This window comes from Lonchura striata, chromosome 3 (genome assembly GCF_046129695.1).
Source record: "Lonchura striata isolate bLonStr1 chromosome 3, bLonStr1.mat, whole genome shotgun sequence".
NCBI classification, from domain to species: domain Eukaryota; kingdom Metazoa; phylum Chordata; class Aves; order Passeriformes; family Estrildidae; genus Lonchura; species Lonchura striata.
Genome location: NC_134605.1, coordinates 37,452,465 through 37,581,672, shown reverse-complemented (window position 1 = coordinate 37,581,672; position 129,208 = coordinate 37,452,465). Strand labels below are relative to the sequence as shown.

Genomic DNA, 129,208 nt, shown 5'->3' with positions numbered 1-129,208 from the left:
GAAAATTGTTTTAAAAGAAACTAAAATAGTTATCTGAGAGAACAAAATCCTCATGGATAGCACAGGGACTACCAAAGAACATCCTACTGAAAGCAGAGCTCTAGTGCACACTGTCTGTTAGGAAAAACTTGAGAAACAATTTAAAAAAGCAGGTGTGATGGAACAGTGAGCTAAAGATTTGGGAAGTAAAAGAGTTTATTAGAATTGAGAAGGCATCATTCAAATGCAGAAGCTGTATCCAAATGAAGAAAATAAAAAGGATCATAAAACCTGGCAGATTAAATGCAAAAATATAATTAAGCGGTCCAGGGGGAAAAAAAAGTTTGAAGAACATTTGGCTGGTGCAATCAAATTTAGTACTAAATCCCTCTTCCATAGGAATCATCAACATCAGAGCAAAAAGCCTGCCGGCAGTCTATGAAGCCCACTGTCAGGCTGAATGGGTATAATAAGCAGGGTATAATGCTGCTGCAGAAAAGTAGAATGAATATCTGCATCACTGTGGCCTTCCCATACCTGAAGGGAGCCTACAAGAAAGATGGTGAGAGACTTTGCAAGAGTGTGCGATGACAGGATGAGGGGGAATGGCTTCAAACTGAAAGATGTTAGATTAAGATTAGATATTAGAAAAATATTCTTTGCTCTGAGGGTGGTGAGGCACTGAAGCAGGTTACTCAGAGAAGCTGTGGATGTCCCATTCCTGGAAGTTTTGAAGGTCAGGTTGGATGGGGCTCTGGACATGCTGCTCTAGTGACATCTGTCCCTGCCCATGGCATGTGGGGTTGGAAGTAGATGATATCTAACATCTAAATCCAAATCATTCTATGATTCTATGTTTCTAGGATCACTGTAGAAGAAACAGCTGATATTTCCTCACTAGAAGCTTTTTTTGCAGGCAGTATTGCAGAGGATCCATCTGAAACATAACTGACTGTGGAGATGCTGTTGTAATGTTAACACAAGCGCTAATGAGTTGTCTGGACTGGATGGTATTGTCACCTCAGGCCCCCAGCCAGGTAAGAATTAGCATTGACTCCATGCTTCTCAGATGGCTGATCAATCACTTTTTTATACTATACTTGTTAAGAAACCCATCTCCCTTACAGACAAGCCACAATATAGGTGGACCCAATTGGTCCCTGAATCCAAACACCATCACCATTGGCTAATTAAGAAACCACCCTTTGGTAAACAAATCTCCATAACACATTCCACATGTTCACAACAGGTGCAGCAAGTGAAGATAAGAATTGTTTCTCATTCTTTTCTCTGGTCTTCTCACAGCCTTCCCCAGGACAATGGCTGGGAAAGTTGTGCATTGCTCTCTGTTGCCAGAGAACTGCTGCCACATTTTATTTATCAAGAGTTCTGAGAAAAATGAAGGAAGTAAGAGCTGAATCACTGACAGTTGATTACAGATGTTGATTTTTAGGCACTGAACACTGAGCATTAGCAGATATGATGCCAGTGAGTGTGGGAACTCAAAATGTCTCTCAGACATTTTTAGAGGTTCCAGGCCTTGGTCAGAAGCATTCTAGACCCTGGCAGACAGCTGAAAAACAACTGTGATTTTGAGTTTGAGCCATGGAATGAATTACCAACTTTGGAGGTGGAACGAGCAGTCACAAAAGGTTAGATAGTATAGTAAAAGTAGTTACAAAGTAGAGGGGAAATTTTTTTAGTATTGTACAGGGGGGTTTTAACACATGTACAGGGGGGTTTTTCACTTTGTACATGGGGGTCAGAAGTTCTAAGATGGAGGAAAGTGGGCTGATCCTGTTCTTCCTCCTTCTTCTTCCTTACCTCCATGTTCTTGGTGATGTTGGCACTCACAGATTGGTTTAGAGTAGAAAAACACTTGGCAACGTAGGTAGTAGGTATTGGGGAATAATTGTAAACATGTTATACGTAATATATCTTATAAAAGATAGCAGCAGCCCTGGGCGCAGAGAGAGACGAAGAAGACAGCAGATAGAGAGGATGTCAGTGTGTGTGTGTGTGCCTCTACCCAGGCCGCTGATCAAATAGCTGCAGTCCAAGAACATAATCTGTTAGATAACTAGCAATAAACTGCCTTGAGACCGAACAGCTAAGCCTGTGGAGTTTTTCTTTGGAAGCACGGGTTGGAGGAGGAATTTCACCACCACATGTGGCCCCAAAACAAGGCTGGGGTTCTCACAAGTGAGGATCTGGAGAGCTACAGACCTGCAAGTTTGTAACTCTAGTGCAAAAATTTGTAAAGGCTAAACTAAAGGACAAATATGCGTCTGAATGCAACTTATATGGAAGAGCTAATGTCAATTCTGTAGTGGAACACTACGCCTTGTAAAATCCATTTGAGTTTTTTGAAGTTAATTAACATATGGGTCAGATGAGACAGTCAAATAAAATACAACTGGATATTCCAATTCTTTGTGTGAAGTCTACAATCAATGGTTTCTAAAGAAACTGAGCAGCCATAGCATAAGTGGGAAGGACATGAAGGGACAACTAAAAGGCCAAAAGATGCAAAACAGAAGGTCTGCACTTATAATAGAACAAATACCCTTCACAGTGAAATAAATGTATGGACTCTGAGGTGACAATTACTGTTCACTAGCAGATGCCCAAGGTTACAGTAGACAGCTCCACAGAAGCATCAGTTCTGCTCAGCAGCAGTTAAAAAAACAACCCAAATGCCAGTAACAAAAAACAGCACAAAACATACTTATGACTCTGTTTATCTACATCTTTAATATTTTTCCAGTTAGGTTTGCCTCATCTCAAAAAAGGGGCACAAAGGACATATTTGAGGTGGCTAAAGCTCAGAGAAAGATGAACTATTATAAACATGGTGTGGTTTATACAGCTCTGAAAATTCACAATGGTGTGGAGTCAGTGGATAGGAAATAACTGTTCACTGTCCATCCACTGCAAGGAGCAGAAAGTGTCAAATAAAGCTTATAAGAGCTAAACTTAAATAAAAAGAGATGTCCTCAGAACAGGGATCTGTATCACTTAGTATATCTTTTTTGATATCTATACAGTTTACTTTGAAGAGCAAGGACTTCATGTTGTTCTGTGTCTGTGTCTTCAGTCCACAGCCCTTGAATTGGACTTCCTGGATATACTGGAACAAATAATTGTAAATATTCAGCCTAAATCATAACTGGGTTGATTACACTCTTAGGAGTCAGTTCATAATAGGGATATTCACTTGAGCAATGCACCAGACCAGTTATAGCTTCCTGTTCCCTCTTTGCACAGATTCAAAGTCATCATAACATATTGGTCTCAGTTTAGAACAGGAATGGCAAAGGTAGAAACAAATAATAAAAAGATGAGTCATAAATCATTGTAAATTCTTATATCACAAGCAATGCATGCACATCAATGATAGACCTGTGAACATGAAAAAAAGGTGCATGAAGTAAGAGTATTTGAACTTTGCTGAAGATAGCTATTTCCAGGGTGCCTGCTTGGAGAGGAGCAACTCTCACCCTGGACTAAGACTACTTTCATTATGTCTTGTTTTTGTGTTATCCTCTGCACTCCAATTTCTTGTATCATCTTGCTATTATGGAAGATGTCATGGGAAGTCTCTTCCTCTACTGATTATGATACAAAACAACTGGAAGAGGGAATCCACTCCAGATAAAATCCCTGTCTAAAGAAAATAATTTTCCCCACTCAGAGCTATCAAAAGAAGTTAAACAAGTGCCCCATGGGATTGCACTTCTGTTGAAGACCAGAACAACTCTCCAAAGAAGAAAGAAATGTCCTCTAACATCCAGTGATGAGGATCCAGAGTCATGCCACTGATGTCATACCAAGATTTACACTGATGTTGTATTCCATGGTGGGAGCCAGTTCTGACTGATGCATCCTCACGATAAACTGAGTGATGCCTGGACTGTCAGGTGGTTTTCACTACATTTAAACAGAAGCAAATGAGACAAAGAGTAACAATTTCATGTGGAAAGGTAGTATGGTACAAAAGCTGAGGCTGGTTTTATCTGCGACAAAAAAGATGTCAAATCTGTTAATGAAAACCTAATTTTTATTCTGGTGTGATGGTGATAACTAGCACAGCTAGGCCTCACATATCTGAGACAGCATAAGAAGATTTCCCAGCAAAAGTACTTTCCTAGTGAGTGAAGAACAGGCCACTGTTTACTGTGTCATATGGTTGTATTATTTACCACATTTTTAAAAATTAAATAAATTTTATATTAACTACATTAAAAATTGTACATAATTCCTCCTTTTTTTCCTTAATAATTCAGATATACAAGCAAGGTCAAAAGCTGTTGTCTGACATGAATGACCATACAATTTTTTACTGCTAAATTTCCTATACAATATTATTGAAAAGGAATGATTTTTCATTGTCTTAATAGAAAAGTGTTTCACACATCTTTCAAATTTCCTCAGTATCTGAGCTCCATATGAGCATAGGATTTTATCAGGATACGTCAGTTCACCATAACCACTTTAGTAAAGAGACACTTGCTATAAGAGTTTCTAGTTTACAAAGTGAAATAAAATAGCAGGTGCTAACACTAGAAAAGAAAATTGTGACAGAAAATTAAGGTTATTAGGGAAGCTGAGAATTATAAAAGGCTCAACAGGGATTGATTTCAGAAATCACAGTTTAGCAGCAGAGCAAATAAACAAGGCAGCCTGTGACTGAAGTCAACAAATTAGAAGATATTTTAGCAAAACTATAAAATGAGAATCTCCAAATGGAGCCTGGTTACCTAATCACTGTATTCTTTCACTTTTGGCTCATAAAATACAGCCAGCCTGGCCACCTTGCAGGGTTGATCCCTTGTCAGGAAACCATCCAGATGTTCTTAGTTTTTGGCACTGGACTGAGGTTTGTCTGGCAGCACCTCACTGTGTGAACTGTGAAGTGTTACTGGGACCTATTCATGAATTTTTCTCCTACGTGAGGATGCAGTGGCTGATACAGAATTGTGAGCCAGATTTTGCACTTATCCCTGTGCAACTCCAGCGCAGCCATGCCTGTCTGCAGAGCTGGGAAAGCAGACACCCCTGCCTTCACATTCTTCGCTGCTGACTGACATTTGCAGGCAAGAAACGTAAAGACCTCAGAAACATTGCTCTTCCCACTGCCCAGCTATTGGCTGCAGGGATAAGCAGTGCAGGGACACCAGGATAGGGCAGGGACACTCTTAGGACAGACTACACAGAAGAGCTGTACAGGGCAAAGGGTCTCCTGAGAGGATGAGGGACATGTCCCACAGACATGAAGCGCAAAGACCCATGTCACAGATGTTCTGTGGCTACAAATGTATTGTCATCAATAATATTTTTTAAAATATTTAAATAAAGCAGTTCATATGAATCCAGTGCATAAGACAGACTCTTCTGAGCAGCATAAATTAAAGTCACAGGCAGCAGGATGACGAAAACATCAGCATTTCACAAAAAACTCCGTGTTACAGCCCCTAGGCTGTAAGCCAGCCCTGCTGAAGCAGACAATAATGTGGATCTTAAGGGCAGCAAGAACTGCTACAACAATCACGTAGCCTGACCCCCTGTGAAACACAAGCCATAGAATTTTATCCAGCAGCTCCTGCAGCAGTAGCACCTACTCTTCCCTGCTGCAACGAGGCTCCTGACAACCCGCTTTCACATGAAGTCTCGGCAGGAGTGCGGAGGAAACGGACCGATATTAGACAAAATCTTGTTTGTTTGCTTTCCCACAGGGAGCAGCCGGGAAAGCAGCTGCTAATCGCTGATGTAGGACCGCATCCCTGGTACCCAGTGGGCATGAGGCAGCCAGGCTGCGGCTGAGCGCGGAAACCAGGGTGGCAGTCACACCACGCTGCAACAGGACTATAGCTCTTTCCTACTTCTCTGACATTCACGTTGCCTTCCTCTCACCCACTGAGTATTATCATCACAGAGGCTGGAGTCTGAATGTGTTTAATGCTTTCTTAGCCACAGATCATTAGCAACCAATTCCGCTTTCCACTGTCTCAATTGTTTTTATACAATACAAGACTCCTTTTTTCCCTCTCCCCTCCCTCTGCTTTCTTCCTCCTTTTTCCAGTTTTCTTTTGGTAAAACAGTCCTGCCTGAAAGCAATATGCTCCTTTCAGAACTTAAAACCCTAATGGCAGGCATTTGGAAAAGAAGCTCTAAAGTCACCATTATTTCTCACTTTGGCTTCACTGCTGACTCGCTGTCTACATGCATAATTCTGAGCTTTTTCCCACAAAATAGCAGTCCTCAGATAGCCACAAATCCATGTTAGCTGCTTGGGTTATTTATTCCTGGAGGAAGCTATCAAAGTGACAACTTTTAGACATTGGGGAGGCCACCATGAAGTGATGAGCACTCAGCTAGGTATGGGGAAGAATACAAATGAAGGAATGACTTAGGTAACTGCATCCACCAGGAACAGCTATTCATGCTTTTGGGGTATTCCCACTCTGCTCATGATGTTCTCTCCTCTTTCTCTACCAAAGCTGTTCTGGTTCACAAACTCTCTTTCCACAGTTTCCACTGCATCTCAGTGTCCACATAAGGCCTGAAACAAGATTGCAATCTGCCACTGCTCACCCTGTTTCTGTGAGGCTACAGTGTCCAGAGCAGGAAAAGTCAGGGGTCCATTACCAGTGCGGTCACCTGCACTCTGTGCAAACTCCAGCCATTTGTTAGCAACTGACTGGCAGCAGTGACAAACTGCTCTGCAGCCTTAGCTGCTGGCTGGAACAGGCAGCACCTCTCAGTAAAACGTTGGAAAACAGTAGGACATTAACACCAAGTGGGAAGCTGCTACTGCCCAGGGTGTGCCAAGCCAACAGGGGCCATCAAGTTTTGCCATCAGGACACATATTTGGAAGTCTTCAAACAGAAATGCATATTGATCTTGGGATTCAACTTGTGGCTGCAAGGGATAGCAGGGGACCCAGAGACTAAGAAACCTGGGGGATTAATCAGACAGTGAATTCCTCCTCCACTGCTGTCCTAGGGAGAATAAAGAGCAAATTACAGGATTCACCTGTGCCTGGAGGAACAGTGCCAAGTACTTCACGAGAGGTAAAGTGCTCAGGTTGTCAGTCCCAGACAAAGACAGAACTCCACCATGACCCATCACTGTCAGTCCAACAAGCATTTTAGGATATGTGCAGCACCTGTTGTTCATGGCAACATCCTTCCACTGGGACTGTGTGTGGAGGGTAAGGCAATGTTGTCTCTCTCACAGCCATTGTGCCAGCCAGTGCTAGTGTAGACTCCTGTGGCTGGTCCATTCTCTGTCACTAGTGTGGAACCACCACATATTTGCTGCTATTAGCTCTGAGTAGGGGCAACCCTTCTAAGACAATAGAGGGAGAAAACCCAAAGGACTAAACATCTGTGCCCATCCTCACATTTTGTGAAGAAAAAGCCTCCTGCAAAGCTATGGGTCCCACTGCAGAGTCCTCAAGCCTACAAGTCAGAGCTGCTGATGCCTTAAGTCCAGCATAGGTCACCAGAAAACAAGTGGTGGACCACTGCAGTGGGGTATTTCTAACTGTTTGACTTGCAGTCCATCCCTGAATTAAACCATGCACAAAAACACCAGCCTGGCACTCAGCAGGGCAGCACCTGGGGAAGGCTCTGTACACTACTTAGTTGCACTGTCAGGGGCATTCCCAAGCCCCAGCCCAGAGCATTTGGCAAATGGATACAATCCATGCCCAAGAAGCCAGGCTCTGCCTTTGCCATAAAGAGTAATCCTAGTGAGTGGGGGCAGTCAAGTTCCTTGCAGCCCTCACACAGCTGCTGGGTGCCAGGGGGAGAAGCAGGGCAGCCCCCTCCAGCTGCCAGAAGGATGGGGAGAGGGGCAGGCAGGAACACGGGGATCTGACAGAGGCACGTGGCCCAAATCCTGCACACCTGTTGGGGTGTGATGCCAGCTGCAGCCCAACAAGGAGCCCCATTGATCCTGCCCGTGTGGTGGGTTTCTCTGCCTCTGCACATGCAGCTGAGGAGATCTCACAGAGGAATTTTCATCTGTGGTTTGCTAAGGGTTTCTCCCCAAAGAATCATGATTTAATTGCTGTTATTATCTTCATAAAGCTGTCCAGAGTGTTTTTCCAGTGGATATTTAAAGCTTATCTAAAAGATATTGATAGCAGTGGAACGCCTGCATTAAAACTGCATTCCTGTTATGCCAGTAGCAGAGTGTGATAAAAATAGTAGGTCTCTTAAATCAAACATCATCTTTCTCTAATTTATTGTATTGTTGTATTTTTGTATTCATGCATAGCACATATAGCATATCATTATGAAAGTAATGCAGTTAGAAACTATATAAACAGATAACTGCAGACTAAGTTACTGTCAGTCTTCTATGAAAAAAAAAAAGACACTTTGGCAAAGAACAAAAATCACACATTATAATTTTTAAAAAGATCCGCTGATGAGGAACCTTGCCATAGAAAGCAAACTCTCCAAAACGTGTCCCTAAAGCAGTGTACAATTTGTTGATGAAAAAAATATTTTAAAATCTCTTGATCAGTAACTGCTTCACAAATAACAGTATGAATAATATGGATGTCTGGTAGGAACAAACAACTGCACAGGATATCATTAGGTATATAGTCTATACATATTTTTTCTATTCTGATTTGCTGTAGAGAGAAAAGATAGAAGCACAGAAGTGATGAAACATGTCTTAAAAAGACGGAGGAAATTTTTATTTAATGCAAATCCCTTGTTTCATCATCTTTCTAGTGACTCATGCATAAAGGCTTAAAAATCCATGGAAGGAGAGGAGAAACCTCAGAAACGGATATGAGCAAATAATTCACTACTAAAGAGTTGTTTTCTCTTCAAATCAACTCAGTTTTTTAATTTAAAGAAATTATTTGTGAATAGGTCATTCTAACTATGAATTTATTTCCATGTTTCTAATCGCCTCAGGGATTGTCTCTGAAAACAAATTTAGATAATTAATTTACAGACTAATAATTCAAAAAGCTTAGCTACTGTGAGTTGCCAATCAATTGGCATTAAAAATCATATGTATTATAATCTCTGCTTTGTAATTCACTCTCTGAATTACAAAGTCAAAAAAAGTATCCACCAGAGTTTTGAATCTCTCAGGTTCACTTTGGATAATGAAAAGGGTTAAGAAAAGTTGAGGAATTAAATGTCACTTCATGTCTTTTTATGTCCTTCCACACAAAGCCCCTTGTCACCCAGCATGTTGTGGCAAACACATTTCTCTCCCTCTCAGAATTTTTCATAGAAGTGCACAGAGAGAAATGAAAGAGAAAACAATTTATATTTCTGCTCCTTGTTTTTCCTATATGGAATACGTTTGGAGAATTGTTTACCTGGAGTGAGTGCTTGATTGGATTCTGGTGAGGATTGTTTGAGCCTGATGGCCAATCCAACCCACCTGTGTCTGGACTCCAGCGAGAGGGTCGCGAGTTGTGTTACAGTTAGAGAAAGTAGTATGTAGTTTTAGTATCTTCTTTCTTATATAGTATATTAATGTATTTTAGCATAGTAATAATAAAGAAATCATTCAGCCTTCTGAATTTAGTCACACATTGCCATTTCTTTCCATTGAGTTCACCTGCATTTACAATAGCCTGTTACCTGCAGTCCAATCCCCATGTAGTGCATCCCTTTATAAATCATCATGGGAGAAGAGGCACATCACATTTATAGACTAGTGGCTTTCACTTCTCTTTTCCCCTCATGTTGTTTTCAAGTCATTTATGTTGGTAAGCACCTGTCTGTCAATGATGCAAACTAGGTCTATTCTGGCATGTTTAATTACCCAAGTTTGTGTGCCAGGAAGTTTGGAAGAACAAATACTGAAATGTTTTGAAGAACATTAGGACACCTCCCTCTGCCTGTCCTACACCATGCAGCACTACAGGCTGATTCACATACCCATCTGTGAATGACATAAACTATCCTGGATGGTCTTCCTCCTCCACCATCTACAATCTCCAGAAATCCTCCTCAGTAATTGGTTTGTCATAGCTTGAATTCCCCTAAGCTGTTAAATAAACTTGGAAAAGAAGTTGTTCAAAGTGAGGCAAAGCTGCACAGACCTCGTCCAAAGATGGACAAGTCTCTGGGCTGCAAGACTGTCAGGAGCAGGCTGAAGCCCCTTTCCCTGATTTTTCTGTGAACAAGCCAAGGAAAATCAGGCTTTCTGCTATGGCTATTACCAAGAAAGATATAGCACTGTAGGAAGTAGCAGCCAAAATTGATGACTATTTTTAAGATTCATTGCACAATATTTGGGCTTCACCATTACACCTCCTAAATGGCTTCCATAATCCAGGCTTTTTGGGGCTTTTCCTCAGGTTTCCCAAGCGAACTGTACCTGCCTTAGTTTGGGTACCTTATTTAATTCTTGGTTTTTGCTGACTACAGTGACTTTTGTCCATGCCTTCCTCTGTAGCAATGCAACGTTGCCTGTAGTTCTGTGCACCCTGCAAAACAACTGGTGAAGGGTAACAAATGCCTGAGATGAAATATTTGAATAGAGTTACTCTAGTAAGAGATGTTGCTGTAATATCTGGTATACAGAATCAAGTATCACGAAAACATTTTTCCCCATGGAGCAGTTTCATTAGCCTGCCAAATCCTATGTAGCCAGGAAAATGCCTATGCTGCAAAACTGAGGCTGATATGAGAGTATCAAATCTGGGCTCATTACAATCTACATCTCACCCCAAAATCATTCTTCACAAAGGGTTCCAATGCTTGGCTCTTCCAATGGAGTATGCTGAGGTGAAACTGGGAAGCAAGATAGGACACAAGATTAATGCTGCAAGAACCCACACATCACCATCCTTCTTGAAAGATGGCATATGTACCCCACAATAACATTGGGAAGTGAGTAGAAAGTTCACTGATCCCAGACAGACCCATGGCATCCCTCCTTGAAGAGGGATTTGGGGCTTAACAACACAATTACAAGAAGAAAAGTTCTCTCTACCAAGAAATAGATTCCTCTTCTAGTACATTGAAACAATTAGGTAATTTCCATCTCCTTCCTTGCAAATTGAATCTCTCAATAGCTCAATTTCTTCAAGTGACATTGTTTTCTCAGGCACAACAAGAGTAATTTCGCTGAGCTTCCGCACTGTTTGAGTACCCAAGCATCTCCAGCACCTGAGTATTCAGTGCTGCAGCTATTTCTTGAGTACTGCTTGGACATGTTTCAAGTTGACATTTTAGATTGCATAACTCCTGGCGCAGCACTGCAAAGATGTCTCCTCCCATTGCATCAGAGAGTGACCTGCTGTGGCAAAGGCTATTACTTCTTTTGAGATTATCGAGTCTGTGGTGCCTCATCGAATTATACAGATTCCAAGGGGAGGAAAAGGAACTGCTGTGTGCTCTGGGCCCTGAACTTTTCAGTGCAACACATCTGGAGAGCCTTCATCTGCATATGCGTCTCTAATGCCACATCTCCTTGGTGAACACTGCGTGCATTGAATTCTGCTAACATAGGGTGACAGACAAGTAACAATAGGAGCGACATTGACTCCGTGCTTGTCTCATGCTAAAATAAAATACTGTGTGATGGACTAGCCACAGCTGCATGCTTACAAAGAGCAGTCTGTGGCTTCTAAGCAAAGCAGCTGAGAAGTTAAAAAAAATAAATCTCAGCTTTCCCCTCCCCACTCATCTCCACACACATTAGATTCTAGGCCAAAATCCGATGACTAAACTAGGCATACAACCAAGAGTGACCTGATTTTGGGGAGTTACTGAGCATTGGTGTTGCCCAGGGACTTCACTGCTTCAAAATTGTGTTTCTTGGGGCACAGAGAGGCTCAGTTCTTCTGAAAAGTGGATACATTCAAGTAGGTAATTAGAGTTTTTAATGGCTCCGTTTAATTTGTTCTCCTGGAAACTGTTTCATTTGAGGGTAAGGGCAAATTAATACTGAATAAAAATCATTTTAAAAAATCAAACACTGAAAGTCTAGTTTCTGTAGCATTAACTACACTGAGTACCACTGAGGAGGTGGGAGCAGCAGGCTGTGCAATGGCAGGACCCCTTTCCCATTACTGTGGCACAGACCAAGATAGTACAGATAGTACCAGTAAGGAGGGCAAAGCATGACTGATCATAGCCAAATCTCAGAAACCTCTTGTGAACAGTACTCTCACTTCTCCAGGCAGCTCGCTGACATTAAAGATGGCAGCTTTTCTAGTCAGGTTTGGTCATCCAGGAGTCCAGGGATGCAAATGAGCAAACCTGGATCCATCTGAGGCAGAGAACCCAAAGGGTGAATTTTCCATCTGTTCCCCCACCTCACTCTGCATACTGCTTGCAGTGAAGGTGGCAGGAAAAGACAAATCCTTGCCTTCAAGGGATTGAAGACAGTTCTTAACTGTTTTAGAAAAGCTTAAAAAATTGTAATTCTTAAGCAACTTTCCAAGGCTGGTTGCTGAAGGTTACACAGGGCTAGGTGTGAAGATGTGTAATCCTGTTTTTCAAATGTCAGCAGGAAAGAAGTCAAATTTTCCTTTTGGCTTTCTCCAACCCCTGAGTAATCTGATGCAGTATAAATCAATACATTCTTGAGACAGCATTCCATGGAAAATGTAAATTGTAGTGTTATCTGATATTTGGGTTGTACAAACTCAAGCAAATTGCAGAAACTATAATCCTGGGCTGTGAATCACTGCTGCAGATCTAATCACTACCAGTATTTTCTGACTATCAGCTCTGCTGTCTACAAAGTGGTGGACGTATGGATTACACAACTTGTACTTTTCATCACTAACATGCCCTGGTGGTAAGAAATTGTAGTATTACCAAACAGTTAACCAGAAGTAATGCCTCGTAGCTGGTTTCAATCTCCTGTGTGCTGATATCCTCACTTCTCCAACCAGAGCAGGTTCAGGTGTTTACAGCCAACACACATTAACTTTTTTAGAGCAGAAACCATTCAGGGAAACAGACTGCTTAGGAGCTGTGATTAGAAGGAAGCTCGCTAGTGCAACAAATGTTCGAGCAGACAACACAAACCAACAGATGCTAAACTATTTGAAGCCTGATACAGAACAAACATTTGAGGAGGGCCCTCCCTCCTTAAATGAAGGCCAGGGCTGTCAGACCCCAGAGAGAAACACATACCAGCTGGCCAGCCATGCAGAATGAAATCCCCCAAAGATTGGTTTCATCATGAACAGCAGCTGACTGATCACAATTGACAAGACAGCTGACAAGAGGGCTTGTTCCTGGGGTTCCTCCCTCCCTCACTCTCAGTCAACATGAGCTACCACTTTTGTCATGGGAGCCTGTGGTATGTGTTTGCCTGGCACAAACTCATGTTCATGTGGAATCAGACTTATTGTTTGCTACAGTCTGCCACAGGGCAAGTAAAAACTCCTGTCTCAAGCTGCCAGAAACCAAGTGAAGTCAAGATCTTCTCATAACGAAGTGCACACTGAGGAAGACTTAGGCTGCTTAGGGAATACAGGTAGGTCTGCCCTGCTTCTGCTGGGATTGAGGGGTGCTTTGGCACATAGCCCTTACCCCACAGTGATAAACACATCTGACATCACACCTCTGTTTTACTGCTCATGTCTCCATCATTGCAGCCAAATTTTAGGCTGTACATTTGTCAGCAGAGAGACTAAGGCCTGAATAGTTATACCTGCACTTTATTATTGGCTTCACAAGCCTTTCTAAGCAGACAACTATAGACATTTTGGTGGTTCAAAGAAGGAAGTCTCACAGCCTGTGTGAAATATGAAACAGGGAAGCTGAAGGTCCTGGAAGGAAAGGAACAGAAAGGAAAGAGTTGGAGAGAACTTTCTTATAAAGTGGGGACTTTGAAGAGAGAAATGAAATGAAAGCGTCTGATGTAAGCTGTTCTACAGAAGGCTGGCAGACTTCTCCAAACCCACCCAAGCTGCTGATCTGAGCAGAGCATCCTGAACATTCCTTGTGAAGCAAATGACAGGATGAAGGAGGATACAGGAGAAGGATGTCTGAAAGACACACACAAGCAAGGGAGGGACTGTCAGCAGGAAAGTCCTATTCTATATATCAGATTTAACAAAATTAGGAGAATCATGCAAAAACCTCCTAGAAAACAGAAATTTCCACATGCATTTTTGGTTTGCCTAAGTGCTGTTTATACCTCCATGTTTGCATACAACCCCATCCACTTTCCTCTTCAGAAGACCCACACTTTTAAATGGTTCTGTAATTATTTTTTTTCATAGTAGCAGACAGTTTTAAAAAGAATATCAGACAAGCCAAGGGAACAAACTCTTCTTGGACAGTTTCCCATCCCTGTTATTTTCATTAAAAAACAGGCTGCACCGAGACTAAGGTTGTTTGCACTATGTGCCTGACTCAGGAAACAAGCAGTTTGTTATTATGGCTGTTTCTGGCAATTTAGGCCATTTCTTCTCTGAAACATAAAGGATTCCTATTTCAGCTTAAGTACTAGTCTACAGATTCAAAATGCATGTGCTAAGTCTTAATCTACAGGGTGTCCCACCTGTCTGACTAGGAAATAAATCCAAACAGAGCACAGCAAAAATTACAATAAGTTGCCTGCATCACTTCAGGCCATATTCATCATGTGATGGCTTATGAGTGCTGCATACTGAAAACACCCAGGAGCTGGGTATTATGTATTCTAAGCCTGACCATTTTCCTTTACCCCACAAGTTCTATTAAAAAAAAAAAAAAAAATCAAGCAGCTGTCAATTAATAGAGTCTCATTCAAGTTGATGCTGAATTAAACAGGGTAAAGATGTGTGCTCTGACTCAAACAGAACAATCTTTCCCCCACAGTTACAGCAGAGAAGCTCTTCTTTGTTTAAATATTCAGTTCTACAAAGGCTTTAAAATCATCACACTCACAAAGGTTAGGAACTTTGTGGGCAGCAGTGTAGGCTGTGTGCACCAGATTTGGGAACATTTATGTAAGTAGCTCCTAAGAAGACTGTACAACAAATTGGGGAGAGCAGGGAGCCAGTTTCAGTGGCTACACACTGTAGCTATAGCTCTTATCTCTCCCTCTACATTTGGGTCTTAATCACTTAAGACATCCACAAGATGCTCTGTTGCATCCATTAATTTTTGAGAAATAAAATAGGAATCAGTATTCTTAAAATCAGCATTTTAAAAGTATGGAATGTTCCCACTGCACTGCTACAGCACTTCTTTGTGCTGTTCCCCATTTATCTTTCATGTATGCACACTTCCCTCTTGCCACCTTATAACCACTTCTACTTGCAGGGCAACATAGAGGCTTTCAGACAACCAAGAAACTGTGAGAAAAAGGATAAGGGGGACTATTTTCCATATTTCAGGCTAAAAATTGACATGATTTATATTAAAAAAAAAAAAAAAAAGACCAGGGAAGTTATTACGCCTGTCCTTTACCATAGGATGCAGGATTTCCAGCTAAAATATGGGAAACCCCCTTTAAAGGAGAAGTCTGCCAACTCTAGGAGCTCAATCATAAAATGGAATATTCTGTGCAGTCACAGAGGTTTCCTAGACTACTTGTTTTCACGAGCTGATAGCTTGAGGGGATGTTCAGACAGTGCTTGATGCTTTTGAACCTGACCTACAACCAACCAATGTCAGTTCAAACCTGACCGCTGGCAGAAAGCATGGAAAAAATGGGAAGAGGAGTGAAGCATGTTGTCATGGTCTGCCTTTGTCAAAGGAGTTTGCAGTTTGATAGACAGCAAACCAAGAGAGCAGAAAGCTCAGATTGCACTGAAGCTAAATAATATGTATGGCAGGGATGGGGGAGAAGTTTGGATCTGTGTTGGAAGTCTGGGAAAGGGGTAATGGGGTGGCAGAGGAGGAGAAATTGCTCCCAGTCCTGACAAGGTTCAAGGCAAGTAAACAAATTTTTCCTTTTCCTCTCTGCCTCCTCTTTGTCCTCAGTAAAATCTGGGCAACCCTTACCCTGAGACCCATCTCCAGCATTCCTTATGGGAGAAAGCAATAGGAAGCCCTTTCCACCTTCCTGGTACCTTCTGAAAAAACACAAAGTGCAAGACTAGAAATGTACTGGGTCAGTGCTTAGCACAGTATCCCAGGCACTGACAAGGGGTTGGGAAGGGAGGTGCCACTGACTGAGATGAATGACAGTTCCCACCCCTCACATCTCCTGTGTCTCTATAGAGAACATTTTCATTCAACAGAGCTTACAGCTCATGGAGATGAAAAGGTAATTTCACACTCCTTCAAAAAAAAAAGCATTCTGCTTAGAGGTCAGGAGTCTAAAATCTACACAGTCAATTGGATTTCCTTGATACTAATAGCACAACATAAATTTACCATACAAATGCATAAACTTGCCATCACCTGAGTGATTTACAAAATGCATTCCTAAAAACTAAAATAAATAGCCTTGCTGGAGGTTGAAAGATTGTTTTGGGGGACTTTTCTTTGGAGTCAAAGTGGGTCCAATCAAAACACATAGGACTTAGTTCCACTACGTCCATCACAGCTAGTGCATGGTGCCTGTCACCTCCTTGGCAGACAATGCAGATCAGGGAGCTCGGCAAAGGCTTCAGATCTACAAGGAAGATCAAATCCCCCAGTGGGATGGAGCAGCCCTATCAGGGTACCCACTGGGATTCTCTGGTTGCTTCCCCATATTGTGTGGGGAATAGGATCTTGTTCTCCTAAGCAGACCTGGCTGATTATCCGTGTCAGGATTTGGGGGTGGTGAGCACGTAGAAGTCATTCTTCACTCAACCCTGTGCAGATGCTAGGACTTGGAAGGGTCCTGATCTTACTTTCTGCTATGCTCAGTGATGGTCTGAGGGTCAGCAAGAGAAATGAAGCTGAAAATCTTAAGAAGTCAGGCAACCTACATTAAATACTCTCTTCCCCATTGGAACAGGAAACAGACTAGCGCAGGTTGCTAGGCTGGCAAGGAGGGAATGTGATAAAGCAAGCCTGGTTGAAATTGGTGCAGGGAATTTCACAGATGGATGACATACAAGCAATGCAAGATCTAATCATATGTGTAGTTAAATAACCTCAGAAGCATGCAGAACTCTCAGGCAGCTGCCTTTGATGCATATATAGCAATAGGTACCAGCTGACAAGGAATTATTGGCTCCTAAAATATCATGGATTAAGAAGACAGAAAAGGAGGTAAACTAGAAGTGCAAGCCAACAGATATGCATGACAGAGGTTGGAAAAGGAAGATTCACATTTTTAATGTGGCGGTTTTTGTTATATGGCTGACACATTACAATTTATGGAGCTAGACCTGCTAGATGGTTCCCCATCTCTCTACACAATAGAGAACAGCTCAGCACTTATCACTGTGTGACCAAGTGCAAAAAGTAGGAAAGAAGCACATTGCAGCCCCACAGCCTCTCCATTCCAGCTATACCAATGCTTCAGCAGCCCCTGTAGCTAAGAGTCACAAATTTCACTTTCAATTGAATATTTCTCTTGCATTAAAAGGCAAAGAAACTGGATGAAGACTGCTACACATCATAAAGTTGTGTATATCCTAGATGACCTTCCTACCTTGTATATTTGGGGTCAACTTGAACTAGCAATCTAAAAGCAAAACTTTCCGTAACCTATTGCCAACTACTTGAATCAGTGATTTCCAAAATGTGGGCCATAGACAGCTGGTTGGTCATGTGTGGCTGGCACTCCTCCATTCTCATTGCTATTTCAGCCCGAGACCTGCTAAAAATATACCAAATCATTTCCTAATATTGCAATTCTCATGTGATCACTAGCTGGTGTTGAAATGAGGATGTAAGAAACCCAAAGATGTGAGAAGTGGAAGAGTAGTGCTCCACACATAAGGAGATGATAAAGGGAAGTATGGACGACTACAGAAGAATGTGAGATGCAAAACCAGGCTCCCACTTAAGAAAGAAAACACATAATGCAAAACAATGGGATGTACTGGAAAAGTGTATTCTTTCAGTTAAGGCTGCCAAGAAGCATGTAGATTGATTTTATGATTTAGTGGGGAGTTTATGTTTTCTTCTGTCTGTGTCTGTAGCCTCTTATTCCAGGACATACAGTGATACTCTGTACCAAGGAATACAGCTCTGCTTATCTGTCAGGGTGACTCCTGGGCCCGAGGAAGTATGGTCAGACACCCAGTGGTACAGAGGTACCTTCAGGATATGCAACCAAACATCTGTGTCATCCAAACAATACACCCTTTGGGCACCCAAGCCTGTGCCAGAGCAAGGTGCACTTTGCTTGTAGTTAAAACTGTTGACCAGCTTGCCAGTGCCACAGAACATGCAGGACATTGTATGACCCAAACATTTCTAACTCCTCCTGGTCTCAGGCTGCATGCCTACCATGCTGCAGGTGGGGTACATCATGGTGCAGCCATCTCAAGAAACAGATTAATCAATATGGATCTGTAGGTTTTTCCCATAATCAAAAAATGGGAAAATGGAAAATCAGACCTGAGTAGTTTGGTTTCATAACAGCATAAAGAATTCCAAGGTGGAGGGCGGGGGGGGAGGGAGGGGGGGCAGGGGCAGAGTATAGGAGTGTGTAAATCTATTAAAATAATTTTAGAAAAAAGGATATAGACCAGTCAAGCCTCAGTTTTTGTTCCCCACTTACATTTGCTCTCCTTGACAAAAATAGATGGCAGGCTATTGCAGGCTTTAATGCCCTACAGATCCTTGATGGCGTATTCCAGAGAGGACAGGATCCTTTGGAAGGCTGCACAGTGATATCACCGACCTCCACATTGAGAAGGATCTGAGAGCCTGTTCCAAGAAGATCTGAGGCTGCAGGACAAATAAAGCTCTCACATGCTTTTCAGCCAGGCAGCTGCGTGTAGTTCAGCAGGAAACTCTTTGTACTATGTGACCAGGTCACAGACACAAACAAAAGGGCACTGAGAGACTGAGTCAACAGCCAGTTCTCATGTCCCTCTGTGTCATATTCATGTCTCTAAAAATCAAGTGCTCTTAAGAGGAATTTGACATCATACATGCATGCTGTGACACTTGCTATAAAAAAATCATTCAAAAAAATCACGCAGTTACAAAAGTAGTACTGCTACTAAAGCAGTAACTGAAGACTGCATTTCCAGTACAGCAGCCAGGATTTTAACTATGCAGCTTTACACTAATCCCCCTGAAATTTCTCTTAAAGAGAATCCAGGAGAATATCTGAGCTAGCCCATTCCTTTTAAGAGAAAGAAACTGAAGAAAAAAGCTGAAGTTGAAGAGTCACCTGAAAGAAGTGAGGAAATCCTACTTCTGGAAGGGACTTCACTTACCATACTGGATTTAGCTACTCAACCATTGTTGAAAAACACAGGTTATTGAATCCTCATAAGTGTCTGAGAACACTGGAAAGCAGGAAAAGTCACTGTAAAATGACAACCATGTGCTGTGCAGAGCAGTGGGAGCAGGGTCTCAGAAACCCTGATGTTCAGCATTACCACTCATCTGACTTCACAGCACAACAATGAAGGGAAGGAAACAGACTGGAAGAACATAGTTTGGAAGAGTCTGTTAAATGCATTGCTGTAAGACTGCAGTTCAGTTTTTCCCAGTTTGTATTTCATTCTTGCAGGAATTAATTTTTTGCCAATGAACGCACCCCCATAAAAATTGTTGTGGATGCTGGTAACAGCACCCTTTAAATAAATGATGGGATTTTTCTTCCTTAGCTAGGAAATGGAAATGATTTTGGGTTCCTGTTCTTCTAATTTCAATGACAGACAAAGTTGTAAGGCAACAGCTTCTCTAGTACAATATACATTTTTTTTCTGTTGCAGTAGGAAGAATAGAGTCCTCTTCCTCCTCCTTGCTGTTGGAGACCTGCACAACTTAGGAAATCTTCCCAAGAAAATAAGGGGAAGAATATAATGGCAAATTTGGCTGGTTGAGTCAGCAACATCCTGTTTGAGCAAACCTACACAGTGCTCCAACACAGAGGTGGGAGGATTTCTTCCTACCACATCCCTCTGGGGAGTAAGCTGTGGAGAGCATCCATATAAAAACACCCTCTTGCAGGTGGAATCATAACTCATCTTTGTGGTCAAAGCATAGGTTTAAAATCTGACAGAAATTCAGTGGAAATTGTGTGGAAAAGGATCTGAGTCTGTCATCTGATTGTCTTCTTGTTGTTGGAATCAGCTTCTATTTTCTAGCCTCCAAAATAGAGAAAACAAGGTGCTACCTAGGGCAAAAGGTAGCTGGGGAAAGAAAGCTGTCCAGGCATTTTGATGAGCCATAGCACCATTGCTTGTGCCTCGTGGGAGAAAAAGAAGAGGACCAGCTGCTCGAGTGACTGCCCTCCATATTTTCCTGTGGTCAGACTCAAACCAGGATGGTTTCCCTCTTCAGGGAAGAAGCCTGCAGTGTATTTCTACTTCTATCGGAAAACTGTTCTCCGAGTTGAGCAGCCTGTAAATTATCTCGTGCCTGTCCTGAATGGGTGGAAAGCTTTTCTGGGCACCCATGCCCTGGTTGTGTATGAAATGGCCTGCTGGATCATGTTATGACAACTGTCAATCCCAAGACAGTTACAGACCGGTCCTTTCATCAACAGAAGGTCTGAAATTCAGGAAGAACTTCAAGCAAACCGCCTAAGGTTACTGGCTGCCTTCATGTCAGCAGCAAGATTGGAATACCAGACTAACTGGCCTCAAGTCAAAGGTTCAGCTCCACCTATCCTATATATAGATTATTGTATCATATGCTCTCCCTTATTGCTATGCAACTGGGTGTCAGAGCAAAAACACAATTAAACACTGGTCTTGGGTCTTATTGAACCAGATGTTGGGAGTGTTTTTCTCCATTGTGCTTGTCTAAAAGGCAGCCACACTCAGTAATCAACATTCAAGCTGATTTTTCTAAATAGGCTTTTGACCCTGACTTCTTAGGACAGGAATTTGCTGCATTTCTCTCTTTTAAAAATCTTGAATAATTTGATTACAGTAGGAGGTGATTAAGCCTTCTTAAGTATTGCATCAAGCTGAGGAAGAGACCCATAAACAAGGCTGTTTTGTAGCTACTTGTAACTCTGCTTAAGAAAAGGCACCAGTTCTTGCCAGTGAAGCCCAGCATCCTGTGCTCCTACTGCCATCATCTAGATGTTGGCAATCTCTAAGTGCTCAAAAGCTTTTCTCAATGCTTGGGATAATAGCACCTCTTTTATACCTGGTCTAATCCTCCCTTACGATTCTTCAAATTGGTAGTCAAGATTCCAGTCACTGAAACATTAGCTTTATACTCATGAAATTGGTCTGCACAACAGCATCTTGAACCACTGATTGTCATTTATTTCTGATGTGCCCTAAGGCAACACCCTGGCAATAGGAAATCCATAGAAATTTACCAATGACTTTGCTCAGGCCAATTTTTTTCACCTTAGGGGCCTTGATCATCCTGATGACAAATAAGAGAAAAATTTGCTCCAGGTTGAAAACTTGGTTTCCAAAGTCTTTTTTGCTTGCCTTATTAATACCAGCAAGTAAAGTAGAGAGATAAAATTCACTCACTGAAGGGTTCTTCTTTCTCATGTTTTATTCTTTTGATCCATACAAGTACCCAAAAGAAATTGGTTTCCAGCTATTGATTTAGCTCAGAAACATAGTAGGGACTGCCACCACAACTACCTGTGAGGAAACATGGCCTGATGGTGCCATATTGCTTTTCTGTTGGTATATTTCCCCCTCGCTAATTTTCAGATATATGCCTGTTTTAACTGTATGTACACAAATGCAGAATTTGTCTGTTTGGGACTTTACATTACTTTCATTACAAAACCGTGTAAAAAAGACAGCAAATCAATTCCATAGTCAGTGCTCACGCTGCAGGAGACAATTCATACTGACATCTGATACCTGCTGGCTGCTGCTTCCAATTATGCCAGATGCCGGAGAGTGGGACTGTCGAAATAACAGTGTCGATGGTGCAATCAAACTAGTTAAGATTCTGGAAGTGTGTTGTGCTTGGTTCAGTGCGTTGTCAAACTTCCACCATAAGCAAAATAGTGACACCTACTCCTTTTTTGTTAACTTCTTAACCAGCAAAGAGATATCCATTAATTCACTGTAAAGTTGCATCCTTGGATACATCCGCCCCAAGGCTAAATATCAAAAGATTGGAAGGAATGTGAATGAAAAGTGAAATAAACATGCTAAGGACTTATAATAATACATCCTTACTAAATCCTACTACAAGGCTACATTACAGCCCTCAAGGCAAGACCATGTGTACTGCCCATCCAGTTTCTTACAGCACGCTAGGGAATTCTGTCATCAGAAAAAATATTGCTGAGCCTGAAATTGGCAGGAATAGGAGACTAACAGGACAGGGTGTCACTGAAGCATTAACTGACCAGCAGAGACAAAGAGGGCTTCTCTTCATTTGAGGCAGAAAGCAAAGAACAAGTTTGGCTGGATACACAGAGCAGAATAACCATGAAGTTTGCTTTTCTCTTATCTTCCTAAAATACTAAAAGAGAAGCAGAACACTGTGGTGCTGGCAAATCAGATCCTTCCTCCTACTGACTGTCATCCCTCAAAAAAGCCAATCAACTGAAACAATTGCACATACACGCAGAAAAGAAAGTCACTGGGCCCACCCCTTCAATTTCCCAGTCTTCCATGAAAAGATCTTTTGGAAGAGATGTATTCAGTTATCTTTCCTTCTCTTTCCCTTTTTTTCCTTCCAGCAGTCTTCAAGCCAAGGCATCCTTCACTGATTAGCCTCAGAGATCAAATTTCTCAGCCTCTCCTGAGCAAGTTGCATCATCAATCACATTGTCCAAAGAAATGAGAACAGGAGCACAGGGGATCAGTTTAGCACAGTCCAAAATGGGACACCACCAACAGCTCCACTTAGCCTTACCTTGTCAATTAGCACAGGCTGTTCCCAGCAGTACTGAATAGAAAATTACAAACTACACACCACAGATAGCTTCCCCAACATTTAATTGTGTTCCCAGCAGAGCACAGAGGATGTCACTGAGGCAGGGAAGTGGGAGTCCCCAGGCTGAGCAAAGAAGTTGTAGCAGCTTTCTGCACGTGACCGCTTAATCTGAGCAATACAATCACTATGCATGTGCAAATATACAAACACCTTCTCACTGGAGGCTTCCAGAAGAAACTGAAATGTCCATTTTGAGATACCTTTATTTTGCAGGGAGGCATCACTTGATGTACCTGATCTCCAAGTCAGTGCACAGTTACCTATTCCATTTGCAGACCAAGAAAGTGACAGTATGTCTGCAGTAAGAGCACCTACAAACAGTTCTGAAATGGCCGTATTTTAAACACTGTATAAAAAAACTCAATTGATTTGGCTGGCTGTAGCCCCAGAAGCATACTGCTCTGAACTGAACAAAATCTGCTGGATTTATAAGTAGATGGCCACATTAATGATGTTAGTATATTTGCAGTAATCGCAAATGGTAAATGATGCTTTGCAATGTTTTCATCAAAGATTTCTAAAATTATTACATCTGTGCTAATCCTCAATGTTTTTCATAGGCCATGAGACCTTTGTTAGAAGAACAAATAACTGTCATATTAAATCTAATCTAAATATATTGTTAGTACTCTAATTTTAAAAGTTACTCTTAAATCTTCAGACAAAAAGACCTATAGCTAAATTAATCTCAAATAAAATGTCTTTGGCAATAATTTTAAAATCCTTAAAATGCACAAATGCCTCACTCTTAATTACATGTCAGAGTATTTTAACACAAAAAATGGAGGAAGTTCAACAAAACTTCAGCCTCTTAACCCAGGTATTTCTACATACTTCTGAGGAAATTCTAACACAGAGGAGAAACCACTGAATCCTCAAATTATATCCAGTTCTGCTCATTGATTTAGAGAGGACAGTGTACCAGAAGTATTTAATTGTGGATATTATCCACTTTATTAATAGCATAAGGTAGAAGCCATATGTTAGTGCAGAATGTAGCATATACATTCTGTGAACAATATGTTGTGGTGGGATAAAGATCAGCACATTTAGTTTAAATACTTTGACTGAAAAAGAAACCTCAAGCATGGTCCAATTACTCCTTAATTACTCTTGTTCCGATAAGTCATTGACTTGCTCCACATTACTATATATTTGAATTTTAGACTTACTGCTGGTAATATAATTAGTACTAAGCTTAGATCTAATATAGACAGAATTAATGCAAATCAAGGAGATATTCAACATTTAGCTATATCTTAATTTTAGAGCATTAATCAGTTGTCTGACTTTTTTCTTTCTAACTTATCTATCACACTGCCTGCAAAATCACAAATTATTTCTTCATAATATTTCAATCCAAGTGTAACTTAGTCAAAAAATAGTTAGGAATGGGGAGAATAGGAGGTGATTTATTTAATGAAAAATGTACATTACAAAGTCCTGCAGGAGACAATCTAAAATATAAGGGTAGACTTATTTTCAATACTAATAATAATAATAATTCAAAAACCAATTTAGACTTGAAAAAAATTTCATTTCTAAAACACACAAATATCTAAGGAAACAAAATATAGATATCTACTGTGTTCAGGAGATCCACATAGAAAACAATTAAAATGAAAAAAAAGTGAAAATTATTTCTAACTATATTCCAGCTGTATGAAAGAGCTGTTTTCCATTCAAAAATTTCCACTATTTTTAGCACACATTAAAAATATGAAAAGATTTACAACAAATTTAAATCTGGTCTTTGTACTACAACTTTCTTGCCTAGCATCTAGTTCATGTTTTATTAAAAAAAAAATTAAAAAACCAAACACACACACAGAGACACAAGCTTTTAGTCCAACAAGATTATCTTATGTCTAAAATTAAATTACAAAGAACAAGTGTAACTACCAATATGTGGATGCGTGGAAAAAAGCACAAGGGCTTCAGTAATAAGATCAACACCTAATTTCAGGCTCCAGTGCCTTACAGCTTCTGGGAGGCAGGACTTTGCTAGCAAGTGTGACCAGAGAAGAAAGATCTAAGACTGGGCAGAAAAATTTTTAAGAACTGTTTGTCTCAGTGTATTTTGTTGTTTATGCTTAACCACTCCCAGAGTTACACTGTATAGAGAGGTGATGATGAGGGAGAGGAAACAAAAGATTTCTTTAAAAAGTTTCTACATGTTTTCAAATCTCCAAAAGAGATGAAACTGCATTCATTTCCTGGGAGAGCATTCATGTCATGCATCCTTTTGCACACTTAGGTATCCCAAGCTCTTACGTACATATTTTCACAACTCTAAAACACCACTGAACCCTGATTAATTCTGATTAATTGTCCAAAGACTTAATCAATATTAAATGAGCTAATTACAACTAGTTGTCCCTGTGAGACTGTCAGAAGGCTGATAAAGATCAGCCAGTTGCAGGTACAAGCCAGCACAGATTCTTACTCTTCCCTAAAGAACAATTTACTTTGACACTAAACCTCAAATTGCCACTGATGGATAACATGCTAAGTGTACTTCCCTTAATCTCTACAAGAATCATAAAATATTTACCTCCACAATATTAGCCAGAGGAGCCTAGAACCACAACAGAGCAGTGCTTCCTTGTGCTGCTTTCACCTGGGGTAGAGTGAATTTTCTTCACAGGGGCTAGTACAGGGCTAGGCTTTGGATTCATGCTAAATCAGGGTTGATAACAAACAGATGTTTTTGTTATCTCTGAGCACAGCTTATGCAGACACAAGGCATTCTATGCTTTTCTGCGACACTGATGAGGAAGTTGGGAGTGCATGGAAGGTTGGGAGGAGACACAGCCAGGGCAGGTGACCCAAACTGACCAAAGGGATATTCCAGGCCATATGGCATCATGCTCAGTATATATAGTGGGGAAAGAAGAAGGAAGGGTAGAGAGACATTTGGAGTGATGCCATTTGTCTTCCCAAGTCACTCTTACATGTGATGGGGCCCTGCTCTCCTGTAAGTGGCTGAACACCTGGCTGCCCACGGGAAGCAGTCAATTAATTCCTTATTTTACTTTGCTTATGTGCATGGTTTTTGCTTCCCATTTTAAACTGTCTTCATCTTGACCCACAAGTTCTGTATCTTTTAGCCTTCTGATTCTCTCCCTCATCCCACTGGTGGGGGACTCAGTGCATGCAGCTTGGCTGCTGGCTGAGGTTAAGCCACAACACTGCCCCTGTTTCTGCCCATGAACCACATGGAGTACATGAAATAGGATAGTAGAGATGTTTGGTCATCTTCAGTCTGTTTCAATCCACAGTGCATCCTTTTGAAAAAAAATAAAAAAAGTATGATAAATGTATATGGAAAAAATAATTTTGAAATGTCATATCCCAGCATTCAGACAGTGGTATGATAGATATATAGATTTTCATGTCTTGCACATTGTATTGCTAGTATAAATCATGACAGCAGTGAATTAAGACATAAATAGGAAAGAGAGAGGGAGAGACTGGAAAAAGAGTCTCATGAGCTAGGGACAGTGAAACAAATTCATGCTGCAAGAAAAAAAAAAAATCAATGAAGAGAGTGAGTGCTTCTTTCACAGAAGCTTTACCCACCCACAGCATGATGCAGCTTGGTCCATTGACTCTTTCCAACTTAAAGCAATTTGTAGAAGCTAAACTGCCAGTTATGTTCTCTGCCTCTAGGAAAAATGAGAAGCATTTGTATGAATGGCTTTCTGAGGTTTCTGATACACATCGAGGACACACACATATATATCACAGTTTGCGTGCGGATGGTTACTAACTGGCATCTTTTCTTTTGCAGAAATGTTCAAGTGCTCCAGAGTTTTTAATGATGTCCTTTGAGTGTACCTCTCCATAGATGGAAAAGGGGAGAAGTAACATGAAAGAAATCCTTCAGCAGTGAAAGCTGGAGGATCAGCTCAGTGGTAGAGCAGGAGTGTTGCCTGGAGAATACCTGCAGAGCCCCTAACATATCACTAGCCCTAGATGTGCACAGAAACATTTGGAAACCTTTCCTTGCATGCATTTCCTTTCCTTACATTTTTTACATGCATTTGTTTTTGTTCAAGCTCTACCAAATGAGGAAGTATCATGTAATGACAAGAGTTTGAAGGTAGTTCCAGCTTTCTCTCACAAAGGTGCTGTGTGGCATTTCTCAGGGTACCATCCAACCTGGGCCTCAGCAATTCCAGGGATGGGGCATCAATAATTTCTCTGGGAAACTTGTTCCAGCATCTCACTGAGTAGAAATGATCAGTATAAAGACCAAGATCAATACAAAGATCAAAAGTTGCTCAGCAGTAATTCTTTAGGTAAGACTCACCCAGTAAGTGGATGAAGGGCTGGGCTGGACTCATCACAATGAGAAAAAGCTCAAATCTATAAAAGAAATTACTCACTGTGATCGTATACAAATTGGAAAAAAAAGCCAGATACCTGGCAAAATACAGAGTATATCTAGTTACTTCTTAAATGCTTGAAGATCTTTAGTTACCAGGTACAACCATGATGCAAAAAATGACTGTGATTCATTTTTTCTAATAGCACAAGAGCAGTGAGGAGTTAAGCAAGTGGTTTGTAGTAGAAGTTTCCAAGTTGCTTTATGTGCTGTACTTATCTGGCCCATAACCAAACTTATATTCAGAGTTCATGGTAGCAAATTTGGTACAAATGTTTAGATGGATCATAAAAAGGAAAAATGGGAACATTTAGCGACATTGTGCTAAACCATAGCAGTTACACTTATTCTTGGAGAGTGAAGAGCTGCTAGTGTCTGACACTGCTGTGTAAAGTGTCAAGCATCAACTATACGGATCCCTCAGATTTTCCCTTGGAAAGGGAAGAAACCAAAGTCTGGAAGGCTCCTTTTTTTTTTCCTGACCAGTCATCCTTCCATGCTTTTCTGGAAATATACATATACCTTTGCTCAAGCCAATGAAGTTTCATTAAGGAGACAAATATCCCTCCTCCAGCCAGTGCAGCCACAGAGCCTTTTCCCTAGTGAGTGCCCTTCCTGCAAACAGAGCAGTTCTTGATGCCCCCTGTGTGTCTCATCCACTGCCAAGTATGAAGCTAGCAGTGAAGAGATTCCATTGAGGAGTGCAAATCAGAGGGAATGATTTTCTTCAGCTTGTTTAAGGATTTGAAGACTTTTCCCCAGAGCCTAGTTATCGAGAAAAATAGCAAGAAACAAGAGATGCCACAAACACTTTGTCAACTTCAAATCTTTCTGGTTTAAAGATGTTAAAGAAAGCTGTTTCCAGCCAGTGCAATGGTTTTACTGATAGACTAAGTAGGAACAATGTGTTACAATTGAAATGCATTGTGTTAGAAAGTAGGATTTTGCACAGAATAAATCTTATATGGGAAGATTTTAACTTCATTAAATGACGCCTAGCAGGTCAGATGTACCAGCACACGATATATTTCCACAGAAGTAGAGATCTGTGTAAGAGTTTGGTTTGTTGATATGGCTGGTTATTCAGAACAACCCTAAACCTCTCAATATGTGCTTAGAAAGCATAGAATAATCTGTCAACAAATATAGCTGAAAAAAACATAGTTACTGTGGTATAGACACAGGGTAAGTATCTCTGCCATGGATCAAGGAATCAAGGTGCAGCTTGTGAATTCTCTTTGAGATCACAGAATTTTTGTACATTGAAACCATTGTGGATATTTGCTATTACTCCTTGCCCTGTTGTTTTTTTGTTCTTTTGGTTTCTTTTGGTTGTTGTTTTTTTTTTTTTTTATTTTATGTTGACTAGTGTCTACATCTCTGTCTCAGAATAGATTGCTCAGTCGGGACTATCAGCACCAGCATTGACCCTGACTAGGAGGAACAAAATTATAAAGAAAGGTTTTCCTCCAAGAGCTTTGAAGAAAAGAATAGGGCAAGGGAAAGCAGGAGCTGAGATAAATCTCGGGAAGCAGAGAGAGATCAGAAGGCATTGGTTTGTACTGCAGAACACTATTTTTTTTGTGTAGGAAAGCTAACAGATTTGGTCATGGAGAATGCTGGCTGTAGATGTTAAGAAAACAAAACTACATGTTTCTAGGTTCTTAGCTTATAAAGCAGTCCTGCAAAAACTCCATGTCACAAAACATTCCTAGAAACCCAGGTAGGATCCAATCCCTCAAGCCCTGATTAAGACAGCTTGAAGGTCTGTGGCTCCAACTTGGGGGATAGACCCAGAACATGCTGATGCATATCTATTAGAAAAAGGGTGAGCAGGCTGTATTAATATGTGCATTATTAATACTGTTCCCTTGCAGCATCTGGTAAGTACTTAAAAGACACTGGAGACTGAACAGTGCAGTTCCCAGAGTGAAGATGTGATCTTTTTCCTCAGTATTTTACTCACAAAATAACCTAGCCCTTCCTGGGTAAACTTCCCTCTTTGTGCTACATGCCAGGAAGCACCTAAGTAAGAAAAATAAAAACTGTAGGAAAATTCTTGTGGCAAAATATTCAAGCCTTCTCTGTACTTTCATGCTTTCACAACATGAATGAGAGGTAGTCATGCACCATACAAAAACTTGTTGCAGTTGCACAGATACTTTCCCCCATGTATTTTTGCCCATCAAACACAGAGTTCATGTCAATATTTCCATTACATGTCAGTTAGGGAAGTACGTAACATACTATTTTCAGTGGGCCAACAAATTCTCACTTCAAGGGAAAGAAAACAAAATCCCAGCAAATATTAGCTAATGAGAATACATATGTATAGCCTTATGCCAGAGAACTTTAAATTTTCTGTTTTCTTGCCATTTTTGGCAAATCATTTGGAAGCAATATTTGTGTTTCCTGATATCACAGTAGAAAGCACTGAAGGAGTGGCTACAATTAAACACTCTGGAAAGGAGCAAAAGCCTGTTCCTGATGTTCTGATGCATCCAGAACAAAAAAAAGAGCTAAAAATGGAAAAAAGGGAGTGTTACCAGTTTATGGACATGCCTTTTCTCACAGGCTTCCCTGGAGTGGGAGCTGACATAATCCAGCTGTCCCAGCTTCAGCACAGTCTAAACCTGGTCAAAAACACACTCTTCATATCCAAAATCCTTCACTTGCTGCTGAGCTGGCTACAAGACTAGTTTCAAGATCCTGTTGATTTTTCAATCACTGCTCAATTTAGGCTTCTGTATAACTAAATGAGGTTTTGGTTCCCTGTTGCCCAGGTTATGTTCTGTGCTTGGTAGATATTGTGCTGCAGCTTGTACAGAAACACCATAGTGCTATAAATCATTAAGTGTCAGGGTCTTTCATACTATATTCAGCAGTTTTGAAAAACATGACTGTAGAGATTCAGGAAACATTAGATTCTGTAAATACTGTCACATCAAGCTTAAAAGCATATTTCAACAATTTTTTTTTTTCTGATCCTTGTAGTAGCAATTATTTTGGATGTTCATCACAATATGCCCATTCTTTTCAAGACAGAGAGCATAGCTTTAGATGCACACAACTCTGTTGCAGTCAAAGCTAGGTTGCATGAAACAAAGAGAAAATTTCCCATACAGACATGGAGTCCAAGGAAATTTCATGTCTGAACTGAAAAGACTTCCCTGCTTTTTCCTGATCTGATTTACACGGTACTCACAAGCAACAGAATTCACAGTGCTTCAAGTGCAGAAGCAAATAGTCACATGGGCAAAAGAACCTTTTATCACTGTTCATTATGAATTCAAATTCATTGCCTGAGACATCACATGAGGTCATAAAAACCCACAGCTATTAACTTATAGACAATAATTACTGAATCCGACCTGAACACAGCATACAAAGCCACAGGACTGCAGATAGTGAAATCAGACCTCTCTGTGAATACAGGAGAGATATATCAAAAAAACAAACCAAGGGTCAGAGCACATGGGAATGATGTAAAAAAAAATCAGTGAGAACCAAGGCAAAAGGCAGACCTCTCCCACTCTCCCCTTTAGCATGCAGATGTCTTTTCCAGACATGGGAGCAGTCTCAGAGAGCTACTCCGAGCTGTGCCCACTCACTCCAGTCGTGGGACTACAGAGGACACGCTTCAGTCTCAGGACACAAGAGGAGCCCAGTGGAGGGATTTCCTTCTTTCTTTGGCTGCATGCCAGCCATTAGGGCTGGCTTAAGCTTTATGCCAAATCCAGGTACCATGGAGCTCAGAGAAGTTTTTCTATTTCTCACAAAGTTTTTTTGGGGAAAAATAGACCCCAAATTTTGTAGCACTTCAAACTTCTGCTAGCATTAAGGCATTTTTTTTTGTCACCAACTATGGAAAATCACAGCATGTCACATTGGCCTTGGTCCATTAATAACATATTGTGTGATCCTATTTACTGGCCCTGGATAAAACAGATATCAGTGATGTAAACATATTTCCCACTGAAAACATGGAAGATTCTTAAATGAAAAATCTAAAAATAAAATTGCCTTGAAAAAAAATTTGCTGAGGGTAACATATAGACACAGAAAACCAAGAAAAAAAGCCATAGCATCCCTGTCATATGTAGGTTTTTCCAACTTAAACTGCGGGGGGCAGGGAGAAAGAAAAAAAGAAAAAGGGAAACAAACTACATCCTATTTCATACCCACTTCTGAGAAATCATTCCTCTCCAATTCAGGCTGACCTTCTGAATCATATCTGGATGTGATTATCCCTTCAAGAACCCAGAAGAAACTATATACCATGTGTGTCACACACAAATGACTAGCCTTTACCTGGTCCATCCCACTCAGCTTTGCTATTGACAAAACATCATTACAAAAAAGGTCAAAATAACAAATCACTAGAATAGTAGAAGATATTTTCTAGTCAAGAGATTCATTTTCTCTGCAACATAAACACTAACATATGCTACAACATATCCACAACAAGAAAGCTAAATGTTAGCTTCTACATAATAAAAAAACAAATTTGCCAAAGGTCTGTGCACACTTACATAAACTAACAACACGTGAGCCAGGGAACCTCACACAAGTACTAGAGCATATGGTAAATTACAGCAGGAAGGCAGGCAGGCAGGCCATTAGACCTTCAGATTAATTGTGATTATTTACATACTTGCCTCCTATTTTTTTCTTTCTCTCCTCTCTCATGCTCAGTAACACTTTCCCAGGACTATCAATCAAAGCAAAACAAAACCAAAGCTCTGTGTTTTCTTGACGTTGGAGATGGGCTCTGATGAAAGTGACCCTGCAGCACCATCTTTGAAAATCCACAAGCTGGAGCCATAGCCCAGACAGGCGCTTCTCCCTCTGCAGAGGTGACACCACGGAGCATTGTGCAGGCCCCAAGATTAAGGATAAGCTTTGGCAGGCTTTGCTGCCTCTTGTCAGATGTCGGTCTGGAGCCTTCGCCCAGTGCAGAAAGCACAGGGACAGGGGAACAGGCAGGGGCCGGAGCACTGTGCCAGCCCCAGCTGTCCCTGCCACTGCTCCCAGCCTCTCCTCTCCCACCAGCAATGTCTCTGGCACTATGGCAGGTGGGCTGAGAAGAGCAAACAAAGAGCAGTGGAGTTGACCAAATGGGGATTTGCTGTTCAAAACACATTGGGAGGATTATCTGCAATGCAGTTCTGGCAGGCCAGCATATTTAATGAAGGAGCGGCCCGGCAGTTTCCAGGTCATCTCAGCTTTCTGCCAGCAAAATGTTTTCTCCATCCCTATTTTTGCTTTCATTGTAATGCCTCCTGAAGTGTGTGTGCAAGACAAGTGACCCTCGCAGGGAGGCTCCTCATTCGGCCATGGCCCTGCCCTCCACAGCAGGGAGAGGCTCACAAGGGCTAATGGGCCCAAAGCTCTGTCCACACCTGAGCTGCCCGGACCTCATGGATACAGCCATTCCCAGCTGCCCTCCTCATGGACAAATGGGCAGTCTGGCTGCCCTGCCAGAGCAGGCCCAGCTGTGTAGGTGTGGGCAGCCCCTTTCCCCGATCCTATGGCTCTCCAAAGCTGGTTCCACAAGGTTGGCATGCCATGGCACCTGTCATCTCACATTAAAACCAGAGGCATTTGAGGGATAGAGTGAAATCCAAGCTGAAACATGAGCAAGGCCACACCGTCCCCCCAGGTGCTCTTGAACAGCATCTCCAATATGCTGGACAGCCTGGGCAGGTGCAAGCAGGGCCTGGCTTTTCCATGTGTTCACACATCTCACCTCTGCAGACCAAATGTCTGGAGAGGACTGGCCTTGTGGCCACCACCAGCAGATTTCAGCTCTGGCTCCTTTTACTCAAGCAGTCCCTTTGAGAAGGTAACAGCTCCATTGTAGCACTGGCCAGCTCACACAACCTCAGCTTTCCAACCCTTTCTTCCTCTTTTCTTTTTTACATATATACAGAGAAATACTGGTCTAGATACATATTTTGAAATCCTGCTGATTTAAATAAGCACAGACATAAAATCAATTCCTCAGCCTATGGTCTAACCACACCTTTGTATGGTTTATAATGGAAAAGCCAGTAGTAAAATTAAAAGTGTTGTTAACTTCCAAATGGTACTTTCTGTTGTTTTATGTTTGGCATAACTGACCAAATGGGACATGTTCACTTTTAATGGTGGTTTTATTTATTTTTCCAACAGTATTTCTTTAGTACTTTTTCCTTTTATATGACATATTAATACATAATTCAGTGGTTTTATGTCTCCCTGTGCAGCCTGCATGATTTCTTGTGCTATTGAACAGTACTATTTATGACCAAATGGCCAAAATGTCTTTTTTTATTAATCTTTTCTGGTCATGGGTTTGCTTGTTTGTTCTTTTGTTTCCTTGACATTTTCTGAGCCCACCAGAGTGCTTAGCTCCCCAGTTTGCCTGTCTGAAACAGGTCACCCCAAAGGGTCAGAATTTGCATGTTTACTAAGAAAAGTCAGCCAGTCCGACAGAGGTTGAAAATACAGCAGAGACATCAATGTCCACAGAGCTGTTATCAGGGAAGGTCCTCTTGCATTACTGTGACACATGAGGGGTTGCACATGAGCCAGATGCCCCCATTAACTCTAAGAGTAGCAGCCAAATTTCCTGTTCCCAAGACAGCCGCCCCCAGGCACCAGCCCATCTCAGTGTTGCTGTGCCACCTTCCCAGGGCACTGAATCCAGAGCAGCACCACGGGCTGCAAGCCCAGCTCAGTGGGGCAGGTGAAACCAAGCACCACCTCCTTTGTAAACATTAGTTTCAAGCATATCCCACTTGGTTATCAGCATCTAGTATGCACTTTAATTACTTTATCCATAGGTTAAGCACTCACTGAATCCACTCATTATATCACCATGCAGCTACTACGTGATGTATATCTTTACATGCCATTTCTGGGTATGGATATTTTCCATCTGTACATTCTCCTCAGGCAATAGCAGAGGACATAGAGACCTTCATTAGCCCTTTGATGGACTACAGACATCCTGCTTGTTAGTCTATTATCTAACTGCTTATCAGTCACATTCTCAAGCTCTCATTATTTTACTTTCACACTGCTGTAATTAGCCTCTGTATTTTTCAGGCACTCATAGTCTTGCTTCAGTCTACATGCAGAGATTATACAAAAAGGAAAATCAAATATTAATGCCATAAATGCAAGCCTATTAAAGGCAACCTATAAAGGACTATTGTTAAGAGAGGCTAAAAAGTTTATTTTGTTTGGGTTTATTTCCTTCAGGTATTGGCTGCCTCTCTTCCAAGTCCTCTGAACATTGCCAGGGAACAAATTCTGCTTGTCTACCCAGAGCAAATAATTTCAGGTAGATGCACACAAAAGGTGAGCAGGATTCAGCTGAGCTCAGGCAAGGAAGATGCTTTCTTCCTTGTTCCATTTCTTGTGGTTATATTTTCTCTTTTTCCATAATTTTAAGGGATGGTCTCGCATACTGTTCTTCAGAATATTCCTTCCAATGTAGAGACAAAAAGGGGAATTATTTGGAAATAGTAGGGAGAAATCTGACTGCTTTTTCTGAGGGATAAGTTTTCCTCCTCATAATCAAGCTTTTATGATAATAAATATGGTGCTAGAGAGTCCATTGTGCTTTGAAAGGCCTGTGATGGTAATGACAAGTGTGAACATACTAGTTGGATTTTAAGTATTGTCAATGCAGAAAGAGTCACTGCCTTGAGATCTGACTCTGTCTACCAGCAAGCCCTTTCAGATTTTTTGTGGAACAGTGGAAAAACTAACAAGCAAAGTATGCTGCTGCTAAGGAACAGACTCATCACCAGCACTGTGAGCTCACTGTAAACAAGAAACCCAGCAAATTAAGAGTAGCCATTACTTCACATGAACTGCTCCTCTAAGGAAACTGGATCTTGTAAGTTCTTAGTGGCCCATTCCTAGTGTCTTCTTTATTCCAGATCTACTGATTTCTTTTGAAATAATTTTTGAGTTTTTCCAGGATCTCATGCGTCCCAAAGGACCAATTCTCAAAAGAGTTCTCCTCTTTCAGTCCAAACCATCTGCACCCTTCAGTGCATCATGCTTTCTGTTCTCCCCACACCAGAGCTCATCCCAATTTACATAATTCTATATGCTGATATTTCAAATATTTCCTAGTGAAATTAAAGCAACCTGCAACTCATTTCATCATCTGTTTCACCTTATTCAGTAATAAGCATCTGCCAGCACAGAGAGCATGGTGTGGAATGCAGATAAAATCCTGAGATCAATTCAGTTTCACCTCTCTGTATTTTAAGAAAATAAATAATATTTATTATTTCATTCATAAAATACATCCTCCCTACCATGCTCACCATTATCTTTCTATTGTTAATACTATTAAAAGGCAGTGACCCACGCCTGGGCATTTCAGCTCCATGTTGCTATTTTTTTTTTTTTTTTTTTTTTTATGAAAACCACTTTTATAGCTATAATTGTGATCTACCACAAAGGTCTCCATTAAAATTATCACTTCCAGGGGTTTAATCAGATTGCCATAATTTGTCCCAGACTGAGCACAGCTAAAAGTACTCCTTTCCCCATACCAATGCTATGCGGAAGCAGAGCACTGGCTCCAGTGTATCAGCCCTTCACTTTCAGAATACAGCTACAGAGCACTGGAAGTAGACCAGAAATCAACCCCTGCAGTGTGATGCTTACTACCTCCCAGTCTCAGGTCACACTTTGGCCTCCCGTAACTTTTCACAATTTGTCTTTTGAGACTTTGAAGGCAAGTTTCTGTGTCTTAGAAATTGAAAAGCCACGTTAAAACTTTAACAAAGGAGATTATAGCTGTTTCCACCAATTACATGAAAGAGAGCATTATTGTTTTTCTAGTAAAGATAGTGGTCCCTTTGCATTTCTCCTCCACAGGGTGCAGGACTGCTCCACTGAGAGACCTTAGCAGCACTCTATTTTACTGCAGGGATCAGTTGGCTCGACTGAGAGAGAAAAGAATCACCCAGGAATAAGAGAGGTGCCTTTTGCTATTACCATGAAAACCCACTCACATTTGGCCAAGTTATAAACCACAGGTGGTCACTAACTGTGTGTTCCTCATTTTCTGGATGCCTGACTTGAAACCCTGGGGGCTGATTTGCAAAGTGCTGAGTGCTGGAAGCTGTAATTGAAGTCTCTGGGAGCTGTGCTTTGAACATATATCGAGCTATAAAAACACTAAGTACTCTAAAACATCAAACTGGGGCCCCAAAATCAGTGGGTCCTTTGACCTTAATCTCCCTATGACTCAGCTCCCCATCTGTAAAATGGGAATACTGTCACCTTCTTGCCTCACAGGGGTGCTGTGAATTTGAATCCACATGTGTCTATTAAGTGCTGAGAATGTTCTGCTGAAAGCACAGCTGAAGCACCCAAGACTGAATCAATAATTTTGTATTCAGCACACTCTTTGGATGATACGAGGTAAATAAGGCCTGGGCCACACTTTGAATGACGTGGCCAGATGCCTCTGAGTATCATGCAGCAGGGAAAAAATAAATAAATGTAAACTCATGTAATTAAAGACTGTCTTGTAATGTATTTACACAGGGGACCAGAGTTGTGGTTATGTGGGCAATTTTAGCTTTGCCATTTCCAGAGCAAGAAAAATAACATTGCTACTGAGGGATGGTGTACAGTGAATTTTGACACTTAACATCGTGCAGGAGGTAGGTGGAGAGTGCAATGACAAATGTATCTCACAAAATGGGTAAGTTAAATATCATTATTCTGGGGCAAAGCAGAGTTAGGACACAGTGGAATGAAGGATGTCTGCAGAGCCTTTCCTCACTGCCACTGCATTAGGTTACCACTCTAAATTACATAATCATATATTTTGCCTTGGGAACTCTTGCCTCAGCACAGACCACATGTCTACAATATTTTGTTTGCGTTCTTCTATGTACTCGCCTAGCTCTTATTTTGCTGCACATTATTCAGTCCCTGCTATGAAGACAGAATTATTAACTTCTGTGTGAGTTCCTTATGGCTCTGGCACTAATTCACAGTTAATTTACTTCCATGGTACATAGAGGCAAGTCACAGGGATATTAAGCTAAAAGGAACCACTAATTTGGGACTCAATTTGATTTTTCAGAGGGGGTAGAAGGCTTTGTCAATCGATGCCATGGCTATTTGCTGGTAGCAGACAAATCCTGAAACTCAAGGACCTGAGGTTCTTTTCCAGGTACTCTGGAGCAGGAGGGAGGCATTTGCTGTGATGGACAGAGATAACTGTATTTACTGACACACCACAAGACCATCTGCTCTAATCTATCCAACCTCTCCCTCACAATTCCCTCTCTGTTCACCAAAGTTCTTCCTTCCTCAATTCCTCAGGCACTTAAATACAAGCAATTAATCCCTGTCTGGCAAGCCTGGTCCACAGCTCCATCCCCTGTGTATTCTTCAAAACCTGCCTGATCCCACACGTGCTGCCCCAGCCCCCTTCCCAGCAGCATTTCAGTTCCTTTGAGCTCTTCTCTCAGCCTTCCTTTGCCTCCAACTTTATTTTTCCTCTCCTTAAGACATCCTCCTGTCACCTGAGAAATGTTTATTGAATTTATACATGCTGCAGATTTTCAAAAACAGAAGAATTTGGATAAATTTGTCAAAGCAGAGAGAAAGATGCAGAAGATATCACTCTAAAAACAGTGTAAGACCCATCTTAAAATACTGTCTTTCAGTCTTGGCTGGTCTTTACAAAGAAAAGTAGTAGTAAAAAAGTATTTGCCAGAATTTAGCATGGAATTTTCTCTTAAGCCTGCTAAAAATATGTTTTTCCTGAGAGTGATGAACTTCATTCTGCAGCAGGCACCCAGCAGAGAAAATTTCAATCAATTTCCCAAAATCAAGGTTTGGGGAATAAAAGTAAACAAATTTCATAAAAAGGAAAAAAAAAGGAATATAAGAAAAAGCCTAAGCTTTCTTATAAAGAGAGCTAAGCAGAGATTACAGCCACACCAGTTATCCATGTGGTAGAATATTATAAGTCTCAACTGTTCTGTAAAAAGCACTTTTTTAAAGACACTTTTTTGGGGGTCATGTCATAGATGTTTTGTGTATCAGAAACATTGCACTGCACCCTATGAACAGATCCAGTTTCATTACTGAGCATTGGTATTTTATTGGTGGTTCTGGATCATCCTGAATATGTTAAAGAGTGAAAGAAATTTTCTCTTCTGTAAGCAGCTGAGAAAAAGTAGAAAATAAGAAATAAAAAAAAAAAAAAAAAAAAAAAAAAAAAAAACACCAGCAAGGAGGGATGAAATAAAGTTTGATTGGTAGGTTTTACACAGCCCTGCAGCAGGATTCAATGGAGGGCAACACCAGTATTTTGCCCCATGGTAAACTGATCACACTTGGAATCTTCCTGAATATATGCCTGTATGTTACACTGTATTTTACAGCATCTCTGTATTTTCTGTTGGCTTAAAAAATAAATTTTAAAAAGGACCTAATTTATTAGCTCAAGAACTTGTCCTCCAGAAATGATTGTGATCCATAATCAGTTCTGACAGAGCACTATAACACTAGCAATGTACTTAAGAATAATTAAAGTAGAGAGGAGGAAAAGAAAGTCCAAAGTGTTTTATTTTTCATATAATGGATAAAAAATAAGTGTGAAACCACACTGGGCTAAACAAGTCCATGTAAAACTTCTTTTTCTGCTCTGGTAGATGAGGAGAAGTCAAGCATCATCTCATCCTTGTTTAAATTTGTCTTTACATTTCACATTTTATGTGGGAAAGATTGCCTTCAGATCTCAAAGGGGTGTCCACTAAACTGTAAATCCCTGAGGCAGCCAGTCCCATGTGGCCTTTGCTCACAGGCACAGACCCAGCCAGTCTCCAGCCTCTGCCACTAACTGGCCACAGGCAAGTCTGCTTAGCACACTAAAGAGGTGGGAAATTACTGGGATCTGGAAGTCTGAGGATCAGTCCTGATATTACAGCCACATAAGAAATACTTCAGTTGACATCAGTTTAAATTCTGAGCAATTACACCCAATCACAAGCTGGTGGCTGGCTAGGTCAGATGTCCATTAAGCCCAGCCCTGGCTTTTCCTTATCCAAGCTCTGTGATCACCTGTCATGGACATTTCCTGGGGGAAGATCTGGGCTCCAAGCAGTGGCCTGGCTGCCAGTACATCACTGCAATGGCTGTTTACAAGGGATAAATGGTTCAGGAGGTCAAAGGGGAAATACAGTTGAAAGATAGTAGGCAGAGGAGGAGCAGCTTGTCATTTCTGCATTGTGCGAAGTGATGGTAGAGAAAGAAATAGTTAACCTCATGACAGATCAACAAGTCAATTTTTCCATCCTTCTGTTACCTTATTTTTTGCCTTTATTAACTTGGCTGCTTACCCCAGTTATTTCTGCTTGCACATTCCTATGGTTCAACTCAAGTGATGCCTTATCAACATTCTAGAACTTATCCAAGTTACAGAAGTCCCACTGCTTTGGGGCTTCTTAGATAAGAGCACAGAAACGAAAGGAGCTTAAAGACAAGCTCAATGCAAAATGAGTGGATGCTTCAAGTAATCATTTCCTTGCCTTGTAGAAAACAGTCACCCCTTTACCCTCCATCTCGAAATTTAACCTTGGAAATGAAGACTTTACAGAAGAAAAAGCACTTAAATAGTGAACTGTTTTGATACTTCACTTCTGCAAAAATGAGTTGTTGTCTTTGTTGTATTTATTTACCACATCTGTTTTCTAAATCACAGAGCAATATTAACATCTAGCTTTTGCCATAAATTATACACATCTAAGTAGTTTTCAAGTTTTACAAGTGAAAATGTTACCATCTCAATAGCTGTTTTTAACATGTATACTATGGCATATATTTGATTTCCCCCACCCCCTAAAAAGAAAGATCAAGCACTTAAAACCATCAGAACAAAGATGAGCTGCTATTAACATTATGTTCAGATTAAGCAGAAGTTTGTGATATTAGATTATTAGATGTCATCCCCCTTACCCCATCCTCCACTCATGCCACACAGAGGTGATATTTGTCTTGCAACAAAAAAAAAAAAAGAAAAGAGGGAAGGAAATGCCACATCTTTGAGACAAATTTTACAACACTCTGAATGATATGTGCGCTTTTTATGTTTATGAAACCACCATCAAGCAAAAAATAGCTGCCTAATATTTTGACACGAAGGTCATTTGAAAGTTTTACTGCCTGCAAGCCCGATCCATTTTGTTGACAAAAGGCTCTCTCAGGGCTCTTTAAGTTGTCCCAGCCTGCTCGACTTTCTCTCTGTCTAGCATTTCTACTTCCCTTCCTCACCCCCCTCCCACCAGACTAATTACTAGCTCATTAAGGCTGTCCTAATGAATTATGTTACAGCATTAAGAAAGGGCTTGGAATAAATGCTCATTTAGGTATGGGAGGAGGGACAGAGAGATTACTACTTGTGTCAACCTTGCCAGCTGAAGCTAACTTGATCTGACCACACTCAACACCCAGACCTCCTGTCTCCCCCCCACAAAATCATAAATATTTCAGCTGAAATGAATTTTAGATTGATATAAACATGCTCTTGGGAGGAATTGGCTTCCTATTGCCACAGAAAGAGAAATGCTCAGGAAGGTTATACTATGTACACATTGAGCTTGTGCTGCCTGCACCTGCAAAAGGCTGAGGAGTAACAGGGGGTGGAATGCTCTCTCCTTGCTCAGTGCTGTCAGGCAGAAAAATTAAAGGCACTTCTGTTATATTTTGGATAACTTATGAAGGAAGCTAGGCAGAAGAGCTTCTGTTTAAGATCACTTCCACACTGCACAGTGAAATGATTCCTTTTTCTTATACAGAACAGTAGCATTGGTTCCACAAAGAATTCCATGACCCAGCCAAAACTGGGATCTGCAGAGGTGAGTGACAGCATCCAGCTCTGACCTGTGAACTAGATTCTTACCATGATGTTTTCTCAGCCAGAACTTTATCAAAGATCCCTGACCATTTTCCACTTTCAGCTAAGACTTTTGAAGTGCTAACATTCAAATGTGCCATTTTTCAAAGGCAAATCTTGCATTTTATTAGCATCTTGCTAATCTTCTGCTGAACAGGTACCTGGGCTTTGGTGCTGGCTCTCCTGAGGGATTTTTATGGTTTGCAACACCCCCTCATGCATGCTCACTTTTCCCCTCCTTGTTTTTTTGATGCAAGTAGCTGTAAGTGACTGCAGAAGAAAATAATGATTCAAATAGGTCAGAATTTCCTCAAAATGCACTGCTAACATTAGTTTTCACTATGTCCATGTGAAACACATTCCAACTATGGTCAAGGTAGCAATGTGCACGCATTAAAATAAGACAGATAAACATGAGAGAGATAAGAATTTACTATCTTGGAATAATCTTTTTGAGAGTTCTAATTACTTTCAGATTTTGGTGAAGAATCATTGAAAGTAGATCAGTTAATACAGTGCCCTCTATTATTGTGCTTCTAGGTTACTTTGTTTTCCAAATGCTTTAACAGAAGGAGTCACAGACATCAGAAAATGGTCATTTTTTAAGAAATCTTTCAGCTTTGCTGTATTGCATTTTTAATGGCTTCATTAGCACCCAGCAAGAGTAAATATACTTGCAAACCTATGAGCTGAGATTTCCACACAGACCTCAAAACCATTTTAGCTGTAAAGACAATAATTTAAACTGTCTCATGGAATAAGAGGCCACACAAATTCAGAGCTTTCATACTTTAGTACATGTCAATAACTGGCTACACTTTAGGAATAATTAAGCTGACTTTAAGCAGCATCTACACCTAAGATCAGATAGTTTCTGGATGGAAGTGAACTGCAACATTTATTTTTAAATACATACACCCCTCCAGGATTTAGGAGATGCCACAAGCTAACATTTATTTTATGTCTATTCATAATCTTCCAGTCATAAAAAATTAATAATAATTGCAGGCAAACTTGTGCATACAGCCCCTTGCATTACATAGACACAAGTATATACATTGTACAAACAAAAAATATTAGACAGGCATTTTTCACACTAAGAGACAACCTAGCAGCCAAGCACTAGATTATTCTTATCACTCTTTTGCAGTAAAGAGAAGGCAAGCACATATATGGGAATTTCTGCCAGAGCAGCAGATGACAGAGCTGTTATAGGACAAATAAAAAAATAAGTATATTTTCCTTTCACCAAAACATCCCAAGTTTCTTGATTTTTTTTTTTTTTTCCCCTTTTAAAATTTTGGACCTGTTTGGATTGCTTCTTTTTCCTTCCTTCTCCCTTAAAAAGACAAAAAGGCGGCTGGTAAGCACAGGGAGGAGGCGGGGGGAGGCAGAAGCGGCCCTTCTCCCCCCGGGAGGGGATGCAGCATCCAGCGGTGTGACAGGAGCCATCCTCCCCCGGCAGCGAGCCTGGCGGGTGAATTGGGCGGCCGCCTATCAGCCGGGGCCATCGGCACGTCCCGCTGCCTATCAGCGCTGTGCCTGGCAGCTGGGGAGATACATTTAGATAAAGCAGCCGGCAATCGTTGATAACAAGTCCCTCAAATGTCAGGCGGCACAAAGGGCAGCATTGATTGCTGCTGTACAGCCCGCCTTTCCTTTTCTTTGGTGCTCTATTTTCCCCCCTCTTTTTAATATAGCAAAGACTCCGGCTGGGATAATCTGCTTGCAGGAAAGGCCATTGTGCTGCTACATGTATTGTATTATTCACTAAATAGAATTTATCAATGTTTCTCCGATTCTCTTTCCTTTCTCCTCCCCTTGTTGCTACCTAGTCGCTTCTTCACAGAGGTGGGCCCGATCTGGCAAAGGACAGACACCGAGTCCTAGATGAGACATATGGGCTCTGTGAAATCTATGGTATAGCTTTCCTCCTCTCTCCCACAGCTTTGGATGGGTGCCCAAAGCAAACACTCATCTCAGCTTTCAATTGTTTCTGACACAGAACTGACATGCTTGACATTTTGGGGCCATTTCATCCCAGAAGTTGTGCCAATCTGAAAATGAAAAGTATTTTTAATATCAGGCATTCAATATGTTCTCTCTTTCAGATACCCATTTGAGCCCTGGGAACCTACAAAACTCAAAGTCAACTCGTGGAGATTTGCTACCACATTTGGCAGAGGCTGCTGCCCCAGCAAGAGACACCCTACCTTCTGCCATGAGAACGAAATAGCACTTCAGAGCAAGAAGCAGCACTGGCATAAAACAGGCAATGTAAAGTAACACAGCAAAGGTGAATTTGACAGTAAGTGCTCCTGTGCTCCAATTGCTGATGCCTCTAGTGGTTCTCTTCAATTTTTCACCCTCAGACTCTTTTTCCAGAAAATGAAAATAATGTATTGCTTGCTCCCACATGTTAGCTTTGGGCTGCAGAAGCCATCAACTTAGTGTTTACAAAGTAGAAGTCACCAGCAGGCTCCCAGAAAGTCAAGTTGTGACACATTTCCAGCCCATTGCTCAGGAATGCCCTTCACCACAGCTCCCATCCTCTTGATGCCTGAGAGAGGTAAAAGGAGGCCCAGCCCTCAGGCATGTCACCACATTCACATAACACACTCCCCCCTTCCTGCTATATTTTAAACTGATGTGAATTTAAAGCCAAATCTTTGGTTCAGTAATGAACAGGCTGTTCCCAGCTATTTAAAAAAAAAAAATTACAATCCCCAGAATTTTATAATCATTTTAATTATTATAATTTTAGACTTCATACTTCACCAATAATAGGGCTCAAACAAAAAGTGTGGAGTCCCTAGAGAGATAAAATGACAATGGGTTTTGTCTCATATGCTTGCTATAATTACAACTATTTGATCTGATGCAGTTTAACACTTTTATATTTTCGGCTTTGGTTTTCAAATGTAAACCTCTCTGAGGATCCTTCTGAGGGCCTGGAGGATTGTATCTCCCTGCACAGAACCATTTCCTATAGTCTCCTGTCTCGTGCAGGGATGATGAGTTGGAAAACTCAAGCCACCTCAGATGTGACCACAGCCAAAAAGAGCATTCCCAGGCAGCAGCTGCTCTTGCAGGGAAAGCAGGATGCTCCCTGGGAAGGTGCTCAGCACTAACAGCTTTACCAGCTGAAAGCCAAGTGTGCAAGATGAATCCTCAGGAGGAGTGATGATAGGGGCAGGACCATGACACAGTGCACCTGGACTTTCCTTGCAACAAGGAACCACATCTTGCTTCCCATTTACCAGGGTAAGGCAACATGATATCTGTCCTCTGTCAAACCAGAGGTCTACCTTGCCAGACTCTGACAAGAGCAGCAGCTGCCTGGGGACAAGCACAGGTATCATGGTATGGTTGGAAGCTCAGAGGCAGGAGCAGACTTGCATTTCTGTGCTCTATTCTCCCCCCTCTATCCAGAAATTACACTTGCAGCTCTGTTTAGAGCTTTTTAGCAGCTCGTAGTGTTTTGTTTTTTTTTTTCCTACTCCGTATTTGTCTTACCCTTTTTAAGCCAGTTTTACAGTGCAAGTTAAGCATTACCCATTATAAAAATAAACACTATTTTGATATAAGGAAAGGAGGTTGGCAGGGGAAAAAAAGTATTTTCCCCACGGAAATGAGGGTTGGCAGTTCCTGAAGCATAGTGATCTCTTATACTTTTTCCTTCAAGTCTGGAAGTGAAGGGGACAGGAGAGAGTTTGTCTTTTCAGACAGAGCTTCTTTGATCAGCGTCATTCACTCTGGAGAATGGAATATTGAATTCCTTTTGCAGTCAGCCTGTACTAAAGCACTTTTGAGTCTGGCTGCTGTTTGTGGACTTTGTGAAACATGAGTATCCCTCCCACCTCTCCTCTGCCTTTCTTCCCTGACACAGGGATTTTCAAAGGGCATCGTACTGCTTGACCTGAGAAATGGGGTGTTCTAAAATGTCCTTGGGCCATTGCACACATACACAAGATCATACTGGGAAATTGGGCAGAAATTGGGCATTACTCTTAAATTGGAGAGCTGCAGTCTCACCCTAAGATCATGGGTAGAACATGCAGAAGGTGGAATTCATAGCCATGTATTGCCCAGATATAAATTCAGGTGCAACCTCCACTACTAAAATACAAAGACCTGAAGGAAAAGGAAAAAAAAAAATCTATTAAGCTCTTAGGATACCATTTTTGGCAAGGGACAGTACTTCCAATTATACTGAATGTCTGTTAATGCTAGTATAACCAAGTCTGCCAGGTTTTCCATTGCAAACCACAAATTTCAGGAGTGTGTAAAACTCTGCTATGCAAATGCATAGCCTGCAGTGAAACTTGGCAGATAAAGCTTTAGCTGGATAAAGGTTTTACAATAATCTTTGTTTAAAACAAAGTTAATTAAATTTGGGTTTAAACAGAGTTTCAACCATTTTTAAGTTACAGAATAATGCCAGGACTTAATTGTACCTTTTATATGAAGATCTTTTAAGTACTGAGGCATCACCAGAGCTGGACCAGCAAGGAACTGGCCTGGGTCTCCCTCAAACAGGCTGCTCATGCCTCTTAGTGCTGCTGTGCAATATCCAGCTGTTTCAGCAGCCACTGCAGACAGAGGGCAGGGAGTGCAGAATCAACACTGTGGGGGTTCTGATGACTAATTCCTCTCCTGCCATCCTGCCCCAAGCTACACTAACCCCTCCATCAGGAGGGGTTGTTGCTTATTCACTGCATGATGAATCCCTGCTCTTCGTAGTTCTATTTTACCCAGGTGGAACAGAGCACTTGATAAATCAAATCCAGTGAATTTAAATGGGTCTGTTAAATTGGACAGTAAATTAAAGACAAACACACAAAAAAAAAAAAAAACAACAAAAAAACCACAAAGAGCTAAAAAAATAGGAACACTGCTGGTGTGAATATTAGTCAGCTTTTTACTACAGAGGGAGATCTGGCTCCAGAGGCTCTCATTTTAAAATTTATCTGTTCCCCAAACTAATCAGTTCATCCATGCTGCAGACTAATTACTTTTGGTATTTTGTATTGCAGCAAGGACAGAGAGGCAACAAAATATATTTGGTCTACTCGAGAGTGGCTACTCTACTACATACAACATAGAAAAATTACTGTATTTTATCAAAGCATGAAATTGCTTTAAGAAATTGAACTAAAAAAAATCATTTAGTGTCAAGGGTGAAAAAATGCTCTAGAGACAGGATGGTTTCTAGCAGTACTTATCACTAAGTATTAGAAGGACAGATCCATCTTCTCCCCATTTTATAACCAAAAAACTAGAAGCGATTTTGGTTTGTCTTAACTCAGGGACTTAACAAGTGCAAATTTCAGTTCAAGCTGACCCTGGCCCCATCTCCTTGTGTACAGCCAGCTCTTGCTTGTTATCTGACAGCAGGAACAAATAGTCTGTTGAACCTTTTGCTCTGTATGAAAGACCACAGCCATGAGAAAACCACATGGATACAGCAGAGTTTAAAATATCCATGTTTGCTTATCAAACAAAGAGAAGATAAACACAACACAGAAATTCTGCTTCTCAGGCAAGATCCCAGTGGCCCTCCTGATAGTACTAAACTACTCCAAAATCTCACTGGGGCTAAAAGCCTTTGCACGCACACCACCCAACAAAAGCCACACAAGCGCCACCCAGCAAATGTTGGAGTCTCTTGATTTTGTGCAACTCCTTTGTAGCATGCTCTATCCACAATTCAACTTTCCCTCACTGACAAAGGCTGAAGCAAGCCACTGGGCACCAGTTCCTTTCATGACACAAGTGGAGCAAATTTAGGTAGGGCAGTGCTTTGAGAGCAGCTATTTTGTGCCACCAGGAAAACTGTCTGATGATGTTCAATAGGTTTGAAAATTGACAGTGCCTCTGCCAGGACCTGGCCTGTGAGAAGCTCAGAGACACTTTACTTAGACTTATGTAATTACAGCAGGGGAAACTCTTTGACAAATTTTCACCTGGATTAAACCAGGCAGAGCCTATTCCTTTGTGTATGGGATGGGGACATCAGTCTGGGAGCACTGATGCTGGCTTGCACAGTTGTGCACTGGTTCCCAACTGGGATCTCCTAGAAGCATAACAAAAATAAACTCTGTCCTAACCCCAGAAACTTGTTGATGAGCATCCAAAGGTGCTTGTGTGATTGAGAGCTTGGGCTCATTGTTCTCTGACACCTTTTGCTGTTATCTCAAAATTCCCATTGCATTTACTATTTGGTGGCATTTTTACCTGTGCCCTCTCTTTAATTGTTTCCAGGTGTTGTACCATAGCATGGAAAAAGGCTTGTTGAAGAGCACAGTCCTGACAATACAATGCAAAAAGGGGTCTAGGTTCCTGAGCTACTGGAAAGAGGGTAGGAAGTTCTGAAAGACACCAGTCCCAAAGGCCCCATTGATAATACGGAGCAACAGCTAGAGGAGCTTACAGCATTTTCTTGAGTCTCTGTGGAATCTTACTCTCAAACTCTACAAATAACACCAGTGACAGGTACTAAAGTACTGCCACAGTCAGTGCTAATCTCAGAGGTCCAGGGGTTGTGGAGTGGCAAAATCTATTTGCCACTCACTCCCACTGTAGGGTGCCCCCATCTGAGATCCCCAACACAAGGCAGTGCCTGGCCACCTCTGCTTCTTGTTGCTCCAGTAAAATCATTCTAAGTATTTTGTCATCTCAGAGGTGAATTTCAGCTTTTGGCCTTGTGTCTAGGACAGTGAGTGGAGCTGTGCATGATTTACTGGAAGCTCTGCAAAAGGGTCTCAGATCACATCACAGACCACCTTACACAAAACAAACCCACAACTCATTCAGCACAACTTCTACAGCCCAAAGACAGGAGCTCCAGAAGTTCCTTCTCTTTGTAAATACTCGAAAGAAATAAGATGTGAGGCCATTTGTAGACTCAAAATATATTAGCATGTTCAAAATGCTAATACAAAAGGACAGGGAGGTAACTGAGAAACTTCTCATTTTGTCTTTAAGCACATGCTGTGTGGTGCTAAAGAGAATGACCATGAGAAAAGAAGTAATGAAGTAATCCAGAGTACAGTTCTGAAAAGTTGTTTAAAAGTATTATTTATGGCCTAAAATTATGTTGGGTCTCAGCAGTAAAAAAAAAAAAATTTAAAAAAAAAGGAAAATTCATATCTCCATGGGTTATTAAGGGTAGCAATTTATTAAGAAGAAATGGGGAATTATTAAAGACTTAACTGGTCAAAGTAGAATGTGGGAAACTTGAAAGGAAGAAAATTCTTTTTCCTCCCCTAGGAACGAGATGAAGTAGCAAAAGGAGGAAGCAAAGCAGTTCACTGGGGAGGCCTGTAACTACAAAGAGCCCAGGATCAGGCTAGGTTTTCTTTTAGAACCACACATTTACATGGGATTTTTACTTGGGTGGAGGGAATGCATGAATTTTTGAACCATTTTCTACTTCTTTACACTGCTCTGGTGCATAAGGTTGCTACAGTGTCTTTGCAATGACAGCTGGCTTAGGTTTTCCCTCACATGGCTGCTTGCAGCACCATTTGAGGAGCTGTCACCCTCTTCATCACTGCAAGGGAACAAATGCCTTTCCAGCCAAGCAGGGATCTGACTTTCTATTTCTGTCTCTCTCCTCTGCAGGACAAGTGCTAGGTATCAGAAACAAGGCACCAAGATCAATTGTATCAAGTCAGAAAAAAAAAAACCAGTAAAAGCCCACCCACAGAACATAAACATTCAGAAATTAAAAATTGCAGGAATGTTTAACAATACTCAGTCAAAGAATGATTCATTTTGACTGGCTTATAATACGTAGGTAAAAATAGTAATGTTTACAGAGAGACAATGCTTTCATAAATATATAATATGTGTAAAAGAAGTTAATTTTTCATCTCTAATCAGGGCTGATTTGGAAAGCAGTCTGAATGCTTCTGTGTCTTACAGCCTCCCCCTGAATCCGATACCTAATCCAAGTCTCAGAAGCAGAGAGGCAGAATGCCAATGATCCAGGTAAAAATGTAAAAAGCAGCAGCAACTCTTGCCTGTGGCATTGTAAAAGTCAAACCACTGTAGCAGATCCTACCACCTAATGAGCAGGAAGAAGGGGAGCTCTCACATCCGAGATGCAGGCTTCCTTAAAAGATTTGGCATCAAGGTTGCAGCTTGAAGGCAAGAATTCACTCTTGTCCCCCCTCAAGCAACTGGATGAAGCCAAGCTTTGAATGTCAGGGCCTGTCATTGCAGGCACAGCACAAATGCCCTGCAGTAATGCCACCACCAAGGCAGCACTCAGCTGTCAGAGCACCAGCAGCACAATTCGTAAGAAAACCAGCATTTGCGACAGTGCTTGAATACGAATCTGAAGACAAAGCAGAAACTGCAATCAATTGAGAACGCTCAAGTCAAGACTGAGAAAAGTAACAGTTTGCAGAGGACTTTTCAGTGCTGTGGCAGTAACTCGCTGTTGGGTGCCACAAAAGCAAAGGGCCCTGCCCAGGCTGCAAAATGCAGCCTGGTGAGGCTAGACTGTAAAACAGCCATTCAATCAGCAGCAACATGGCCAGCACTGCTCTGTGATCCATTGACAGCCTCTCAAACTCAGTCTTCTTAGACACTTCAGGACAAGATTTCTCTCAGTTAATGCTGACTATATAAAGGGTAATAATAAGGTATGCATATATAGGGTATCAAAATTATATAAAGGGTAGGAATAAACAAGTCATCCAAAGTTTTCTCTAACAAAGAGAAAATCACCTTTGGATGATAAACCATCTTGCTCATTTTAAAAGTCCTTCTAAAAAGGGCCAAGTTGTCTTCATGGAATACTCCTCTTCTAGCTATGGTGGGTACCTAGACAACTGGCTTAGGCCTGATGGCTATGTTTTTGATTGCAAAAGCTATTTTAGAAGATTCCAAGCCTAATTATTGAACTTATATTCTGACTGGACCTTCTCATTCAAATACAACTCACATACTGGTTTCTTTTATGCAAACATCCAACAGAAATTAATTTTTAAAAAGGAGAAAAACCACAGAAAACTATAGAAAAAACAATTATAAGAAAAAAGGCAGTCTTACTTCAAGTTCAATAGTGATTCACTCTTCTGCTTTTTAGTTCGTTTTTTTTCCACTGGTAAATTGGAAATTGGGCGTCTATGTTCTATGCAGTTTTCTAGCACTTTTTGTGGAACAAACCAGCTCCACACATCAGACATCTAACATATGTTGTTTACATAACACTTTCAGCTCTGTTGCTACTCTCTCTGAACTCAACAGTTCCCCAAAATTTGGGATCTTGCAAATTGTTCTATTAGGAATAAGCATGTGGCAGTAGAGCTGGGTATCCATTATAGAAACTCTGCTCTCTCACAAGGAACACCAAGATCCATTTACCAGGTTTGAGGGTGTCACACGACAGGAGATTTCATCTCCACTGGCATCAGCATGCAATTTAAAAAGACTCTCTCTTCTTGTCTGTTCAGGGTTACTCAAGATAGCTGTTCTCAGAGCTTTCCTTTATGTCTTTTTCCCCATCATTTCTGAGGCTTGCTTGGTGGTCCTGGACACCTGAAGAATTCAGGTTGCAGGTTCCTCTGACCTGGGCAATAATATGCATATAGAAAATAATCTGAAGAGCATCACTATGCCCCAAAGGGTTTAACCATTTCTACTACTTATAAAGGAGGACAGCAGTTGTCCCTAAACTCAAAATAGAGCTATCATTGGGTCATGCTATAATCTGAGGCTGTGATATCAGGAACTTTTTTTAGTGTACATGTGTGTATGTTCGGAGATTGGGCCAAGATAAAGTGGAGCCCTTGGATCGCTGTAATGAATAAAACTATAACAAATAATATTAGCAGGACCTTTCAAATTTCCTTTCTATCAATTCTAATATATATTCCTGAGACACACATCACAGTAATGTAAAAGAGTTGAGCCTTATTTAAATTAAATGCTTTTTTGGACTCATGTCCTGTTACCTTGTGCTTCTAGAATACGTAATGAGAAGACCATGTACAGTGCTATCTCCAGCTTCTTGTCATCTTACAGCATACTCACAGGGTTACTCATGTCATTGTTATGAAGTCATTAAAGCCACGTGGTACACAGAGGCTGCCTGCTTCTATTTTTGGTCCAGCCCAATACTGGGGGGAAAGCACCATCCTTTCCTAAGTGGAGTCAGGCTCCCACGGAAACTATGCTCTTGTTATCTTGGATTTGCCCTCTTTGAGCAGCAAGTCCCCAGTGGCCGCTTCTGGAGCCCTTAAAGGTGCATTTGATGTCTTTGTAGGAAAATTCCTGGGTAAAATATAAGATCCTGTCTGCAGAATAGGCTTTTGTTCTCCGTACTAGGGCTCTGAAAGCAAAACAAAAGCCAATGTCCTCAATGGAACAAGTCCAAAAAGGTGGAGAGACTTCTCTTGATCATATTTGAACCACTCGCATCCAGCACACACTATTCTGAAAAGTACACCTAGAAGATACTTTCACCCTGGCTAAATCAAGTGTTTCTCATCTGCAATACCAGATTGAACTGCTGAAGCAAGATTGTAAACAACAGGAGAAAGGGAATTAAAGGGTGAAGAAGAAAGATCCTCTCTACATTTCAAAACAAAACAGGAATCTTATTAGCATTTAAATGAACAGACTATCTGGATGGTGAAATCCTTATGAACTGTTGTGCTCTAGACAGAAGTGAATTTTGACCCTCATTACCAAAAGCCACCCTGCATACGACAGGGTGTTTGTGAAGCCATAGAGGCAGATGTTCTCCAGACCAATATATCTTCTCTCTCTCTCTGCCTGCAGTCAAGAGAGACTGGGCTTGGTGACCCAAATAATTTTTGCTGCTTTTGTGTTCCTTAATAACATTAATATTAATACAATGGCAATGATAAAACAAAACAAAAAACCATAAACCTGGAGCAGGACACCAGCACAGCAGTGAGCTGCACAGGTCAGCACCCTGCAGTCAGCAGTAATCTGGCTATTTTGTGTCTGAAGGGATAACAAATACTCAACACAACCTGAATAACCACCATATGCCTACAGAACTCCTACTTCCAAGAGAAGTGTTGTCACATGCACAGGGTTGTTATGTGCTGCCAGCAGCACATGTGCCACTGAGATCTCTGCTTAACGCTTGTATCCCAGTTTTGTTCCTCCTCACCACAGCACAGCAGGATGCAGCCCTGTAGCCCAGCCCTTCTCCAGACTGGCAGCTGCACCACTGGGGAGCAGGGCTTGGGGAGGAGGGAGGAAGATAAAGACTCTTCCTGCCTTATGAGGAAAACTCCACCAAGGAAGAGAGGGAGTAGAGGGCACTGCCTTGAGGGAGACGAAGACAATGAGGCAGGCTTGGGAGATCAGCTATATCTGTTCAAACTGAAGTTATTTCCAGCATGAGCTGCATTATGCAGGGATGAGAACAGAAATACCAAGGTGGTTTTCAAATCTAGACAGACTCCTTCAAGTTTCAAGCTATCTCTTCATAACCCAAGCTGTTGACCCACAGAGGCAGCTTCTTCAGTGAAATAATGATGAGCAACATTCTTGCTGGAGCCATCGCCCCACTTTCTTCTGCTTCCCTCACTAGGTCTGGTGAATGGATGTGGGCATACTTCTGAGGCGCTGCCACCTCATTATATCATTATTATAGCAATAATCTAATGCTCTAATCACAACTGCAGCTGAGGACTTGCATAAGCATCTTTCATGTTTCTTGTTTCTTTCCCAGTAAGTTTTTAAGCTCTCGGGAAGAAGAGCTGAAAACATGAAATGAATTCACATCAAACCATGAAGCACAGAGAAAAAAAAGACTGAAAAAAGTCATGACTTATCAGCTCAGCAGGTGTGCTAAGGGTACAGCTGAGGTTGGAAGTCTAAGAGGCCTTTGTCGATGTGATCTGAGATCCATACACAAACTTTACAAAATATTTGTGTGTGCCAGTGACTGCAGGGGAACTGTAATTAGTCACAGGCAATGACAACAAAACTTCTCCTGAGAGAGCAACATCAAAACTCACAGGTCTGTTTAAAGTTAGATATAAAAAAAAAATATCTGCAGCCATGATAAAAGAGAATATACTTGCTCATCCAAACACAATCCTGACCCTTCTTGAAGATGAGTTTCAGGTATCTCTGCTAATATTCCTGCCCAGCAAGAAGGTGATGCCTTAGGATTTAGCTTACATATTTTTCAGATCCTGTACTGCTTAGTATAATTCTAAAACTCCATAGCCTCTCAACTACTGTTCTCCCATTTTATTCAGACAAAACAATTCCTCTCTAGACCTGAAACTCAAGTCACTTTACTGTCTCAGACCTGAGAGATATAAATAACAGTGGACTGGCAGGGGGGGTGGGAAACTTGGAGTAAATTACTTCATTACCTGAAGCTGTAATTGGAGGATTAACCCCTGATATACACATGGGCCAAACTTATAACTGTTTGAAAAACTGTAACCATTATCCATCCTGGGTGCAGCCCCTCAGAGGATTCTGACTGCCCAAGATGAACCTATTGAAGTCCAATAAATACCCACTTTTATTCTCTTAATCTTGTTTTAGGTAGCCACTCTAAGGCATCAAAGTCAGCCTCTGTTTCTTCAAGCAAGCTCTCTTGACCAACTTGCTCAAAAGGATTCAACTGCCAATTAAAAAATAAAATTTTAAAAAATCTTTGCTTTTGTGCATTGTTAAGAACTTTTAACTCAGGCCAGCTCCAAAAGTACAAATGAGCCATTTTCATAATTCTGTTTCAGAGGGGAAGGAAACAAACATGACTGCAAGGCCACCAGCTCCAGTTCCTCCCCTAATCCTCCAGTGGGACCAGAGAGAGAAGCCACCACAAAAGAGCTCAGCTTATTAACAACAGGGATAGTAAGAGTCACAGAAATCTAAGTTTCATTTGTAAATGAGTGAGCACAGCTCCGATATGGATGTAGCCACCTGAGTGTAAGTAATGTCAGTGTAACCTCAATCTCTTGAGCTGTATTGACTTATTGTAAAGATATACTACCTCAGCTTCGCATCAATGGCACACTTTCAGCATTTATCCTCTGCTTCTTTTCCACAACATCTACTGATTCTACAGAGTGTAAATTCAGAGACCAAAACAAAACCCTTAGCTCAAAGTAATTGATGGGGATGTGTCTATTGGATACCAGTGGACTGAGTTGTTGTGTAAAACCCAAAGTTTTGGAATGTCCAGTCATTTTTTGGACAATTAGTGATCAAAAACTCCAATTTCATTATAATTGATATTAATTTAAATTATGTTTGTTCCTTAAATTTATCTACAAAACCTTATTGTCAGTGTGACAGCCATTTAATATCTGAATTCTCATCATCTGCTATACTTTTGAACCTGTATACCTAATATTGTATATCCTAGATCACCACTTGAATTGCTTTTCAGAAACAAAAAAAGTACAAAATGTAAAGTTACACAAAATGACTGAGAATTCATGTAAAGAATCACCAACCAGTTAAAGACTAACCACAATTATTCTCACGTAAGAGGTAAGAGACAGGATTTTATTCACTTGAATCTAGAGAAACCCAGTCTACATGGTCTTCATGGGATGCTTTCATGCAAGTCCTGATATTGCGAAGCCAGGTGATTACTGCAGTCAAAAAGTTGGAGAACGGTATATGGTGCATTGAGGCCTACAGAAACCCCAAACTTTCTGTTCTGAAGGAAAGGAATAGAACAGAGAGTCAGTAACTGCTGGACATACCCAGCTATTAAAGATCAAACTTGGGGAATATCAAATAATACAGGCAATATATTGGCGTTTCAATAAGGACAAAATAGAGCAATAAAGGATAAGAAACAAACAACCCAGAGCTGGATTACCAAGTACTAGGTTAATGCTCTATATCCTACTTTATACTGCATTTCACCAGAAGACAGAATTTAATATGAGCTGGGGAAGGATGGCTGTGTGTGTAGGTGTGTGGATGTTGGGGGTGGGAAATGTTAATAAGGCAAGAACAAGTGAGCATTAATTACAAATGTTTCTCAAATGGCTGTTTCTTATTTTAGTCTCAGATTTACCAGTAGCTATCTTAGTTTTCTTTTAAAAGCACAGAGAAATGTTTTCTTTTTCCTTTTATCTGTTTTGGATGGAGCAGGAAATAAACATAAGGTGTGATAATAGAATACAATTATCTACTATCTTCAGATTTCCACATTGTTTTGAAGCTGCCTGGACAGACTTGGGCATATCCATCAGGACTTCTTTTGGTGAGAAATGTGGGTCAGGAGGTTTCCTTACTCCAAAGGCTGCCCACAGACAAAATCTGCATTTCTAAGTGAAGGAGAAGTAAATCTTCTCTTCTTTTACAGTTGGGAAGGGTCTTGGTTCATTGCTTTCTCTATTTTTTACCATCAGCCAACTCAACTGGGCCAGCATAGTAAAAAAACATCTTATCAGTGTACTTTTTTGCAGCAGGGTACTATCAGAGCAAGAGACACAATGCCAAGGCTGAAAAGTATCATCTCAGTCTACTGCTGGGAGACATTGTAAAGTCACAGCCCAGTTCAGTGAAGCCAAGAAATTTATGCCATTTAAATTAAGTGCCAAAAGGATTCGATTTCAGCCAGATAAATACAAGGATATTCGCTTCTCTTATGCCACTTGTGTTCTTTACTTTTACTTTTCAAACTTTAAAAATTTGACTGCAGTATGAGGCATTGCTAGCCATTCATCAGCTACTTTATTAACAGGGAATTAAATTGATTAATGTAATTAATCCCTATGCAGACTGAGCACACACTGAGTCCATTTGTACACAAAGTGAGAAAGCGAGCCACTTGCCTACCAAGGGAAATATTTTCTACCCCTGCACCATCTACCCCTCTTCCAAGAGCAGGGAGACAACAAAATAAGTCTAAACTCAGAAGTGTTGTGTTGGGGTATTTTTTTTATAACTACTTGACTTCCACTCAGTAAATCCTATCAATGAATTACAGCCCTTTCCCTTCAAAGGGCCAGAGATACAATCACATTATGTCCATGTTGGTTCATACTAATTTAGGGAATATTCTAAGAAATACATTCATTGAGTTAAGCAGCCAGTGCAGCTAGGTTTCCCTTGTGTGCTCTGATAATGATTTTTACCTAGCAGCAGCTAGAAACCAATAGATCTGATGTCTTTCTGGAGAAGCTTCTGTTCCTAGGAAGGTCAGTCATCAAACAGGATTTGTTTTTCACCTGAGACAAGAGAGATGTTGCGGTCTTATAGATCGGTAGGGTGTTAAAGTTTTGCAAATAGCAGAGAACTAGCTTTCAGTAATTACCAGTCTTCTTTCAGAAAGGACTGCAAAAGAGATATTTGAGTAGGCTGTATTTACTACAGTGATAAAAAGAAAACAGAACAGAAAACAATGTGACAATTAGTAGACATAGACAAGTGTTTCTAAAGCAAGCTGAAATTTTTTCCAAGTTCCCCAAGATCCCAGACAGAGAAAGTAGTCTAAGGAGTTTTGGACAACTGTCCTGCACATCCATCATAAACCTGGCAGCCCAGAGACCTCAGCTGAACAAAATCCCAGCCTTTGAATGGTGTGCAAGAATTCCATTTCCAAATTTTCAGACCTGTTTTTTCCTTCTACAAATACTTCAAAAGGTCTGCTTCAGTCCAGAATAGGGTTGGGTTTTTCTATTTCCTTTCACAAATATTCCAAAGGATGGGAAGGTGCAAGTTTCATTTGAGCACTAAACAAAACACAGTCTTTTGATTTACTAATTTTGCACCATTTCATAAGTCATCCTTAAGGAGCTTGTTCTAGATTATGGTTGTCAGAGCAGAACCCTGAATCATACAATTAGTACTATTAAGATTTTCATAGTAGAGCTGAAGAATATAAATGTAACAGCAAAGGGCTGTAACATAAAGGCAATGTCTCCTCCTTTTTAAGTGACCTGTGGTTTGCCTGAGTACTGGTATCCTGCCCTTCAAAGGTCCAGCATAATAAAGGCAGCTCTTTGGTAGTCTTCCCTAAGGAGATGGCATAACGAAGAGAAAAGCAGAGGTAGAACAAACTGAATCAGACATTCAGACCTTGAGATAGAGATCATGATTGGGAAGGGAAAGCAAACCTGATGCTTCCACTGCTTCCCACCAGATACTGCTGGAAAAAGAAGGAAACAGGAAGAAAAACCATGCCAAGACTTTTCTGACTTGCTTACTGTAATGGAGAGTTCAAAGAAAGTTACATGGAGGGCCCCAAAAGCCATTCATCTTTAGGCTTTCCTGGCAGGACAAAAATGAGAATAAAGGACATAGCCACAACATGAAATTTTCAAAGCAGAATCCTAAACCTAGAGAAACGCATCTATTTTACAATTTTATTATCAAATGGATCGCACAGCTTTCCAAGAGCCCAGGCCAGTTAGTATGCAATGTCAGATCAGAGTGTCTGGTGAATCTGAAGGGTAAGAAATTTGAAGACTTTAGTCAGATCCATGTAGTAGACTTGGTGTTTTGTTATTGTTTCTCATCCAGAACCAAACTTTACTGTGTTCTTAGAATTTCCTTTAAGAAAAAAAAAAAAAAAAACAAAACCAAAAAACAACTACAAAACCTAACTTACAAATTCTTTTTAACACTAAAGTGTGAACTGAATGACAGGAGGAAAGAAGCTGCAGTCCTACCCCTACCCACCATCTTGTAGTTAACCCTGCTCTTGTGGCACTTCTGTGGTATTTACATTACCCTGTTCCAGGTCCGCAGTTGTACATTCCTCTGTCTCAGGCTTTGGCCCTCCTATACTCATCATCTGAGATGACACAACCAGACTAAAATCACAGCATGAATATCCATTTATATCACATCCGTTATTTTAAAGACATGTATCTAGTCACGTGCACTTTCCAGTTTTATATTAGGCCCTGGTGCCTAAATTCCTGGGCCATCTAAGAGATTTCATCAAGCATAAAAGCAGGAGAGAATAAGTAGAAAACTTTTAAATACAGTTACAGGATACATATGTATGTCCTGCCACAAGGTATTTAAAGCTTAAGAAGTTCATAAGGTGTTAAGTTATTATAAAATGTGTTAGCCTGACAACAGTGAGTCACTTCTTCCCAAGTCATCCAAGCATTAACAACTGTGGGTGGAGGTGAGGAACTTATAAAAAAATATTATACAAATAACTATTATGACTATTATTACCCAGAATAACCATAAGGAACACAATAGGTTCCTATTATTCAATGATTTGAAGAGTCATAAGATGAAGGAATTAACAATGCTAAGTGACTTCTTTCTCATTAATAGGAGAATCAAATTGTACCAGATGTAGCAAAGACAGTGGAATCTGCTGAATGGAATTTTTTAGAATTCAAAACTCGCTATCCTTAGATTCTTGCAAGTGGAAAACCATTAGAATATTTCCAGAGGTCAGCTGAAGCACAGGAATTATGTATTTAAAAGAACAATTTTCTCTGAATGAACACCACTCTTTTATACCTGCGCTGACATCACTAGCTCCCTGGTTCAGCTAGAAAGCATCCATATCATTACTCCTTAGTAAACACCATGAAAGTAGAGATAGAAAAGACAACCTAATAGACAGACAAAGAGCAACCATGGAAATCAGCACTTTTGTGTTTCCTGTGAGGGGCTAAACCTTCCTTTTTTCACCAACATTATTCCAAATGTGTAAACTGGAGACAATAGGCAGTAGATGAAACTCAGGCACCCACACCTACCAACAGGCAAACGTGTTCTAGCTTCTCTCGTGTAATTGTTGCTGAAACTGATCTGTTCCATAAAAGGTTATGATTTCCAAGTATGGGGCAAACTCATAATGAGGTCTAACACAGCACTAACAACTTCTTGCTAACTCTTCTCATTGATCCTTCAGCTCAGAGGTAAGATCAAGTGCTGGCATCTACTTCTGGTGGAGGAGTGGACCAGTGAGCAAAACCAGAAAAGCAGCCCCTTAAAGCTTGAGGAGAGGAAACCTTCTGCTTTGGGTCGCATTGAGAGTAAAGCTAATGGAAGAAGATCAAATAGGTCTTTGTCTATCCAATCCTGTATGTTATTAAATCCGTTGCAGTATTCTAGGACAATGCACTGAGGCTATTGTGGGTATAGGCTCATATTTCAATCCTGTCACATTTATCCACACACAAAAGACCAAAATTATTCTTCCTGCTAAGATAAGTATGCTAGATGACACAAAAGGAAGCTGTGTGAGAGACCACATGGTTTTAGCTCTTCTTTCCTGCCTGTGTAGGACCTTACACAAAGTGATCTCTTGTCTTTTCAGAAAGACGGGCAGTAGCCATTTATAGGTACGCAGCAGAGAAAGCAAGAAGCATAATAGTTACTTATTAGGTGCCTAGCAATGGGAATATAAAGGGGATTTGATGGGAAGATTTACAAGGAAGAAACAATTCAGAAAGCTTCTTCAAATGCACTGTGTAACATATTATTAGAGTGTTCAGATTTTTTTCTGTCCAGAGCTCAGTGCCAGAGGTTTTGAAAAACAACTTCATAAAATAATCACAATTATTTTAATTAGAAGTGAAAGCAGCTTACAGTATGCAAATACATAGCAAGGAGGAGGTATACCTACAAGCTGGTTAGTAGCTCTTCCTCAAAATTCTGCAAAGAAAGTCTAAAACCTAAAGAGCCCAGGAGACAGGCATAAGATTAAACAATTCATTCAGACATAACACTTAGGATTTGGGGGGCAGGAATAAAACCTATTTTTTTTTCAACCCTTCAAGCTCCTCATGTATGCAAAAAGCATGATGAAACACTATTATTTCTAGCTAACCACACTTTCTGTCAGAAGTTACTCCCTTCGTAGGAGCAAATTGTCAAGGCCCTGTGGCCTGCTCAGCCACACCTGCTAGCAAATTCCTTTGTTGTTCTATTCCACACAATTTGCACAGCAACAGCTGAGGCAAGGGTAATTCCTCCCCTTCACAGGCACAGGAAGCACAGCAAGGGACAGCAGTTTCCATGGACAAAAAGAGCCATTTTTCTAGTTCAGACTGAATGACCAGCTCAAGTACTTTCCTAAACTGCTATAGGAAGACCCACTCACACATCTCTGAAAATCCTGGTCCCTGAAGCATGTTCTGTTGTTTGGTTGGTTGGTTTTTTTCTGGCACACAGTGCCAACCAATGGACAAGTTTATCAGCATGTTCCATTTATCTCATCAATGAGATGTTTCTGCAAACCTAGGCTTTTCCTCCAGGAAGAAAAGCAGAGGGGATACAAGTAATTTGATGAGATATCCAGCTTTGCAGTACACATGGAGGAAAAAAAAAAGGCAGGATGAAATCTGCTGGACTGTTCTCTCAATTCTGTCTCAGATGTATAGGAGCATACTAAGGAAATCACATTTAATGATTCGGTTTCCCCTCCTGTGACTCAAGGGTATCACTACTGCCCAATATCATGCAGGTATGCGAGGGTTCAGGATACATATGATATTCTAGATTTTAAAATGGAAAGCTGTATATACAAGTGCAACAACCTATCAGAGTATCATCAAAATTGAACCCAAATATCAAGGGAATGTTTTAGTAGAAAATAAATGAAAATAATTTCTCTTTGTTCTCTAGATTCCAAGATATGAGCAACACTCTAGAAAATTACTCTAGAAAATACCTCTGGAAAATAACATCCAGTGAAGCAATAAGGGCTTCTCTTTGTGAAGACTGTTTCATTAACAATTAATTTAATTCTGAGTCAGAAGACTTACAAGTCTTTACTGGGTTTTGTTTGCGTGCTCTTAGATTTGTTTCCCTTGTTGTCATATTCCCTATTGCCAAGACAGAAATCATAGAAATCCTAATGCTCTGCATTACAAATTATCCAGCTTTATTAGGTTGTAGAGACATTACTACATATTTAATCTATTAAAGCCATTAGTAATTGCCAAGTATGGAGCAATCCTCATTTTCTAGAGTTAAGGAACAAACAGAAATCAATTTGAAGATGTATAATTAAGACAAAGTAGAAATCTGAATACTCCAGGGCTTTCCAGGATGATTTTTATATTAATCAGGTTTCCTGCATCTCTCCTATCTACCATCCATTTGCACTTTTCCTCTGTTATTCCATTGTCCCACAGTCTTTCTTTCCTTACTTCTACTGACCCAGAGACAAAATTCAATTACAGACAATATAAAGATAATATTTCATTGAGGCCAGATGACTAAGAGGTCTATCAGAACTGAGGCTACTGTCTTCTCTAACACAAAAGTATTGGGCAGGGAAAGGATGTCCACTTTCTTATTTATTTATTTAAACGTGGGATTGTTATCTTGCTGTAAATTGCAAGGGGCCACAAGCGCTTGCAGGTTTTACTAACAGCTAGGCAAGGTCAGCACTAATACAGAGGTTGACAATTCAACCTCAGCTAAGTCACCTGTCAGTAAAACCAAAAAATGCCTGGGTACATCCACTGTCTTTTCATTATGTAACATTAAAAACCTTCTTGTCACTGAAGACAAATTAAGTTGTTCTGCCTAGTAATGGATTTAATGAGCATCTGTCTAACGCAGCTTTGCAAGCATAGGGCTTGTCTACATCATGTGGATTGCCCTTCAGAGGGTCTTGGGCACCTCCCCCCCAAGTCTGAGCTAGCATTCTTAGGTGGATTGGCACTCAAGTTTCACCAAGATGCGTGTTCAGTCACAGCAACTCTCCTCCTTTGCCTTTTCAGCCTTTTTCAATGATAGAAAAATAAAAAAAGTCCATGAATAATCAGGATAGTTATGCTTCATATTTAATGACATAAAAACCTCAACAGCATTAGATAAGCATGTAACAGGTTCAGGTAAGCATGTGAGATACCCACCATCCCTAAAGAGGGAGCTCCTCAGATAATTGACTCACTCAAATACTGGCCCTACTGAAATAGATGTCAGAGCTCACATGGACTTCAGAGTAGCAATTTCACCTTCCTAAAATTACAAACTTACCATGAATATCCCAAAGAACAGGTAATCCAGAGATTTCAGGTACTTATGTTTTGTCAAGATATCAGTACTTCATAAAGAGACTTGGCCACAGCTTTGATTTAGGTTAAAAAGAGCATACAATAAGAGACATACATGCATTAACAGTAAAGCAAATATATTTTAGCCTGAATTTAAACAGTGCTCAAGTAATTTTTTCTATCAGGTCATTGTGATCTTGTCCATATTTTTAAGAGCTGCCTGGGTTGATATTTTCTAAATCGGCTTTCTTCTTTTTCTCCCTTCTAGAAAACTTTTGGATAAATTTGAGGTGCAGCTTGGCTAAGGCCACTGTTAAGAAAATTTAAAAGCTTACTAACACGATCACTTTAAAGCAATCTTTAATATATGTTGTTCTACAGCTACGTCCAATTTTTCAAGAAATAGGCTTTCCTCTCACCTATTGGATAAAATAGGAAAAGATTTGGGGATTTTTGTGAAATGCTATGAAGAAATACCATTGTTATGTGCAACATTCAATACCTATAGCCCCAAATGCATTTTCTTTGAAAGAAAGCTGCACTAATAGGTTTTCTCCAGCTCAGAAGTCCTGCTCCCCTTTAGCATTATTCTCTGAAGGCAGAGATTACTCTTTGTATGAGCTGATATGAAGTAGTATATAAAAATATTTTGCTTCAGTTTAAGACAGGAGGGGCGCAGGAACAGCCATGTACTAGAACTTAGAGTTAACAGACATTTGCCGAAGTGGGGGAAGCCTCTAACTATCAATGACCTTACTAGCAGCTGCTAGCAATTACTAATAGATGGCAGCAGTAAGAAATATAATAAAGAAATAATAAATGGATTTTTATCATAAGAGGAACTTTTCATTTTAAATGCAGTGGCTTTAGTGCATCACAACATGACTTGGCCAGGTTTCAGGATTAGTGACCACTCACTTGTCTGTTTGACTGTGTCTATATATCATGCAGTTTACTGAGACCATGCAATCAAAACTTCCCACCTTGAATTTGGATTGACCCTTTAAGGACTTAAGAGCAGTTTTAGAGGGAGAATTAAATTCACAGTTGTACCTATAAAATTAAACTGTTGCTTTTTGATAGACTCGTAACTTTTCTGAGACACCGAGTTCCTTCAGAAAGATTATAACCTGATCCAAACAAAGCAGCAAGAGTAAGAATTGGGAAAGCTACAACAAAATAGAAGAGTGGTCTTATAAAAAATAGTGCAGTATTACGAGAAATTAATTATAATTGTACACACAGCCAGAAAAATGTTACTGGAACATTACATTCAGAAATATACATGCACAAAAAATTGCAAGCTTTCTTCTCCTTGGTGTCTGCATACCAAAGCACCTGCTACAGTCTAGTCATAACCTGACTAGTTAAGTTTTCATGAGTTATTATTTTCTGAAACATCATTTCAAGAAGGGCAAAAATAGTTACTCTGTTCTTGAGGCTCAGCTGCTTTCCTGCATGACCACAATTATGCACTGTACAGCTGAGGGAGCATACCTCAGGACAGCAAACCCTGCTGCCCACTAAGAAACTTCACAAGTTCCTACATCAGAGGTTATCCATCTCCTCAAATAGCAGGAGCAGAGGACTCAGGAACCTGATTTAGCTGGAGCCAAGTAGGGACCTTTCATCAAGCAAACAGGAGGAATGTTATTCTGGTTGATGGGCAGCTGGGAGCAATGATAGCTTCTGCTGGCTGAAACAGGTTTATAAGTGGGAATTTCTTACAGCACTCTCTGTCCCATACTGGTAACCCAGCTGCCAACTGTGGGTGCATAACAGAGCTGTGAGGCATAAAGTAACCCTGATAGCAACAGTAGCTGCCAGTCTGTTTCCTCCACAGAGGGTACTAACACAAAAGCAATGGGTGAACACAGACCATAACCTCTACAAGCTATCCATGCTTATAGTCTAACATACCACAGTCAACTGAAATGGAAGGTCATATGACCCTTGGCTGAAAATGGTCATGGTACAGGAAAAACTATGCACACCAACTCTGTTTCTGAGTAGAAGCCAACATATCCAAATATTAAAAGACTCTAGGCACCAGAAGGTTAAACAACATGAGCGTATTCAGGAAAACTGAAAAAACACATGGATCAAAATTCTTCCTTTCTTAGCTCGTGGTCACTTACTACAAAAACATTTGTACAAGGCTAAAATATTATTTGCACAATTACCATCAATTATGGTGCACAAGCTAAAGGTCCAAATAGACATAAAACAGCTGATGAACAGACCATGAGAGCAATTCTCATCATATTCCAGCTAGGTAAGCTTTACTCACTGTGGAAAAACAACCCAAGGGCATCAGGAGATCAACACCACTGCAGTGCCTTCCTAGGTTCCTTCATCAGTTTAGCTGCAGGCTGAGAGCCAGCTGCTGAGGAACAGTAACAAATAGCCTAAGGAAGTGGAACCAGCTGTTTCCACCATTAACAATAGAATGGCTTCAGGTGAGAAACCTCTGACCCTCTGTGGTCCCTGCTGCCAATAGCCACGGCAGCTGGAGTTGCCCTTCCAGAGTGAAACGGGGGCAGACAGTGCCTATGTACAGCATCTCTGTAGTGGGATGAAGTCTGTAGAATGAGTTTTGCTGGGCTCTGAAGGTTGATGAAGAAGGCACTTTTGGCCAAGTGACAGCTCTATGTCTGAAGTCAGCATGCTGATATGGCTCTATCTTTTACTTGTCACTGCTGTGAGGTTTCCTATGAAATAGTTTTCCAGGAGGAAAAGTTGCTTAAATGCTATAGACTATAGGAGGAATGTATCCTTCATTAAAAAACAAGTCCATAGAGAGCAAAACTACAAAAGGCAAAGGTGACTTATGTTTTGGTATGGCAGTTGTTCAGATGGCTGCAGGGCTGTTTCTGGCTGTTTTACCTGTCATGCACCTGGTAAATGCCTCCTCTCCTTTTCAAAGCAAAGCAATACAGCCATGGCAGTGCTGCCAGATGATGCCATGGTCCTTCAGCACAGCCCTGAACTCTGCAACAGGTCGACTTTCCTCCAGGAAACCTCTACTTGTCCTGCAAACATCTGTCACAGCCTGACCAGTGCTCTGTTTCTGGCAGGGCTTTGCCCAGCTGTCTCTTTCCACCAGAGAAAAGGAGTTTCCCCAGCCAGACTCATTACTCTGTGAGATGAATGGCCAGTGTGGGATGGATGCTGTGCTTCTGGCTGACTGGGATAGTGACTCTTCACTGTTGTGCTCATTGAGATATTTTTCTCCCACATTTAGAGATGTCAGTTTTGTCTGGGCTTTGCTGGACTAGGCTAGTGCCTGCTTAAAATAACTTTGAGCTGTCTCACACAAGTGGGGAGGTGTCCTTTTAGAAGTGAATGTGTTAAGTGTTGGTTGTACCAGCAAGAAGCACACACCAGTCCTTAACTACTCCTCCTGCTGCCAGCACAGCCCAGAGATACTGTGCAGGGCCTCCTGCCTTCTGCTGCCCCCAAGTAAGCATTAGCACAGGTAGACACCCTCACATTCCAGGCGAGCAAGGTCTAGGCAAGCTCTTTTTCTTCTCTGCTTACATCAGTGCTTGTTCAGGCCCTTAGAGGTATTTCCCTGGAAGTGAAGCCTGGGGCTGCCACACCATTCTCTGGCAGGCTTCTCTCAAGGTGACTGTGGAATGGATCTTTGGGGCATGGCATCAGCAGCACAGTGAGGTTTGCAGTGTGCTGGCACTTCCCACCAGCGCTGCTGTACATGGAAACAGGCACCACAGTGTCAACTGTCTGTTCTTGCTGAGCAGCAAGGAATAGTTCGGCTTTTGTTTCTGCTAGTTTGTTCCTAATAAAAAAATTAAAATCTGGAAATAGCACATGATGTAGGAGCTTGGATCTGGGACTGAATCCAGCACTGCCTTTAGAGGACACAAGTCGTGAGGGATGTGTCATATTAGTAGCTTGCAGCTAATGGACTGGCAAAGGCTGGAAGCTGCACTGGCTCCTTGCCCAGAGCCCATGGAACTGCTCAGGTAGCAGCGTCCAACAGTTTGGCCAGTGGACCATGACAGCTTCTTCATCCAGAGGTAATTAGCTAAGGTTTCCACAGGGCACCAGCTTCATTCATAGGTGCCATCATCTCCCTCCTACCTCAGCTGTTTAATGTCTTCCTCGGATCACAAAAATACCTTTGTCCGTGTCCTCGGTTAAGGCTACTGCAAATTTCTAAGGGGAGTAACTGCCTCTCTGCATCTGGCACAATCAGAGCAATGAGCGCTGAAAGCTAACAAACAGAGCAGGCAAGAGAAGAGTGTCTGACTATCCTTTGGGCAAAAGGATGTCGAAGAACCCATTCACAAGGAAAACATCATGTGAGTGACAAGTGACAGCTTGTCCTACCAGTTTATGTCAGAACCAAATCCAGCAGAAAGGCTGCAATGTAGTGCAAAGTGTTCATCACAGCCTGGCGTTAGGAAACAGGAAGTGCTGATTTTCCACCCAGTTCAAGCTGGTAGGGAATAGTGAAAAAAGTTTAAAATTATAAAGGAAGGAGGGGAAATAGCAGAGAAATTAGAGGAGATTCTGCTTTCTTTGCCTTGAATAGCAAGAGTAGCTTGTTATTCAGTAGCTTGTATTCCTGAAACTAAGAAAAGCAGTATTTAGCTTCATTATGAGAGCCTCCTGCAGCAGACAAGAAAACAGCACTGTGATGAAGCTGAGGTCAAAGGTGTGGCCAAGCCTGGCTGCATTGCTCAACAGCTGATAGACAAGGAGGCACAGCAGGGCAGACAAGGAGGTACCACGGCCTCTGGCTTTCTGGGGCCCTAACTCTCATGGCCAGGTACCATTTATAGCTGGGCCAGCAGCCCTGTATGAACAGTGTTTAACACCAACATCCAGCACCCTTAAGAAAACATTGACACCCATCATCAAAATCCTGTGTTATTTCTATTAAAACTGCACACTTAAGGCATGGAAAAGAGATGTAAGCATAAATCTCCTTATTCTAAAATATGTTCCTGAGCATGAGGTAGTTGCCATCACCTAAAAGAGACCCAGGCCCATACATGAGACTATTCAAAGGAAGGAAAAATTACAAGTTACAAAACAGTGGTGGCTTGTAGTATAGAAATGCATAGCCTCTCTTTAGCTGCACACTTTGCCTTGTCTGAATGTAATACCACACCTTTTGTTCATCAACTTAACTTTTACTTTCTCCAGTGCAAATATTTTGTATGCATAAGCTGGTAACAATTCTCTTGAAGATACACTCCTAAATGCTTATTGCTAATTTCTTCATTAAAGTGCCTGGCATAGTATGACAACCATTTTTGGTAAAAAGTGAAACATTAAGTTCGTAATTTTCCCAGTTTTCCATTCTTTAAACTGTTTCACAGGGATTATTTGCATTTTTCAGTGCAAACTCAATGAAAACAAACTGTTACCATGTACAGAAAACACTTGTTCGCTCTTCCAGTAGGGAGAACCTGTAATTTACCTGTTAACAGGAGACAATTTGATGCATTTATCTTCTTAGCTGCAAGAAGAATTTGACAATAATGTAGGAAGTTTTTTAAATTGAGCTAGGCTGAAGGAGTGGAAAGAGCAGCATGGATCACAAGCTACCTCACAAATTATTATTCCCATGCTTTTAATGACTCTACTTGAACAAATGAAATATACCAGGAGAAAATAGGTTTTTTCCTAGGAACACAAAATTGATACAACCATCCAAAAATTCAGCAAGAATTTCCTTCTGGTGTCATCTTTGAGACTTCCTGGCTCCACTTGTCTCCTCTCTTCACAATTCTTTCACAGCTACTGGCTTGCCTGCAAAGGGAAACTGCAACACCTCTGCATCCAAAAACATGATCAGCTTCTGCTCTCTCTTCTTAAGCAACAAGAGCTGGCTATCCACCTAAGAGGCAAAAACCACACAAGAATCCACTGCTTTGACTTGTCTAGCAAAAGCAGGATCTATCCCCAAAGTCCAGACGTGAGCAAGGACATCTTAAAATATCCATAGGATAATGAGATTTGCAGGCTATGGATTTTTCTTGAGATGCATTTGTAAGAGGCAGAAAACTTTACACTACAAATAACACAGGTTTGCTGGGTTTTTGTATAAATCAGTTTCCTGTCACACATTTTCCTGTTTTTATTAGTATTTTTAAAACTACCAGGCGTGAAACTGACAGATCCTAGTTTGCAATTTTTTCTTTTTTTGGAGTGAAGTCTTTTGCTGTCAGCTGACAGCTGATTTACAGTCATTGCCTTCATATATGTCACTGGAGTGAATAAACCGAAACAAATGATTCTTTACTACAGGAATTGAATTTTTTTCCCAGCACCAACAGCTCTCCTCCTCCTCCTTGAGTTTTTAGAGATGACCTCTTGTGATTGCAAACCTGATGCTGGCTTTGTAGCCCATGAGGATTATATCAAATGTCACGCAGTCAAATCAGCCAACAATGTTGTTATCTTTCAGTATTTTTTTGCTTGTTTAAGGAGATAAATTAAAACAGACAAAAGTCAATATATCAGTGATTTGGTTATGCAAACAATTAAAAGATAATCTCAGGTATTTGGGATCCCCAAGTAACATAACTGGAAGGAGATGTGAGTCTGTGGGGTACAAATGTCTCAGGAGTGGCAAAGTACATGCCAAAGGAATGGAGTTTATGGATCACCTTATTTGATGCTTGAGAAAATAAAGGAAGGAACACAGGAATATCTAAAAAATAAGTAGAGGTAGTGCTTCAGACCCAAGATTAAGGGAAAAATGAATCATGAAAACATAGTTTGTTATTTGTCTTTTTTTAAAGAACACACTCTAAATGAGGGGAAGAAAGTAGAGAAGGTAGCATTGGAAGCTTTTAACATGCTGGGAGATGTTGCTGTGGGTGGTGTGCTTTCAAGTGTGTTGAATGTTGTACATAAACTGATGTAGTTTGTGCTTTTGATATGGTGCTACTGATTTGTTTTTCTCTACAGAGTCTAAATGAAATTCAGTGTTGATTTCCTAGATCTAAAGTATAAGATAGCAAGTCTACATAAGCAGCTCCTAGCAGTTACAAAGAATAGTGGTTTTGTGTTAGCATGAGAAAGACATTGACATACCTTGTTATTCGTGTTGTATTTTTTATGGGTGAGAGCTTTCCTGGAAAGCAATTTCAAGGCAGTTCCAACAGTACTTCTATAAACTCTCACCTTATTTTTAAAATATGGTTTCTTATATTGAAAACTATTTTCCTCTAATAAAATCATTACTCTTGTGTTTGAAGCATAAGTCTCAGAACAACTCACACAGAGTCCAGCTTCCTGCTAATGAGTTGATATTGAGTGACTATGAGCTGGCAATGTATCAACTGCTCGTCATTAAATCATTCCCAAAATGAACATTAATGAACTTTACCTACTTCAGCAATGCAAGGTGGCTCATATTTCTGATTTCCAATTCACAGCAAAGTGAGTTGAATTCAGCCTACACTGCTGACTTCACTGAATTGCTGTGTAGTGAGTGACCATAAAAACAATGAGCTTTTACATGTATATATTGGATGTTCTCATTAAACATGTTAATTTGGTCATCCAATATATTACAGCTACTCCAGTGAATTTACAAATGGAAATGGACAGTCCTAATATCTTGCTTTAAACTATTAACTTCATGTTGGAAGAAAGTACTTCTCCTTAAAAGAAAAGTATTTTTAATGTAAAAGTTTTGTATTCAGTTAGCTTTTCCCACTACAGTACTGAAAAACAAAGAAACAACATGTAAATCAAATGTCCTTAATTTTGTCATTTGCTTTTTTTTTCTCAGTGGTATTCAAATGTGGTGTTTAAATACCAAAGCTTCATAACCCACATTTTTCTGTAGTAGTCTGGCACCACGTCACACTTGCAGAATTGAGAAATGTATTTGAAAAGAACCCTCTGTGAGACAGGCTTACCTTTTTTCAGTGAGGAGAGGTCTTTGAGATTAACACATACTGCTGGATAATTGTTCAGAAATGGTTATCAAAGTGTCATGTCCACACGTTAAAATATGTCCCAGAAAAAAAGTTACAAAATTGAGGGTCTCAAAGGCACAAATTTACAGGGTCATTACAGGCACATTTCAGAGGTCAGTCTGTTAAAAGAGAAGGTTAGAAAGATATTTGATCATAACTACCTCCATGGAGATAAGAGGAACCTCAGACTGTACATTAAAGTATTGATATGCATGCAGCCAAAGATCAAACTCTGTGGCTCCAGCAAAACCAGTTATGTCTTCTTTCCTTGTAAATTGCTGCCCAAGATGAGTTTATCACTGTAAACTATGCCATTTCAGGAGACATTTAGCCATCCCTGCTCTGCTGGGCAGCAGCCTCTGGGATGGGGTGGGTGAGCAGATGGGGCAACAGTTGCTCCAGTGATCTCATCTGAGCCTGATGTTGAATGCTTGTTAACATCTTTGGATAATGAGATAAGAAACACCAGGGAGCTGAAAATAGAAATATTCAAATGCAACACAAAATGCTTGCTTTTAAGAAAGAAATAACTATGTGAACAGTTTCCTGTGGGATCCAGTTGATTTGTCATTATATGGTGTGTTTAAAACAAAACCAGATGTCTACTAAAACCTATTCATGAATAGGAGTTAGGGACTTTCTGCAAACATCAGTGAATTTAATCCTATTCCTTGCTTTATTTAGGAAGTCATCATAGGTCCTTCTGGCCTCTAGATACATGAACCCAAGAATCTTTGACAGAAAAGCAAAATCGCTATTCAAGGTATTGCCTTACTACAGGAGCATTTGGGCAGAAGAACCATCAAGTTAAAATGTGACCTATTTGCTGGTGACAAAGAAGTTGTCATAGTCCTTTCCAAAAAAAGCATTTCAGACTTCATAAATTTCTGCCTGCTTCTCTTCCCATGTTTGGCTAATATAAACTTGAACTACTTTTTCTTTCCTTCATGTTACAATCACCTTTATTTCCTCAGGTGTCCAATAGGAGAAAAAAAATAGGGGCTGAGAACATGATACACCTGAGATTTATGTCTGCAATGGAATAATTTTTCTCTATATTCCAGTTTGGGGGGAAAAAGAATCTGTGTTTGCTTTTGTTGTTACAGTTGGTTTGAACTTTTAAAGCATGTCAAAGCACCTTTGAACTTTACAGAAAGAGATTTGAAAAAAAATAATCTTTTTTAAGCTTAAAAGAATAATGTTTCCTTTTAAAAAAATCAAATAAATGTGGTGTAACAGAGATTTAAAGATACACTGTACTCTTTGAGGAAGCAACACAGTTAACCAGATGGGATGAAGAAAGCTAAATGTGCATGCATGCCACAGAAACACTCACACAGTGAATTTCCTTAATGACTGAGGACTATAAAGCACACTGTAGCATTCAAATACCATCTACATTTATTGCATTTCCTAATTTAAGGACATAACTATATTTGAATAGCTTTACACATAACTGTATAATTAATTACAAAAAGCAGCAATACTTAAATAAAGGATACCCATGTACCTTCTCAGATGAGTTTGCACTGCCCACTCACTTAACAGCCATTTGCAGTAGCTGGCCATTCTCTAAGGCCTCCAGGTATGTTCCTTGTCATTTCCCTGCACCAGTTTTGGAATAAACAGTGTCTCCAATCCTTACAAAAGAATCCTAGAGAAATTGTGTAGTTAATTTAACCAGCCAACTTGCATTTACAAAGCAATCACAGATACCTCTCCTCAAAGGCCTATGGTCTAGGTTTTCTTGAAAGGATGGCAGCATTTATTGAGCTTCCCCTAACTGTTTGTTCAGTTTCCAAAAGAGATATTTACCTTTGTTCTGAAGATTAGACCTCAAATTATTTTTCATTTGAGCACCAAATTTTCTAGTCACTTTTCACTACCTTGGCTCAAAAGCATCATAAAGGAAGCCACCTTGCTAGTTCAAATCAGGAAAGATTATTTTATTTAGCCCTGCTCCTGACACTGCAAATACAACTAGGTAAAAATAATTTATAAAATGTCTTCTACAACCAAATTGTACTTATTTTAATTTGCTTTTCACAGAACTTCTTAGCACCAGGGGAGTGCTATCAGCATGACCCAAACCACAAAGAACTGACAAAAAGCAGCACTGCAACAGCTTTTTCACATCTCTATGCACACCCTGTCTCATAGCATTTTAGCACTGAGTAAAAACAGAGGTGGCAAAATCCTATTCCACAGGAGAAGCACAGACATGGATAACAGGGTTTGCCATGCACTACTCAACTTGCCCAGCTACTAACACTTGCTGTTATGGTTGCCTGGATGCTGACCTAGGCTTGGGCTGTAGCTGAGGAGGTGGGTACATGGCAGCACATTGCTCCTTGGAGGCCAGGACGTCCACGCAGTACAATGTGACACAAGGATGAAGCAGCAGGCAGAGATCTAAACAAGGACATCCACAGCTGCACTTAGAGCTGCCCTGCAGAGTAGAGTGGTGTTTGTGACTCTCAAGGGCACTAGCAGCAATAGAGGGCTCTTATCTGCCTTCTTTCCTCCTGATACATTCAGTACAGGTAGAAAAATACTGAAACTCTTCTAGGATTTTTGACCAAAACAGCCATATTCTTCAATCAACAAAGGGAGGAGTTGAGCTGCGTGGAAGCAATATCTTCCTAAGCAGGACTTTCTTTCATTATAAACTCAACTGCTTTGTGTTCCCTTCAAAACAGGAATATAAAAAAAATCCTCCCATGAAGAATATTTTCAAACTTCCTTGCAATTTTCAAAAGCCTTGGGAATGTTCTCTAAATTTCCATCTATGGCAGCAGCTTTAAAAATTAGTCTCTCTCAGTTGGTAGGCAAATTTAACAATTGAAGCTTCCTTACTTATACCCAGAATTAAACAAGCAAAAGTTACTGTTGCTCAGACATTTGGGTTGAAAGATTCAAACAATCTCAGGTAATTCACTTTCCCTTCAGATTTGGAGCCATCACAGTTTAGAGGTGTGTATTCCACTCCACGTGTTAAGGTCAGGTGCTTGCAAAGATGGTCTTCCCCTAACAGCAGGCTGAGGCAGTAGGAACAAGACACCTAAGGTCTCTAATCATGGAAAAATTTAAGAATTACAAGATCTAGAGGTAATTCATTAACACAAGAAGCAATTTCTCTGAGAGAAAGAAATGTTACTTCTTTCTCACTTTCCTGGGACATAGTCTTGGATGAATTTTTATATTTACAGAATAAAGTATTAAGTATATCTTTCTTGTGTGGTTGCAATGGGTCATTTAAAATAAATGTAACATTTACGGTACCTCAAATTTTATCTATACTGTAATACTTCTTGTTCTCACTGTAGGAGATACTACAAATACCACAGTAAAGCTCAAGTATCAGAGGGCACTAAAGTGCTTGTTTTTTAATGGCAGTCTCAAAATAAGAAGCTCATAAAACTGCAGTTATCTTAGTACTAGTAGTACTCAGAAGTGAAAGACAATGAGGTATTCAGATTCCAGCAGTAAATCCACTAAAGTCAAGTTAAGAGCTAGAATTAATTTGATCTTTGGAGGAAAAAAGTTAGTGTGAAGGTTAGAAATGGATGGGAGTTCAGGCCAGGGATTTTTGACTAAGCAAGAAAGCCTGGAGAAGTTGTGAGTGGATCCCTGAAAGTAGCAGCTGGGATACTGCAAAAGCTGTTCTCAGCAAATGGTTCATTTTGTGTTGCCTACAGCATCAGAGGAAGGAGGACAAAAAGAGTTCTGTGGGGATTGCTAAGAGAAGTGAAAATCATAGCTCAAGTGGCAGAAATGAAATGAAAGAGGGGAAAAAACTTCAAGAGTGGGATCTGAATGTCTTTTTAACCATCAGCAAAAAGCTAAAAACAGATGAGAAGTTTCTTCAAAAAATTGTAAGATTTCAAAGAATGAAGTCCCAGGGGAATGACTGTGACACAGTAGAGAGTTGTCAGTGTAAATCCCTGCTTACCTGGTTTGTGCTTGCTTTTGCTACCACTTAAACCCAACTAAACTGCTCACTGCACTGCTGTTCTGGAGAGACTGTGAAATGAAAAGGAATGAAGTCTAGTCCCTGGCCAATCTAACCTAAGAACTACATTAAAAATATGTATAAGTCCAATGTGTCAGAGCGAGTTCAACTCCTATCCTTACAATTTATATTCATGTCTTCCTAAACAACAATCTTCATCAAGCGATGGCAACATCTTAGTTTCCCTTCTGTATTTATAAATTATATCCAGTTTGGGAAAGGGCCTTCATCTTCACCTAACACTGACCAAAGTATCTTTTGTAACTAGACTGGACAAACCAGCAATTAAAAATCATAAGAATTCAGCTTGCAAGGTACCCCAGAAAGTCTCTGGTCCAACCATCTGCTCAAGGCAGGGTGAGACACAAGATGGAGACCAGAGTGTTCTCAATCTGCACCTCAAAAACCTTAAAGGATGGAGCATGCATAGCCTCTTTGGACAACCTGCTCCATTGTCTGACTATGTGCCAACTTGAACATCTCATTTCAACTAATGTCTATTATCCCTTACTCACCCAGCATGAAATACTGTGAGGAACTTGGCTCCATCTTCTTGTTACCCTCCCTATGGTTAATAGAAAATTAAAGGTAAAGAGTATGTTTACATATGGAAAGCATTATATGTCAATGTTAAATATTAAGATAGGTCCAAATCAATGAATATGAAGTCTTAAAGATCATCAAGTTTTAAAAATCATAATCTGGTTATAAGTTTCACAAATGTTGCAGCACAACATGTGATCAAGAACAAGGTAGAAAATGCGTTTTCACTTCTCTTGTTGTGTGGAATTAAGAACTTGATATAACTCTATGGTTTACAAAAAAAAGTCTTTGATATCATTGGCAAGGTGTCTCATTTACATGGGAGTAAACCAGGAATAGTCCTATTTAAAACTTGCCAATTCACATGATCTCAGGTGAAAATGGCACAGCAGTTGATAGCAAACTCTCAAATTAGAGCACTAAAAAACCTTTCCAGGAAAAAAAATAATCTCAAAAAGCTTGCTACTTCATGAAGGTTTTATTTGTTTATTTTATCTGGAATAATCTACTCTTTCCCTTGTCCATGTTCCTCTAATCAGTCTATATGGTACCACTTTTCTGCTGGCAAAACAGGAAGACAGATATGATGCCAGTATGCCTGAAGCTTGCCTCAGGCATACCCCTGCTAGTTTAAAATTTTACCACCTTCCTGACTAGCTCAGTAGTGTACAGATCCAAAAATCACAACTTATGGACTTGTGCCCTTGACAGAAAGAACTGTTTCAAAGCTTGAAATGCCCAAGTCTTGTCTTCAAGAGAAAAAAAAAAACTGTGTGTATATATATATATATATATATATATATATATATATATATAAAATACATTTTTAAAAATATATATAGCAAAAATCTGAATGAAATTTGCTACACACTTTAGTCAGGAATTTAAAGTCTTCCACACATTATGTTCAAGCTAGCTTACCAATAAATTTTTCAAACAAATTGTCCCCTAAAATCCATTTTTCTTCACTGAAGAAGTCATTCAATGTAATCAAGAGGTTTGCATATCAAACACATAGCAAATCATACCATGGGTCAACATTTAATAATCAGATCATATTTGACATGTGCAGAATATATCTGAGTCCAAGAACCATGAAATATATTCAGCCATATAATTTGTGCTGCAGCAGCAGAGAAGCAGAAGAGAATCAGATGGGTGCTGGCAGCACACTAATTTCTTGTCAGGTGTAACTTAGGCATGTCTAAGTGAATCCAATGGCATTGGCACCTTGGTAGATGGGTTCTCCATCAACAAAAAGACAAGGCCCACCATTAAATGCCACTCTCATGATTGAAAGGCAAACTGTGGTGCTCTTGACTGTGAGAAAAGAGTAAACAAGGTAAATCCAGACTTGGGAGGTCCAGAAAAAATTATTCTGATGTTGAAAGATGGTCAGGAACATCTCCTTCCTTAATAGGTAGTGTCCCACATAGCAATCAAGAGCAAGTGGACCACACCTACCCTCCCTATATCTGAGTCAGCAGCCCAGAAGACACCACAGAGGATACATTATAAAGGATTAACTTCCCCTGTATGTAGAGAAACACCAGGCACGTTCCCTGCACTGCTAGGTGCATGTCAATCCAGCTTTGCAGGAGTAACATCACCCTGCACCTGCCAAAATGTGAACCCATCCTCTTTTTTTACTGTTTACTCCAGCAGCTGCCTCTTCATGGGTTTGGGCCTGAGGCTGGAGGCAGAAGGAGGAAGACTTTCAATCCCCACCGCAATGCTCTCTATTTTTCAAACTTTCCAGCCTTGAATTGACCGAAGACATTGCAGATGACTGTGTATGTAGCCAACTGCAGTTGTCTCTAGCACTTGCTCAAAGAATAGACAAAATAGGGAAACTAACTTAAAACTGCCAGATAGTACCTGATTTACGGGGTCCTGGCAGAGAAGTGCTGGTGCTGAGTGACTGCTAAAGAGTCTCCTAGAGCTTACAAGAATTTACAGCACTTTTTATGCAAGACTTAATCACCGCCATGGACATTTTTGTAAAAGGAGCACATTTAGGCCCAATCAATATGGAAAACTCTAAAGAAGTAAATAAGACATCTCACTAGCTAAAACCACTGATAACATGGAGCCTTTTAGGAGTTGTTAGGCAAGAACTTCCTCTACAAGTTTATTGCATACTCACTTCTACCACCCCATTTCCTACTCTCCTAAAAGTTTTCATGCTGACACCAGAGCCAAGAGGAAAAAATGTGTTATAATACCTAAGATATTTCAAGGCACTCTTATTGCTTTTAATAATTTAAGCCAATGGTTTAAATCAAAATTTTGTCTTGCCTCCAAGCATCTTAAGGGTCCATGGAAGATGTTACAGGGTTTTCATTTCCACTGCAATGTGATAAATACTGCTACGATTACAAGCACCATTCTTGGCAGCCTCAGATGCACTGGCCTTGGCTGTCCGGACTGCCTTTGAACTTGCTCTTCTAAACTCTTTCCTCTATATGAAAACATGATCTAGGGGAAAGAAGCTTGTTCTGGCCTGCACCTGCCCTACATGCAGTCAGAGCACAAGAAGCTGCTTCATTTTAATTTGGCTAGTTGGAGCAAAAGCTGAAGATTTTGCCCTGCAACTTCTGTACTTTTGACACCTGAGACACTCTGATGGAAGCCAGCTCAGCTCTCACTGAAGTCACCCCTCAACTCTGCCATCCTCCAGTCACACCCAAAGTCTGCTGAGGTCTAGTGTAGGCACTAAAAATCCTTAAAACTCATTTTGACATAAAAACACTTCCTTTCCAGAAAGTTCTGGCTGAGAAACGCACACCCACCCTCTGGACCAAAAAAGTTGAGGCCTACCCTAGACAGGGGAATTTCTGTCTTCCCCTGCTTCCCCCTCTGCCCTGTGAGAGAGCTGGGTCTCCTCAGCTTCAGAGAGTCCTTACCAGGGTGGAAACAGAACTAAAATAACTAGAGACATTTTCTTACAAAACATCAGACTGTATCATTTGTACAAGACTTTTCTGTGGATGACCATATCCTCCTCATTCTCCACAGGATGGCCCTGAGCACACCCTGCAAACATATGACTCCCAAAGAATGATGTCTGGCTCAGCAGCAGGCTGTCCCTGCTCTGTCAGCCTTTTCTGATCCTTTTTGTATCACTGTGTGAGCCTCAATATTTATCCACTTCCTCTTTTCATCCTTAATAAAATTGTTTTATTTGCACTTATCATCTACAAGCAGTTTAAAAACCATTAACAAAAAAGCCAGTAGCCTTGACATAAAAGAACGGATATATGTGTCTGAAAGAAGTAAAGCACAGATCCACATACCAGCTCAGTAAATAAATTTCCCACTTTTAGTTGGACTATACTAAATTATACCAGGTTAGTGATAAGGTGATCAGTACATCATCTGCTATACCTCCCCATTTAGTCCATGAGGAACATAATTAATGTACAGTTTACACTTCTCTTGCAAAAATTATTAAACACTAGTAAAAAAACATTACACTGTGATGTGTCGTACCACATCACTTGGGCACCTCCAGGATTCAATATTTTGCTGCAAATCACCACCATTTATTTAGACCCTTTCCATGTGTGAGACAATGCAAAAGAATTGTTCAGGTTGCAGGTATTTTGTCAAATTCTTTAATAATATTGAGAAATACCTGTATTTCAGTCATGCCATCATTACCATTGGCTACCAAATCAGTAATGTTAAAATTCAGTATGTCAGAGATTATTTAATATATGTATAAAGGTGTTATTGTTCATCAGCTCTCATCCCTTAACATTTGCTTAACTACTTTATTAATGAAAATGGACTTAGCATGTGCAGTTCCCATTACAGCTCCCCATGCTCTCCCATTTGTACTTGTAATTTTCAAAAATTACAAAAACATCATATCTTCTTTTCAGTTTCTGTTTCAGATTTCTACAGTCACAGCAGTCACTTTTATCTAATTGAAAGAAGATCACAAATTCATGGACTAATTTCAGGAACATTGCAGAAAATCTATTAGAGTAACTTATCACATACTGCAGTTTCAAACACTAATGATTCAGCATTGAACTCTTACAGTAAAAGCTTTAATAATCAAATCTAGGAAGTCTTATATATAATATATCATCTATTTAGTGTCAATGTGAAATCTAATTTGCATTAAAAGAACTATTGGTTACCAAAAAATTAATAATGATTAAAATAAATGTGTCTTAAAGTGCAGCCTTAAAAGGGTGAACTTAAATTGGTCTTTCAAGTTCAGCCTTCTATTTCATTTTGATTTTTCAGACCTAGAATCGTATTAAAACTTAAAAGTCAAGTACACAGGCAGCTGGTTTGGGTTTATTTGGAATTAATTTCTTTTGAGAAATATGGTGTTGCGCCTACTACCCCCTTGTTGTAAGGGGCAATCAATAGTCTGCAGAAGTCTCAGCTGCTGAGGCTTCAGTGCTCACCACTGGAAAATATAGCTCATTAGCTCTTAGCTATATTTGCTGCTTAGCTATGTAGCCTCTGCAGAGCTAATGAGTAAAAAGCAGTCAAGACTTATTTTAGCCATAAAGATCTGACTGAATGCACACAGTGTCATGCTGAGGAAGAAGACACCATCATTACCCAGCCACTTTTCCAAGTAGAGCCCCACTATAAAATACATCTATCCATCTGTCAATCTTCAAGTTTAAGAGTTTAGTTAAAAGTCTGAGCTTGTTTATCTTTGCCTTCTGTTAAGGAAGCAAACAGTCCATGTTTAAGGTTTAATGTTTGTAAACAAATGAGGAGAAAAGTACAAAAAACACCCTAAAAACTAAGACACTTACTCCAGTTTTCCCAACAACAAAATTTCTCTGGCAAATCAGCCTAAATATCAAGCAGCCTGAAACAAATCAACTAGAACTAATTTTTTTGCCATGTTAGTAACTGTACTTGCAAGTACTCATAGCATTTAGGAAGGCCATGTAGACGAACAAGACCAAAAAGCAGCAATGACCCCTTTTTAATTGCAGCAGCACTTGATTTGTCACATCGTGAAGATTATTTTGTGACCCATTGCTAACAGTGAGAAGGGGTGATTGCTGCCCTTGAGGAAGCCAGCAGGCACAGAGCAGCTCCCTCTCACTGCTCTGCTGTAGTGCCTCTTCCAGTCTTCCCTTCCACAGAGAGAACACCACGAGAAGAGAGCAGGACACAGTGTTCAATATGAACTGGTTGAAAGCTTCAGCAGTTTAACACAGTAAATATTTTTTCTCCCACTTCCCTTAGTGGCAGAAATCAATACAGTCGACTAATAGTAAGTCTCCTTCTTCAAATGTTCTAATGTAGGAATTTCAGAGAATTAACCTTCAAAATGTTTCTTCTTTGGCTTTCTTTATCTTTACAAGAAATGAACACAGTTCATGTCACTGTTCTTGTTTTTGTAAGTGATTGACAAGTGCTCCTTTTCTGCCTGCAGGCCAGGAGAAAATGTAATCTGCAGCTATTTTAAGATCATTAGTAAATGTTTGCAATTTAGAAGAGCAACTCCCAAAATAAATGCAGATATGCACATTCAAAAATAAGAGGATTGAAAGCCCAAAAGCTCCCACAAAGCTGATCAAAGTTACTTAAAGTGTGCAAATCTCAAAATATAAAAACATAAAAATTTTGACTTTTAAATGCTACTCCTCATAAAAGTTGCAGACAAAAAACCAAGTTCTGATTTTCTTAGAAAAAGGATAGTTTTTTTCCAAACAGGCAGAGGCTCAGTTTTAGCTGCTTTCTTTCTGAAATGTCTGTTAGCATAAAAAATGAGGGTGCTCTACACAATCCTTTTTGCTAAAATGAAAATAAAAACTTCCCTGACTGGTGGTTGAAGTAAATAGGAATTTATCAATTACTTTACATCCCAATGGACATGAAACCTCCAAAGTTTTATATTCCAGTTGAAGAAGAAATTATTTCTGCAACCCAGTCAGCAAGATCAAATATAAATGTAGGGCTTTTTAATCTTACCAAAATGTGACAAAAATCAAAAAAATTATAGCTTTGTGACTACAAGTTGTGAATGCAGAGGTCACAAACATTCCATTTAGAGAATCACAAATTATGAATGCTGCCTTTGCTTTCACAATGCTAATTGAAAATTTAGGAATCCTTGGGATGCTGGTGAACAGTTCCCAGTGCTGACAGCAGCAGCATCTGGAGGGCACAGAGGAACAGATGATGTCAAAAGACCTCCTTCAGCTAGACAAGCCCTATTTTCACACTTCCCCGAGGCACACCTTGCTCTCAAAGGTACTCTGAGCCCTCAGACAGTTCGTTAATATACCATGCTAAGCACAAATCCACTGGCTAAAGCTAGGACTTTTTTTCCTTTTTATGTCTCTCTATTTGGCAACTTCATCAACAAACACTTCCAAACAGACAGTGAGAGGAACTTGCAGCTGATGTGTTTGCTCTACTCCAGGAGGCAGGGTGAAGGACCACTGAGCTGGTGTTCTGTGCTCTGGCCCAAGCCCCAGTTTAGGCAGAGGGACAGACATGAGCTTTCATTAGAAAATAAAACAGTTTCTGAGTAGCACCTGAACGAGCTCACAGAGAAACTGCCCTCTGCCCTGGAGGCATTTGCCCTTCAAACACCTAGAGGGAGGATGGGGGCTGTGAGTGCTATCACACTTCATCTCCCCAGCTATATATAGCAGCCACAATGAGATGTGCTGCAGCCAGCCAAGAGATTGCACCCGTCCCTCCTGGCTGGGGCCATGCTCCAGGTTTTTCTCACCTGCCAGCTGCACACCACACCATGGCAATGCTAGCAAAAAGGTTGAACTGCACACCCTCACCAGTCCTCTGCCTCTCAGCCTCTCCCTTCTTTCTGCCCCTCTCCATTGAAAGCTTTTGGTGCTCCCACACGTCCCATGTGGCCCCACAGGTGAACTCTACCCTATGGGAGCCTCCCCCAGCACAGCCCACAGCATGGCCTGGCTGGGTTTCTCCTAGAGTGAGGCTTGCACGGGGAATGATCTGTTTTAGGAATGTGGCACAGAGTTTAGATACTCATCCGGAGTTTAAGAAGCAAATTAACTTTTTATTCTGCCAAATTTGTCTAGATCTTGCAGTACTTACTCAGGAAATTAACCTCAAACATTTGGCTTTAAGGGGAGTTTTGTCTTAGGAGGCAAAAAATACCAAACACCTTAACCCTAAGATGCAAAAATTAATTTTTCTTTTAAATTATCATGAGATTTCCGGTTGGTTTCAATGTGTATTTACCCTTCTGCTTCCAGTCACAACCTGGAGCCTCAAATGTTGAAAAATATCTAAGAAAAACAGAAGAGATAAAGAAAACAGAAAAAGATCTCAAGCGCTGGGCAAACATGACAAAACCTCATTTTATTCCTGGATTTTTAAACAAAAGCATGCTCTCTCATCCTTCTGTAAGAAATGTGTATGCTACGTAAACAAGAAAAGCATGTGCAATGCCACATATACAAAAAGTTCTCTCTTTTGACTATATTAAGAGCCTGTTTAGTTTGAAATACCTATAGCCAGCAAGTGCTGCCAGTGGTGTATATCTACCTGTGCACAAAGGAGAGGGTCAGTGCACATGCTCTTTGTTACATGTGGAGGCTCTTAGGAAAAAGCCATCCACTTTCTCTCCAGCAGCAACAAGCTCCACAGCCATCTAAGTGTGTATGGTAGGAATGTAAATGCCTACTTCCCACCATAGCCAAGAGATACCAGTTTATTTCTGGCTCATCTAACTCTTCAGTCTGCTGTGTCCCTGAGGATAATTAGTCCTGAACTCAGGGAAACTATTTATCTTACATTGGCTATAGTCTATCAAATACTTCTTCACACAAAAACTCATTTAAAAGGATAAGAAACACTCACTGAGGAACTGAATATATTTTTCACTCTTCTAATCATTTCCAGCAGGTGACATATCTGAAATCACAAAGCCTCCCCTTGGTAACTAGGTAAGAGTAAATTAGCATCATTTTAAACTGGGGAAGCTGCACCACAACAGCCTCTGAGGAGCAAGTTCTATTTGTTGTTAACAAATCTGATTTGCTCAGTTTTGCCTCCCCACAAATATTACACTGTAGTATATACAGGGGAAGGTGTTTTACAGGGCAAGCCTCCATCATCACTGGAAACAGGCATGGTTTTTTTCTCCCCTGGAGAGGAAAAATAAACATGACAGTTTGCAGCTACCACAGGTAGTGGCTGCAAAGTAAACACTCTCACCAGAAGTTCCCCCCAAGGCTCTCTGAAATATTCCAAAACTAGCAACATCCAAATGCATCTCCCAATGGATCAAAGTACAATTTTCTTTCACTTGATAGAAGGCTCTCAGTGGTTGCTAAGAGGTTGCAGTTAGAGTCCTTTTGCTTCCACTACTTGCAGAAAGAAATACTCTTTGAGGTTTTTCCTGACGCAGTGATTATCCATGCCACCAGAGCTTTATTTTGGCCAGAGATACCTGCAGCGTTTTTCTGGGAGGACAAACATCTTTTTCAGACCCCATTAGAGGAGGAAGCTCAGCTGTTACAGAAGTTTGACCAGCCTCTGACCATGTACATAGAAGTGTGCTGATCCAGCAAAAAGGACTAGGACTGTAAAGAGGATGAACCCATCTAGAGGTAAGTTCTAGGTATAAAACTACAGGCATGTCCTGATTTCCATACTTGGAAAAATAAAGTACCTCTGATACATTTTAAAATTAAAGGAGTTAAAGAATTGCAGAGTTAAAGGACTGGCACGGCTACGTCTGCCTGGGTCTTCTCCTGCATGCAGACACAGCCCCTGCACACTAAATTCTTCTAAATGAGAAATTAGATCAAAGCCCTTCACAGATATTGGTGGAAGACTGTGTCCTCTGGACTGTGCAGAAGAAGCACTTGCTCCTTACAAATAATGCAAGGTAAATCTGAAAGCCTTGCATGGTTTTCAGCACTTACTAAGGAAAAATTCATAATTAAGGACTGAATAATGGTATGGAGCTAAGACATGTTCCTACCAATCCATCAGTCTAACTGGCCCTGATATGCTGTCTGGATAATAAATGTCACTTAGTGCTCATTAACCTGTCCTTTATGAAAACCTATGTAGAGAGGGCAGAAATAAAAATTATGCAAAGCAGTGCATAAAGCTGACACCACCCTGGACTCCTTGGCACAGGTAGGCAACATGTTGGCTCCATGGGAGTTTGCCCTTGTTTTGCTGTGGACACAAGGATTTCCACTCTTAAACAGCAAATCAGCTGCAAGACCCCATTTCCAGCCTGTTGTGACCAACTGGAGAACACAGTGGTTTTAGTATTCATGTTGACCTAATATAGACAGATATGCACACACAATACCTCTAGTTTTTATATACCAAATTCCCATTAATCCCCATGGAAATTATTCCAAAATATGAATTCTTTATGGGCAAAGCTCTTGCCCTGCCTCTGATCTTAGGAGCTAATCCCTGCTCCTTCCTGTTGGCTGTTTGTGAATTCATGAATTAAGGAGGCCATTAAAAGATGCAGACTGGGAAAAAAAGGCAAACAAAACACAGAGAAATTAGAAAACTGTTGATTACACTTTTTACATGACATTTCTTCACCTTAGGCAGGGTGAAAATTTGTCTTCCTCTTGTTTGCACAGCAAGGAGCAGTTGCTTCTTTTCAAAGGGATTACCATCCTGCCACCATGACCAAAACCTGAATCCTAGTTTGGTTTTGTTTCCATCTTTATAATGAAAATTTTCCATTGGTATCTGTCCTCATTAAGGGCTGGATAAGGATAGAGGGCCAGGATGTTCTCTCTGCAACATGATGATCAGCTCAGAAGTCCCACAAACACAGAACCACTTTGGCTGAGGGGAAAGACAAACTTCAGGTGGAACCGTGGGGAAGAACAGAAAAAATTTCTAAATGGCTTTGCCACTGGAGAGACCCTAATGCAAAACCCAGACCTTAGGTACCTGGACACCTCAGAAGATGTAAGTTTATGGTGTCTCTGTCCCTCAATTTCACTATTTTTCCTGTACTGTAAAAGGCCTTTCTGTCCCAAAGCCACAGTGACAGGACTTCATTAATTGAGGTCTGTTGAAGGGCTGTAATGAAGACAAACGTGTTAAGTTGACAATTATTATACTTACACACATGTTAAGCTATTAACAGGACAGGAGCTAGGAAGACCTGGCATAACCATGTTGAACTTATCGTGCTTCTCAGAGCACAGTGAAGTCAACACATTCAACAAGGCATGTCTCCCTAGAGGCAAGAATAGGCTTGCATTAAATGTCATATTTATCTAGACTTCACCATGAACTTAATCATAGTGAGGGAGAAACAGGCCCACAAGAAAACATCAAAGGCTTGAACAATTACAATATATTAGACTCTTTAACAATATTGAAACCTCCTATGCTAAAGTTTTTCTACATTTTATTCAATTCTCTTTAACCTCCTGGGAATCTGAGATCAGGAAAACAAAAGGATGAAGCATCTGCCTTCTGCAGCCTTCTGCAGTGTGCACATGAACACAAGGACAAATATTGTCAGATGCACTTGACAGCTGTAAAAGAAACAGATTCTTTCCAGTCAACTCCTAGGTAAGGAAAAGAAAACAGCTGCCCCTGGGTCATAGGCAAGGTAGAAGTCATGCTCTCAGAAAGTCCCCTAGGCTGAATTTCAGCAAATATCTCCTTCATGCGTGAGGTGAGCTTTTCCGTTTTCCAACAGAAACTGAGAGCAAAGCAAATGGATAGGACCTTTTAAAACAAAATGTGTGGGCACAGGCATTAGTGTTCTGCTTTTGAAACTGGGCAGATGAAGAAGAAGGCTAGATGAGATCTGGGACTAGGTTTTGCAAAAATAAAGTGACTGTTTGGAGGCTGTCAAAGGTATGTAACATGGCCTCAGGGGAGGGAGTAAAAAGTGGTAAACTTTGCACATTTTGGCTTAAAATAATCCAGGGCTCATCTGAGGCCCTGCATAATCTAAAACCATAAATTTCCTGGAGACAGGTCATATATAGTTACATGAAAAAAAGTGCATAGCACACTAAGTACCTGGGAACTTCCTTTGAAACATATACATAATAGACATGCCTCTGCTAAAATCTTTATACTGACCTATCCTGACCCTTGTACATGCATTCTATGAAATGTCTGACACTTGCTTTAGATCACAGCAATTTTTAAATTTCTTACTACAATTCCTCCATGTGAACATGTCATTACCAGCAATAAAGACTTTGCAAAGATGAACAAGGTGGAAGCTCTCTTGATTGCACATAGAGGTAAAGAATTTGTAATATATTTAATAATTGTTTTAAAAAGCAAACAAATGCATTACAGTATCTTTGAGTGCATGTGCCTAAAGCAAAATACATTCAAGGAAAAGCTGTTGAATAAGAAAATTATGCTTTTCAAATTTGTTTCTAACTTAATTAAGGCTTACCTTTTTCTTTCAGTTTTCACAAGAAGAATATATTTTTAATTATTGTATATATTATATATATATATATAAAGTATATATATATATATAAAGTATATATATATATATATATTTATATATATATATATAAAGTATATATATATGTATATATATATATATATATATACATACTTTTTATATTTTAGCCTGAGTATGAAAGAACCTGAGTATGAACTATCTGGATCAGGGAAAAGTAATTTAAAGCAACTTGAACATGCTCATCTGAAGGAGAAAGAACATGAAATTTACAATCAAACTTCAGCAGTTCTTGAAACTACCATCTCCTGCGGATGGTCCACAGCACTCAGGAGGCCTGAGGAGAGGGATCTGCACTTGCATGAAGAACAGAACTCTGCCCTCTAATTGGCAGCATGGAGAGTCACACACATACATTTTCCTGAAAGTTTTTTTCTCTTCTCTTGTACCCCTTCTCATAAATTAAGTTAGAGTTTTCTGGAGAGCCAAAGCCAGAGCATGTAGAAATTCAAAGATTTGTACACCACAAAACCTTCTCTACTACAGGAATTTCCACCATCTTTTCCTCTGACTTTTCCTTCTCCCTGCCTAATCTGTACTCACTGAAAAATAAATAAATAAATAGGTAAATAAGCAAATAAGCAAGACTATTCAGCCACTTAGTAAGGTTTGGTGTTGATACTTAGAGCAGCTGCTGAGATAAGGCTGCATTTAACAAAAACAAGAGACCAAAAATTTGAAAATATCCAAGTATCTTTGTTCAATCAAACACACAAATGCCCAGTAGGTTACCAGAATTGCACCTCACCATCCAGTCACAGCACACCCTTTCTCCTCCTTTCATTCTGCACTGAAGAGTAACTGCCTGGTCAGAATTACTGGACTTCAGGTACTGAAAGTTTAAGATAAAAGTGAAAAGCATGTCTATCGGGAAAATATATTCTTTACTGAAGAACACATTTTAATTATAATAAATAATATTAAAACAGAGCTGGGTGAACATTCCCCACCATGAGCAGAAAATACAAAACTGCTGAATGACAACTGAATAAACAAAGTATAAGGATCGTAAATTGCAGTCAAAAAATCTTCTACTTTAAAGAATTAGTCCTTTAAAAAATCATTTAGCATCTGTTAACAAGAATAATGCAGTTTTCATGGCATGATGGAGCAGAACGTAGAAGGACATGACCACACAGTGCAAGGCAATCTTCACTTTTTAGGCATTGCAGAATTTCTCAGAATTGACTCATTATACAAATTAACTCTTTGTAATCAATATTGCACTGTGAATGTAGGCTTTCTTCACATATTTAAAATTTAGTTAGAATTTCATTTGAGAAAAGAGTGCTTCTGTCTGCCAAGCTCAACTTGTTAGTCTTATCCAGGTCTTTAATTGTAACTTTTTAATCTATAGATGATAAAGGCTGATGATATGAGTTGCATTGGCACTTGGCCTCACAAAATCAGCTGGGCTGCCGTGGGTTTAACATATAATTCTCACCTCCCAGAAAAACTGAATCCCATGGGAAATAATGTTCCCTAAAATAACCTTAAGCTTCAAATAACCTACTTGTGGGAAAAGTCTTCTACTGCATTCTGCACCAAAGACAGAAAGGAACATGACTCTGAATCTTCTTGACTCTGAAGAAAAGGTCCATGACTGGTAGTATAATACACCTCTTCTCCTCGCCATACCTACAAACAAGCTGCAATTCTGTTGAATTAAAAGGCTTTTGAAATTAACACATGGTCCATACATGCAGAAATGTGGTAATTGAGGTGTACTGGCAGAGGGAGGTATAAATGGAGTGGAATGTTTGGAATGATATGTAAATATTCCCAATTAGACTGAATCTGAAAATCCAATGTGCTGGGTTTAGAGAAGCTGAGGTTTTTTATTTTTAGTGAATAAATCTTGTTCTTGGGACTCAGGTGGTTGATCCTAATCCTAGATCTAACACTGCTTCAAAATGGGAGTTTAGGCAAGTCACTTAACTAATTTTATTTTGCATCAGAAATGACAAGCACTCCTTCTTTCAGCAGAACACTTAATGATGTCCCCAAGGAAACACACCAATGTTTTTACTTACTTGATTTAATTCTGTGATACAATGGAAGACCAAAGGGATTTCCCAAAGTTGCCTTTATGGATCAGAGGTAGCTCTGTGGGAAGAGGACAAGCAATTTCAGAAAAGGTCTGTTCTAGGTGGCCTCACAAGGGTATTAGTCACACTGATGACTCAGAAAAGGTAACTCTGATTAAAGCTATTGGCAGCCAAACAAAATATGAGTAAGGCCAGTTTCTGAGCACTTTACCATATAGCATTGCTAATGGCTTCTACTTTATATTAAAAGTTGCTACTCAGCAGGAAGTGATACACTGGAGACGATGTCAGAAAGTTTTTTAGTGGCTAGCAACCCAACAGCAACGTTATGCTACATACAAATAATTCAATGTAGTTTTAACCATCTTTTTTAATGGCTGAGATAGCTCTCCAGACATCAGGCTCATAAAAATGACATGGTGCAATTTTACAAGCCTGAGCAATTGACAGGCTTGCAGAATACAACTATTGATAAGATGATTTTAATTCAAGGTAATCCAGCTGCTGTCTCAGCCAGTTCAGTCTCAATCTCTGCACAAAATCATGAAACTTGTAACCTTTATGCTTCCAACAGCCCTATCTAAATCCAAATACCTCTTCCACTCTCCATTCTCCTCCCTATTACCCATACACCAGATCTTTGACTTTCCTGGCAATCATCAAAATAAACAAACTGAACAAATAAACAATTAATCATAAAGAGCAGCACATAGATGGATCTCATTAAAGCTCCTTCCATGAGTGACAGGTTATCTGCTTAACTGAATACAGTTTATCAAGTGCCTTTCAAAGAGACATTTCAATATCTTGGCCAGATCTTCCTCATCTCTGCCCTGCCCTCTTTGAAGAAGGAGTAGAAGGAGTATGAGGAGAGAGGGTTGTAGAGAGTAATAAGAAGAAAATGGCAAGACAGTACTAGCACATTAATTTTCCAGGATTTCCTTTAATCCTTGGCAATAGATTGCAGGCACTGTGCTTGTGTAGGAATAAGATTGTGTCAGTTTGATGATGTCCTGGCAATGGACAGTAATAACAGATCCCCACTTAATTCCTTCAGATTTGTCAAAAACTCCAAATATAATTTTACTGGGTGGCTCTGCTGACATCTGGGAGCTGCAGGAGCAGGGAGAAGTAGTGACTCATCAACTGCCCAGGGAGATCTGCATCATACAGTAGTAGCAAGGAGTGCCAAGTACAGTGTGTGCTCCACAGTGTGAGGCAAGCATGGAGCAGTTACTGATGAAAGCTGGTCAGACAGAGGTGAAAACCACTGACTGCCAAAACCAGCTTACCTCATTTAAGGGGGATGAGAGCAAATCTTTTTAGTGTCTTGCTTTTATAAACTGCAAAGTGTGTCAGACATCAGTGGACCGGGCAGATTTGACCAGTGCAGGAAAGAAGGAATTATAGGTTTATGATGTTGCCAACACCATCACTAAGATAATAAAAATGCTGCTTCAACACATTTTTAAGGTCACTGTGCATGAAGAAAAAAAATTACAAACATATTGAATTATTGTGAAGAGTGCAATATGTTGGTACTCATCAGTGAGCTTCAGCTCTAATGGTATATTGGACCCATGTTCAGGACATGCAAGAACTGTGATTATAGTACACTTCAGACAGGCTGGACCGTGAAAAATGCTAAGGCACATTGGAGGATTATCCCTAAAAGGTGGTAACACTAGTCCAAAGACATCAAGTACAGTCTCTTAACTATCAGCTGAGTCCCTGTGGACTCAGCAGAAGCGAAACAAACTTGACTGAAATGTGAGCTGTAACTTCACAACTGAAGACATAGCCAAATAGACACAAGTCTCAGGTACAAGTAGTTGTAAGAAAAACAAGTTACTGGACATTATTTGAAATCATGTCTCATGGGAGAGAAGCAATACATTTTATACTGTAGCACTGACCAGGTGCGAAAAATATAAGGTAGAGGGAGAAGTCAAGGCCTCCAGTATATTTCAAGTGCTTTCAGTAATGAAGTAATTGTGTCTAGACAGATCCCTGCAACACCTGTCTTCTGCATTGCCTCATCCCCAGGGATCACATTGAAGTCCAAAGATCTCCCAGTCGAGGTGTGAGACAGCTGTGTACCCAGGTGTGGGGCCTTGGTCCACACAAAGGCATCAATTTTGGGGGGGGTGGGAGGGGGTTAGTGCAAAATGCTGCCCTTAGGTGGGAGAATGTGGGAGGGACTGGCTGGCATAGCAGCAATGCACAAAGGAATGTGCAAACAGGAGAAAGAGCCCTTGGGCCGACTTGGGATGGGGTTCTGCAGTGGCTGTATTAGTAGGGTGTGAGAAATGGTCCATCTCCTCCCTGCAGCACTGCCCCAGGCTTGATATCCTCCCCAGAGAAACAGCTGGGTCCACTTTCATGCCTCAATAAAGACACGGGCCAAAACAAGGGAATTGAAATGTGATAAGGTGAACAGTCTAGAAACAGTGGCCTGTGAGAAGAAGGAGGGGAATGGAGGTTGTTTTGCATAGGGAAGAGATGACCTAGGAAGGACATAATAATGCTTTTCTAGAGGCTGCTGCTAAGAGCCAGCAAATAAATGTTTGTCTTCTCTGTGGAGGGTAGGATAAGGACAAGAAATAATAAGCTTAGGCTGCCGAAAGACAGACTTAGTTCAGACATTAGGAAAACCTTCTGGTGATAGGATAGTTAAGCACTAGGAAGGTGCAAGGCTGCAATCTCTTCACCCCGGAAGAAAATTTAAGTCTAGCTTGGACAAACAATGGCACAGAAATCCTATCTCAGAAAGGGGCATGAGCCAAATGGTATTAACAGACCCTTTCCAGATCTACTTTTCCCTGATTCTCTTTCCTAAACACAGAATCCAGCTGTGACCCTTTGGAGCAGCCCAAGTACAGCATTGTTTAGATGTTTCCTGAATGAGTTTTCTGAAAAGAAAACAACTACAACACTCTAAATATCCTAATGCTGCAATATCTTATGGCTTTGACTTCAATTTTACTGTAATTGACCCATTTCTTAAAACTCTGTCTCCTTGAGTCAGGCAGATTCATGAAAGCTAAGTTTAAATAAGCAAAAATCTGTCTAAATTTATGTTGCAGGGAAAAAAAGTCCAAATAAATTAAAAGCATGACAGAGAAGTACTTCCAGCAGCTATAAACCCACAAGAGATGTGAAATACATTATTTAGCTTAAAAATCAAAAATCAGTTGATTAAAAAAAATCTTATGATTGGGATTGATCCATCATTAGTGCTCATTAATACTTAATGTTTTTCATGGCCATACTCTAAGTCAAGTCTAGGCATGAAGTTAGCAAAAAAGGAAATCCTGTTGCTTAAGGAAAGATTCAGAAACCAAATGTCCCTCCCAGAGAGTAACATAGTCCTAGGGATATGGAAACCCCCTTTTCAGTTCGAAATTGGGAAGTACTCAAAGAAGCCTGCTGCTGAGCAAAAAAAAAAAAACAAAAAAACAAAAAAAAAAACCAAACAAAAAAAAAGAAAAAAAAAAGACCAAAAAAAGCCAACCAACCAACAAGACCAAAACAAACAAACAAACAAACAAAAACATAAAACAAAAAAAAAACCACCAAAACAAAACCAAACAAAAAAAAAAATAAAAGGCCAAAAATATTTTGTTGTCAAAAAAATGAAACTAAGAAAGTGTGTGTGTGTGTGCGTGTGTGTGTGTGTGTGTGGTACTGCTATGAGAATGCCTACATGTGTAGGCATTCCAGCAAAGGAAACCTCTGAGCCACAAATTCTTGGTGACTGTGAAAATTTTTGGGAGAACATATTACCCTGCATTTCCCTTTCGTTCATGGTAGCCCCCAGGACTTATGGGTCACTGTAGAAGACAATATATCAGGTTATACTCTTAATCTGACCACAGAAAGATGGTCTTAGTTTTTTTTTTTTTTTTTTTGTGGTCCTGATGAGCTGCAGTACACAGGCAGAGCTGCATGAGGAAATTTTATATCTGTTCTCTGAATAGCACACTGCCTTTTCCAGGGCTGTCAATCACATCCTGGCAATAAATTCTCAAAATAAAAACTTTTAATATAAATAAAATGCACAAATAAAACTGATAGTGGAGCATTAGCTGAGTGCAGGAATGTAATGATACTTATCATAAAAATCAGTGCAGTGTGAGTTTTCATCTGACCTGTCATCACTCTGCAATCTTTTTCATTATCATAAATCAAAAAGCATTGTTTGGTTTAAATCACTTGCTGCTTAAAGATGAATCACCTTCAATTTCCTCAGTTTTGCTTATGGCAAAAAGGGAAAAAAAGCTTTCAAAACTGCACAACAGTAAAAATTTCTGGTCTCACTTTGCATACAAAAAAAAGAAAAAACTGAGAGAGCTCTAAAACTTAATCTAGCAAGCGACATAAAATGAAACAGAACTGTGATTTAGGAAAACAATTCTCCATCTGCAGAGCTATTTATCTACCATTTGGTCCAGAGAGTTCAAATACAGCAGTCAGTGAAGAGGGATCCCAGGCTCCAATGACTTGAAGAAGATAGGCCCTCAAACATTGAATCTAGCTACAGGTGCTACAGCTTCTCTGTAACATCTGTCCCTGTGGATAAGAAAGCACTGAGCCTCCTACACTGGGCTGTGCAGACACCAGCTCTGTGGCTTTCAGAGTATCCTGTATGCTTATGACTGGCTCACCCAGGCCACCTCAGAGAGTTTGGCTGTGGGTCTCAGATTCAGTCAAAGAGAGAAGCGGAGAGTTTCTACCCAGGCAGAAGCCTGGGAAAGAGCTGGAGAAGAATGTAAATAATTCTTTATCTCTCTTATTTTTCACATTGTTTATAGTTAAGTTCTATCACTGTTTGTCAAGCACTTAGCACCAATGCTATGGATTGTTTTCACTTCAGGACCAATGGATTTGGTCCTTGCGGAGCTCTGTATAAAAGAGCAGTGTATTTTGAATAAACCAGAGTTTTACTCTCAGCAGCCTTCTGAGTCAGTCTTCTCATTCTCATCCTGCCTCGACAGCAACATTAGGCCAGTGACCTTTTCTCCTTCTGAGAAGCAGTCTTCCTCTTTCTTCATCCCACCACCTTGGCATTACATCCCATGCCCAAAAGTGCAATTAGATTCCTGCCACTTTTTCCAATGTCACGAGGAATAGGGTCATTTAAAAAGTCAGTTGACTAAACTGATGAGCCCAGTGGGCTGGAACAGCAGAACTGATCACAGCTTGGTGTAAGTCATACCCAGGGGGACAACGCAGAAGAAATATGCTGCACACAGTCATATCTAGGTTTGTTCTCTGAAGAAAACCCTCATAAGAAAAGAAACAATCAAAAATAAAACAGGGTTCATTTTTTATGTCTCCCATTAGCTGGAACCCTTGTGGCAATTCCCATCAATTTTGGATGTCTGGATACTAGCCAGGGAGCACTCAGCTTCCATATGCTTGGCAAAAAGAGCAACAGCAAGGATGCAATGCTGCTGTCAGGCAAGGCAGGTAAATCACTGCACAATTCTTCACAAAACCAATTTCTGAAAATTTCACCCTACTTTAAGAAACTGAAATTGGCCAAGTTTGGTAATAAGCCCCATAAGTCCCACAAGAAATCCTAAATCTCAAAACCTGCCTGATGGAGCTGGCTGTTTGTCCACTTAGCCATAATTTTTGACCCTTCTTTATGTCCATGAAGTAGAAATGGTTTCCTGCACAGAGAGTAGTTATTTGTTGTCCTTGGGAGCCAGTATAAGCTTAAAAGGCAGCAGGGTAGAGGCAGAGGAAGAAGGGTGGGGGCTAGACCCAAGTGCATCTGTGTTTGAACCTCAATTGTATTGCTATCTGTCTTTTGGGGAAGTCAAGTTTACCTCAGCCTCACATTCCTCTCTCTGTGTAAAAAAAAGACCCTATGCACAATTGTGGGAAAAGTGTGCAATTTGTTAAACATATAAAGTAGTAAAAGAGCAATTCATCTTGCTAATTTTGTCTGCCTGGAAGTTACTATCTGGTCTAACTATGTTCCTTCCACAGCTTATGGACAGAGAGAGCTTGGATAAATCACCTCCATTTTCTCCACTGATGGTGGAAGGAGGCCAGACACCTGGCCACATTTAGGCAAAATTAATCCCATGTTCATGTCCAGTTAAGGCCAGAAAACTTCTGTAGCTGTCACATCCCAGCCTCCTCTATTAGAAAGCTGAAGGATGTGTTCACAGTGAGCAGGCTTCTGGATTTGTCTTCCCAGAAACAAAATTCACCATTTCAGAAGCTCTCTTTTTCTTTACTTAGCACTTGATAACTTGAGACATTAGGATAACATCACTCACTGACTTTAATCTATCACTGCCACTATGTTGCCAGTTTGCTCCCTTCTGGCAGCACATCAGCCCCTGTGTAGTACACAGGTAGGATTTTTGATATGTGAGCATCCATTGCCTCAAATTCAAATAAGAATATTGTGGTAACATGCCCACATGTTTTAATGAATATTCCTGACTCTGAATAAACAACAAGCACAGACCTCACCCTTCACAATCTTTAACCAAAAGATAGGTGTGTCTTTTGGAAAAGGAATGAAGGGTTAGGGAAAGAGTATAACAGGCTGGACAAGCCCAGAGTCTCTCCTTGAGGTAACAGACCTCTAAAATCCTTTTCATCTACAGAAATATTGCAGAACATCCTCAAATTTAATATAAGCTGAACAGACATCAAAGAAGAATGGTTTGTGGTCATTATTGCCTGACATTGAATTCACATGTGAGTCACAAGGAACTTATACTGAGTTTTGAAGTCTGACCCATGCAGTCACAGGATTGTATTCTTTGCTTTACTCTTGGGTGGTATTTATTTCCTCAAAGTTGAAATTTTTCTTCATCATACAGCATGATAGCTGGTACTTCAAAAACCAGCTGCTGGTGAATCTGTAGAGCCCTTTGCCCTCGAAGTCCCTTGACTGAGCTAAAATTTTCTAATGTGTATATATTGCTTCCATTAACAGTAATAAACAGGAATTTCCATAATCAAACTTTTACACTCCTCTGGAACTATCAGCTGACTTTTCAGGGAGGAAACCGTGGCAAAAGAATTATGCAAAATCCTCAAAATCACAAAGTGAGTCAGACTCCAAGAGGAAAAAAAAAAAAAAAAAAAAAGCGGGGGGGGGGGGGGGGGGGGAAGGAAGGAGGGGAAAACAAACCCTTTAGTTCTCCTATCTGTGCTTCTGCCCCAAGGCAAACCCTGTCTTTCACAGCTAGGGACCAATTCAGATACCATTTACACATAGATAATTCCACTGACACTTTCAGAGTTAGCCTTGATTTACGGCACCATCTGTGAGATCAGATGCAGCACAAGACACTCTTATGACTGGAAAATACTTTATTGGCAAGGAGAAAATATATATGTATTCCTCCCTGCTCTCTGTTGCTAATCTTTGATGGCTACCTTTCTTTAAATGCTTTCAGTCAAACCTTGACTGAACCAGGATTGTTTTCACGTTTAAATAGCCTTGTTAATTGGGTTAGGTGTGATACATCTTCCTGGTCATGCAGCTCCTTTGGCATGCACTATGACCTTGTCAAGACTTCTCCTAGTGATTTTCTTTTCCATTTGATTGTTTTCTGCTTCTTGGTCATATAGTCATCATCTAGATTTTGTCATTTGCATTATATGTCCCATCTTCTCAGCAATAATAACAACCTGCCTGTGGGGAAAGAAAACCAAAAAAAACCCAACTGAAAACAAAACCCTGTATCCTCTACCTACTCATTTGATTACAGAAAAGCCACCAATTATACCTGGAGAATTTTAACAAAGCACTTACATCTTGCCAAATCATCAAGCGCTGCTCGTCTCTGGAAGATATGTATGAACATCACTGCCTGGCATCTGTGTTCATGCAGATATAATGCATGGAGACTGAAATAAATTGTTTACGAACATGCAAATAAAAAAAAATTTAAAAGAAGTGGGTTATACATAGAGTATTTTAAGCACTTCTCCACATCTATCCTGCCTCTCTTAAGGTATACTTGCAAAGTCACTGAAAGAAAGACTAATTTATTAACAAGTGTGAAATTAAACATTAAATCACTCCAGTGACCCCGTGAAAGATTTTGTTACACATGGTAGCCTACTCACTAAGTCACAGTTTAAATGAATTCCCCATGTTACCAGTTGATAAAACATTGGAGCTATTGCCATTTCCTCCCCACTTTGCCACAGGTGCCTGACTGAGATGTCCTCATCTCTGTCCCATCCCATGTTGCACATTCTAATGTGAATAGAGAAAAAACCCCACTTGCTTTGTACTAAACAACAACAAACTGTCTTTTTTCCCTCTGCTCTTCAGAGAGCAAAGGAAGTAAAATGTTAACAGCTTCACTCATGCTTTCCCCTCATCTTCTGAGGTAACTTTTCAAGGAAGATAAACTTCTGCATCATGCTCAGGCTGCTACCCAGGACCCCAATAGAGGACCAGGCTTGTTTGCTCCTCTGAGGACTGTGCAGCGACAGCAGTTGTGCTGGGGCTGCTTATGCTGCCAACAGAGTCAGCACAGGTGCTGTCACAGCGACCAAAACATCTGGGTCTGAGACCCAAAGCATCTGTGTTGTCTCTCTGGATACTGACATCAGTATCTGAGTTAAATTAAAAATACATGGCCATGCGTATTTGTAGGTACAACACATGTAATTTGTCCTCATGAGCATGTAGCATATGAAGCATTTGAAAAACACTAATTCTCATTTTAGATCTTACAGGGAAAATACAATGATCAAAAGTAATTAATTTGGATATAATTTTAGGGCAGTTGCTTAGACATCTGTGCTGCTGAAGTGGTAGGGAAAACTGATCTAAAAAGCACAAGACACCATACTATACTAAGGTAGCCATTTTTAGAGGAATACTCAGTTCCATTTTACATTGCACCTCCTCCTATCTTGAATGAGGCTTCTGTGGATTGGAAAACAGTTTTTTCTCTGTCTGTTCAGGCAATTTATTAGTTCTTGGTAGTACCTGAATTTTTTACTAACTATGGAATTATCATCAGTGATATAGCTGGTGTATAAGAAAAGATTATACAGCATAGGACTCCTTAGCTTGAAAAAGGAGATATATGATTGAGGAAAATCATGCAGAATGTCAAGAATGATTATCAAAAGTGCTTCTAAAAACTCAGCAGGGAATACTACTCACTAATCTTTGCAATGCAAAAGGTAGGAGTTGTCATAGAAATCATCAGGCTGCAAGATAAAAAGAAGCAAAAGAAGTACATTTTCACACAACCAAGTTAAACTGTGGAATTCATTGCCAACGGACACTGCAAAGACCAAAAGTACAAGCAGATTCAGGTGCTAATTATGAAAATTCATAGGAAAGAGACAGAAATTGAGGCTAAATACAAAGATGCGGACCTAACCTAAAGTTCAGGAAATTCATAAGCGTATCCAGGGATGAGGTTATGAATAAAGGACAGATACAGCCAGTGAGCAGACATCCACCTACATCTGCCACCAATGTATGCATCCTTCTCACTGGACACAGATGGTGTGAAACTGTTGGGGTCAGAGAAAGATAGCAAAAGAAAAACAGAGCCCTGGCTGGGTCCTGATTTCAGCTCTGGGTGTATTAATGCTTTTTCAGGTAAGGAACTGGTAATCTGAGCAAATGATTAATTGGCATAAACATCCAAATGTAAAGCTAAACTCTGCTTTAGCTATCCTAGCTAATCTCCCTGCCAGGAAAACAGGAACTATAAAAACTTTCTTCTCAGACCACACCAAGACCCTGACGTGTTTCTAATTCCAGCAGCTGGTATCAGCAAGTCACGTAACATGTCTGTACCACCTCTGGCCTATGCCTTTAGAACAGCTATTAATAGTGACTGCATAGGTGCCACTCTTGGCCATGAGCCCAAGACACTTCATCTTTATCAGCCCACGGATATAAGAGGTGGCAATTTCCATCAGTGATGTTCCATTTATCTATGAATGGAGAAAGCCAAAATTTGTCATGGAATTGGATCACAGAGGGAGGTGGGATACACAGGGCAGTAAGGTAAAAAAGAAAACATGAAGAAAAATTCAACAAATTCTCACCACACATATGACAGGCTGCTGTAGGTAAGAAAATATATAAGCTCCCCAGGGTTAATTATAAAGGAAATAGGAAACTCTCAGCAAAGTATTATCTCCAATTACTGCCATTAGTTGAATCAAGCTGTGTCTTCATGGGGGAGAATACAAGAAAGTCACAGTGCTCCTCTATCACTTTTGTCTCCACTCTGTGCTGCCCACCACCCTGCTGTGGCCACACACACTGCAGAAAGTAGCTGAAATCATCTGCTAGCACTCACAGTTCTGACAATTTTCCTGCATAACAGTCTGTGAGCATACTAGCTCAGGTTGTAGTAAATTCTACATTTGCCCATATATCCCTCTGAACACACAGAGTCCTTAGGTAGGTGTCAGAGCTACTTGAGAAGTCTGCAGCAGACCTCCCTGTCACTGCTTAGGAAAAAGCCAGGAGCAGCAGGGCAGAGCCATTTTTCTCAGGAGCACTAACACCAATGTGCCCTTATGCCCCAGACCTGGTTTGAGCATGCCACTGGAACACCAGATGGGAAAACACCTCCAACCTCCCCCAGCCTCATCCCATTCAATTTTAAGTTACTGAGCACCTGCAAACACCCAGCACCTGCTGCCCACCCAGCACAGCAAGCCCTGCCCTGGGGGAAGAAAGGGAAAGACGAAGATCTTCAAAATCTCTTGTGACTCTCAAACACTATGCTGGTACAGATACAGGGAAGAGTTGGGATGTACCACTGCCTCCAACCACTACCAATGCAACTGTGGCACTTCTTTTCCATTCCTAGTTTGGTTTTTGAGATTATACTCATTATTACTAGTGGCCTACATACAATATAGTATAGGACCCGAGTATTGGTCCTGAAGGTTCCTCCATAGAAGAGCAGTGGCTGCAAAACCAGGTCCTTTATTTTTTGCCTAACTCCACCAAACACAAGATGTAGGTGTCCAAGGCCTTACAACTAGTAAAATTTTCTTTTGGGATCATTTTATGGAAAATATCTTCTTTATGCTAGAAGTTTTGTAAAAGGTGATTAATCTCTTCTGAATAAGGATGGTCCCATCCATTAGAACATAATTCTTTGTGGTGTAAGTTTTCCCCAAATCTATCAGACTTACTGCACTTCAGGACAATATAATTTCTCCACTTCTGAATGAGTTTCTTCCTCTGTGGACATGTAGTTAAAAGACCTTAAATAGAGTGGACAAATCAAGAAGTATGTTATGATGTTTCTTTTACCTGTGTCAAAATACTCTAGCATGCCACACACAAGCTGACATTTACTTTCAAGTGGCTGAGACTGTGAAACTCCCAAACATTTTCTAATCTAGAGATCTGGTCTCTTTGGAAATGAGATCTGAGCACTCTCTTTTTCTCTTTCACTCAGCACAAGACAAAGGTAAAGTGTTCAGTATAGTCTCATTTCCCAAAACTATAAAGAAAGCAAGTTGCCAAATACATATCCCAACAGTATTTTCCAATCTCCATTCTTCCCCTTGTTCAGCCATCCCATTGGGTTACAGCCAGAGCTGGTATGAAAACCAAGCTCCCCCTGGCAAACACACTAGTGTGTTATCTTGTGTTTCAATGTCTGAGCTTGGGTGCCTTTTCCACTCTTCAGTAAGTGGTGCAAGGGATGGAAAATCCAGCAGCAGAACATGCACACTCCCCTTAACTCAGTGATTCTCCAAGTGACATTTGCTGCCTCACATGGACTCAACATGGGACAGAAGAGAGAGGCAGGCAGGCAGGCAGGCAGGAAGGAAGGAAGGAAGGAAGGAAGGAAGGAAGGAAGGAAGGAAGCTGCCTTTCCAATCCAATGACTGCAAGTAAAGTTTTGGTACTTCTAGGAGTCTCTCAAGCACATTATCCAGAGGGTTTTGAGAATCTGGGAGTTCCCGGTGAAGGTGGTTTTATATTATGTTTAGTGCCACAGGCAACTAGGGATTGTGTTTTGGCCCTCTGAGAACAGGGAGCTAGTTTCCATGTCTAATTGTGCTGCTCCTTGAGGCTCTCAGAGCAACTTCACTGCACAGAATCACTGAGCATTTACAAAGAGGCAAACAAGAGGACTGCTGGTGCCTGAAAAATGAGTTTCCATAATCTTCTGGATGATGCATCCATGCTTTATGTAAAGTCTTAAACAGCACACATCCCATCTTTGCCATGAGAAATAAAGCTATTTAATTTAAACTGTAAACTGTTGAACAGTTATTTAACTGTAAACCCCTTTTTTTTATATATATAACATTATGAAAAGAGGCATATAGTAGAAGCCTTCTGTTAGCATGACATAGAGTAATGAATCAGTTAGCGAGGAGATTTAGGTGGAAGCATTGATTCATGACATGAAAACAGGAACTGGGCTTTTTATAGCACCTCCCTGATGTAGTGGCACACCTGTCCCTTCCCAGCTCCTTTCAAAGCTGTTCCCACAGCACCACTCTTCCACCTCTTGCTTCTGCTGTTGGTTGAACATGGCATAATTTTGCAGAATTCAGGGGAATGGCACCATAGAAGTGGCTGCTGGAAACCCTCTGAAATTTAACTTGGGCTCAGGAAGAGTTTGTTCCACATTTCTTCCTTTCCACTGAAGTTTCAATGTGCAAATCCAATGCTTCTCACTTGACTCTGCACTGCTGGAGACACAATCTGTGACACAGAGAGATTTTGGCAGTAGAAATTAAAAGCTTCGAAAACACCACGTGCTTAAACATGTCAATATATACTGGGCACTAAGGATGGAAACTTGTCAAGGAGAAGCATTTCTCTGTGAGAGGAAGGCTGATCCACCCAAGAGGAAGCGGGAGAGGTGTCATCCCAATCTCCCTCCCACCCCTCTCAAAAAAGTATATCATGAGCACTCAGCAGACGTCAGTCACAGCAGAGCAGCAGGATCCACAGGCCCTTGTCCCTTCCACACCACCCACTATTTCTCCTGATTGGCAGCAAAGGACCTGATCTGGGGTGGCCTGACATGGCTGACAGCATGCAGAGCATTACTGGAGCTCCTGAGCAGAGCTGAAGAGCATCCAGCACTATGTATGGCAAAAGACATTGGATATTTTCTCTGATAATCCACATTAGTGGCAGGTTTCTTACCACACTCCCTAATCTCTATAACTGGTTTTCATTATTTCCCCATGTAGTATCCCATGTCTGTCCTCATCTGTTCATCTAGACACACAGTAAGCACTGAAGATTTTCCCTGTGTGCCTGATTTTGTCTATATGATGGATGCCAGAGCAGGCTGCAGCAGATGTTGTAACTGTGCTCCAGTGAGGGTACAAAGGCACCAGGGAGGACTTCTCAGGAGGTGGCAGGCAGGGCAAGAGCAGCCACAGCTCCTCTGTTGGGAAGGGCAAGGGAGAAGAGAGTCCTCAACCCAGCATGACAGGTTTAGGAGCAGCACCCTGATGCACACAGTCACCCCCATTTTCCCAGCCACCCCAGAGCATCAAGTGCCACAGCGCTTAAAGCAACAGTTTTACTGGCAAAACTTCCAGCACTGCAACTTAATCTGTGGGCTACAGGTGTAGTTTAGATTAAGCAGGAAAGTCTTCATGGATTAATGAAATACCAAGTGTTAAATCATGCCTCACCAGCTCTATTTTGATGTGGGTGGTGTGGTCGACACGTTGGAGGGAAGGGATGCTATCCAGAGGGACCTTGGCAGGTCTGAGAGATGGGCCTGTGCAAATCTCGTAAAATGCAACAAGGCCAAGGTCCTGCACCTGGATAAGGGCAATTCCAAGCACTAGTAGAGGCTGAGCAGGGAATTGGTTGAGAGCAGCCCTGAGGAGAAGAACTTGAGACTGTCTGTTGACAAGAAGCTCAGCACGACCTGGCAGACAGCACTTGCAGTATCTGCATGGTCAGCAGGGCAAGGGAGAGGATACTGACCCTCTGTTCTTGTGAGACCCCACCTGAAGTTCTGCATCCAGCCCTTGGGCCCCCAACATAAGAAGGATGTGACCTGCTGGAGCAAGTTCAGGGGATATGAAGATGATCAAAAAGCTGGAGCTCCTGTCTTATGAAGACAGGCTGAGCAAACTGAGATTGCTCAGCCTGGAGAACAGAAGGCTCCAAGATGACCTTACAGCAGCCTTACAGTACTTAAGGGGAGGCTACAAGAGAGCTGGAGAGTGACTTTTTACAAGGGTGTGTAGTGACAGGACAAGGGGAAATGGCTTTAAGCTAAAAGAGGGTAGAGTTAGATTAGATATCAGGAAGAAATTCTTCACTGTGAGGGTAGTGGGACACTGGAAGAGCTTGCCCATAGGTGTGGATGCCCCATCCCTGGAAATGTTCAATACCAGCTTGGATGGGGCTTTGAGCAACCTGGTCTGGTGGAAGGTGTCCCTGCCCATGGCACAGGGCTTGGAACTAGATGATTCTTTAAGATCCCTTTTGACCCAAACTATTCTGTGATTCTAGGATTGTATGATATGGACTTACTGCAAACTGTTAAACATGATATTTATCAGATTACTTCCTTATTAGAAAGATTAAAATTGTGCTTGTGAGACTTCATTTTTAAAACGTCACCTTTTCAGTTTACTAGGTTTCTTTCTGTGCCTAACACAAACAGTGGGTATTTAAAGTAATAACAAATAAGCTGCCAGCTGGGAGCACTCAGTAGCAGGCAGGACCTGCCCCAGGACAGGAGGCAGCCAGTCCAGGGACAGGCTACAGGCCCCTGTCCTGAGTACCACTGCTCCAGCCTTGCTCTGAATCTGCAGGCTGATGAGAAGAAACATCAGCATCTCCTTTGAAAACCAAATTTCCCAGTTCCAGCAGGATCAGCCTAATTCTTCCCAAAAATCCTTTGGCTGTGCCTTCTCGCTGGCAGTGTTTTGCTGAGGACATGGTGAAATGAGATCCGCCAACTGGTATCAATATGTGGTGGATGTGGGCTACGTAGTCATCTCAGATCTTGGGGGCCACTGGCATTGGCCTCCATGCGTTAAAGACACACATGATGCTCTGTGCACAAAAACAATCTGTCTGCTCTTCAATGAGACATCTGGAAAATTAGCTGGAGAGAGGCAGGGATTGGCATTGCCACTGCCTGATATCTGCTTTCATAATTCTGGTGTTAGCAGGTCAGAAAAACAAAACAGCAACTACTCCAAAGAATGATTTGGTTGGAGGAGAAAACCATGCAAATAAGTCTACCTGGAGTCAGAGGAGAGGATCTCAGTGGGAGTGTGCAATTGGATGCTCACCAGTGTAGACAGTAGCAAGCACTGGCTGTGCAGCTGACCTCCCTCTAACAGAGATGGTGAAAAAATGGCACATCAGAGTATGGCTTGATATGAAAGCTGGGTTTGAGACACAAAGCCCTGATCCAGATTTCCTCCAGGTCTTGGCTCTGAGGCCAGCTTCTCTAGAAATTAACCTCTTCAGAGCTAGACTGTGTCACCTGATCTGGAAGCTGATACCTAAAGGAGGAACAGCCCTGGTACCAGGGTGTTTACTAAGTGTCTCTTCACTGAATTTTTGGTAAAAGTGCCTTTATCATTTTCAGAAACAGGAATCTCCAGTTTATCCAGCAAGACCCAAGGAGAAGCCACAGATCCTGTGCTGATCTCACCTTGGCAAAAATGGATTTGTGCCTTCAGCAAGAACTGGTAGTGAAGAGGTTAAGAATTTATGAGTCTAAAAGGCTTCATTTTGAGGGGTGGGTTTGAGGCAACCTGAGTTAAGGAAGCAGCCTTAACAATATATGAAAAGGAAGTGATGGTGGTTGGTTTGTTTGTTTATTGTTTTAGCAGTTTGTACTGTGTGTGTCTTATGTGCTATCTTCATTCCTCAGTCTCCCAGCCGGTTAATTATCCAGGGGAAGCAGCGCTTCCTGCCAGCGACCTCCTGGGTTCCCTCCCATTGTTCCCTGGGCTGACACACAACGCTGGAGACAGCAGAAAGGGCTGCTCATGTCTCAGCCAGTGAGAAACACTCCAGAGACTGTGGTTAGTTAATAAAACAGATGGGTTTATTGGCATCGGCAAATTTCAGGGCTAGTGATGCATTTAATAGGGTTAATCCAAAGAAAATCCCAATAAAAATAAAACAAGGAGTTTAGAGAAAAGGAGATAAACATAGGAGAGACAAGAGGATGATCTGTATCTCTGGTATCTTCATCAACTCTGCTGTATCTTCACAGCCTTCAGGACATAGCAACAGGATTGTTCAACAATTCTTCCTCAGCTAGGACTTGCTAGAAGAAGAGATCCTTAGCTCTAAAATCCAGGCTCAGGTGGTGTAAATCTCTTCCAATTCCTGCATCCAGTGAGTTCTCTAAGTTCACTTACATAGAACATATAAATGCTCCTCAAAGGTTTCATGCTCTCCCTTCACTTGGTACAGGGGCTTACATGGAAATGAGGATGATTCGTAGCCCCTAATACTGTGAAAACATTTATCCCCAAAGCCTCAGCACCCTGCATGCCCCCAAGATTTCTTTTCTGTACTTCTGCAATGATCAGATGGCAGCACCTTAAAAAAGGAGTGTGTTTCTCTCAAATTCTGTATGAACACTTCAATATTTATTTTTTTTAAAAGAACATTTTGTACAATCCCTAAGTGGGCCCTCAAGTAATGCAAACAATAACAAACAGCAGCAGGCTTGAGTTGAGAGAAGGGATACAGATGTGAATCTTAACTAGAGGAAAGTTTGAGGGTGCTTAAATCAAGCATGGGTTCAGCTCCCTGGAAAATCTCTTCGATAATTCCAGTTTTTTGAAGTATATCAACCCACTGTAATTTGCCAAGAATAAAAGGATTTTTGCTCACTGGCATCATTAAACATAAAGCAATCACTTTCAAAGGCATATACTGCCAGTTTTATTATGCATATCTTAGGGGAAAGTGGGCTTTGCTCTATGTTACATAGGTTTGTTCATTTTCTCCATGTATTTTTACTTTAACAAGAGCACTGTCCTACGTAACTCCAATGTTCAAACACATCTTAAAAGCTGCACCATCCTGATGTCATCGGCGGATCAAAATCCACTTGCCTAAAGTCTCAGACAGAAAAACAAAACCCAGATCCTGGGGATCTTTTCAGAGGGAGACACCATTTCTGTGGATGAGCTGATTTCTCCCCTTTGTGGGAGGATACGCCAGAGCAGTGCTGTCATTGCTGGAAGTTTTCTTTCATGAGGAAATATTATTTGCACATGCCATATCCAAATGACAACAGTGGCAAAGAGGACTGGCAATTGATCCTGCTTTAAATAGCTGCTTTTCTAATGCAGGGAGGAGCTATTTCCGTAACAAGATGTTCTACTCACTTCTGGCCCTGCAGCACAGCATCTTGATCTTGCTTTGCCTTGCCTTGCCTTCCCTGCCCATCTTCTGTCAACAAACAAGTAAGAAAAGAATTTCAACATGTCAGGAATTTTAGGCTTTTCAAACAGCTCGCACACTTGACCCTACAGAGGATCAAGACAGAGCTGAGCTGTTGCCCAGATGTAAGGTCATTTGTGATTTTTTGAATCAAAGATTCACAGATGTTTTGAATCAAATAATAGTGCCTAAAATGAAAAAAAAAAAAAAATCTCCAAACAGTTCAGAGCCATGTTAAATAATTTAGAGAGTGGTTAGACAAATCCTGCAAAAGAGCTCTAAGACTAGATCTTTTGGCTCCCTGATGGGGATACATTTAAATTAAACAGCTGGTAAATAACAAGCCAAAGACCATCATGCCACTGAATAACAAAAGCAGTTAAAGAGCTGGATTGATAAAATGAATAGATATTGACTGCCTGCCATCATTTCCCTCTTCTGTCTTTTTGTGATGAGAAAGAAAAGGCAAAAGAGTAATAACACAAAAAAAAAAACAAAAAAAAAAAAAACAATTGAGCAGGATCCTGGCATTGTTCATCTACTCTTTCCCGATGAAGGTGAAGACACAGGAGGAAGGCAGAAATTATTCATTTCCCCCTCCCCCAGGAGAAAAGGGAAGTAAAACAGTCACAAAGACAGGATAAAAGTCTCTACCTTGGGGAATGCAAAGCTGGCCTGTCAGAGTAAAACCTGCAACAGCAGAGAGAGAGAGAAGAGGAATTTCTACTCTCCCCAATTATTTTCCTTTGTTTCTGTTTGTTTGCATTACTCAATATTTTAAATAATTACAAAAAGTTCTGACACCAACTGTCTGAAATATATTGTGGTCACAGAAAAACCTAAAGAGCTGTTTCTCCTGCAGAGCTCTGCTGGAGCAGAAATTAATGTACTGCCACTTTTCAAATATTCCATAGTCCAAAATGGAGGGAGAAGCAGCCATTCATTTTCAGAAGGATGAGGGAAAGGAGTGAACTAATTTATGCAGAGTGAATTAAAAGCTGAAAGTACCCTGGATTTAATGGATGACAAAGCTAATCAACAACCACCATGGATTCAATATTACCTAGCTTGACAAAATCCCTAATACTGTTGTTTAAATTTAAGGACTGCGTATCATAACCTGTGCACTTCTAATGACGCACAGGCAGACAGCTGGCAGAGCAATGCATTCCCCACCCTCCTTCAGAGAGGATAGAAGACAGACTTCTTGAGGAACACGTTTCAACTATGTAGTGTAAAACAATTCTCCTGCTAAAATCAGCAGGAGCTGTGCATGATTAAGAACACTGGATCAGCCTCCACATATGAGAAGTTTCCTGCTGCTGCTGCAAAGGCAAAGAGTAGGTGATGCTTAATAGCCAGGAAGAACTCCATCCTCATATCTGTATAAAAGCTACCCAATGGTGCTGAGTGCAGGGTCTCATGCTTGGGACACCAGCTGCTTCCTGGTGACTGCAGCTAATTTTGGCAGCGGGGCAGAAGCACGGTGCCGATACAATTTGAAGCAGGATACAGATTATAAACATTGTTTCCCTGAGATCATGCTGTGCGCTGCTCAAATTTGTTTTCAAAGGCAGCTCAAATTAACCCTGCACCTCCCCCAAGGTTAGATCCAGCCATGTTTAAGACAACAAACAGCCTTTGGAGTGGAGACCAGTCTCCTTCTCTCCCTTCCTCCAAGACTTTCCTTAACAATACAACTGCACCAGGGCTTTTCCCAAGCCAAAGTGCAATAACTGCGCTTTTATAGTGCTCACTGGCAGTGTACATGTGCTGCCCAGGACAGAGCCCAGTTAATTAAGAAATTCTCTTGTAGTGCCTGTTGCACCAGGTAAGTAGCTAGCAAATAAAGAAAAGCAATGACCATTTAACCCCTGTCAGCTTGTGTGCTCCCAGCTTTGATTGCTTTGGGGCGAGGAAGGTGGTATATCAGATCTCTGCCAATGGCAGGTCTAAGTTACTTGCACACAGAAAGCTGTGCTGTTTCTCCTTCAACAAGTAGTGACACAAGCACCAGTGGAAGCAGCCACAGCTTGTCTTTCTCAGTGGTGTCCCCAACTAAGCTCCTTTGTGGGGTCTCTAGCCAAGGGTGAACTTGCAGCCCAGCCTCCTCCAGGGCTGCATTCAGACAACCTTCGTGACAAGATCAATCTCAAGACTAGAGGATTCAAGCCACGGACTTCAGCAAGAAGCAGAGAGGCCAGAAAACCTCAGCACCATTCAGTGTTTCATTAGCGGCTGTCCTTCTGGTGGCACTTTACTTTAGAAAATTGCACTCAGGTTACAGACAGCAAAACTGAGGCATGCCTTTTCGAAAAGACTTGTCAAACATCAATCACAATCAAAAATAAAACCACTGCAAGCAGGCTGTTGCTCTGGGCATGAGGCACAATTTACCAGTGGGGTGAAGTTCTCCCTAGCTAGCCATCAGACCGTGGAATGTGATGATGATGGCACAGGGCACTGGTGCACAGGGACAGTCCGTGGGAAGGCTTCTGCCTGCACAACCTCCCTCCTCTGCCCAGATGAGCCATGTGGCCTGTGTGAGCACTGAAGCAATTGTTTTTACAGTGCCAGATTTAGTTATGTCTGAAAGGCTGCCCACAAGCACGGTGAGCAGTGTCATTAGGCTGCTGGCTGGGCACTGGAAGATGGATGTGTTGTTCACTTTGGTGCAGGCAGTTAACAGTGCAGCTATTTGGTTACATGAATTTACAAGCTCAGCTGCCGAATAGAGGAGACCACAGGTTAACAGCAAGGGGTGAAGGTGCTTGTAAAGGTGCAAGCTGAGCCCTGAACCAAGGTGATTACAGCTCACTGGGAGCTCTTGAAACCCATTAGTGCCAGAGCAAGGAGCTGTCGAGAGCCACAGATGAGAAGCCAAGTTTGCAAGCTCAGGGGTGACCAGCCACGTACGGGGAAGGGAATTTGCTTTGCTCTCACATAGTATCTCCCTCTTCTCTCTCCCTCACCAAACAGCCACCTGCAAACCAACCCCAAGCCTCCCCTGGCAAAGACAAGGGACTTCCAGACCATCCTGCCCTTGAAAACCACACTCCTACATCCACCCCTGCACATCCCCAGATTTGTGGGCAGTATCCCCACACTTGTCAGCTCCTCTCAAGAGCCACCAGAAGGTACTCCTGATCCCTGACTTGGATTAAGCCCTTAGGCATGCAGATCTGTTGTACACTTTGGAAAGCAACAGAAAATAATTTTCCTTAATAGGCATCTTATTTCTCCATGCTGTCCTGTCCCCCAGAATAAATAATGGTACTTCAAGGTGTCAGACAAGTCGTCACACTTTAATTTCTCCCTTTGGCAAGTCTAGCCACTAATTCAGTCTTGTTATGGTTTTCCCAGTAGGGACAAAATATATACTGAGCTTTGAAAACCCATTGTGTAGCAACAATTGTTGCTGTAAGCCAGTGGCTCTTTTGCTTTGTTCAGCACCGTGTGCTTGTGTCTCCTGTGAGATATTGTTTTGTTAAGGCTTGCTATTGATTATAAGGGAGAGGAATTGAATTCCAAATGGGAGCAGCTGAAATGTTCTAAAATGCTACATAAAAAATGTGAACATTCAAAATAATCTTAAAGACAGGTAGCCTTCCTAAAGCAGATTCATTTTTCTCTCAATTTTTGCTTATCACAGCACCTCACCTCAGGGCTGACTTGCAGTTCAGGCCCAGGGTAAGGGCTGCATCGTCATCCATATCTTTGGGGCTGATGAATGCTGCAGAGCAATCTGGGGAGGCTGCTCCTGGGGTGACATCAAGGTCCAAGGCACTCTAGAGAGAGCAGCCATGGGCATTTTTCCTCTGTCCTTATGCAGCACCACAATTCCCAGTGTGAATACAGGAATAAGTAAATAGACATAAAGGTACCCCAGGCTCCTTCAGCTGCATATTCTACCTGATACAAAAAGATTGATTATTCCCTGGTTGAGCATCAAATAGTCTATCTTTATCTACAACATAGGATTTTTACCTCTGTAACTACACCAGAGTAACAGGATAAGGGATGCTCTTATATAGCAGAGCAGCAAGCTCTACTGTCCCAGAGCAGGGGCTGAGCTCACCTGGCTACAGCTTCCCTGTAAGAAGTGGACAGGAAGGGCAGAAGTCCCATGGGTCCCCAAGTCAGACCTGCTTTTCTGCATCACCGTCACACAGCATGGCCTGCTACTCATGCCCAAGCCCCAGACAATTGCCCTTACACATCCTTGCCTCTCTTTGTGGCTCCAGATGGACTCTGAGCTGCATAACTGGCAGGCTCATGGCAGTTTCACAGTCTCATCTTCCTCACACTTGACTGTGTATTGTTTTGATCCTGTTGTGCTGAAATGTGAAGGAATGAGGAGACTCCATGACACAGCTTTTCCTCTGTCTGGGCAAAACTGCATTTCATTGACCTTTGAAGTAATCTGGGGGGATGGGGGAGCTGAAGAGAGACAGGTTAGATTTCTCAATCTTCTTCAACCAGTTTCAGCATTTGCACTAGAAAAACAATTGCAGGGTTGCAACATCCTTAGTTTGACCTGCTAGGAGTAGTGGATCTACCACCTGAGAAAATCACACTGTAGGAACTAGCCAAAGAGATTTTGCTTTGTACAATTCCTTTGGTCCTCTGGCCATCCCAAAATAAATAGGAAATAAAACAGAAGTGTAGAACCCATATATCTGTTTTGTTGTAGGTTTTAGTAGAAAACAGAGGGTTTTTTTAAATGGGACATGCCACATGTTGCTGGCAGTCTTCAAACGCCTACAGTCTACTTGTGCCACTGTGCTGAAGGCAACTTACTCAAAGACAGTGGCAGAGGCAGACAGGAGAAACCAGGTCACTCTTCCCACTTTCTGATGGTGAATGACCACAAACAAATGCAACTGAAAAGCACAAGGGACCACAGCTTGCCTCTCCATCACTGATTCTTATCCACTTTCCCTTAGAGACAGTTAGCCTTTTTCTTCAAGAGTTTCAGCTCATTTTGAAGATTACTATGTCAACATTTAAGTATGAATTATAATGGCAGCACATCTGTAAGAACTTATCTTGGACTCAAGAGTTCTTAATAGCCACTTAGGGCAGTACTAAAATCCTTATTAGAGGAATATGGAGCTAAAATACTGCCCTAAAGCAGGTGGTCTGGAGAATGTGCTCCCAGAGGTAAGATTCTGGCAGTGCTCTCTTCATGAGCAGCCCCTTCCCAAGATAGCCGTGCTCGCCTGTGCAGTTCTCCCAGAACAGCCACTTCTGAAAGACACAAACTCCGTGTGCTGAATAGCACTATTGTACTCACAGCGTAGTGTTTCAGTCTCAAATACAAATGTGCTTGGCAAAAATAGAGTAATGGTTACAAAATACAAGCACACTTTTCAAAATGTTGCTATCAGAGAGATTTCTGGAAAAGGGAGCTGTGCTTGGCAGGGACAGCCCCGTACTTTAGCTGCAGGAGCACCGGCAGCGATGTGCCCCACTGTGATGTGCGACAGTGTTTGTGGAAATAAGGGTACAGGGTGGATCAAGAGCGTATGAAGATGACAGCAGCCTCCACCCATGTATACATCCCTGGCCCCAGCCCAGGCTGCCACAGTGCTGGACAGTGATCAAAGAGCTCAGCGTGAGCTGAGAAAGTCACACGGGGGGAGGGGGAGCAGCGATCCCCAGCCTCCAGCCCACTCTTCATTCAGCCTGCTCACAAGTTTCCCAGCTATGTTTGAACTCCCTTCTCACACTCGCCGGCACTCAGCCACTGCTGGTGGTTTCAGGGGGATGAGCAACCAACCTTGACTTCACATTAACTTCATTCAAATTACAATTGAATCCTTTCTAAAAAAGGAGTTTTAAAGCTTTTTGTTCAATAGAGGGTGTAAACAGGAGGGGCAAAAAAAAAAAAATCTGAATACTTGGAGGAAGAATTAGGTTTAGAAGAGCCCTTTGGAGTTATTTCAATTGTTTGGGTGCCGGAGACCTCTGGAGAAAGGCTCCTCTTAGAGCTACTGAAGTAGAACAAAGCATTTCAGGGTTCCACTTTCCCATTGAAATAGCAGCAGCACAGCAAAAGCCTCTTCCTCTGGATTCATTTATCTTCTCAAATGCATAGGGCTGCACTCAGTGCTGTGCTGCTCTCAGCAGCAGCTTACCTCTGACAGGTTTTACAGAGGCATGTGCCCATGCCCTGGCAGGGGGCATGCAAGCACACACAGCAGTGTTTTGAACCCTCAGACATGGTGGTTTGAGAAGTGGAAACAAACATTTAATCCTGGCACTAGAGAAGTCCATGGGCCTGTTGATCCTTCTTCACCCTGCTGGTTGTTGATGCCAGGGTGGTCAATGCTTTGAGGCACAGAGTATGAAACAGCCCTTGAGCTGGAGGATTGATCCATTTGTACTAGGCAGAGCTTTGGTAAGGTGCTTTCTTGACAAAGCAAGCAGTCTTAGAGTTTTCTTTCAGTATTTCCAAATATCAGGCAAACTAAAAGGCTACACCAGGGAATAGCCTTCCTTAAAAGTCTCACACTGGCAGAACTAAGAGAATCTGACATTGGCTACCAGGCAACTGCAAATTCCTAGGCTTTCTTCAATCTCCATAATATCATGAATATCCCTCAAAACCATCAGGTCAAGACACAGAGAAACTCACTGACTGGTTTTCTTGAGAAGGCTCCTGCTACTCCTGCCTCAGGTAGTTCAGCCACTTTAGTGAGAAGCCAAGTGTTTGAGTTTATTGGTCTAAGCACATGCAGCCCTGTTTATTCACAGGAACAACATGAAGTACAGCAGCAGGAAGAACAAGGGTGGATGGGCTGCACAGAGTCTCACAGGGGAGCTTTGTGCAGGTAATGTGCTTGGTCCTATCTATTTTCACTGCAAACAGGTTTCTCAAGCTGAAGCGCCTAATTGACAAGAGTAAGTCCTGAAAGTTGGCAAGAGTTTGATGGCTGACACTGAATAACAGTGTATTTACTTTTGGCTCCTGGGGGTTTGGCTCTGTTGATGATACCAAAATGTATCAGTGAGTAGTGAGCCCAATATCAGTGTGTATATAGCAGATTGAATATTTGTTGTAAAAATAGCCTAAACCATTAATTAAGACTTTACAGTCTTAAATCCTTTAATTCATTCATATCCATTGTACAAAAGAAAACAACTATCTTCCCTACTTACAGATTTTGCAAAGCAAAACTGGCTGGCAAAGCGTGACAGTTGAAAGAAAACAAAAAATATTAATTGTTAAGCATCAGCTACTGTACCTCCCTTGCTGAAATTAACAGAGCTGCTGCTTGAAACAAAAGCTGACAGAGCTCTCTGGGAAGCAGTGAGCAGGTTTGTTTGCAGTTTAGTTGCAATCATCCATTCCAGCAGTATTTGCATCTTCCTCCAAATACTCAGTGCAGTTACAGGCAGGACTTAAGGATAGCTGGGCTACAGGTTGGGTCCAGGTACCTTCAATTCCCATCAATGCACATTTGTTTTCCAGCTGTTCCTTCCAGAAGAGGAAATCTGAGATAAATATTTGTTGTCACATAAAAAAGGAAAGAAGACCTGCATTCTGCAAACTGCTATTCAGACTCCAAGTTCAATATCAAAGCACTTTATAATTACTAGTCAAGTGCAGGTCCTGTGGCACATGACTTTTCAGCAGGAGCTCACAGATATCATTAAATTTTAGAACAAGCTTTCTTGTAGACAGGAAAATTAATATAGCGGTTGCTGGAGTCATCCTTCATCTTCTTAAAGGGTGTTGTAGGGGCTTTCATCTGGACAATATCTCTCTACACAGAGCAGAGAAATTTCACTTTGGACAGAAAAGTCTTCCACCTGAAAACCTTTGTCTTATATTCCTTCAGAAGGCAGCAGGTTACAGGAGGAAAGTAAGTCCTTTTTCAAGGGCATTGTCCAAATCTTTCAACCAGGGTTGCATTGTACCACCAATTTTCACACATTATCTCTTATACTTCTGTATGGAAAATCCTCTCTTGTTCTCAAAGGGTAGCTGGCTGCCCTAGTACAGGAGGGCCACCGAAATGCAAACTTCCCAGTACACAGAAGAAATAAGGGGAAGAAGGAATACTTTCTTCACTGACAAGAAATCCTACACGTTACTTGTAACAACAGGGAGTAAACACTATTCAGTGAGAAAGATATTTTTCAAGCTGACAGAATGGCTTCCAAGCATAGTACCTAGCAGAGCCTGGTCCAAGCATGCAGCGAGCACTCGCGAGGCTCTTTTCACTTACAGTAGAATAGATGGGGCCAGACAGTCTGGCAGCCTCACAAAGGCACAATGAGCAGGAGCCCGCTTTCCCTGTATGCCTATAAACACAAGCACTCTACAATCTTTCACAGCAACATGCCAAAGCAAACACCAAATTTACTGTAGTATTTCAGAGAGATGGCCAAAGCTCACAGATATTTTCCATGTGACCCCCTGGAACAATCCAGTGCTTTCATTAGCACAAATGTGAAAATATGTGCAGTGGAGAAAAAAGAGATTAATTTTAGAAAGTTTTAGAAAGTAACATAAACAGAAGTAGGTCTTAGCTTGGCCAGGAATTCTGATCCCTGTGAAAGCAGCGCCAAGGCTGAGTGCTGGGGTGCAGGATCAGTGTCACCCCACGCAAAGCATCACCCTTGGTTTCCAGGTGATGTTAACAGATAGTTGCAGTGCCTAAAAATCCTGTCCTCCTTGGCACAAACTGATTTTCTTGAAGGCAGGCGAGGGACGCACATCCTTCTGCTCAGAAACAATCTCTGGCCATAAAATAGCAATGAGGCTGAGGCAATCAGATGGAGGATGGCAGCTGGGATAGCCAGCTGTTTACTTGATGTAAACAGCAGCAGGACCTGAAAAGCTGCGAGGCCCCATCCTGAATGGCTCAGGAGACACCAATCATCCTGTAGGCCTACAATGAATCTCAGCACCCTGTAGCAATGTGCAATGGGGCCAATTAACAGATGGTTAGATTGCAACCCAAAAAATGGCAGAGCAGCACAAGTGTAGTATTGTGCAGCAGTGTTGAGTTGTGATTCATCGTTTTTGCAGTCTATTTTTGCCACAGATTTGACTTGAAGTCTGGTTTCACAAATTGTCATCTTCAGCTGGCAATCTGTGGGGCCATGGGATTGGGAGCTAGTTCCAGGGGGCTCTTAAAGACTGACTATAAAGCCACAGTCTGAAAAATGCATCTTGGAAACCCAGTACCAGATGAAGCACTTCCTGAAAGTTCTACCTTCTGTTGCCCTGTGCCTCAGTGGCACAAAGAGGAATTTTCATGGAGCTGTGGGAGAAATCAATTTTAAAACTTGTTAAAACAAATGAACAAAAAAGAAGGATTACTTTTAACCTGAACTGGTTCCCTGATGATTTGCCATGTAGCTGTACCAGACCTTTGCTGGTGCCACTAAATTAACACAGGAGTGCAAAGGAAATGCTCCTCAGATTTCATCCACAGGAAAGGAGGGCTACTGCCAGTAGATTGCTATGGCCCACTTTCCAGTGGGAAACCTCTGACAGCCAGGTCTGTAGTGTCAGCTGTCTAACCCATCCAGCACACTGAAACTAGTCCTAGCCAAGCTAAGTCAAGAACCTGAGCTACTCTTAGGCTTACCTGTAGCTCTCTCTTCCCCCAGCTGAACAGGCTGAGGACCCAACACCTCTTCTCAAAGGGCAGACAATCCATCCACAGAGGACCTCAAGATTTCCCAATTAAAATTTTATTTACTGGTCTAAACTCTCACTTAAAAACCTGCATTCACAAGACTCACAAGACTCTCATACTACTATAAAGTGAAACTCAGGAGAAGTTTCCCAGAGGAATTGTGACTCTCACGTGAAATTGCCATAGAGAAGATTTAACAGTTGTTGCAATAAAAATCTTATGCAACAAAGATAACTGCTCCAGGCTCAGCCTCCAGCACACTAGGACCATGCATGAGGTTTCACATGAAGGTCATGAGAGGCTTCAAATGTTTCAAAGTTTCAAAAGAGATATCATAATAGAGAAACAAAAGAAGAGACATCTCTCTGCCTGCTAACCCCAAGGGGTCTGACTTGCCTGTGTGGGGTGCATTCAGCAAAAGCAAAAGCTCAGAGCATACCTTTGGAGCATGGACTTCCTGGTTTTGAGACAATTTGATTATTTTTGGTGGAGAAAGACTAAAGAAAGCACTGAGAGGACTGACACCCTCTGCAAAAGTTAGCCTGTGTAAATGTTATCCTCTCCAGGATAAAGTACTATAATTTCTTTGTTGCATTTACAGCAAGGGCAAAGTTTAGTAAACTTATATATTAATTTGTCTATTTATTTATTAATCTTTGTTTAATAAATTTAATATATTAATTTGTTTTCATATTCTATTTTCTATGGGGAAGAGTCCTAGTCTCATGTACTATCCATTTTTACATTTTAAATGCAACAAAAGATGAATCTTAAACCTAAGATTATTTCACGTAGCACCTTAGTTTTCAGAAATTATATAACCATGTCTTCAATATTGCATGACATATGTATGTTTTATGTAATAAATACAGATCACTGAGCACCTGAAATAGAAAGAAACAATAAACTTAGAAAAGCCCACATCTTAAAGTAACACATTGAAATTCTGGATACACCCTTTTGAAGAGCGTCCAACAAAATGAGAAGAGCGGCAGATGCAGATGTGAAAGGGATAGTCAGAGGAATAAGTCACCTTCCAAAAAAGGGAGACTAAATAGGCCTTGGAAAACAGGGAGACAACAGAGGCAGATAGCTCTGTGTCTATGAAATAAAAAAGGCTAACAGATAACTACTATCCATTGCTTTTCTTAACATGAGGGTAAGAAGACACTAAAAGAAAACATCAAGCTGAAAGTTGAAAAACAAGAACAAAAAAGTACTATTTTACAAAACATGTGAGAGCACTGTGTGATGCACCACCATGGAATAGTGTGAAGCCCAAGGCTGTCCAAAGAAAGGTTCAAGAAGTGATTAAAAAAAGCAATAAAAGAAAGGTGCCTTCAGGACTTTTAGACAGACACAAACATATCCCACAGCCCAAAACATCCCACGCTATGCAGGATGCAAGGATCAGAGGCAGTTACCATGTGGCCAGCATTACTGTACACTTGCCTTCTTGTTTTTCTTCCACAAGCACTCGCTGTTTGCCACAGATAGACACAGGGAAGAGAAGGCTCTGGGGAGCTGAAAGGCCCTGCTTTTGTATTTTCCCTTCAAGATTAGTCTGCTCGAGTGGCATGCTCTGTCACTTAGCCAAGCTTCAGAGGTGACAGCATGAGGCAAGCTGAGAAGAAGCACCACAACACCTCTAAATGCTTCCAAGAAAAATGATGCCTCTTTCTTTATTATGATATAGCTTGTCATATAATAGCAATAATCACAATTGCTTTGTAATATACTTGGAGCAGCTTTGGAGATTGATTAAATGCTTCAGCTTCCCTTCAGCTTTAATCAACCTGAGCAGCTGTTTATCGCTCAGAACACTTTAGATCAATAGAGCTTATACCTTTAAAATAGTATTGTCCACACCAGCTCCCTTAAAGCTGCAAGCAGTAATTACAGTAAGATCGTACTCTGTATAGTTAAAACTCTGTAGAGTTAGAAGTAGGTGCTATAAAATGGATAAAATCCCCACAGCAACTAGCATGAGACATTTTTGAAAGGTGGCCTTTCCTAATTTCAAATTTGTCCCAGGTTCTTTGATAAAGGAGGGGCTGGAAAGGTTGTGAGCAAAATTCTGCTCAGACCCTGCCACCAGCTTGAATAAAAGAGCCAGGAGACAGAGCAGGACACCAGCCCCATCAGCTGCAGACCCATTCTCCTGCAGAGGAAAGACCTAAGTCCTAAGCACAAATGAGAATACCTCAACTTAGATGGCAATAGGGGAACTAAAACCATCAGTTTTAATGATTCTGTGAAATACACCTATGTCTTGTGACTGTGTCAGCTAGCAGTTTCCAAGGCATTACAGCAATAAAGCTTTAAGCATATATTGGTTACATAAAAATAAGAAAATCATACCAAAGATACTATGAAAACTGCTACTGAGTTTCGTGGGTTGAGGACCTCACTCTCTGCGTTAATCATGGTGCATTAAGTGAATGAAAGTTGAACTCCAGGCATAAAATCATGAAATCCAGGCAAACACACTGCAAAAGTTAATTTCATCATACTGCCAGACAAGACAAGACAAACTTTTGACTGGTGCCTTGATAAGACAAATATTTGGATAGGAAAAGAAAAGCAGTTCAAGTCACTTCTTCTAAGATGATATATTCTGGAAAATCATTGCATCACTTTTACTAACAGTTCACAGCTACTCCTTAATTTTGCAAAATTGCAGTAGCTGCTGCTTTTTGAGGTCTACTGAGGCAGCAAGGCACCTTGCCTGCTCATAGGGGAACAAAAAGTGATGCCCAAGAGAACTGCCACATGAAAAATAGTGTTTACGTGAAAAGTGACAAGATTTGGGTCATTCTATACATGTCTAGGACCTGTGTTTACAAGAGAAAACACTGGGACTGTTTTTTCCACCTGCACATCCACAGCAATACAAGAATTTTCCACAGCAGGAAGGACACTGTACAGCAGTATTAATCTCATGGTGCGTCAACAAATACATAGCACACCAGGACTCAGGACTCTTTTAGGTGATCTAACCCTCTAACCCTTGTCTGATCCCAGCACTAGGCAGAGGAATGAGGAAATCGTCAGGCAAAATATGCCACATACTACATTTGTTTTGTTAGACACTGAAGCATATTAAGTTAATGATCGTTAAAATCCAATTAAGAACATGGTGAAAAACACTTTGGGTGTTTAGAAGGCCCCAGCCTTCCAGTCGATCAAGCAAGGGAATAAGAAAGTGGATAAAAAAGATAAACACAGACTCATTGCTGTTGCCATTCAGAAGAGAAGGAATGCTGGATAATCTAGAGCTTTTCCACTTTATTATATTTTGCTGTTTTTCTCAGATGCATCTGGAATTTCAGCTGTTAAAAAAAAGGAGGGAGATGAGAGAAGATGGGCCCTTCAAGTTACTTTATAAACCCAGCAAACATTTTACATGTTTCAATTTCTGCCACTCCGTGTTCCTTTTCACACTGCTAACCACTTAAAAGCCTCTTGCAGGGAAGAAGCTACCAGAGAAAATAGTTTTGGATGCTCCTTGTTTATTGTATGCAGATTAAGCAGTTCTTATTAACTCAGTCTTCATTCTTCCTTCATAGGTAGCAGTGCTGTGATATTATTTGCAAGCAGCCAAGGTAATTACCATCCAGCAGGGTCCAATTGTTTTCAATTAAAAGCTTGACTGAAGTCTTTAGTTTTTAATACCATTGTGACCATCTGCTTTCACTGAAGTTCATCAGCAAAGGCACAGGCCTCATTCTAATGCTGCTTAATTATATAGAGGAACTTTTTTTTTTTGGTCAGAGGTTCATTTATTCCTGCTAAAGAAATGGGCAGCAACAGGGCTGCCTGGCTTCTCTAATAGCCTGCAGCAAGATGGAGTATCTAGGAAGATCATTACCTTCCTGGGAGATCCAGCTGTTATTGCACTGACAAAAAGATCCAGGGGACCAACAGGAGAAAGCAGTTAACCTCAGCTGCCCTCCTCCCCGTTCAGTCACTTGCCTCCTTCTTCAACCAGCAAATCTGAAAAGGCCACAAGGAAGAGGATCTAATCTAAAACAGAGAGTATGATCCACCCCTGCTGATCAGAATTTCAGGCTTGGTTCCAGGCCAAGAGCACAGGCAGGCTCTCCCGCTTGGGCACGCATCCCCTCTTCCTTGCACATGCAGTGAATCTTTTGCAGTCCTGTATCATCTCAGATCTGAGGATCTTCAAATCCCTTACGGGCATTCATTAAGCCCCGTGCAATCCCCAGGAGAGGTAAGTAAATATAATTTTCCAGATGGGGAAATTAGGGCGGCAAGAGGTTAAGTGACTAGCCTGGGGCCGAACAACAAATAAGCGGCAGAATCAGCATGCGGGTCTGCCAAGTCCCAGGTTTAATGAAAGTCTCTTGAGTGCTCAGTTCCAGAAAGGGAAAAGCAACACCCCAGTCCTCAAATCCTCAGGACACTTAACTCATCACTGCAGCTCTGCCTTATATGTGCCAGTGCTAATAAGCATGACTCTTAACATTTCCAACTGCAGTGTGCACAGAATGGCATTTTGTGGATTTAATGCAGGAACTGCTGTCTCAAGGCAGGGAAGCACGCTTGATGATGTTCCTTATCATCGGCCCAGGCAGGCACACAGCTTCCTTACGGGTGCCTGCTGCCATTTCTGTTGCACGCGGCTATTTCCAAGGATTGGCCTCCTGAGAGGCAGGTACTTTGCCAAGCACCAGTTAAAGAGGAAAAATAAGTGGTACAACACTGTCAGAGCTGGGGAGATGCACTGTCTTGCTCTAGTGGCAGTTCAAAACCCTGAAATAAGAAGCCAGAGGGTTCTCCATCCTCGAGGCTGGACACAAAAGTAAATCCATCACTCCACTAAATCACAGAACTGTTCAACTAAGACTTAAATCTCTGCTCCTCACTAAACTTTGGGGAGACAGGAAGTTGGGTTTCACCCTTGCCCCAGGGCTGCCTCTCTATCTCCACTCTCAGCGTAGGGTGTTAAGCCCAAGTAGCATTCCCTCCCAAAGGCCAGCAGTCCTGCTCTGCCATGGTACATCAACAGGAGCACTAAATCTACATCAAAGCTGTTAGCCAAGACCAGGTCTTCTATGCCATACTGAGACCTCTGCAGCTCCTCTGCAGCAAAGGCATTGAAACAACTGGAATCTGATGCTTAGGAATAATTGCTTTAGAAAATGGTGTAAATGACTTCAGTATTTTGAAAGGCTTCAGGTGTTGCTGCTCAACTACCATCAGCTATTTGCAAATGTAATGCAATTTGTTTCCATACAGATTTCTTTCAAAGCTGTGTGTAGTATGTGTCCTAAATACATAATTACACACCAGAGTATAATGGCTCGTTTGGGTTTATTTTGTAACCAATATGCATTTCAAAAGCAAGTTCTGAAGGAATATGCAGCAACAAACATGCAGCACACATTCTGGTTTCTTACACTTTCACTCCTAAGATGCTCCCAAGGGCCTACTCCTGACAGAGACACAGACATGAGAAAGTGAGGAGAAGTAAACCCTTTCTTTAAGAATTACCTTGAAGGAGACATAATGACCCTGTTAAGAAAATAGTCCAGTAAAAACATTTTTTGCACTGATGCCTGTGGATTAGATGCCCTAGGAAATTAGTAATAAGATTTTGCATTTTTCTTTCTATGTTTGAAAGTAATCTGTGCTTGTAGCAATTTGGCATAGCTATTCCAAAGATTTTTTCAGTGACCTATGTAAAATCATTTGGCAGTATCCAATTGGGCAGCTCTTCCAGAGCTGTGTATCCACTGCACAAATTACAGAGAAATTTCAGTTCTTTGCCAATACACTCCTTATAGCCTCCCCAAAAGGTTTCTGTTGAAAAGTCCTTCACTGACATGAACAATAATGCATCAATCAACAAATGCAAGCAAAAGGTTTAAACAGTAGTAAGACTGATGTGAATAACCTGGGGTTCATCTTCAAGAGTACTTCAGACAACCACTCTCACTTAAGTTATTAGTAGTTAGAATAAGCTGTCTTATTCACTAGTTAGAGCCAAAAATATTTGGATTTTTTTCCTCTTTTTTAATTCCCTGAGTTGCCTTAAGACAAGGAACTGCTTTTTGACAGGGGTGCATGACCAGCAGTGCTTTTCCTCACATATCCCCAGCAAGCTCCCAGCAGCATGAAGAGCTCTGGTCCATCCTGCTTAATTGAAAGCATTTAAAATTAAGATGCTGAAATCAGGTACCATCTGCATCAAGGACCAGGTGCTTCCAAAGGACAGCTAAGAGCTACATCTCCCATCAGAATCATCTTTCTTTTTCCATCAACTACAGAAGCAATTTAACAGAAAAAGGGTCCCAATTCTGGCAGCTGAGTTAATTGCTCAAAGAAAAAATAAAATCTGCCTGTTTAAAACTAACTGTTAATTATATTTAAGCAGAGGAGCTACTGGGATTAAAAAGTTCCCTGTATTAAAGATGAAAGGGAGAGAAAGACCTTGCTTTCTGCCTTATGGTCATTGTGCATGTATGTCAGTGAGGCAAAGCAAGACTTAGAGATATCATGAGTCTGGAGACAAGTGAGCAGACAAGGCCTGCACATAAACATCCATGAAGTATAGCTATAGCCTTCTCAGTTTGTTTCTGGAAGTGCAAAAAAAGTCTGACATGGAAAGAGAAAACAGTTTTTCAATGAAAAGTAATAATCTCTACTTTATCAAGTGAGACAATCCCTTTTTTCCTACTAGTGTCAATCTGTTTAAAGTAAAAATACAAATATAATTTTTCTTTCTCCTTACTATTTTCATTAATTCAACTAAAATACCAGCAAATTTAAAAATGAAACCATATGGAAGATTACTCACAGAACTTGGATTTTCCCAGGTGATCTGCAGAACCTCTCTGCTGGAGCTCCAGAGCATGGAAGGCTTCATTCATTTGCCTTCTTTCAAGTCACACATTCACTGGGTCCAGATGGGATCTGAATTTTCAACCTTGCACGTTTGAGGTCAAAGGGCTGCAATATTAGCATTCAGATTTTACCACACTTTTTCAGAGCTGAGGAAGAATGAGATTTCCAAATGCATCTGTATTATAACAACTCCATTATATCTCATAGTCTGTTCTTTTCAGATCTAAAAACATTGCAATTCAAGTCAGAGACAGCTGAGCCTAATGAGATGAATCAGTGGAAAAAGACCCTTTGGCCTCAAGACATGAGAGGTGTGCCACACAAGTCAGTCAGCTGAGGGGAAGGTTGATTGCTCATCTAGGTCTTTATGGGTGATCCCTCTATTTTTGTTTCTCAAATTCTTCTACCTCTTCCCCCCAAAGTCAGCTCCCTACAAACTTCTTTAGAAATGGTGTGGCAAAATGCTTCAGACAGCTGCTGGCAAGGAGAAAGAAAGCCAGTATCCCATGCTTTGTATATTTTTTAATCTGCACAAAAGGAAAAGCTCTCTCTTTTTTTTTTTTTTCTTCTGTACTTATCCCTTCTTAAAGCACCCAGACAGCTTAAAGACATAGATGTAGAGTCTGAGTATCCAGAATCTATGTGAAAAACAATATTATCCGAGGATCACTCTGAAAACCTGTATTTCAGCGAGCTTTGTGCCATTTCCTGAATAACAACTTCAGATCTCATGTGCTGTCTTATAATTACGAAAAATATAACTTGGTATAGAATGCACTGTGTCAGCTTTGATTATGCCAGCAGAGAAAGACATGGGATACAGAGAGAGAATAAAGGAAGAATGATGGCTGTCTACTGGCTTATCAATTTACATCTCTCTACAGTAAATCTAAGTCCTTTGTGCTGTCAGTCATGCACTCCTACGGCAGTGATTGCTGGAATATGAAAATCACAGCTTTGAGATCCATTTGTACATTCACATTTGCACAGCCTTTCTGGGTTTATTGCTTCAGTGGCTGCAGCATCCCCCACCAGCATGGGTCCTGCCATTTGGGGCTTGATGTTTGCCCCCACTATGCAGCTTGTGTGCAACAATCTATACCAACACTGTGAATCACCACCTTTTCAGTTCAAATTGTGAGGGAAAACAGGAAAAACCCTCAGGAAACTGTAAAGGTAACAAATGATCATGTGTTAGATGCCTATTTCAGGCCTATAAATTTCATTAATATGTTGTGATTGTGGCTAAAAATAACACACATCCTCATCAAATATTTACTGTGACATAAATAACCACCTAGCCAACATGATGCTTTTGAATACATTAAGAGCAATTTCATATTTTCAGCTGAAATGACACACTGGAAATTAATGAAGACAAGAAGACGTGAACGAAAACCACCTCACTGCTGCCATCACCCCTATAGCAACTGTCAGCGGCAAAGAGCAGCTTCCTGGAAATTTCAGAGCATGGAGTTCGGAAAGCAAAAAATCATGCTTGTTGCAAGCACAACACATGGTTGGTTATGCACACACACACACTCTCTCCAATTTTCTGTGAGCTGAGCAGTAATTTAGGGCCTCACCCTCCTCAGCTCTCTCCCATCAGGACCCACAGCCATGAGAAGATCAGCAATGTTTCATGCTGTTGAAAAATACACATGGTCATAGAAAAGTGTTTTTACAAACCTTTTATGTGTCCTGTGAGGGCAAACACTCCACCATGTAAATTTCCCACAGGGCCACAAGTAACTAGCAAAGAGGAAGAAAATGATCAAAAACTATCCTTGCTCTAAGAACTGCTCTCAGCTATTTACCTACCATGGAGTTAGCATTAAAATTTGTAGCACAATGCTAGTTCTCATCCAAATACTTGAATACTATTTGTATCTAATGGGATAAGAATTGTGATGCAAGAAAAACAAAAGCCACTGGAAAATATGGAAGGATAACAAATTATTGCTGATTTCCTGAACTTACGTAAGTTGATCAGAATCCCTTAGAAAACTCTCCAAGCAATGCTTCTGTCTTAAAATTCTCTGCATTAAAAAAGAGAAAACTGTCATATTCATGCACTCGGCTTTTGAGCTGCATTCTGTAAGGCAAGAATGATTCTTCCAGATCAGCAAATCTGTACAATATGGCAGTGTTTGGTTCCCACACTGAATAAAACATGGTCTGTCCTATCTGATAATTTATTAGACTTGGCATTATTTTCCTACTATAAACATTCCTAATAGCGTTGGACCATTTTCACCATGAAGTAACAAGAAGAACATGAAATCACTCCTTGTCTTTAAAGTAAACACATACATTGTATTTTGGGGTTTTTCCTTGTGTTGAGGCTGAAGTATCTTAATGTTTGGCACTCCTTAGGGCAACTACCACAGAAGGTTTTTTCTTTCTTGACATCCTATAAAATCCCAAAATTCCTGTGTCTGGGAAGAAGGGGTATTACAACCAAATAAAAGACAAAGATAAAGAAAGCTGATAACATTTTCACAGTTTACCCTTCATTTTATCTGGAAAAGATACTTGAGTCCTGCAACTTGATTTGAACCAGTAAGGGGAACAGCATTTGTTATTGGAAATAAATAACCCTAAACAATATTTGCTCTTTTTGCAGCTCTTTGGACATCTGCATTACCTCCACTCAAAGCCAGTCTCCCTTAAAGCAAGACAATCACCCCCTGCACCATCACAAAGAGCAATACTGGGGTTAAACCTAGGGCTCACTGGAGTCAGCAGCCTGTTAATGATGATGGCTGGCTGAGGATCTTCAGGAAGCAATAAAAGAGAAAAGAAAGGCCACAGTGAGCTACAGTTAGGGCCTTGCATTTCTCTTTCATGGTTGTGTAGCATTTGAATGAGATTTAATTTTTATTTTAAGCTGCTGCCTGCTAAAAGTGTCCTGGTGAGTCAAAGGTAGAACCCAGAATATAGTACAGTGAATTTCTGGTCTTGAGTTTTGACTACCAGGTTTTGACAATCTTGCCAAAACCATGAAGATGTATCTGTGCCCATAACACAAGCAAGTCCATTAGAACGCTCCTCTGTGTTTCTCCTACTCCATGTTCTTTCACCTCTCGGACATGTTTTTGCATAAGAAGTACTAGAATGACAGCCCCAGCAGCAGCCTATCACATCCAGTAATAAAGGATTAATTACCTCCGTCATCAGCACTCTATTATTATTTGTAGCACCAAATGCCTGCACTATTTTTGTGAGCTACAAATGCCTGGGAACACCGAAAAGAAGACACTGCATTAATTCAACAAGTCTGCTAGCCTGCACCTGCATTTAATTAGTTACTCTCACATCAGACCTACAGTGCCAGGAGCTGCAAGTGAGAGCACTGCTGACTGCTGGCCTGGCTGGGCTGCCAGTGTAATTAATTGCATTCTTACTGTGGCTCTCCCCTCTGTGCAAACAAAAGTTAATAATTTACTGGGAAGGTCTGAGTTGACGCTTCTCCGCCGTTTGAGCCAGTGTGTAGAACATTTCAATAAAAGCATCCCCCCCATTCACGTTTACTGCTTGCTTCCCAAAATGACGTGCTAACGATGTTTATGCTGCTGGAGACCTATGTGGAGGCAGGGGTTAAGAAGGTATAAAAAGAAAAGAAAAAAAGGAAGTGAAAATCTGAACTAGAGAAGTGCTGACTAGAAAGCACCACACAGCATTTGTCCCAAACCAAAGGCTTCTCTGAGCAAAGGTTTGGCAAAAAACGATGGCTAATAACCTGGTTGTGTTGTCTTTCCTCTTGCATTCAACTTTAGTGTTCATGTAAGCTTCAAGCTATTCATACACAGCAATGGTTGTATCCTCAAAGCACACTTTCAGAAAGGGGTAAGCATCATTGTTGCTATTAAATGCATGACAAGGAGACTAGCAAAAGAAACTTCTCCGAAGTTTCCACAGAAACCAGCAGAAAAGCAAGGTGCACTGCACCTTTGCATGGCTGTTTTTTTTCATCACAAGAATATTCCTCTTTGCTGGGAGCTCAGGTGACCACAACACCAGAATACTGTCAAGAAGCCACTGCAGAAACAGAGGCTTAGGCTTGGAGATGACACCCTCAAACCAAGCAGCACCTGTGGATCATGCCTGAACAGAGAGAACAGGGTTCAGGTCTGAACAGGAGCCTTGCACTTTCTTCATTGCAAAGGAGCAGGTTGGCTATTGCTCACAGATTTGTCTTCTGCTCCTTCATCCAAAGACAGCCAGCACCATTTCCAAGTGGCATAATGGGGCTTGAGCAAGGAGAAGAGGGAGAGGGATGGCAGACCTAGTCTGGGTACAAGCAGATAATTCTTTTCTCTGCTTGCTGGAATAATCTTTGGGGGTGATGTGGACTTTTTCCATATGATTAGACTGCAAATGGACTGTTTTGCAAAGGGGACAAAAACCTTGGAAGTTTTTGAAACACACTATTTAGAAATTATGGGCTTTCTCCTAATTTTTTTATTTTATTTTTGAGAGCAGCCTGGTACATCTCTTTTTAAATTAATGGCATATACTTGATCAAAAATGCTAAAATGCTGGTTCCAGCAAATTACACAGATAATTAGGTCTAATTTCAATAATGCTCTGAAACACTACTAATAAATCTTTGGGCTCATACAGTCCTTGAATATATACAAGCTACTTCACGAGCACCAAATTCCACCCTTTCAGCTCCTTTTCTGTCAAGCTTTGGCAAACCCAAGCTAAATTCTGCTGTCAGTTATATCCTGTAAGTCTGGAGCAATTGCTTGTCCTCAGTGGCATAACTCAAGATTACAGCTGTGTAAATGAGCACAGAATGTAGCTTGAGATGTTGTAAATTTGACCTTCAGCTTGCTTCCATGAAAGGGGGAAACCCAGGAACTTGTTTACCCATTCACTAAGCTTCTTGAAAAACTACCCTGCATAAATATTATGATTTCAGTCATAGACATAGCAGATTTAAAATGAAGTTAAACCTGCCTAGTATCTAGGTCTACCGGGAGGGGGAAAGATTACAAGTATAATATTTATGAGCTACCACAAGCAATGCTTGCTTTTAAACACTGACATGTGCTTTGGCCTCCTACCATGGCACATCAAGGCCTTCAGCTTATTCTAGGTCAGTGCTTGACCTCAGGTTACTGCAGCAGTTCTTCACCAGCAGCGCTTGCCTGTTGGTCACCCAACCTCCATGGATGCTGATCACCAGCCCCCCAACCCACTTAGCTGGGTCTCTTGGTTTTGGGCAGGGGAGGGGGAGTCACAGAATTTGTGCCTCACAGACCACACCTGGAGGGTGTGAGACTGCTATGGACCATTGTTCCTGCTGAGCTATTAGCTCCCTGCTCCCCTGAAAAACTGACCCAAGGCATTTGTGGCCATGTTTTACATGGGGATGGATGTGTTCAGTTCTAGTGCCCCACAGGGGTTTGCGCTGGCTCAGTGACACTTCTGCCTGTGCTTTCAAAATACCCATAAGCAGACAAGAACCAGGGAAGTGAAATAGTGAAATCACCCTTTTTGCCCTGACACCTCATGACTAGCAGGCCCAGCAAATAAGAGAAGCACACACTTTCCCGAACTCCTTTAGCCACCATTTCTCTGAATGGTATGTTATAGATGACTTGTCAGGTAGAGGATATGGTAATATACCTACTAAATAGAGTTAGAAGAATGAATATCACAAAAAACAAGCCTCTAAACAAAACATCAAAAAGACAAGGGAAAATAATAATTGAAGTGTGCTTTGTTCATGGAAGCACAAGTTAATTAATTAATTAATAATTTTTCTAAACAACTGGTTTTGGAGAAAACATCATTTGCCGAGGCGCAGTACAATCCTTGCAGGGTTGCCATTTGCAGTTATGAAAGCATATCTCTGGTATTAGTAATATACATGTCTGAAGGGTTAGCTAGTTTCAAGCTGGAAAAAAAAAGGAAAATGCTGCATGGTAAGTACTCCTGTACATGTTGATTTTGATCATCACATTAGCTCTTTGCTCTGATATGTCCACATAACATTCAGAAATCTCTATCGGGCCCCTAAGTATAACAAATTGCTGGCCTATACATTTCAGAATTTTAGCTGTCCAAAGACTAAAATGATGGCTTTGTACTACAGCACGCAGCTGGACAAAGCTGGACAAAGATGCATATATCAGTGGCAGCAGAGATATTTATCTACAGATGAAAAGCTTGCAGAGGATGTCAGCATTTTATTTGCTTCTAGACTGCATTATCAATCTTTGGCATTACCCAAACTTAAAGTCATTATGCAAAATACTTTCAAACAAGCAGCATCTCTTGTCTTCATTTCTAACTTTCTTAAAGCATAATTTGATGCATTACCATAAATGAATGAAAGAGCCACAAAATCTCATCAAAATGAGAATGGAGAGTGGATCTGAGTCTGATGACCTGTAATTTGCCTGTTATTGGGGGGCTGCTTTTAAAAACTGGACCAAACTCACTTTTTGCTGATTGCTAATTTAACCACTTCAAATATTTTAATATATAATTTCCATTTTTCATTCTATATTAAGGAGTGAATGCACTTTCCATTTTAATTCCCAGACTGAAAAATCAATGGAACAGTGTTTGAAGAAGCCATTTTAGAAACATGTCAGTTCAGGCACGTACCTGGAGACAGCAGAAGTTGAAATATTCTTGACTAGCACCATCAACAGACTACTAGGACACTCCAGCAGGTCAGCTATGGACCTGTATTAATGATAAGAAATAGGAGGGAATTTCTCTTTACTCAAGAGTGAGCATAGTTTCTATGATAAAACCTTCCAAGTACATGGTTTGTTCTGGGAACAGTGGGATCCGAAATTTCTTTTACAAAGAGGGATTTTTTTCTGTGGAATTGGAACAAAATTATCCACAGGTATTTAGACTAAAAAAATCAATAATAGAATAACCTACATTAAATTTATTCTTTCTCCCTCTGCTGAATTCCATTATCTTATCACTTCTTCAGGGTTTGTCCTGAGCAAAACATCACTGTAAACTGATGTG

The 129,208-nt window shown here is 40.9% G+C and overlaps 2 long non-coding RNA genes across 2 annotated transcripts; one reads left to right on the top strand and one right to left on the bottom strand.

Annotated features, from left to right (window-relative positions):
• Positions 1-27,289: 27,289 nt before the first annotated feature.
• LOC144246000 (uncharacterized) lies at positions 27,290-128,876 on the bottom strand. Its single transcript, XR_013339595.1, has 3 exons — positions 128,828-128,876; positions 88,250-88,322; positions 27,290-27,300 (listed from the first exon to the last, which is right to left on the bottom strand). It is a non-coding gene; the product is annotated as an uncharacterized LOC144246000 (long non-coding RNA).
• On the top strand, positions 42,546-53,895 carry LOC144245999 (uncharacterized). The gene is made up of 3 exons (XR_013339594.1): positions 42,546-42,615; positions 43,364-43,529; positions 53,811-53,895. It is a non-coding gene; the product is annotated as an uncharacterized LOC144245999 (long non-coding RNA).
• Positions 128,877-129,208: the final 332 nt, after the last annotated feature.